Here is a 105,322-nt window from a genome sequence, read left to right as displayed (position 1 = left end):
GTTTTTGTATTATTCGGCTGAGAGGATGCATGCTGGAGTCTCGGGCTGGGCCCCATCCCCCTGCCTCTAGCCATGGACCATCTGATCTGTCACTGTGATTGACGCCTGTTGGGTGGCTGGGGCTGTTTTCTCTCTCTCCCCTTTTTCCCAGCCATATGCAAATCATTTTAGTTCAAGTAATGTGCTAATGGAAATCCTAACACATTAATAAATGTTTAGCAAGAGAGAGAGCATGCATGATCGTAAGTAATTAGACACTCAAAGGAGGAGTTCTGTTGGCACAACTGTCTGGCTCCCTTTCTTTATTTTCCTCCATCATCTCCAAAGAGAAATGCAGAGGGAGGCAGGGGGAAAAGGGTAGGGCAGGGGGCCAGCTTCAGCACTCATCACTGGGTGGCCTCTGTAGCCGCTCCCTTCTCTAGGCCTCAGTCTTCATCCCTGCAATGGGCACATTTGTCCCGCTCTGCCCACTTCACAGATGAGCTGAAAAGTATCAATACCTAATCACCAGGGTGGGTTTCTTATCCGACAGCCCAGTTCTCTTTCCCCTGCTGTCAGGACTTTGCATAAAGCTCTGGATCATTGACACCCCCGGGGCAGGCAGAGTGGAGGGCAAAGGGAGCAGGGGCCTTAGGGCAGGCCAGATCAGGGGCTTCCACCCAGGGCTGGATGAGCCCTTGGGCCCCAGTACCTCCACCCAACCCCATGGCTGCAGAATGGAAATCCTAACACTTCCATCACAAGGCTGGTGTGAGAATTGAGATAATGTATGAAACTCGGCTGGTACAGAGAAAGTCCCCAATAAATGTCAGCTCTCCCTCCCCAGCCTCCCATGTTCTACCCACCCTTGCCCTTGAGCTGCTGAATCGGACACTGTTGATGCTCAGGGGCGGGGACCTTAGCAGAACCTCAAACAGACCCATTGGCTTCAGAAGCTGGAGGGAAGGGGAAAGCCTCGGTGAGGCTGGGGCTAGGGGAATGGGGAGAAGGAGGGGAGCCTGGCCCTTAGCCAGGAAGCAGAGGATGGACTCCAGAACCTCTAAGGAGAGTCCCCCTTGTTATCTTCTTTGGAGCCAGGAACCTTATTTTCTGGTCAAGACGGAGCCCCGCTAAACCAAAATAAATAAATACCCGTTCCCCTACCCATTCCCATATTGCCATTTCGATTAGATTACATTTTAAGAGCAGGCAAACGTAATGTTCCTCTCAGATCAAATTAGAAACAGGTGCACTTTTGCATAAGGAAATTAAGTTGCAGACAATATGAAGATTTGCTAAAATGCAGACACTGATGAAAATAAGTAGCCCTTTTATTTGTAATTATTGAGGCAATCTGTTCGCAAAGTGTACATGTTAATGGTCTGACAGATCTGTGGACTCCAGCAGGCTGCCGCAAACAACTCAGAGTCTCTCTGAAAGTAACAGATTTTTTTTCTTAGAAAATATATGTACATTCTCTTCTCCATCTCCTGGTGCTATTTACAAGGCACGAAATGCCATAAATAGGAATTCCGTGGTTACACTAGGCCCCTCCCTAAAATACACACTTGATCTGGGCAGAAGACACATTCTGACAGTTTAACTCTTTCTTCCTTTGACAGCCCAGCCAAGTGTGAGGTGGCCCCGGTGGGAGCGGTGGTTCTGAGGGGACCAGTCACGGGCTGGGGTCGTCGATGCGCCTCCGACAGTAGGGGCAGCAGGTGTGCTGAAGCACCAGCAGCTCGTAGTCTTCCGAGTGAAACATCTGAGGAGAAACAGTCATGACCCGGGGCCACGCCCCAAGCCTGGCAGGGATTGCCGCCCTTCCAAGGGGAGGAGGCTTGGCAGTGAGTCAGGGCCAGAAACACCAGACCCAGAACACCTTTGTCTGAAGACTGAAAGGGAGGGGGAGAAGGGTCTGGGGTCTGAGGCCCCTTTTTTCTAAATGGATTTCAAAGGTGCATCACACTTGCCTGGCCCTCCCAGATTAGGGGCAGGTACAGAGGGCACAGGGTCAGGGGCAAGCCCGCTCCAGACAGCATTGGGAACATAAGTGAGAGGAGGGAGGGCCTAACGATGGCCGAGTCTCTTCCCAACTCAGAGCCTTGGCCTTGGGATCCCTTATGCTCCTCCCAGATGCCAGGCATCCCCAAGAGGACACTTGGGAAATGGACAAGCAGCAGAAAGAAGAAACTGGTGACCACACATGAGCTGTAGGCACGGTACCTGGAAGCAGGAGGGGCACATGGTGATGGAGGCATCAGGCAGGAGCGAGCGGAAGTACTGCCACTGCAGGGGCGGGGGCCAGCGCTTGATGAGCACGTCCCGTCGGCTCATGGAGCGCAGCACTGAGCGGCTCACCACCACGGGCACAAACTCGGAGCCGCCTTGCTGCAGGATGGGCAGGTGGGAAGCAGGGGACAGTGGTGCTCTCACTCAGCCAGGGTGACGTGTTTATCTGGGTCATGATCCCGGAATCTTTGGGGCAACCAGGGAGGACCCCAGAGACTCCCTCTGCTTTAACCTTCACAGAGCCCTGCCAGGTCATGTAGCTCCTGCTAGCCATGTCTAGTGATGGGGTACCCACCACCTTGACTCCACCGCAGCGTGGACAGGGAACAAGTCCGTTTCATGCCAAGGAGTTTGTATAGAAGGGACTTCCAACCCCCCTCCCAACAGGCCTCCCGTGCCTCCACAGCCCATCACTCAGAGAGGCACCCTCACCTCAAAGCTCAGCTTTGCCGTGAATGGGTCATCTCCCATGGAGTCCGTGGTCTCATCCAGCCTCAGAGTCTGGGAATCTGGAAGGGTCTGGTCAAGGACAGAACCTGAGGCTGAGTGGGAAATAGGCCCCACCCTCCACCCAAAGCAAGATTCACAGGAGCTCTCTGTGGGCCTAGTGTGTTTCCCCATGACTCTGTCTGTAGAACAGGTTTCTAGATGGAGGAATGAAGGGAATGCAGGCCAGGGAGGAGACAGCCCTGGTCACACAGAGGCTGGGACCAGGCCCCAGTGCACAGGAGGGAAAGGGGCTCTGATGGGACCTTTGCTGCCCCACATAGACCATGCCAGGGCCCACGTAGGCCTGACCAGAAGCACCAAGTGAGCAGAGGCTGTAGGCCTGCTGTGGGTGGGAGTAGAAATAATGGGCCAGTGAAAAAACATGGCCAGCAAACTTGGCAATTCCTGGAGAAACACTTAGTAATTGCCAGGTTGTCTGTAGGCACTTGAGATGGACTCGCAGGTCCTGTTTCATGGAGAAGGGGGTGAGAGCTCCTGCAAATCCTAAGGCCAGCCAGACCAGGCTGAAGGTGCCTAAGGAGCTGCCCCCTCTGCCAGGCAGTGGCAGAAGAGCTGATGTGAGGCCAGGGTGGGTGGGGCTCCTACAAGGAAGGGCCCCAGGGGAATGGAGGCTGCTGGTGCCCAATCAGGTACGAGATGTGGTCCCACCAGGGAGCAACAACCCGCCAAAGCATCTGATTTCTGTCTCCCATCTCCGGCAAACAACTCCCTGGCTTTTCCTTTCTCCTCTGTTCCTCAAAATGTAAAATGTGGCCCACGGACAAGTGGCATTGGCATTACCTGGAAGCTTATGGAAAGTCAGGCTTTCAGTCCACCCAGACCTGCTGATCCAGCTGCTGTGTGCTAGCAAGGTCCGCAGGTGCTGAGTGTTCACAGTCACATGTAGAGGCCCCCCTCCTGTGTCCAGCTGGGACAGCGAACATGAGGGATGAGCTGAGGTGTGGCCTTTGACCCAAGCTGTCCCAGCGAGGATGTGCCCTGGGGTTTTTGCTGTCATGCTGAGAGGAGTGTCAGCCCTTTCCATGGATTTTAAGGCTGATAGGATGCAGGGTTGGTACTGCTGGTGGGATGGGGTGGGTGCTGCCAAAGAAGGAAGCCACTCAAAGGACAGCAGAGCCAACAGGATAGGAGACAGCCTCCCACCAGTGCCGAATGAGCACCTGGATCCAGCTGAGTGGGTATGAGCACCTGGATCCAGCTAGGCTTTTTTACACCCTTTTGTTTGCTCAGCTTGATTGTGGTTTCTGTCTCTTGTAAATAAATGTGACCTGACTAGAAAAGTTGATACAGACATCATATGCTGTGTTGGTTGCTCATCAGCTGTGTGTGGCCAGAAGCACAGACGGTACCTTTTAGGAGCCAGGTGGGTGGGAGGCCTCCCCGGAAATGAAGCAAAGGTATATACCAAGGCATCATCTCCTCTTCCACATGCCTCTTCTGGGCCTGTGGTCATGTACTGTCCCCTCTGGTACCTCTGTGCACTGGCCGGATCTCAGCCCATTCCCAGCCCCTGTCCCTGCCACCATGTGGGCCTCTCCAATCACTCGGCAGTGGCCTACCATGTCCTTGCGTCCGCTAGACCAGCCATCCCCCAATGCCCTCCTGCCTCCTGTCTTACACCCAGGCCTTGTGCTTGGCACACACAGGCATTCAGCCCAGCATCCAGGATACTGTTGCTTGTGATCTCTTGCCATTTGTTCTCATGCTTGTGTCTTGGTGCCTCCAGGTCAATGAGGGAGACAGCTTCTTCATCACTGATCCCCTCTTCCAGGTAGAATTCAACCAGGTGCAGCACCTCTAGAGGGCACAGGGCATGGGGAGGGGCCATGGAATGGCTGCCTCAGGGGGAGCTAGGGCCTGGGATGCTCTCATCAGGCAGCATGAGGGGAGGTGGGAGGATGAGAGTTTCTTTCCCCCCCAGCAGCAGGCTCCTCTGTAAGCAAGGACACAGCAGGGGCACCTCTTCTTGCCCACCACATGGCTGGAGGAAGCAGGCGTGTATGCATGTGTATGCGTGTGTACGTGTGTGCATGGGTGAAAACCAGTGCCCTTTAGCCCCTCCTTCTTCCCGCTAATAGCTGGATGGGCTCCTCTACAAGGGAGGAGGAACGGCCTCTGCCCAGCTACCTGGAAGGGGCTTCTGATCCTTTGTCATCATAGAAGGAACCAGGACGTAAGAGCCCATCTTAGCCTCCCAGACCAAATGCCTGAACAGTGGCATCTGGGGCATTTATGTCATGCAAAGCCCCCCACCAGGTTCTGAGGGGTGCGTGCTTCAAGTTCGGGCATTACTGGGTCCTATTTCTGGGGACCCTTAGTGACCATGCATGTCGTGGGGTGGGTGTCACACTGTCCCCAATTTACAAATGAGGACACGTGTGGCCAATCAGCAATGGAGAGAGCCCAGCCATCCACTGTCCGCTCCATCTAGACATGGCAGACTCACCATAGGAAGAGGCAGAGAAGACGAAGGGCTGGCGGCAGTTGATGCAAACATTGCCCAGGTTGTTCAGCAGTGGGTTGTTGGTGGAGCAGCGGTAGCACAAGGGCACCAGCTCCTACAAAAGCACAAGAACCACAACTGCCTGAGGGCCAAACCCAGGGTGAGGAAATGCTCCCCACTCTGATTTCAGTCTCCTGGGGCTTGGCTGCCAAGAAGCAAGGCCCCTGTGTGGGTGGGGAAGGGGCACTGGGCTCAGGGCTCTGTGCTGTGGTGACTCAGGATAAGGGCCTATAGAGGCATCTGAGGCCCTGTCACTTAGGTCCCACTGCCCTGGACACTCCTTCATAGGTAGGACTCAGCAGCATATTTCTCCAGCAGGAATGACAACACCACAGCCACCATGTACTGGCCACTTAACATGCACAACGTACTGTGCTAAGCACATCATCTGGGCTGGCTATTTATCCTGTGGGAAAGGAATTATGTGTGTCCCCATTTGATAGAGGGGGAAACCGAGGCTCACAGAGATGGAGACAGAGTTAGGAAATGGTGGAGCTGGGATCTGAACCCAGGTCTGTTTGATGCCAAGTCTCCACTCTGAGCTTGAAGGAGGGGATTGTGAGAGACAACAGGATAAATTGGAAGAAAGAAGGCTGGGGCACAACTGGACTACAGATACATGGAAGAGTGATGACCTGATTCCAAAAGGAAGGGAGGCTAAGACAGGAGCTCCTAGGATGAGGTGAAGGCAGAGCCATCTAGGCATGGAGGAGGAGAGGGAGATTAAGGGCAAAGCAGCATGGGCTGGGCTGGAGCCAACTCAGAGCCTCACAGGAGGGCTAGGCAGCAAGGGAGGGCAGGGCTCTGGAGCCCACAGGGGCCAGGGACTATGGCTGGAGCACAGCAAGCTGAGTAGAGAACAAAGGAGGCAGAAAGGGAAAAGTAGAAGGGCAAACCAGGGTTTGGGAAAGGGAAGAGGGCACAGAATCCTGAGAGCATGGTAGCCATTTTTCAAACAGAACCCGGCCAGGAAAGAAGGCATCAGGAGACGTCCAGGAAGAGGAGGGGAAGCCTCCTGCCTGAGAGAGCTGTGCGCTCACCTCGCTGTCATGGAAGGGCTTGGAGCGGATGGTCAGGCTGCCCAGCTCAATGGACTTCTGGAACCTGGCAGGGATCTGCAGACCCTGCAGCTTGTCGTAGGCATGCCGGGCCAGCTTGTAGGCACCCAGGGCTTTGCTTTGCTTGGCCAGAGTGAAGAGAGTGTTCCTGCACAGATGATAGGGTTAAGGACAGCAGAGGCCACACTGGGCCCGAGAGCTGGCACTACCTACCCTTGGAGTAAGCCCCGTGCTGGAATGCAGCCGCTGCTAGTGCCAGGACATGGGCAGGAGCCTGAGGAGTGCTTTGCTCATTTGTGGGATGTAAATGTACTTCTCGGATAACAAGGAATAGGGATTTTTCCAGAGATAAAGACAGTGCAGTTTCCATTAGTATTTTAACCTTGCTTAGGTTCTCTGGGCCTGCTGATAGCTCATCTTGTACCCTAACTAGGCCAAAATGGCTCTCCCCACCTCACCCAGCCTGCCAGCCAGGTCCTAGGATGTCCAGCACTAAGTGCCATCCTGCTCTAGCCTTGCCAGGTGGGGCTGGTCCCAGACTGCCTGTGGAGCTCCACTCAGATCCAGCTCACAGAGGCCATTGGGTGCAGGGCACTTCTCTCTGCCTGCACTTCACCAGAAGCCACAGTGATTTCTGAGTGTCAGCCTCCCCTGTTCTCTGAGATTCTCCTCTGAGCTCCTCAATCTGAGGTCACAGGCCTTTGCGCTTGATCCCAGGTCACCTTAAATGCTGGCTGCACCCAGGCGAGGCCTGCCCTTCCTCCCCTACCCCACCTGTGAATCCCTTTCCCCACTTCTCCCTGGCAAGCCTCAAGTACCATGCCTCCTTCCCATTCTCCTTCCCCCTAATGCTCCTGCTCCCCACAACCCCAATGTGGCTCCTTCCACTCCAGAAGTTACATGGCAGTAAGTTTCCTTGTCTGTGTCTCCACTGTCATTCCTCAAAGTCAGGGACCATATCAGGAGCCACTTCCAGGTCCCCAGTGAACAGTATAGGGTGCAGCTTAGGGTAGGGATTCAATCAAACTCTGCTGACTCGAACAGAACTTGCTGGAAAGGCTGGGCACAGGTGCTGAGGATCTGGTAGGTGTGGCCTTGGCCACTCCTCTGCAAAGGTCTCAGTCAATGAAGGTAGCACCTGATTTCCCTGAAATGTAGGTGATGGGCCTGGAACCTTTAGAGAAGCCACTTCTCACCAATCAGTACCTCTGAGGCCTCTCCTGGGAGGGTTTTTTCCTTACAGAAAGAAGGCAGGGTTGGTGCTGGGAAGGGGCTGAAAGAATATAAGATTTAGAAGAGGATGGGGAGAATTATGACTTTTATGACCTTAAAGGATTTTGGTCATTTCCTGGTAGTTTCTGGCAGCATGGGTCCTCAGCCCCCTTCTCTGCTTACGGCCCCTTAACGGCCCTCACAGGTCCGGAGAGGTGAGGCCAACTCACATGGAGGCCCTCAGGCCACTACCTCTTCAGCGGGGCTCCCACCTAGGCTGGGCTTCAGCTCCTCCCACACACCAGGCTTACTTCACCTCCGTGCATTTCCATGTGCTGGGTGCTCCCCTGGAACATCTACTCTACTGTCTTTCCTGGTAGCTTTATGGGATAGATGTCAGCTCTTCCAGGCAGCTCTCCCTGACCATGGCCCCAGCCCTAGCTACATTCCACCCCTGGACACAGCACACATCCCACTGAACTAAGCCCTGACACTTGTCACCTCCTCTACTAGATGGCAGCTTTGTCACCCACTGCCTGGCCCACTGTCTAGGGCACAGTAGGTGCTCCATCCCCTCGGCTGAACAAACACCCTCACCTCCCCAGGGAAATGCCCAAGAGTCCAAGTGCTTCCTATAGTTCAGTTATGCCCTCGTTTATGGGTTCCAGGAGGGCAGTGTACTGGTTAGAGACCCACTGCTGGGCCAAGCCCAGAGAGCCCTGGAAACGAATCTTCTCTTGGCACTGGCCCCTCGGCCTTCCTGGCTGAGCTGCTTCTACAGCAAAACAGTAGCAGCAGGACAAACTCTCTCTCTTCCCTGAGGGCTATGGGAGAGAGGGGAGGTTCCGCCAGTAAAGTGTTCTGGAAAGAACTTCACAGGGGCCATTACACAAGAGGGCTGGGACAGAGGGTGGGAGTGAAAGGATACACTTTAGAGATGCCCAAGGGGGTGTCTTTGGTCAGGCTGTGCAGCAGGAACCTGGAGATGTTGAAGAGGGTTTCGGGAAGATGGAAACTGAAGGGCTCCTCCTGCAGTGAGAAAAGCAAATAGGGATTGAATTCCTCAACGAAGCAGCTGCTGGACCAGGCCAAAAGGCAGACACCAATAATTCTGAAATACTTCAGGAAGAGAGCAGTCTCCCTTAATGAGCATCTACTACGTGCTGGGCACTTTACGGCTGTCTCATGTGGTCTTTAACACAATCCTGTGAGGATGCATTTTCATCCTCACTGTACTGGTGAGAAAACTGAGGCCCAGAGAGATGACTTGCCCAAGCCACCGAAAAGAGCTGAGTGAGGATTCAAACCCAGGTCTGATTCCAAAGCCCAAGAATGCCTCTCTCCTAGGCTGTACTGCCTCTCTAGGGTTGGTAATGATTCCATTTCCCTGAGCTCAAGTTGTCTCCAATTAGCTCTGAGAGAGAAGACCTTTTATGCAATTTAGGACATGATCAGACCTAAGCATGGCTTTAAATGGAGGCAGTTAACTCTTCAGAGCATGAAATCACGTGCCTCTTCTCAGCTCTCCAGCAGCAGCCTGGCCGGCCGACGCCCACCAAACGTGCACATGTGCTGGAGCTCCTGAGCTGCTCATCCCCACACCCCCGGCACCTGGCACGGGCCCCGGCAGAGCAGGCACTAACACACAAGCACAGGTCTTCGGTACCTAGAGGCTGCCAGAAGCTCCGCACAGTAGACCACCGGGAATTTTCTATCATGAGGGGGGCCATAAAAGGTTAAGAATACCATTTTGAAGGGATCTGGCACATTGTATGCAAACTGAGACTACTTTAGATGACGGGATGAAAGCAGGCCAGCCCCCCCACCCCTAGCACTTACATGGTAATAAACGGACATTTCCTGAAGGGTCTTACTAGGCTGTACTCGTCACCGTGCCAACAGGACTTAGGCCCTAATTGGTCTAAATTTGCGAGGACTTACTTTATACTACTCCTTGGGTTTGGAGCCCAGCATTCTCTCTAACTCTCATTTAAATTTCTACAGCCTCTGTGAGTTCCCAAAACCAAAGAAAACCTGAGACTGCATCCTTTTCTGGATGAGAGCCAGGGAGAAGCCTGCCTCTGGTTATATCGAACTAGGTGTGGAAGCTAAGAACCATCCCAGGAAGAACAGAATTGGCGGGGGGGAGGGGGGTGTCCTCAGAAGCAGCACCTCTCCTCTGGGAAAGAAGCCATTATCTCAGGAAAGGTCTGGTGCTTCCCTTTGCAGTCTGCTCTGACTCAGAGCTGCTGTGCTGGGCCCTGATGCTAAATGCTGAAGTATGACCCCCCTGCAGGCCTCCGCACACGCTGTGACCCTGGCCGGGAATGCCCCTTCTCCTCCTCATCTTACTCATCTCCCTGCTCTTTGCTCAGGTTCACTTCCTCCATGAAGTCCTTCTGATCCTCTTAGTTTTTCCCTTAGGACAACTGGGCTACACCTGCGTGTTCACAGACTATGAGCTCTTCGGGGGCAGGGATCACATCTTGCTCACACTATGTCCCCAAGGCCTCAGCAGAGGGCCTGACACACAGGAGGGATTTGTCGAATGAAGGAATGGCCCAGTGAAGTCTCAGCTGGGATGAATAGCCAGATACCCCAGCTGGTATGAAGCTGCTACAAGCTCACAGCTGCATGTAGGTCCTGGAGCAGAGCTCAGTTGTTACAGAAAAGAGACAAAAAGCCCACCTCCAAAGTGGGTCAGGCAAACTGACACTGAGCTGGGGCCCTGACTTTCCAGCTGAAGTTGAGTTTGGGGTCTTTTTTGCGGTGGCTTCTTTCCAGGTGAGCACCTGATAGAAATGAGGGGCCCTGAAAAGGCTGTAAAGGAAGATGAGGTCCCTTGAAACCACCAACCGTGGTGTGGGGAAGAGATGAGATGAAGGGCTGACAGCTGGCCCAGGCAGAGCCCAGCAGAGGAGGCTTTCTTGCCAGACTTTCCTCAGAGACAAAGAATGTGCTGAGTGCTCAGCACAAATGTGGGGGAAAGAGGTGCCCAGTGTGGAAGGTAGGGCCCATGAGATGGTCAAAGAATTGCAAAATGCTCGGCCTGCTGGGGAATGGCCTATGGAAAACTGGTTGGAAGCCTCCAAACAGGGCAGGAGGAACAGCTGACACTTATCTGTGCCAAGTGCTTTTCCAATATTAACTCATTTAATCCTCACAACCCCAGCAAGTAGGTCCTATTCTCACCCTCACTTTAAGAGAAGGAAGCTGAAGCACAGAGGCAAGTGAACAACTTGCCAAGGTCACGCAGTGGAGCTGGGGTGTGAGGCCAGTGGTCTGCCCTCTCTACGTTAGAGGGTGTGGGAGATCAGAGGCTAAGAGCACAGGCTCTGGAGCCAGCCCGTCTGGGTTCCAGTCCCGGCTCCTACTTACTAGTTGTGGGATCTCTGTGTTTAGCACCTCAGTTTCCTCATCTGTAAAGTGGGGCTGACAGTACTTATCTCACAGCATGATTGAAAGGATTAAACAAATTGATACAATAAAGCCTTCAGCACATTGCCTGGTAAATAGTGCTCAATAAAGGTTGGTTATTGGTATTATCCTCCTAGCTTATCAGCACAGGATAAGCTCACCCTGTAGGCACTTAATCAACATTTGTTGAGTGATTGAGGATACACAAAATGAGGAGGCTGATAACAACCTATCACCTGTTCCCCATTGTCAGGAGATAGATTTAAAATGGCTTAAAAGAAATCAGGAAGTGACTAAAAAAAACGATTTGGGTCTCTGGAAAATCAAGCCCACAATTCAGTGGCAGGGCCAAGGAGAGGCCTCAGGCCTTTGGTTAGAGCTGGGCCGTCACTCATCTAGAGTGGAACATCCACCCTTGATCATTTTATTTTATTTTTATTTTACTATTTTTTAAAAAAGATTTTGTTTATTCATTTGAGAGAGAGAGAGAGCACGAGCCTGGGGGATGAGCAGAGGGAGAGGAAGAAGCAGGCTCCCTGCTGAGCAGGGAGCCCGATGTAGGGCTCGATCCCTGGACTCTGGGTATCATGACCTGAGAGCCCAAGGCAGACGCTTAACCGAATGGGCCACCCAGGCGCCCCCACCTCTGATCATTTTAGAGATAACCCTTTGTCTAACCTGGAGTTGGCCTTGAGTTTTACAGACATAAAGCCAGCAACTAGAAAGGCCCATTCTAGCTCTGGCTCACTAATTCAGAAGCCCACAGCTTGCAACAAACAGGTCAAAAAGGTAGCTAATTGAGTAAAATGAAAGTTCCAAACTTTGGGGCGCCTGGGTGGCTAGTTGGTTGGACAACTGCCTTTGGATCAGGTCATGATCCTGGAGTCCCGGGATCAAGTCCCGTGTTGGGCTCCCAGCTCAGTGAGGAGTCTGCTTCTCCCTCTGACCCTACCCCCTCTCGTGCACTCTCAACCTCTCTCTCTCTCAAATAAATAAATAAAATAAAATCTTAAAAAAAAAAAAGTCCCAAACTTTGTCTCCCAGGAGGAGACCAGAATTTCTTGGCAAGTCATCCTGTCCGGTGGGTTTACTTTCTATCCAGAGGTCTGCTGCTCTGTAAGACGTGCCCAGGGCCCCTGGCTCAGTAGGCAGCACCCCCACCAGGCCCCCATCTCCTGGCCACCTTACCGTGTACCGCTGAATGGCATGGTAGCTGTGGTACAGCTCGGCCAAGTGCTGGAAGTGGCGGAACTTGTCAAGCATCGTGTCCTTCTGGGCAGGGTCTGAGGGGCGTAGTGGGAGGGGGGAGGGCAGGAAGGGGAAGATGTGTCAAGCCACATCTACAAGGAAGGGTGAGGCAATGACAACACTGCCAGTGTCTGCTCTCCCCCAGTATCAGACCTGTGCCAGGAAGACTGACAAGAAATGCAGTGATGGGCAAGGTGCTCCTTAGGAGCTGGGACCTCCCTAAGACAGGGAAAGTCCCAGCTGGGCACAGCATGCGGCCATGCAAAGTCTGAGAACATTTCTCGCCCCTCTCCCAGATCTGACACTACAGCCTACCAGGTCATTCCACTGGGGAGTGCCAGCATGAAGAGTGTGATCACTGGCACCCAGACATACCAGAGGAGGCTGGCGTGGAGGATGAGCAGATGTCAGCTTTATTCATCTCACCTCCAGCCTCTTCCCTCTGTGCGTGCCATGTCTTATACAAAGCACAGACCACTGGCCGGAACAAAAACATGCCACCTAACACCGGGACCTAACAGTTTCCAAACTATAACCACAGCTTCTGTGAGGCTCACAGCAGCCTTGTGAAGGAAGCAGGATAGGATTACCCCCACGCCACAGATGGGGAGGTAGAGTTTAGGAAAAAATTGTGACTTGTTACAAGTCACCTAGCTGCCTCCAATTTCAGTGTTTTTCCCACTCCAGCATGCTGGCCTTAGTCCAGTGAAGAATATCTCCCTGTCCCCTTCACTTCCAGAACTCCCTCAGTGCATCATGGGAAGTCTCAAGAAAGCAACATTGAAACTATTTTCCTGCCTGGAAGGAGTGAGAATCTGGAGTGTGTTATTGTAAAGTGACCTCTTTTTCATCTTTCCATTTAATTAAAAAATTTTTTTAAAGTGCTCACCTAGGTCCAGTTATAGGCTCCCAGGTAGTGGGGAGAGATATGTTCTGAATTAGCAACACAGGGCAGGACCTCCCAACCATAACCCCAGGACAGCCCTCATACCATCATTAAACTTATGGGCAAACTGAAAAAGATGACACACCAGATTATGCCGCTGCAAGACAGGGTTACAGACAATACACCCAATAAATAAGCCCAGGGCTTTAATTAAAATGTTTCAACTCCTTCGATGTTTATCTTGGTGCCAGAGCAGGGCTGGGGAAAACAAGTGGCCTGGCTGATGTTTACTTACCTTGAGCTATATCAAGGCACTGCATGGACAGCATCCAGTAATAATAGGCAGCGTCATTAAATCTGCTCTCGACCACGGCATTGTGTGTGAGTTGCTCCAGCACCCTGACCGCTTCCCGCTGCCGCCCAGCCTTGTGGAACGCTGGAGGGGCACAAAAATACACAATTTGGCGAGTGGGATGGAATTCTGCAGGGCTTGCAAGGGGCTGCTGTAGAAGTAGGACACTCATTGGGAGCATCTGCAGCACTTTGTTGCTGGGATGCGCCTCTCAGGCCGAAGGCTATAAATAACTGAGGCTACATCCTGAAAAAAAAGCACAAGTGCGATATATCCCTTTCTGGCTGGGAAAAGGCGACTGACTTTGGAAAAGCATGGCAGAAAGAAAAACCTTGGGGCCAAACTGCAGGGCGAAGTCTGAGGATGGCACTGTTGCCCATCACCAGTGAGGTCTTACCCTCACCCCGTTCCAGGACGAGGCTTTGTGACATCTGGGGTGACACTAGTAGCACCTGACACTTGAACAGGTTTGGTGGCTTACAAAGTGTTTTTGTTGCTGATTCCTTGTTGGATGGTCACAACAGACTTATGAAGGTGTAGGTAAAGTGGCATACCCAAGGTTACAGAACCTATCCCCACTTAAGACCTCCATCAGTCTTCAACTGTGTGCTTTTTAATGACAACCTTGAAAAATATGGCTCAGCTCTAGCAACCAAACATTTGTGCAAACATGCAAAAAAACTCTCAATAATTCCTATAGCTATTTAACAGAAATTTCCTGACTCTTGACTATGTGGCCAGACCCTCAGGAAGTTGGGCTGCCAGGGAGGCACTTCTAGCTGTGACACTTGCTCACATGTGGGCACTCAGATGATCCAAATCCTCCGCTTTAGAGAAGGAAAAGGTCTGGCCTTTGTTCCAATCTCATCTCCAATCTCTTGTCTGAGTACCAAGTTACTATGGCGATGGATTCTTGGAAGGGCAGACACAGACAGATGGATAGGTTGATGTGTTTTGCCCAAACATGCACATACTTCAGCAACTGGGTGCTCTGGAAATGGTAAAGCAGAAGAGAACATGCTGTCTTTCAATGGGGGCTTTTAGCTGAGGAGCTCCAACAGGGAGACATTTGTTCCACAATGTGTCCGGAGGTGGCAACTGTTACCATATAGAAGTGTAAATGAGATGCTATGGAATACCACACACCCAGCTTCAATTAGAAGACTTCCTAAGGAGGCAGCAAGACCTAGTCACAAGAATCAGGTTCCCAGGCAGACAGATCCTGGTCCAAACCTCACTCTGTCACTCTCTCTGGCTTTCTGACTTTGCAGGGCACAGTTAGCCTTGGCGTCTCTGCAGGGCTGCTGGCGAGGTTCAGAGTTATGTAGTTAAGTGCCCAGCCAGCCGGTGCCTGACACAGAGAAGGCAGTCACATTTTAAAATTGCTATTACCGGTAAAAGTTCTATGCTTCCTTTTGCTCCTATCTCGGATACTGCCATATGTGGGGTGCAGCCCACTTTACCAGTGGAAATGCCAAGGAGCAGAGGACACCCTGTTTATCTGAGCCAAGTTACTGTTTGCGGTAGAGCAAAGAGGCAGGTGAGACCATGCCGGACACTCTGTGGGAGTTCTCATATTTTGTCCCCACCCCAGCCTGGCTCAGATTCCCTCTCTGCCACTTCCTCACTGTGGGACTTCAGGCAAATAAATCCCTTTACCTCCTCCAACCTCAGCTTTCTCATCTAGAAAACAGTACCGATATCATAGGGCTACTGTGAGGATTAAGTGGGAAGCTACATTTGAGTGCACAGTGCTTTGCTCAGAGAAGAGACAGGACCTGCCTGAGGTCCGGAGGCATGTGAGTGATGGACCCAGGTGTGTCCAACTCCAAAGCCCATGTTCTTTCCACTGCTCCCCAGTCTTTCACCAGGAAACATGTCACATTCCTCAGGGTGAAGTCGTCCATCTTCAGACCCATGATGGGAGGGGCTTGACAGCCTTCCTGAAGTGTAGGTCTTGGCAGTACCATTTCCTGCTCCTTCTGCAAGGTGTTAGTCTGTGTGGCCTACCTTTCTGGGCTTCCTCAAAACGATCATTCTCTGCTAGCCACTGAGCATAGGGCACATAGATGTCATCCTTAAATTCGGGATGCTTCTCACCCAAAGCAAAGGCCTGGAGGAAGGAGCAAATGTATTCTTAATAAAGCAGCCCCCACAGCCCCCATGAAAACATGGCACTTGGCTGAATCCATTAGGGATGTGTCATATTTTGCCAGCCTGACAACTCAGAGGGGGAGAGTGCCTCCCCCTACCACCACCCCCAGAAACGCAAAAACAAATCAGCTCTTTGAAAACAAAAGGCAATTAACAGCAATATGCAAGTGACTGGATTCAATAACAACACAGTCTGTTTCTGGACCACAGAAGCAGCACAGAATCGGAAACATTTTATTTTGAGGGTTTGCGTGGGCTCCTGTAGCGCTGCAAACAGATTTCTTTTAATTGCAGATGACACCTAAGGAAACAGAATTGACATTATCATCGTCACTGCTTATTAGCCGTCAAAGATGACTGTGGACTTGGTGCTGTATGGGACCCAGTGACTGCTTTATCTAAGCTCCAGAACCACCCATCAGGCCAGGAGAACTGGAAATGAGTCATGGGGGACAGTATGTGGCAACAGGGAGAAAGTTTGCCTGATGCATAGTCAGGACTGAGTGTTTCTAAGATGCTCTAATTTATGCTGCTTGAGAAATCTCCTAATAAATTTATCTTGAGAAGCCATTTATTGCCTCTGTCCTTGGCCCCACCTCTTCTCATCAGTAACCTTGTCACCTCACCAAATGGAGCCACGCAGAGGGCAGACAAGAGTCAGCTTTATTCAGAAAAGGTCTTGCTATGGCTCTGTAAACTAGACCTCAGTGGGTGGATGGGCAGGTAGGGTGGAGCGAGGACCATGGGTGCAGCCCCTGATCCTCTCAGGAAAGAGTCCAGGTTAGAGGGAAGAAGGAGGAGAAAGAGCTGCCCCTGAAATGGTTCTGGCAGCCTCCACCTGGAGAGTATGGGTGGCATTTTCTGTCAGATGGCACCTAACAGGTTTTGAATGTTACACAGGTGTGTCTCCATGTCAGAGATCTATCAGCCTGTGGTGCTGGCCACAAGCAGCTCAGATCCACAGCAGGCCCAGGGCTGTCCTGTTAACTCTTACATCCCCAGTGTCTATCACAGGGCTAGCATGAAGCCAGCAGTGCATAAAGATTTTCTGAATGAATGAACCAATAAATGGGCCTCTAAGACACGCTGGCTCAGAGAATTCGAGGGTTAGTCTCCTGATTGCCAGGCCAATGTTCATTCTCTTGATGAGGGCAGCTATTCTCCATCCAAACCCCAAAAAGCCCCTTGTGGTCCAGGGCTCACATGGGGCCCCCAAGCTCATGAGGCATGCTCTACCCTTACCTCGTCCCAGCGCTGGGTCTCCACATGCAGCTGAACCAAGGACTTCAGGTCACCAATCTTCAGGTAGGTTTCAGCAGCATAGCCAGGGTTATCCAGCTTCTTGAAGTAGTAAGCACACATCAGCAGGGGCTCCCGCTCGGCCTTGTCCAGTTTACGGGCAATGTCGATTAACCTGGAGAGGTAAAAGCACAGGGAGGAGATGGACTCCTGTAACAGGAACCTGATGGAAGAAAGCAGCACAGGCTTTTGGGTCTTCTTGAGGGCAGGCTCCATGCTGATTCACGTTACTGTCCCCAATGCTCAATATGGTGCCATGGCCCTTGGTGCTTGATGGGTGGTTATTAAATGAGTGAATATATAATCCAGAAACATTGCCCAGTGACCGGGAGAAGTCACCTGCTAAAGGACACTGTCTCCCCCACTTTGTGTGTGCCTTTCACAGAGTCACTAGCTATCCAGCAAAATCTGGGAATAGAAATGAACACCTACTGATCACCTACTGGTACCAAGCACAGCACCATGAGCTTTCACATGTGCGATCTCACTGAATCCTCACTGCCCTAACAGGTACTATTATTCTCATTTTACAGATGAGAAGACTAAAGGCTAGGTCGAAGGTGAAGCAGCCTGCTCAAGACTCTGCAGCCAAGTGGCAGAATGCTCTTTCCACACTGTTTCAGGAATTCTCATAGGAAAGTAAAGGTAAAGGCATCAGAATTCTTCAGCCGACAGGACTTTAGAGGAAGAGGCATGTGTGGAGCCGGCTCTGAGCTCTGGAAGAAAAGCCTCTCGGAAATCTTGGGTGTGCCTCTCCTGCTGGCCAAGGTGCTGACCATGGGGGAGGGGCCACAGGGACCAATGGGGCTTGCCACTTCTTCCCAGTGGTAACTGGCCCTCCCACTACTTGTGGGGACATGAGGGGGTGGATGAAACATGCTTGTTCCCTCTGGTCAGGCTGGGGTTTGGAGTAAAACCAGCTCTCTCAGGGGAAAGGGGCTCTACCCAGCTTGCTCTTTGTGAAAAAAGAAGGGGAAGCAGCTGTAACAGATCCCTGTCTCAGACACAGGCAAGCTCAGGGAGGGCTGTCAATCTGTACGTAGAATAATAATGGCATCTAAAAATAACATTTCTCAGCAGAGAAAGAACACATTTTTAGGGAAAGGTGGCACAGCCAAACCCTTAGAGCCCCCCATCCCCACCCATCAAACCAAATGTCCCTGGAGAAGAGGCACCTTTTACAGCCAGACCTGGAAAAAGGATGGAACATGCTTAAATATCTCTTTCCTGAACTAGTTAGGTATCTCCAGGGTAACCTGATACATGTCAGTTGCAAATGAAAGTGACATGAAAAACCAGAGGGGAGAGCAGGGCCACAAATCTGCCTGGTTCTCTCCTATATCACTCCTTTTGTGAAAAGAATAGTTTGGGGGGCAAGATCTGTATCTTCAAGAAACTTCATTCTTGCACAAGATGGGGCGGTAGGTCACACACATATGGCACATATGTGAGGGGCATACATGACAACTACATGGTGGGGTTCAGGGAGGTGACTTAGTCATTAACCAGCCCTCTCCTTCCCCAGGTCCTGTCTAGGCCACCACTACCTGTGGACCACTGTGTGGCTTCCAGAATAACCAACAGCCTGTAGGGCTCAGACTGAGCCACCGTCAGGAGCTGCTCCCTCACATGTTCTTTACCAGCTCTGGCAGTGTGCACCTGTATGTGCACACACACACTCACACACACACACACACATACATGAGTGTGAAGTATACCTTCCTCGACTATGGGAGAAGAAAGCCCCCCCCTTGGAGGTCTGATGCTCTAAGAGTCTCAAAACTGAATCCATTATCTCTCTGGGCAGCCCCACTGCATGCCCACCCCCCTTCTGGGTGACTCCTGGTTTGTGCTGTTTTTTTCGCCTCATGCCCTTCCCCTTCCTACCACCCTCTACCTCTTAAAATTCAAGGCCCTTCACGCAAACACCACATCCATGGTTCCTCCCATGAGAATTCTTGTCTCTTTCCCTGGTGTGCTTAGAAGTGTTCTTGTTCTTTTTTGGTTCCTACCATTACACATGCTAGGCGCACTGAAATCAGCCAGGTCAGTTTGAAGCTCAGCTCCATGGTTTCCCAGCTGTTTTGCCTCATGTGATCACCTGGTCCCTGAGCCTTGGTTTCCTCATTTGGAGCTGGGCATGGAAATACCACAGCTTAGGGTATGGGGGAGAATCAAGTGTTTGTAAGATATCTCAGTGCCTGCCTCCTAGGAAAGGCTCAGTGAATGGCAGCTCTAATGCCTGGGTATCTCCCCCTACTCTTCCCCCACCCCCAACCCTTTCCCCAGGGATCCACTAAGCTCCTCAAAGGCAGTGACTACCTCGTTCAATTTCTGTCTCCCAAAAACCTAGTCACTATTACATTTGGATTATATATTTAGAGAAATACTATTTTTTCCTTTGTCAGTCAAAACCAAAAGCTGACATGACATGACATGCTGCCAAATGCTTCTTGGGGCAGGGACTGAAAACCCACGTGTCAATCCAGCCATGGTCGCCGCTGATCTCTACGGCCTTGACGTGCTCTCCCGCTGAGATATACATCTCCACAGCGGCTTTAGGCTCGTTGATATTTCTAGCCCAGTCAGCCTGTTTGGTGATTAGCATCTTTGTTTCTTTGGGGTCTCCAGATCCAAGGAAATCCTGAGGAAGCACAACAAACAAAAACACTCCGGATTAGAACTTCCTGCTGCCAGCATTACATCAGGCTGCTGAAAGCTGGAGCAAGGAAGGGCTCTGTTTGGCTGAAACAGGCAATCAGGATGCAGGCGTGAGCCCATCCCTGCATGGCTGACTGGGGGGCAGTCCCAGGTGTCAGGGAGGAGTGCTCACAGGCTGCCCCACAGGTGCTCCTCGGGAGTATGGGACAGTGTCAAGGACTATGGCCCTGAACGTTTCCTGCCCTTCCCACTAACAGACATTTGTTCTCCAGCTAAATAATACTTTCCGGACTCTTCAGAGTACTTACACAAACTCTGCAGTGTTGAGGTTTTATGATCAGGTTACTTTGTCTCTCTTTCTCTCTCTCATATAGAGACGGATATACGTGTGACTATTCCCATATAGTGACTCTACAACCTGGTTACCTAATTCCAAATATCCAGACCTACAATCTTTATTCAGTTAAAAGGGATGATACCACATGCCTCAGAGTGAGGCTAAGCACATGGTCCCATAAACCTAAGTGACAAAATGATGTACAGAGTTCTAGGGGAGCCCCACTGTGCCCTCTCCTCAACTACCACCACACTAGGAGTACTGTTCACATCTGTTTTCTGATTCTGTTCACATTCTGTTGCCTGAACTTAGAGCATCATCCTACTGGCTTCTTCCCTGGTTATGTGCCAAGAGCAGGTAAGGAGCACAAGTGTTCTTGGTTAGTTACTTTTTGACTGGATGATATCAAATCCTGTTCTGTTATCAGGTCTGTAGAGGTAGGGGCAGCAGGAGGCCATGGGGGGGTGAGATGGGGGGAAGAGGCCTAGAGAGAACCTGGGAAGGAAGAGATAACAGGGGGCCTCTGAAAGCCCATGGTTGGCTTCCCGGGGTTAGCCCAGGAATGTGTGAGAAACAGCCTGAGAAAATCACCTCTTTTCAGGATATAGTTACCCCAAATATAGACATGGGAGTTTGCCATAGTTGAGGCAACTTTGGTGCTGACATTTTTAAAGGTGGGGCTTTTCAAAAAGGGAAATTAAGAGTGCTTAGAGCCCAGATCTGCATTACTAGCAAGAAGTGGTTTGTCTTAGGAATAATGTACCCTGCAGAGAGTGCACTGTGTCAACCTCACAAAGTATAAAAAAAGCATTCCTTTCCCCATGATTAGCACTCATTTGTCAGGAAAGTACAGTCAATGTATGCTAAAAACGCACTTGAACAATTAGGTCTCTCTCTGTTTCCATTTGCTTTCAGGGTAATTGTGTAGCCCCTAAAATAATATATTAGATGGGCCGAAGACAACCAACTGTTGTAAGGGGAGGAAAGGGCATCATTTACCCTAATGCTGGGATCCAATAAAAGACAGGCCCATCTCACTGGCCTCTGGTCTCTCTGGAACTCACACAGGGGAAGAAGCTTGGAAAGCATTCACTGACAATTTGAAGATGCCTAGTTTGGGCCATTACAAACACAGCCTTCACTCTTGGTAACTAGTATAACGCATACTGTTTATGCGAGTGCAAAGCCGGAAACTCTGCTAACCTGGTTGGTTAAATAAGGCTAGCAGCTGGAGAAAACAGGCATCATAAGACAACAGAAATGTCCTTCAAAGTGAGTGCTCAGTGGACTTGGGGTGACTATAGTGAGAAGGGTCAGAGGCCAAGAGCAAGCCATAAATTTGGGTTATCAACAAGGAGACCAGCCAGACACACAGCTCACAGGCTTGAAGGAGCCATCTCCAGCCCAACAGCCCAGCTCAGGGAGCTCTGACCTAATTGAAGCTGAGTCTAAATGATTCCTTCAAGGCTCAGCAAACCGGGTTTTCAAAGGTTCTTTGGTTCCATGAAGCTAATTTACATGTTATCTGGGGCCATGGCAAAGACTGTGTCCTGGAGTGGACAGAAAGAGGCTGTGCTGAGTGATGAATGAGACTAAACAGTGTTCTCATGCTTGGTGATTTTTGACAAGGACATACTACATAAGAGTTAAGAGCATTATAATTCCCTTTATCACCATATAAACATGTCACTTATCCGGAAAGCATACAATTTATTTGTACGTGGGAATGTAATTTAAAAATTTTCCGAAAACCAGATTGAATCTTGGGAAGCAATTTTCAAGTAAACAAAAACATGCCATGTTAATAAGCACTGTATTCCCCCCCCGCCCCCCATCATAATGTGTATGTACACATTTCCTCAAAGTCAGACTATTGGGGGGGATTGAAACAGAACCAACTTACTTGGAATTGCGATCAAAAACTAAAACCAAAACAACCCCCAGAATATTTACCTTCATAGAGAGGCAGACCAGATGGAGTGTGTAAGTGGGTTGCATTTCTGGATGGGAGACTATGGGTACACGAAGCTCACCCGAGGTGTGAGGAGGGGCCTCAGTGTAGGGAGAGGAGTGGGACTGGCTGGGGAGAGGCCTTAAGAATAGCCACTCTGTGGTCACACTTAGCTTCTCTCATTTTCCCAGCCTTTCTCTAGTTTGGCCTTTGCAAAGGGCTTCCTCATACATTGTTTTGTACAATTCTCAGAACTGAGCTGAGCTGTAGCTATGTTACCCTCTGAGAAGAAAATGGAGGCTCAACAAAGTGAAGTGACCAGGAAGGACCCACAGGAAGGACCAGGACTCACACCGGCATGCCAAGTGAGCAACACAGTTGCCTACTGGGAGGTTTCAGAGGTTTCAGGAAAGGCTGCTGGTTCTGAAGAACAACCACATCCCGCTGTTCCTAATGCCTAAATTCTACTCCTAGGGATTCAATCCTTTAGTTAAGGTTTTGTCCTCAGTTTAAATGTTGTTATCCCCAGAAAAAGACACACTGAGTTAGCTGTTCTCAGTATGAACTCAGTTCTCAGTATGAATGCAGTGTTAAATAGTGTGTGTGTGTGTGTGTGTGTGTGTGTGTGGTGTGTGTGTGTGGTCTGTGTGTGGTGGTGTGTGTGTGTGTGTGGTGTGTGTGTGTGGTGTGTGTGTGTGGTGTGTGTGTGTGGTGTGTGTGGTGTGTTGTGTGTGTGGTGTGTGTGGTGTGTGTGTGGGTGTGTGTGGTGTGTGTGGTGTGGTGTGTGTGGTGTGTGTGGTGTGTGTGTGGGTGTGTGTGTGTGGTGTGTGTGTGGTGTGTGTGTGTGTGTGGTGTATGTGGTGTGTGTGGTGTGTGTGTGGTGTGTGGTGTGTGTGTGTGGTGTGTGGTGTGTGTGTGGTGTGTGTGTGTGGTATGTGTGGTGTGTGTGTGGTGTGTTTGTGTGGTGTGGGTGTGTGTGGGTGTGTGTGGTGTGTGTGTGTGGTGTGGGTGTGTGTGGTGTGTGTGTGGTGTGTGTGGGGGTGTTTGGTGTGTGTGTGTGTGTGTGTGTGTGTGTGGTGTGTGTGTGTGGTGTGTGTGGTGTGTGTGTGTGCGTGTGTGTGTGTGTGGTGTGTGTGGTGTGTGTGTGGTGTGTGTGTGGTGTGTGTGGTGTGTGGTGTGGGAGTGTAAGGAAAGGGTAAAAAAGTGGAAGAGGACCAAGTGGGGGAAGCTCAAGCACTTGGATCCGAGGGACGGGGTGAAGGAACCATCAAGGTAAAGAGACAGGCTAGGACTAAGGTGCTCATTCAGATATTAATGACTAGAAACTCCTGGGCCACATCACAGGCACTGAGATGCAACCTTCAGCCCCAGGATCTCACAGGTGGAAGACAAAAGAGCACAGCCATCTTTGGGAACAAAAAAGGAGAAAAAAAAATGGGGAAGATTTTCCATCTTGAACTTGTGAGCTAGGTAATTACCGTTAATAGCCACTAATTGGTTGTGGCTGATGACTCACTTAATAACATTCTGAAAGCCTATCCTGACAGTACAGGAAAGGCAGGTTAACAAAGGCATTTCTGTGGAAGGAAGAGCCTGGTTGCTCAATGCACCCAAGGCTCTTTTTACCTTGCATTAGGCTGAACAAAAGACTTGATGGCCTAGGCTCCCCGGTGGGACTTGTTCTCACATAAACCATCAGGAGCCTGCTCTAGGAAGACCCCCGTCATGTACCCAGACCTGCTGGGGACTAACCTTAATAGAGGACCTGCAAATGCAAGGGAAATCTCTACCATCACAAATACAGATGCACCCCTGGGGTGACAGGAAGCACACTGTGTGAGTACTGGAGGGCAGGGACTCAGTCATGGTGTCTCCAAAGCCCAGTGAAAAGCCTAGTATCAATCAGAGAGCAGACACTTAGGAAACCTTGGCTGAAGTGAACCATAATGTCCTGGATAACAATGGTAGAACCAGCTCGTGCCTGAGGACACTGATTCCCAGTGGCTTTTACAAAGGTTTGAGAGAATTTGTGGGAGAAAGACTTGAAGCCCTGAACCCTGAACACTTAATGAAGGGACCATGCTGGCTCAGGCTCACTCTTCAGACAGTCCATCCAGCTCTGTCACTGACAAAGGTCTGAACGGTCATTCTCTTGTCCCTTTGATGTCAGCCTAAAAGGTGAGTTTTGGGTCAGCTTGAACCAGTGGCCATCGATGGTTCCTTTGCCAGTTGCCCAAACCCTTACTAATAAGGCAGTTGCTATTTTCCATCTGTATCACTTCTTGGGATAAACATCTTGGGCAGCACAGTATCAGAACACTGGTGGGTTCCATGTTGCAGCTTGGGCCCAGGATGTGGCTGGATTACCTTGGCATACTCAAACATGCGGAGGTCGGTGTACATGTCGAGTGCGAGGTTCTCATGCCCACTCCTCTTGTACAGTTTGGCGGCTTCGTGGAACTTCCCCTGGTAGGAAAACACATCTGCCAGAAACAGGTCATTGTTGGTCTCTCCCCGCTTCTTCCTCTCCTGGAAAAATTAGAAGCACAGGAAATAGCCTCTGCAGCCATGGCAGGAAGCAGCCTTTACAAAGGTTACATGTTGCTATTTCAAGTTAAGCCCCTGGGCCTTTCTACTGGAACCTCCACTTGGCTCCTGGGCTGTTGTGTCTCTCACCTAGGTTTCTGGTGGGAATGCTTGACAACAAAAGCAGATTTTTTTTCCCCAGATGAGTGAAGATCAAAAGTAATGCCAACTTTTGTTTGTTTAATGGAAATTCCTCAGGGCTGCTTTCTTGTATATTCTTCCAAGGAAACAACTGTATAGTTAGGATGGTGTGTATTTTTTTTAAAGATTTATTTATTTTAGAGAGCAAGAGCGTGCATGCATGCAAGTGGGGAGGGGCAGAGGGAGAGAGAGAACCTAAGCTGAAATCAGAAGTCGGGCACCATGGGTGTCTGGGTGGCTCAGTCGTTAAGCATCTGCCTTCGGCTCAGGTCATGGTCCCAGGGTCCTGGGATCGAGTCCCGCATCGGGCTCCCTGCTCCGCGGGAGGCCTGCTTCTCTTCTCCCTCTCCCTCTCCCCGTTTGTGTTCCCTCTCTCGCTGTCTCTCTCTCTGTCAAAAAATAAATAAAATCTTAAAAAAAAAAAAGAAGTTGGGCACTTAACGAACTGAGCCACCCAGGCTCCTCCAGGATGGGGTGCATTATCCACTTGTTGGTGGCCCCCAAGCTCCCAAGATCTTCCAAGTCCCCAGGCCTGGTTTGGCCAAGCTGTGACCCATGATGATGCAGACAAGCAAAAGTTTAGGGTCTCTTCCCAAAAGGAGACTAACAAAACAGGATTATGAGTCTTCATATGTCTTTGTCTCTAAAGAGGTGAGTCACATGTTGAGCATCCACTAGGTGCTGGTTACGTACTTCCCACAAAGAGCCAAGGGTGAGTGGTACCACCCAAGTGTCACACTGAGGGAAACTGAGATTCAGAAGAGGAGCAGGTCAGGGTCATACAGAGCTGGCATTTGGACTCAGTCTGTATGCTCTTTGTACTACATAATACCACCTTCGGAAACAAGTAACAGTCCCCAACAACATACCTGCATGTATGCGCGCGCGCGCACACACAAGCAGCAGCGAAGACAAAGTAACTGGCATATTCCTTCCTTCCATGTTAGGGAACGTTCATTAGTCTACTGCTCAAGTATTTGTAAACACTCAATAGCACCCAATCTCTCATCCCCAGCCGTTTCCTTTTGCTTGTTTTCTAGCAAGTGTATCACAGTGGAGGAAGATGAGACATTGAATCAAACTCCGAGACAAGCTGGTAAAGTTTTAACAGCTGGAGGCAACATGCTTTCCCACTGACAGAAATAATTTTTAAAAACCAAAAAAAAAAACCCCAAAAAACAATAACAAAAAAGCCCCCTACACATAGTTTAGGCTAATCAGTCAAATAAACTAACTCCTAATTGTAGGGAGTGAATCAAAATCTTGCAGTGAGATTAAAAAAATAGGTTTCACTAGGCATGGAATTTAGGCGTAGGCCACAGAATATCACCATGATCAGTAGAAGTGATTTACATATATTTAATATGTATGTAGCCATATGGGCAGATTCTCTTCCTCCTGTTATCAGTATAGTTATATTTCCCCTACCCAAAGGAGCCTAGCAAGGAACCTTGCTTCTCTGGAATAATGCCAAATGCCCAGAAACAAGCTACTAAGGCCTCAGAGCAGCCAAAATGGATCATTACTTGAAAGCAAGTTGCTCTTTTTCAAAAGGCAATTCTTACAAGTTTAACCAACTGCCCAGTTCATGGCACACTAGAAGAGGCAGTAAGACAGGAACTCAGTTAAGACATGATAAATAGTGAGAGGTGGTCTCACAGAGGTCAGTTACTTTTGCATAGAGAACATGTTCCATGGCTTCAGGTTAGGCCCCTAGATCCAGACTAGTGGATTCCCAGATGCCTGCCCCTGAGAATAAGCAGTACTGGGCATTACTAGTAGATGGCTCTTCACACATGCAAGTAAGCATCGGAAGATACAGATGCTCCCTCTGACAGTACTGGGGGAGGGGGTAAGTAGGGAGGGTGTGCATCAGAAACAACTTCTTAGATGACAATATGGCCTTGAGTAAAGATAGCTTGAGCTTGGGAATTAGACAGAATTGGCTTTGAGTTCCAACCAAGCTTTTGCCTATGGGACCCTTGGGGACGTGACACAGCCTTTCTGAGCCTTAATTTCATTATTTATCAAACAGAAATAAGAACAGTATTTGCACTTCATTAAGTCAGTGTGAGGATTTAAAATACAGCTGACCCTTGAGCAACATGAGTGTTAGGGGCACTGACCGCGCCCAGAGTTGAAAATCAAGGCATAACTTTGGACTCCCCCAAATTTAACTACTAATAGCCTACTGTTGACTAGAAGCCTTACTGATAACATAAACAGTTGATTAATACAGATTTTATGTGTTGCATGTATTATATACCGTATTCTTACGATAAAGTAAGCTAGAGAAAAGAAGATATATTTTTTTAAAAGATTTTATTTTCAAGTAATCTCTACACCCAATGTGGGGCTCGAACTCACAACCCCAAGATCAAGAGTCACATGCTCTACTGACTGAGCCAGCCAGGCACCCAAAGAAAATATTATTAAGAAAATCATATAGGATGCCTGGGTGGCTCAGTCGGTTAAGCATCTGCCCTTGGCTCAGGTCATGATCACAGGGTCCCAGGATCAAGTCCCATATCAGGCTCCCTGCTCTGCAGGGGGGGCCTGCTTCTCCCTCTCCCTCTGCCTGCCACTCTCCTGCTTGTGTGCGCGCGCTCTCTCTCTCTCTGTCAAATAAATAAATAAAATATTTAAAAAGAAAAAAAAAAGAAAATCATATAGAAGAGAAAACACATTTACAGTACTGCTGTATTTATCGAAAACAATCCGCGGATAGGTGGACCTGTGCAGTTCAACCCCATGTTGTTCCAGGGTCAACTGTAGTGTACACACTGATCATGCATGGGACATAGAGCATGCACTCAACAAGTGGCAACTATTATTCAGCTGAGCAGTCTGTGAGCTCCCGCAGGCCTCCCTTCCACTCAGCTCTTTGCCCACAGGGCTCAGCACAAGGCTTGGCCCATGACAGGTGTTTATTATTCTGAACTGAATTGCAGGGACAAGACATTTGCTGATTTCCTCCCTGCTTCCATATGGGAATTCAAATGTATCTCACATTTCCTTAGCTTCACAATAAATCTGTTCAGGAGAAAAAATATGTACGCCTTTTCACAGACAGTCACAGGAATTAAGAGTATTGTCTACAGTTACCCAGCAAATGGGTGCCCACAGAACCAGCCCACCCCAGTCCACATGCTCCCTCCCCAGGTCCCATTCCTGTGGGTGGGGAGCAGATCATGAGCATTTGGGAAATGCTTCCTACACTGGCACATTGTTGGAGCCTTAGAGGATGGTAACCACCTAACAACCACTGTAGGGGTGAAAACCAGTTACTGAGAACCTATTTAATCCTCCTAGCAACCCTGGGAAATCAACCCCTTTCACAGATAGAAACTAAAACTTTGGAGAGATTAGGGACCTACCTGCCTCACCCCAGTACCAAGTGACAGACTGCACTCCTTGCTACCAGGTGCTGTCTCCCCGCCCCATGGCATTCTGTACCCCCAGAGCAAGGCTGTGGCCCAAATGCCCAGACACCAGTGGGCTCTGTTTATGTGCCCTCAAGGCTCTCATCTGCTAGAAGAGCTCCCTATAAGCCACTGACAGTGAGTCTGCGCTTTCTTGAGAAGGAAGAACATTTTGTCTTTTACCTCAATGCTGTTGATGAGCTCTAAATATCGGAGGTCTTGTACTCTGGTGAAGGCCTACAGGGGAAGAAATACAAGAATGAAATCAGCTGCCTTCTGGGCTTCAAAAGTGGGTGATTGGCTGGGGGTGGGAAGTCAAGCTTTAGAAAGTGAGCCAGTAAGGAGGGAAAAGAAGCAAGCATTGATTAATCGCCATGTATTCGGGAGGGTTATACCACCCAGTGAGGCACGGCTTTATCCCTGGGATTAGTCCACACAAAGAACAGCAAAGAAGTCCTGGTTGCATCAATCACTTTGGGATTAGGTAAAACAAAACTATGATACTGCAGTCTGTGATGGTGCCCGCTTAGAGGAATCTCTATGCAAAAGAGAAGAGCAGGGCGGTCTGATACTCTGAGGCAGTGTCATCGGAGTGGGAGTGGGGAAGATGTACTGACTGCTATACATCTCGGTGACTGGGATGGAAAGCAGGAGACAGCTACGCTTACCAACAGTGCATAAATACAAGGCACCCAGAGCCACAGCACCAGCACAGAGGAAGAGGAGGAGGGGAATGCTGAGAAGGAATAAAGATGGTTTCTGGAAGGGAGAGGGAGGTTAGGGAATAAATCACTCCAAGTCCCTGGAAGGCAAACTCTTACGTAAATCCTAAAAGTGTAGCTCTTGCCTTGGACTCATAGTAAAGCCAAAGACTTTAACCCATGGGCTGCTAGAAGTTTCTAGGCAGCCTTTCTCAGGAAGACTGGTGTTAGTTAAGTCTCCTTCGGTGCTTTCTGATTCTGCAAGGGGTTTAGAGGACTATAACCCACCATGTCAGGCTGATCTTCATGTGGCTTTGCTGTCAATGTTTCTACCCAGATGTGCTGCTTTACAATGTCCCATTTGAAATGGGCTGACACACACCTACAAGGAAGCAGAAGGTCCAGGAGTCCTTGAATATGAAATGCAGAAGAACCACCCTGACCACTTGCAGCCTCTACTTCGCTGCATGACATCCTCCAACCCCAAAAAACTTGGGGAAGCGAGCAAATCATCTGGCCTCTGGCTGCCTCACAGATGACCACAATGTGACTTCATCTTTTCATCCTGCAGGGCCAGCCATCCTGTCGGAGACTGGGGATCCAGAGGTGAATATGACCTGTCCCTCTCCCCATTCAGGGGCCCATGTGCTCAAAGGGGAGGCAGGTAGATTAAACAGATCATTGAATCTCCATGAGCTACACAAGTATGAACTAGATACCCTGAAGAACACCAATTCACTCTCTGAGCACAGGCAGGGGCAGAGGCAGGATTAAGAGCACCACAGAGTAGGAACACAGAGTAGGAATGGGTATTCCTGAAGAGGAATTCTTTGAAAGGGTAAGGTAGGCATCACGTGAGTAAAGATAGGCCAAGAGTACCTGTTCCTTGCTGGAGGTCTTATAAGCTATCTTCTAGACCTGGGCTTCCTTAAAGTAAAAGGAAAGGGGAAAACCTAGAATGTCTGGCAAAGGGGCAGGGAGGAAAGGAGCATTCCATTCCGGGTGTCAGTCCTAGCTCTGAGATTTTCCACCTGAGAGGCTCTGAACCTACTTCTTCCCTGCCTGTAGGCTCTCAATGTCTGCCTTATGGAAAGGGGCAAATTAGCGATGCCTTCTCCAAGGTCTTTCTAGTTCTGCTCTGCTAGGATTCTAGGATTTGCCACTTTGAGAAATCTGTTTCTGAGTTCCTTCAACCCTCACACATTCTGCAGAGTCAGGGGTGCCCTGGTCAGAGTGGTCAGAGTCACGAGGCCAGTGAATAACCTCAGCAGAGGGAAGTGTGGGAACTGGGAAGCAGCTGCAGTTCTGCTCACCACAGAGGTCCCGGGTGCTCAGAGAGCAGCTCTCCCCTGCCATCTAGTGGGGACACCAGTTTATTGCTGGAACCACCCTCTACCTCCTGTGTGCCTGAGTGACTTGGCAAAGCAGAAAAACAAAGGTTGGGGATTCGGAATTTGGATAAAATGATCAAACTCTAGTCTATAATTGTGGCTATAATACAATAATTTCTATTCCCAGGGAGTGTTTGGGGAATACAGGCTGGGAGTCAGTGTTAAACAAATGAAGGGTTATTCCAGTTTTGTTTTGATCCATTCAAACATTTGCTGAGTACCCAACCCCATGTTGGCTGAACTAAGCTGAGATAGGTGTTTATTTCTTGGGTGTGAGGAGATGACAGTCTCTAAGGAAGACTTTAAATTTCATTCCAGCTTGAAAACAAATGAAACATAGTCTAGGAATACTTAGTTATTCTTCATAACTCCTGGCATTTTGGGGGAGAGGGGGCAGGAGAGGGAAGCTCCCTCCATGAGAATGTTTCCTCCCGCCTTTGAATTCTTAAAATCTTCTCTATTACCAGTTTTCTGACACTTAGTTGATATAAAAATATAATTAAATAACAGCAATTTTACTTGTTTTAAAAACAGCTAGCATTTGTATAACCATTGCTAGTTCTGGAAGCCCTTTTACAACGTGGTAGTTAAGCCTAATGACCCTGTGTCAGGAAGGCAGGGCAGTTAGCATTTTCACCATCCCCACTGCAGACATAGGAGGATGGAGTCTATGAGAGAGGCGGCTGGTATGGGGTCATCCAGCCTATATACAGCAGAGATGGTATCCGGCCTTGGTTCCTCTCTCCTTTCATGCCTACAAGTCTTGACCTAGCATAGGGCGGGCACCACATACCCCTGCAATTCCCTCCCTGCATGCTCAGTAATATGAGCAAATGAGTATATGATTAATTGGCTATGGGAAGATAAAGAGGGAAGGGAGAAGTAGGGGAGAGAGAGTTGAAGGCCATTCCTTTCCTCCACCTCAGGTTCTAGATGAAAACCCAACTAAGAGCTGGGCTTTTTCTGATGCGTGGCAAGGGGTCAAATGTTGTCAGCCAGTTTCTGTAGTTTTAATATACTGGCCAGGAAATGACACCATGATTGAAGCCACGAAAGTATGTGGGGAGTGACACTGCGGTCAGAATCAGAGAGCTCGACTATCTCTTTGACCAAACCTAGCAGGGTACAAAGAAAAATAGCACTGTGTAAAAAATGTCCAATACCAATAAGTGCTCATACCAAATATAAAAGCTACCCTTGATTACATGCCATGCTTTTAGCTAGGTGCTTTACATAATCATAGCTAATAAGGGTGACAGCTAGAATCTATCAGATGTTTCTCCTATATCAGGCTTTACAGACATTACCATATTAGACCCTTAGAACTTTGTGAGGATGGGGCCAATCATCACCCCAATTTTATAAATGAGCAACCTTAGAAATGAGTTACCCGCCCAGACTCAGGAGGTAGCTGAGTTGAGATCTGAACCCAGGCCAGTCTATCTCCAGAGCTCACTACAGTATGTGTCTGCCTCTTCATATATCACCTGGAGTCCCTTTTGCCTCCTCAAGGGAGCCTCTAAGGGCCAGATTCCAGCTTAGCCTGACTAGATGCTTACCTTCTTTGCTGTTTCAAACTCTAATCCTTCTAAAGCTTCCATAGCCAGCTCACGCCAGTCAGTGTCCGTCACTCCCAAGCAAGCAATCTGGTAGGCTTCTTTGAACATTTTCCTATCCAGGTACTGGTACATCGGAGCAGACTACAGGATTTCATCAAAAGGAAAGAAGATTGTTTTCAGAGCAATGGAAAGAATCAGATTCATACAAAGCCTGACTCCAGATGTGTGCCACTGACTTAATTACAAATGACCACAGAGCAACACTATAAAGATTAATCAGTACTCTTCTCACCCCACACACCCCACATGCCTTCCAGTTGCCGCCCCCTTTCATAGCCAAAACATAGCATTCAGCAGCACAAACTTCTTGCCTGTTCTTCCCTCTACCACCAGCTTTTCCCACCTCCAGGTCTGCTTTACCACAAGATATCACCCTCGTCTCGAATGCCCTTGCTCCTCCTCACCCTCTGGAAAGTAACTATTTGGCTCTGAAGGCCCAGTTAAAATATCACCTCTTCTGGAAAGTCTTCACTGACCCCTCAAGGAAAGGAGTCTGAGCTTTCTCTGCCCTTTATCCAGATCTCAACTGTGCTGTAATTAAAAGCCTGTCTCCCCCACAAGTCTGGGCACAACCTGAGAGTAGTGGTGGGGTTGTACTTAACTTCCCCAGCAGGCCCTCAGTCTATGTTTGCTGGAGGAAGGAACAACATTACTGTGAGGAGGGGGTCTGGGATGACCTATAAAGAGGGCTGAGAAGCCATCTTACCCAAGAAACCTAAGTGATTTGCTCCAGGTTACTCAGAAAGGCACATCTGTCTGAGTTCCCTGGAGCTGGGAACCTTCCTGCAGTCCCTCCTTCCGGATGGGGCTGCCTCACTGTGATACCTGTGAGTGCTTCCTAATAACTTCTCTTCTTAGCTTTACATACTGCTTTTGGATCTGTCCCAACAGGTCTGTGTTGCAGGTTATCAGTCCCGGATTATGGTCTGAAGGCACAGAAGCAGCACAGGGAAGACGTGGGGCTGGAGCCTGGGGTGAGCTGACTCCAGGTCCTGAGTACTTTCCTGGCTCTTGGGTATGGGATATGTGTATGTGTGCGTCCACGCGAACAAGTCTGAGCTGGGTCTGGTGTCCTGAATAACGGAAGGCCCTGCCCTTGTTTTAGGCCAGCGTGCTGAAGGGAACTCAATCTCTCCCGGGCAGTAGAGATCAATCAGCCAGTACTTCATGCTAATGGTTCCCAAATGTGAAGCTAGAAGTGCTGTTTTCTCCATTTGGGGCCTATACCTTTGAACTTTCCTGTCTCATTTTTTAGCTTTCGAGTTGAAGGATTTTTTTCTTCTTTCTTAAGCCATTCTGCCCTCTGACAGCAAGATGTGGCTGCTTCGGAGTGCTCATCTTTTCTCCCGTACCATTGCACCTACTCTTTCTACCTTTAGCGGGGTAGCAGGGTATGGACAGGGGAACAGCTGAGCCAGAACCCAGACCTAGCTCAGCCACATCCTAGCTGTGTGCTTTTATATAGGTAAACTGTTTAACTTCTCAGGGCGCCTGGGTGGCTCAGTTGTTAAGCGTCTGCCTTCGGCTCAGGTCATGATCCCAGGGTCCTGGGATCGAGCCCTACACCGGGCTCCCTGCTCAGCGGGAAAGCCTGCTTCTCCCTCTCCCACTCCCCCTGCTTGCGTTCCCTCTCTCGCTGTGTCTCTCTCTGTCAAATAAATAAATAAAATCTTCAAAAATAAATAAATAAATAAACTGTTTAACTTCTCTTTAGATGCCCTGCCCAGCTCACAGGATACCAGGAGCAAACAAGAGACGTGCTCAGTACCTCCACTGTATTTTTGCAGCACCAGCTCCTCGCCATCTCCCCAACTCTCCAGACTTGTTCCTACCCCCATCTTTCCCCCTGTCCGAAATAATCTCCCTGCTCCTCTCTGCCTCCCCAGACGTTTTGGGGGCTCAGATCAAGTGTCACCACCTCCTGGAAGCTTTCTCAAACACCCCATGCATAATGAGCTCTCCTTTCTAAACTCCTTTAGTGAGCACCCTCTGTTCCACTTTAGTTCTGTTTTGTAGTGTTTGCTGCTTTAAGATGGTTAATAACAATAGGAATTGGGCCAGACAAAACCTGAAAGGTATATTTAGTTGCATAGAAAAGAAGTGAGTCCCCAAAGAGTGAAAGGGGTTGCCCAAGATCACAGGTGGTTCAGGCGGCAGAGTCAGAACTCAAAGCCAGTGCTCTTTCCCCGAAACTGCACAACTTCTTGCCATGCTGAATGCCCCGTAAGGCTGGAACAGGGACTTGGACAGACACATTAGAATCGAGGATACGATGAATGGTTAACATTTGGGCTTGCTTGGGAGGCACAATCTGAGAGTGGGAGTTTTAAAAATATCCTAACTGAACAAATGCCCTCTGAGTTCTACTTTATCTCACTGTTGCATTCCAAGCATGAAGTCACCACCCGCCCCGAGAAGCCTGACTAGGGCTTGCCGCCCTACTTGGCAGCCCTGACAAACCAGTTCTTGCACAAGATGATGTAAATTTCTAAAGGAAACCAGAAATCCCCAGAGTGGGTCTGATGCTTTCTCCCTCCTCTCTAGGCCAAAACCACAGAATGGCTGGAGGCAGAGGCAACAGATAAATAGCCTTTGTCTTGAGGCTGCCTCTCCTAACCCTTGGCAGTTCTGACCCTGCTGCATCAGCAGGATGGGCCTGGGGAAGCTATTGGGGGCGGGGGACTGGATGGGGACTCTGGCTTCTGAATTTTAAGGGCTTGGCAGAGGAAGCCCCAGGCCGCCCCTATGGCTCCTCTTGGCCAGCCAAAGCCAGGGAGCAGCAAACTGCATTTATCTTTGAGGTCAGGATGGCAGTCTTGGGAAAAAAACTGATAATTAGCATAGCCTGTTTGGCACGATTAAGGAAGATTGGGTTTCTGGTGGATGTGGTGCATGGGTTTGGGACGGGGAGCAGATGAGGACTACAAGGAAACAATCCAGTAGTGGCTGTTCTTGCCCCTCCTCTTGCTGCCGCTTCCACCCACCTCTCTCCTTTCTTTCTCTTTCCTTTTCCTCAGGTCTGAATTCCACTAATATTTATTGAATAACTGCTCTGTGTCAGGCACTAATAATTTCTGCACAATGAGTAACAAGTACCATCAGCTTAGAGGAAGAAGCGGACCCTAGCCCCACCCTTTACAAGAAGCCAAGTCAGGCTTTCAGTGACTATGAAGGTGGGGAAATCCTGGCTGGGCTGAGGACACAGGATCTCACTGTCCTCCCAGCCCTTCGACCCTCCTCTGAAGCCCCTCAATAAAATGGTTCGATGCCCTCCACCCCCACCCAGAAAAAGGAAGCTGAAGGGCAATCTAGAAACATGTCTAAAAATCTGTCAAATGTACATGGCCTTTTACCCAACAATTTCACTTCCAGGAACTCACACCAAGAAGCTAAGGTGCGATAGGTACAAAGGACTTGGCAAGAAAGACGCTATCTACAATAGCAAAAAAGCTGTAAGCAGCAAAAGTGTCCAACGACAGGTACTGGTTGAATAAGCTGTGGAACATCTATGTGATAGGATACAAAGCAGTCATTAAAAACAATGTGGGGGGGGGCGGCGCCTGGGTGGCTCAGTCATTGAACGTCTGCCTTCGGCTCAGGTCATGGTCTCGGGGTCCTGGGATGGAGCCCCGCATCGGGCTCCCTGCTCCGCGGGAAGCCTGCTTCTCCCTCTCCCACTCCCCCTGCTTGTGTTCCCCTCTCGCTATGTCTCTTTCTGTCAAATAAATAAATAAAATCTTTAAAAAAAATTAAAAAGTAAAAACAATGTGGGGGTGGGGACAGCGGGGAGGCGGGTGGGGTTATAATAAAAGGGCAACCCAACATCAGAGATCTCATGGGTTGGTGGTAGTAGCGACATGAACCTACATAGGTAAAACATTTGTACCATAATTTTGCAAACTGTTACCAGTGGGGAAGCTGGACAAGTTGTACAAGGGATCTCTGTATGATTTCTTACAACTATAGGTCAATCTACAGTCATCTTAGTATTTTTAAAATGCTAGAAAAGTACACTTATTGAGGTGGGTCCATGCTTCCGGTAGATTGCTGAGAGAAAAAGCCACACTGCTAGCTGACAGCCAATACTTCATACAAAGTGATGGGTCTGCAATATGTAAAGGTTAGGTTAAATTGGAAGATGGCGATAAAGGACAGTGATTAAAAATCTCTTGTTTGTGGCCCACATTCAGTAAAGGAAGTATAGTAAATCTGAGGTTTCATTTATAGGAGCAATATTTATAGATAAGAGTCAAAAACAATATTTACAGTAGATTCCACTTTTGTTTAACATGCTCATATAAAATCGTATACTCGTAGTTGTATATTCTGCATATATTTACATATATATATATATATATATATATATACAGAAAAGGCCTGGGTGGGTATGTCCTAAAATGTTTAAGACTGATTCCCCTTGAGGTTGGGATTCTGAGGGCTAAGCCTCTCCTTCGTTCTTGTCTCTACTTTATGGCAGTTCTACAGCGAGCATGATTCACTTGGGGAGCAGACAGGCAGCTGCGACAGCTGGGATTAGGCCAGCCCTGACTTGGGTTGCCAATCTCTGCCCTCCCATCTGTGTTTCTGCCCTCCCCTGTTTGTGGCTCCAGGCCCCCATTTCTGTTCTGGCCTCCTAGTTTGAGGGACTTGTACAGATAGTCCCATGCTCCCTTCTTGGCTCACAAGACCTCAGGCCCCCTCCCCATCCCACCCATATTCTCTTTTCTCTCACACACACCAGCTCCCCTCCTCCCTCTGTGCATACACACTGCTGCACTCCCAGCTTTGCTGGCTTACTCCACTCTGCCCCATGCACGGCCCTCGGTGAAACACACTCTGTCTGAAGACAGACAACCCTGAATACCCTCCCTGTCCCAACCAGGAAAGGGGGATAAGAAATAGAGGCTCAGTGAGGTGGAGCTGTTTGCCCAAAGACACACAGGTTGTACAGGGTGGAGGCAGGCTTTCAGATTCTAGTCCAGAATACCTTCCGCGACACCACAGCTGCAATTCCTCTCTCTTCCCTCTCCTCCCTCCCCATCCATCCCCCAACCCAATGCATCAGTGAGGGGCCTGGCTTTCCTGGTCTGGCCCTGCCACTCGCTGCTGGGGGCTGACAAGCGCCCCGGTTACCTGCGGCACCTCCACAGCTGACATGGAGAAGACATGGAGGCAGAAGATCTTGGAGCCATTGTAGCCCACCACAAAGCCCTGTAGCTTCTGCTGGTGCACGGGGAAGGTGCTGGCTTTGATGTTGAGGCAGCCCCCTCCTGAGAAGCAGAGCATGTCTTCACACTGGGTGTTCCAGGCCACGCTGTTGGCATTCGGCTCCTGAGGGACAGGGGTAGTGAGGGCCTGGTGCCAACCACCCTGGCCTTGGGTACAGCCCTGCACTCCGTCAAGCGTTCTTTTTAAAGCCTGAATCACACGAAATTGCTCACAGTGGGATGGTGGGAAAGCCAGGAAAAGTGAACCATAAGAAAAGGATAGAAGCAGAGAGGCAAAATCCTCTATGTACTTCATGTTAGAACTGTTTTTAATAAGCAAGCATTACTTTTGAAAAAAAATTATTATCCCAAATATTAATCATTACACAGTGAGAAAATGAGCAAAGTGGCTTTACTTCTGTTAGAAAATGGGAATACATAGCTATGTATAGAAGATTTAAAGGGATCTGTTCCAAAAAATTAACAGAGATTATTTCGGGGTGGGTGGAATGGTGGGTGCTTTTTATTTGCTATGTTTTTTGTTCGCCTGAAATTTCTTTTGGTCATGAACATCCATTGTTTTTTTATAATACGAAAAAAGTGTTATTTTTATATTAGAATATATTGTCTCTGCATTTAAAATTCTCACACTGGAGAAATACAGTCACCCTGGGAGGCACCCCCTTCCCCCTACCTCCTCTCAAAGGTTTCCGCTTAGCTCTGGAGCCCCAGGGACCAGCAGATGTTCATACCTTTCTGCCTAGAATCTTCTACAGTGTCTGAATCTCTTATAATGAGCATGGATTACTTTTATAATGAGAAAAAACAATATAGCTGTTTTCATTTGCGGGGGGCAGGGGCAGCAGAGAGAAGAAAAAGACAGCTGGGAATGTTTATGTCTCCTGGCAAAGTCTGAGAATCACCTTCCCTAGCCTACTACAAAACCCTCAGTGGGGATGGGGAAGGACACATGCCCTTCCATTCCTGTACGGTTCTAGGCTCAGGCGCAGATTCACAACTGGGGGCTTGCTAACCCACCTACAGGAGATGGTTTTTAGGTTGCGGAGAGAAGTTAACAGTTAGGGCCCTGTTTTATACCAGGCATTGAGCTAGGTACTGTGGTATCTTGTTTAGTCCTATAGCAATTCTGTGAGGGGGCATTTACTAGTTCCATTTCAGAGATAAGGAGAAGTTTAGGCTCAGAGAACTATACTGACTTGCTGGATATCACACAGTAAGTGGTGAGGGCAGGACTGTCTAAAAACAAAACCTGTGCTCTTTTCTCCCCCCTTAATCACTCTGCCTTGATTTATTAGAGTCAGCTCAGGCTAGCAGTACCCAGGTGGCCCCTTCCAACTGAGGCAGCTCCCTATACTCCAGCATCCCTCTGCCCTGCTAATTCTGCTCCCAAGGACAAACAGGAGCCCTGAGAAGGGAATCTCGACCTGCAGATTAATACCGGGACACCCTTTGTGCCGAGGAAGCCAGAAAGGGGAGGTTTCAGCTTCAGAGGGGAGCTTGCTTCAGGCAAATGGGCCCTGACCTCTTACAAAGTCCTAAAGAGGCAAAGAGTGGCACTGAGTACGGCAGAAAGCCAGCCAGGAGCTGGGCATGAAACCCTTGGGATTTCTTCTCCAGTGACACACTTCTACCAGCCATAGCATCAAATGGTGTGTAAACAATGCTTATCTCTAAAACAGTTCACATTCTGTTGGCTCTGATAGCATCCTTGTGAAATAACTAGAAGGTTATCATCCTTTCCCTTCTTTCAGATGACAAAACTGGTCCTATTTCTTTACTGTGTCTTAGGTCACTTATAGATACAGGCAGACCCCTAATTGGCAAGAAGCACTTTTGCAAAAGAATCATCCTCACATTGACCAATGCACTGAGAGCCTATCAAGCGCCCCACTTAAATTTATTATTATTCAGGCACCTGGGTGGCTCAGTTGGTTAAGCGACTGCCTTCAGCTGAGGTCATGATCCTGGGGTCCTGGGATCAAGCCCCATGTCGGGCTCACCGCTCAGCAGGGAGTCTGCTTCTCCCTCTGGCCTTCCCCCACCCCCCATCATGCTCTCTCTCTCATTCTCTCTCTCAAATAAAATCTTAAAAAAAAATTTATTATTATTCATTTACTGTTCACAGAAAGAAAGGTGTTACTTGCCCATCTTACCTGTGAGGAAAGCAAAGTTCAAAGTGGCTTACCCAACTCCTGCAGCTCATGTGTGGGAGGAGTGGGCTGTGCCCTGGGGCCTCTTGGGCTCTGTGCCCCTGCTCAAAGCCTACACCCCTACACATCACTGCTCCTCCCGGAGACCTGCCTGGGAACCAGAGGGTGAGCACCTCCTGCAGGGACTGGGAAATAGAGAAGGAATCAAAGGACCATGTCCTAAAAACTCTCTGGGATTTCACCTGAAAAAGCAGCTCCTTGGTGTGGATGTCATACACCAGACATGTGTCGTTTTCATCCACCACAGCCAGCTTGTTACGGGAAGCACTCATGTCCAAGCAGCGCACGGCTGTGGCCTGCTTCAGCAGGACAATGGCAAAGAGATTGTCCACAAAGATCTTTAGGATCTGGTGAAATTTCAGAGAAAAAAGTGTGAGTCACCATGGCAACAAGACCCCGGAACTGCGCCAGGCTGTTGGAATCCATGTGTTCTACAAGAACAACTCCCACTAACTTCAACAGAGGTTCCATGCAGAGAAAAGGACTCATTAAAAGAACAGGAGCGGGGGCTTATCCTTAGGAGACCAGAAGTGTGGTTCATCAGAGGTTGACAAAGCAATTACAGGCCCAAGACATGACAAATTCACTTGAATGTCTGCTTAACTGGGGATTTGTTAACATTACCCAAACTGCAGGATTAGGAGACACCATCTAGCAAGATCTGAGTCACAAACTAACACAGGAAGAAGCTACTTTAAACACTGACAAGACATTGGGTATAACCACAGCAAAATAATGATGATGATGAGAAGGATGATGACAGCTATCAGTTATTGAGTATTTCTGACAGCCCTCTGAAACATGAGGCATTATCCTCATTTGTAAAATCTGAGCCTCAGAGAGGCAAAGTGACCTGCCCAGGGTCACACAGCTAGTGAGTAGCAAAGCACGAACATGACCCCAGGTCGACCTGCCCCCAAAGTCCATGTTCTCAGGCCTCACACTGGAAGTGAGAGCTGACCATGAGAAAGATGCAGACTTTCCATCCCTTTGGTATTGCTACCCTGCTGCCCCCACTAATTTCATACTCCATGACTTCTGTCCCCAGGAAAGGCCTGACAAGCTTTAGCCACAAGCCATCTGCTAGACAGCTAGGCTCTCAGGCTAATGCAGTTATATTTTCACTTTCAAATTTCCATGTAGCCCACTCAGAACTTTTCTTATTTTGAGCAAAGAACACACACACAAATCTGTTTAATTGTGTAACCTAGATTTTCCACATCTATATGAGCAAAGGGCCCATGTTTCTTATAACACCTAGTAATAGCCTGAGGACCAGCACCCTCTAAAACACAAGCTAGAACACACTGCCTTAATCCATTCATTGCCCTAATAGGGATCTGACCTAAGAATGAGCTCTGCCTTCCTCTCTAGCAAGCCCGTGAAAACTGTACCTCTAACAAATCTCCCATCTTCTGGGTGCCCACTAATCCACTCTACGGGCAACCCAGAAGCCACAGTGCCAACCCTGCTAGAATGCAGCACGCTCTAAGTCTAAGGGCCACTGCATCTTTGGCCTGAAGCCGTCCTCAAAAATGAAACTCTGGGTTGCCCTCCAATGTGTCTATGGTGAATGTGGGGTGGGGGAAGCCATTTTACCTGCCCCAGGGAAACCATCTTAGGGTCATAATGAGTCTGGTGCCTATGGTCTGCATACAGATAATCAGCCTGATGGGAGACACATGAGAGCACTCACCTGTCCATTCTTCAGGCCTACTAACAGACCTTCCCTTCCTGGAGGGCCACCGATCACCTTGATGTAGCGAATGAGAGACTCCATCTGCCATTCCCGCTCCTTCACTCCACTGAAGGACAAGCACTGTAGCCGTTTCTCCTAGAAAGCAAACCCAGCTCTGCATGGATATTTGACAGAGTAAGTGAGGGATGAAAAATACCTACACATTCAGTGTCTATTGAACCCCATCTAGTCCCTATGATTGGCATTGTTCATTAATCCTTCATGTAAGCCGTCACCACAGAGCCCAGCTCAGCCTCACATCTTCTGTGCAGACCTCTGGGAAGCCACAGAGGCAGCATCCAAAAGCACACTTTTTTGTCACATCTGTAACTTGTGGCACCTCTAAACTGCTTGAAGTTCTTGACTTTCAGAGAGATTTTATTTGTATTTTACATATAGTGATTTCTAAAGGATTTCTTCCACTTTATCACTTCTAACAGGACTACTTTTATGAAACTAAATCCACCTCTACTTCCAAGAAAGATGCCGGGCTGGCCTTCCCTCAAAGTCTTTCCAAACTTCTCTTGGCATTGCCCTAGACATTTTGTAGAAAGCTCTCAGTTGAGAAATTTCTTTCTGTGGAAAAATCTTTCAGCAAGTAAAACTTCCTTTACTATTTTTGAGTTGATATTATATATTTTTTGTTGTTTAACAGAAAGATAACATAAATTATGTGTATATGTTTACCAAAAAAAAAAATCGCTCTTCATTTCTATCAGTGTATGCTTTAAGTCATTAAAACATGTATAATCCTAGGATAACAAAGTGCTTTGCAATACAAAAAGGTATTCTCCAGGTTATGGCCCATGACTTTCTAGTAGAGTCTAACTCCAAATGTCAATAAAATTAAAGCAATGAATAGCTACTGAGTTTGATGGAAAGGGACTTGTTTCTTAGTGTTCAATTTTAAAACCATGATTTGGGTACCCTATCCTTGGAGGAAACATGAAGAAGATTCAGCCCGATCCCTCTAACCTGCTGCCCACCTGGCAGAGGATGATGTGATCGGCACACACCACCAGAAGGTTGCATTCAAACTTCTTGACAATCTTCTCCTTCACCCGGTAATGCATATCTGACGAGTCGTCTGAATACAACTCATAGATGAGGATTTTCTCTGGCAGTTGGATAGCTAATCGATTTTTGTAGATGGCAATTTTCTTGACAAGCTCTTTGCATTTAATCCGAACTGTCAAAGAAAAAGAAATCCAGCTCTAGCAAGAGATTGTTAAGTAAGGTAGAAGGCAGAAAAATTAAAAGCTATCATTTACTTAATGTTACTGGCAATTAAAGCAGACACTCTCATCAAAAATTCTTTACAGAGTGTCTAATATGTGCAATCAGCTCTACTAAACAATGGCATCCAAAATCATATACAATCTTTGTGGTTCAAAGTTTACAACTGAGTATGGAAAGTAAAATTCTTAGTGATACCCTCACTTGCTAAATATGAGTTTAAACTCCTCTGCACAACATTAATGTATTGCCCCTAATGATCAGAAGGCCATCTGGATGACTATCCATGCCTCTAAGCTACTCTCCACTCGCCACCGTCAACAACAGAGAACTGCATGTAGTTTCTGGTATATACTAGGCTTTCACACTCTAATGGCAGACCAGATGGAGAAAATGTCCCCAGAATGGAAGCTGGGGAGCCGCCCAAGTGGCTATACCCTCACCAGCACAACTGGAATCTTCAGCCAGAGGTGCTCCCAGATGGGAACCAAAGGATGCCAGCTGAATCTGTAAGACAACCCTCAGTGTGTATCCCTACACCCAGGCACTGGGCAGGGTGCTATGGCCAGCACAGCTGTGTATGACTACACTTGAAATAAGTGGATCCTTAGCCCATTTAACCAGCATGGCGACTTGAGTGGACAGTGGATGAAACTGAGGTTCAGACTGACTGTGCTAGGCCTGGAACTTGGATCTTCTGACTGAGCCTGTGGTGACCCACTTCCCCTGCTTAACCTTGGGGTAAGGACCCATCAGGAGGCAAGTGGAGATGAGGCTGAGAGAGAAGGTCTCCAGTATATCCACACCAGAGAGGATATAGGTCCACAAAGACCCATGCAGTTCAGCCACCCTGGTTCTGACATGCCATGCATTATCCTCCCTTAGTCAGAGGGTCCATGTTCCCCTTGGAATTAGCAGCAGCAAAATTATGTTAAGTCTGCGCCCCCCCCCCTTTTTAAGAGAGGGTTTATTGCTCTCATTAAATCCTCAAAGACATCTACATTCTCCCCTTAACCTCCAAAAAAAAGAGGCAAGAACCAGTGGTCCAACGTGTTTCCAAAAGACTGAGGAGGAACATTCCCTATCATTTCACTTGCCCTATCAGCAGCCCTCTCAACCTACCCCTCTTCTCAAAGGCTGGAGGGCAGAGGGGCCATACCTGCCTTTTACCTTTCTGCTCGGTGATCAGGTGTTGCACGATGACATCAGTCATGCTATCCCTGTAAGCATACCGGTCCTTGTAGAGCCCATGGACAGTACTGAAAATAAGCTGGTAGAAGGAAATGGTGCCATCTTGGCAGCCTACCACCTGCAGGGAAAGAGAGTTGTTAATTCCCAGCTCTCTGTGGAGAAAGAGTCTGCCCTCCCAGTTGTCAGGAACAAATGTCAATGATCTGACTGGCTACACATGCCTGATGTCTGTGCCTGCTTAGGCAATGGCCCAACAGAATGAACTTCCTCTTCTTACCACGTAGTTGGAGTCAGGTTTCACTTTACACGTCCACACCCAGGAGTTCTGCTCCCCAACAGTCCCAAGCCGCACTCCGTCCTTGGTGAAAAGGGATACTTGCTTGTCTGATCCTCCCAGCAAAATGTATTCCCCTTTAGTAAAGTAGCTGAGGCAGCAGGGGTCAAAGTTCAGTGACCGATCCTTCCCAATCTGAGGAAAGAAAACACACACCAAGGGAAAAACCACTAGTGAATCCATAGTATTCACAACACAATTTAGGGCTTTTCCTACCAACTTTAATGAGGGGAGTCAAGAAGACAAGGGCAAGCTGGCCACCGTTATCCCCTGTGGGATTCCATCATGAACACAAGCTAGTCTCCTCTGGAGCACCCTACTCCTCCCCTCCACATAGTTGAATCCTCCACTGCTAGGGTGGGCAGCATTCCGCCCAGTCCCCACTAGCTGCTCCAGGTATGTGTCTTAGCAACTCAACCAATGCAGACCCAGGGATTGGTCTTTCTCCCATAGGCTCTCCTCCACACACAGCCCTTGCAAGGGTTCCATGGTTCCCCTCAGCTTCTTTCTTCTATTTTTTTTTAAAAAGTATTTCATAAAGCCAAATATATCCAATTTAAAAAATTGTCCTCTATTCTGAAACTACAACCATCCTACTTTTCTTTATAATAACCTTATTGAGGTATAATTCACATATCATACAATTCACCCATTTAAAGTATATAATTAATTGTGCAAACATCATCACTAATTCAGAACATTTCTATCACCCCAAAAAGAAACCACATACCTGTTAGCTGTCCATCCCAATTCTCCTCTCTTTCCCTCCCCTGGCAACCACTAATTTACTTTCTCTGTCTATAGATTTGCCTACTTTGGAGATTTCACATAAATGGGACCACACAATTTGTGGCCTTTTGGGACCAATTCATCCACATTGGAGCATATACCAGTACTTCCCTCCTTTTCATTGCTGAGTAATATTCCATTATATAGATCTACCACATTTTATTATCCATTCATCAGTTGATGGCCATGCCTACTTTTTTGACTATTATGAATAATACTGCTATGGATATATGTGTACAAGTTTTTATGTGAACATGTTTTCATCTCTCTTGGATATATATACCTAGGAGTGGATTTGCTGGATCTGTAGTAACTTTATATTTAACCTTTTGAGGAACTGCCAGATTTTTTCAAAGTGACTGAACCATTTTATTCGTACCAGTAGTATACAAGGGTTCCAATTTCTCCATCCAAGTGGGTATGACTTTGATTTGCATTTCCCTGGTATCCAATAATGTTGAGGATCTTTTTATGTGCTTATTGGCCACATGTATTTCTTGTTTGGAGAAATGTCTATTCAGATCTTTTCTCCAATTTTTAATTGGGTTGTCTTTTTATTATTGAGTTGTAAGAGTTCTTTATATATTCCAGATACATGTCCCTTATCAGATATATGATTAGCTCGTAAAAGTTTCTCCAATTCTGTGAGTTGTCTTTTCAGTTTTGCTAGTCTCCCCTTAGCTGTTATGGTGAAGGTCAAGCTCCTGAGCTCAGCTCCCAAGAGCCTTTTCTCAGCCAAAATGAACATCTTATAATTTGCCAAGCAGACCATGCTCTTTCAGGCCTTCATGTCCTCACAAGTGCTGTTCTCCATACCACCCCAGCCCTGGCCAGGAGTGTCCTCTCCCTCTCTCTCTCTACCAGGTGTCAACTCCTACAAAAAACATCCCCCAATCTCTCCACCCAACCCAAGGCCTGATTTAGTGCCCCTTCCTCTGTGCTCCCATGGCCCTGTGTTCACCTCCCCCACAGCACTTCTCTCACTGCTCTCTTAATTAACAGGGCTGGGCACCTGGGTGGCTCAGTTGGTTAAGCGACTGCCTTCGGCTCAGGTCATGATCCTGGAGTCCCGGGATCGAGTCCCACATTGGGCTCCCTGCTCGGTGGGGAGTCTGTTTCTCCCTCTGACCCTCCCTCCTCTCATGCTCTCTCTCTCTCTCTCATTCTTTCTAATAAATAAATAAATAAAATCTTTAAAAAAAATTAACAGGGCTAATTTGATGTCCCCCACTCCCCTTACCACCCATTAAAGTCCAAGCTCCTTATTGTCACTGGAGTTTTTGCTGCCCCTGAGGGAACTTTTTGTGAATAAAAAGAGTATTTATGATTGCCATTATTAAACTATTAGATTATTAAGGAAATAATTCTAAAAACCTGCATGCTTCTCCCTCTCCCTCTGCCTCTCCCCCCTGCTCGTGCATGAGCACTCTCTCTCTCAAATAAATGAATGAAATCTTAAAAAAAAAAAGAATTTCAAATGTCTAACAACAAAATTTCCCCTAGTACTTATATAATGATAGTAAATCTAGTAAGAAAACTAAAAAAATCCTTTTTTTTTAAAGATTTTATTTATTTTTGCGAGAGAGAGAGAGGAGAGCACGAGCGGCGGTGGGGGGAGGGGGCAGAACGAGAAGCAGACTCCCCGCTGAGCAGGGAGCCCGATGTGGGACCCGATCCCAGGACCCTGAGATCATGACCTGAGCCAAAGGCAGACGCTTAACTGACTGAGCCACACAGGTGCCTGAAAGTTTAAAAAAATCTTATGAGTCATGACATGGAAGGCTTGCAGCTTCTGGTAATGGTTTCCTAGTTCTCATTGGGCCAACTCTCCTGCAGGTAACAACTATGAACTCTGGACCAACTATAAATTACAACCACCTGAAGGCACCACAGAAGAGCAACCAGAAGCAGACAAAAACTAAGACACATGGGTATTTGGAAGAAAGGACTGCACTACGTGAGTGTCTCACTTTTTTAACAGCTTTTTGCCTAAGGGCAGGCCCTATCAGCACCCTGCTGGATGAGCACAGAATTTGGAGTGTCTATAACAGCTTAAAAATGAGGGGAAATCCCAGAAAAGAGACAGAGGAGAGAGAGAGGAGGGAGAGCCAAAATTCTGCACATACACTCTGTTGAATATCTGGAACTCTTTGAACTACACACATGTGAGGCGGATGCTAGGCAGCCTAGCAAGGCTAAAGAACTCAATAGAGATTTCAGCTGCTGCTTCCAGTGGAAACATGGGACTCTGAATGTTGAATCCAGCAAAGTTAACTACTTGTTTTTAAAAAACCCAACTATAGGGATGCCTGGGTGGCTTAGTCAGTTAAGTGTCTGCCTTCAGCTCAGGTCACGATCTTGGGGTCTTGGGATCAAGCCCTGCATCAGGCTCTCTGCTCAGTGGGGAGTATGCTTCTCCCTCTCCCTCTGTGATCTCTCTTGCTCTTGCTCTCTCTCAAATAAATAAAATCTTAAAAAAATAAATAAAATAAATTAAACATTAAAACCCTACTACAGTGCTCCTTCAGCTGCACAAATACTAAAACTGGAACACTATAGAGAAGATTAGCATGGCCCCTGTGCAAGGATAACACACAAATTCATGAAGCGTTCCATATTAAAAAAAAACAAAAAAACAAAACAAAAACAACTACACAGTAATCCTCAGAGGAACATAACAGAAATGAATCCCTATGATGCATCATTTACACTGTCCAGAATATAACCCAAAATTCCAAAAAGCATAAAATGTGAACCATATTCAAGAGAAAAGACAATTAGTAGATACTGACCCCAAGATAATTCAGATACGAATTAGCAGATGAAATTTTAAAACAGCTATTATAACTATGGTCAAGGATATAAAGGAAAATATTCCTAGAATGAATGGACAAATAGTAAAAAAGAACCAAATGGAAATCTAGAACTGAAAAATGCAGTAAGTGAAACAAAAATTCACTGGACGGGCTTAACAGAAATATTACAGATGACAGAAGAGTCAATGAAGTTGAAGATTGAGCAACAGATCAGAGCAGGGGGGGAAAAAGACTTAAATGACCAGGGCCTCAGTGACCTGGAGAACAATATCAAAAGGTCTAATATGTAACTGGAGACCCAGAAGAAAAGGAGAGAATGAAGAAGAAAAATTATGTGAAGAAATAACAAAAAAATTATTCCACATTTGGTGGAAGAATAAAGACATAAGTATATATTTTTATTTTTTTCTTTAAATTTTTTATTGTTATGTTAATCACCATACATTACATCATTAGTTTTTGATGTAGTGTTCCATGATTCATTGTTTGTGCATAACACCCAGTGCTCCACACAGAATGTGCCCTCTTTAATACCCATCACCAGGCTAACCCATCCCCCCACCCCCCTCCCCTCTAGAACCCTCAGTTTGTATTTCAGAGTCCATCGTCTCTCATGGTTCGTCTCCCCCTCCAGTTTCCCCCCCTTCATTCTCCCCCTCCTGCTATCTTCTTCTTTTTTTTTTTTTCTTAACATATATTGCATTATTTGTTTCACAGGTACAGATCTGTGATTCAACAGTCTTGCACAATTCACAGTGCTCACCGTAGCACATACCCTCCCCAAAAAAACATAAGTATATAGATTCAAGAAGACCAGTAACTATCCCCCACCCCCACAAGCCAGAAAATATAATGAATCTCTTTAACATTCCAATATTACTTAGGTGCTTAACTAAAAATTTCTTATACCTTTCAATTTAAAATTGGATGTATAAAATTGATTACTCAATTACAACTTTTGAATGGTCATCACAAGACAGATCTGATAGATATTCTAATATGGATTCTAACATCAGTCTGCCTGGGTTCCAAACCAGACTTAGCCACTATTACCCTGTACGGCTTTGGGTGGTTATTGCCCTGTACCTAATTTTCTAACATGTAAAGTGGTGATAATAATACATACCTCACAGAGTTGTTACAAAGATTAAGAGTTAACCTTGTAAAGAGTTTATACGATGCCTAAAATTCAATAAATGGTAGCTATTATTATCATTAATCCAGATACCCTTAAACATTACAAACACTTAAAATGTCAAAAATACACAAATTATACCTAACACGAAAGTGTAGGCTTGATTTACTTCATCATCCTATATTTAATTCTAAATCTTCCCAGATTTAAATAAGACACCCCACTAAGGAAACAATTTTACTGTCCCAAGCCAGTTGGGTTATCTCAGCAGAGTGAGGTTGCTTATCATTCAAAAACTCTGGGCCACAGCATGAACTCTAGTGCTACATACATGCAAGATACTGCCCATGGCCCTGACCACCAAGTCAGGTTCTTTTTTATTTTCACTATAGCAACAAGACTCCATTCCTTCCCAGTGTAGTGCGGTTATTTGTTCCCAAAAACTTCCAATACCCATGCCCAGTGCCTTGTACACAATAGATATGCCAATAAATATTTGTTGAATAATGATATACACACATTAAATGAATGAATAGATAGGCCAGGGCTAGATGCAAGATAATTAAAAGTGAGGGTTTGGGGTAATCAGCCAAGGCAAACTCAGAAGACACTTCACTTATCTTTTCTCTACTCAGCTACAAAAAAAAAAAAAAAAGACCAATGGTAAGATGAGGTAGAAAAGAAATGGCCTCAAAGCTGGGCTACACATAACTGAAACACCTCCTTTCTAGCAGGACATGTTTTGAGGAATAAGGATATTGTTAAACACAGGCTCCACCGAACAGGCTGTATTTCTCACCTGCTTGGCTTGAGCCATCCATACCACCTTCACTCTAATCCTTGGTGTCTCCAGCCTTACAGGTTTTCCCACCACCAGGTTCTATTTTAATCCACCCTCCACAGAAACAAGGAATTCTTCTGAAACAGGAATCTGATCAAGTCACTCCCTACCTAAACTGATGCCTCCTAAATACTTACAATATATGAAGTTCAAACTCCTAATTCACATGACTCAGGTCTTTTAGAATCATGTCCCCATCTTCCTTTCTAGTTCCATTTTTGTCCACAGTTCTTGGGATCCAGTCACTCTGAACAACCTGCTATTCCGAGTTGACATATGTCTTCATTCTTCCCTGCCTTTGCAGATACTATTTCCTCTGCCTGAAACACTATTCTCAATAGTACTCTGCCTAGCAAATTCCTGTTTATCTTGCTCAAAGGTCACCTCTACAAAATCTCCCATTTCCACCAAGCAGTGATGTTATCCTCTTTTGTGTCCCTCTTTTGTGTAACAGTCTATCTGTACATCTCTTTAAGACGCCATGTATCATGCTGCACTGGGGCTAGTGGCTATCAACTGTGCCCCTACCAGCCTAAATGCAGAGGCATTAACAGCTCTGTCAGTAGCTCCTAGCACAGGTGAAATGCTGGCCTCAGTGGATGCTCATTAATGTTTGTAGAATGCATAAAGCAAATAAGGGAAGATAGAGTCATAACTAAGACCTAGGCTTTAGAGTCAAAACAATCTGGGTTTCAATATCAGGTGCCACCCATTTGCTAGCAGTGTGGGACCTTAGGCATAATCTTTATTTCACTGCTCTGAGTCCTGCCTACTCATTTCTACAAAGCTGATAACCAATTGTACCTACTTCACAGGGTTTTGTAAGAATTAAATGATACAGGGGCGCCTGGGTGGCTCAGTTGGTTAAGCAACTGCCTTCAGCTCAGGTCATGATCCTGGAGTCCCGGGATCGAGTCCCACATCGGGCTCCCTGCTCGGCAGGGAGTCTGCTGCTCCCTCTGACCCTCTCCCCTCTCATGCTCTCTCTCTATCTCATTCTCTCTCTCAAATAAATAAATAAAATCTTTAAAAAAAAAGAATTAAATGAGATAAAGTATGTAATAACACTGAGCACAGTACCTGGTATTAAAGTAAATGCTCAATAAACAGGAGCTAACAATAATAAAGTATAATTACTAATAATATAATCTTTGAAAGTGAAAACAGATTATAATAGGCATGACCAAAACTGTATTTCCACTGGATTTGTATAGAGCTACATACCTGTTTTCCACTTAGTTGATAGAAGGAGAGTTTCTGTCCCCAATCAGCTACAGCCAGGATGTCATTATGTTCCTCTCTAATCAACAGAAGACAAAAGAGGTTATGTGGGGCCATGGCCTACTGATAACTGTAGCCCTAAGGGTTTAACAAACAACAGGAAAAAGAAAGTGCTGGCCAGGCTGTCAGATTGCCAAATGTTATACAGCAATACGGAGGCCAGAAGTTGTAATGTGGGCCAGCCCATCAATCAGTCCAGGGGGACGAGGCAAGGTGATCCTCCTGGGATCTGTTATTTAATGCCCTACTATGTGGCTCTGCCACAGTGAAGAGGCTAAACCCCTCATTTCAAGTCTTCCTGAGAGCAGTGCTAAGAAAGAGCAAGGTGATAGACCCAAGAGTGCTTTTTACTTATGTACTATAAATGTGGGGAAATGGTGGAGAGACAAGTTTATTGCCGTGGAAAGGCATGGGCTATCTGATTTTTTAATGGACAAAGGGGAAGCTGGCTTGCTCTTCCTGAAGAAGGAAAATTAACACCTAAAGCTAAGTTCTCTCATAGTAGGGTTTCTCGAACAGGTGAAATGGTTTCTCACTGGATCTAATAAAATATAGTGGGCTCTCTTAAGACCAACAATTATCTTTGAAACTGAGTACCTGTCAGTATCAGCGCCTTGGGACTAGGGCTGTAGGACCAGCACACAGGAGAAACCTCTTCAGCTGAGGTTGGAGATCAAGCTACTTGGGAATCTAGTTCAAGACAGAGACATTCCCAGCCCTTGAGACCTGGTCTTACTCTAGGTAATATTGCCTCCTCTTTGTTTATTAATTCAAGCTTTTTAAGCCCAGGGCCTGCGGTCATCTGGAAGCACCATTAGATATGCAGGCAAGGCACAGTGAGCCTCATCTGCAAAACCCAGCCATGGGTGGCAAACTGGCAAATATAGGCACTAATTCACAACTAAGGGAAAAAAGACAAAGATGGAGAGGGATGTTAACAGGAATAGACCTGCAGGGGAACTCTGTATGATTTGCACTGTAGTCCAAACACAATCCAGGAACCCAGCCCATGGTAAGCCTTCTTACAGAAGCCACATACATGAGCTGGATTGGTGGTTTTCAATCTCCTTTTTCCCTTTGCTCTTTTTTATTCCTGGCAGTGGGACTCTTTACCAAAACAAAAACTCATGGCAAGCAATAAAAGGCGCTGTTCTGGTTGAAGCAGAGATAGGGATCTGAGGCTCCCCCACCTCCACCTCCTTCTAAGGAACCCCAGGTACCATAGAGCAGTTTGGAAAGTCCCAAGCTAGATCATTTTTGCCCAATCAGAACATCCTGGCCAGAAAGGTGTCCAGTAACAGAGGAAGTGTTCAATGAACTATGGTGTATCTATACAGCATATCCTATGCAGATATTAAAAATCATGTTTTTAAAAGGACCACTAATGTTACCAGAAAGAGTTCACTTTATGATGGTCAAGTGGAAGAAAAGAAGGCCAGATATGACTTAATCATATGAACACACTAAAAGACTGAGGGGAAATACATTAAAATGCTAACAACGGTTCCCTCATGGGATAGGGTTTTACAGAAAAGTTGGTTCTCCTTTGGAGTTTTCAGTAGTTCCTAAGTTTCCCAAAGAACAATTTTATAACACAAGTTATAAAGGTGTGTCCCCCCTTGCTGGAGGAGCTTTCACCCACAATTCCCCCAACCCAACTTTGAATGGAGCTTCAGAGCAGTGTCTGCTCTGGCAGGTCTACGCTGGGGCCTGGACCCCTCCAAGGAGGGTTCTTGTTCCTCGGGACACACTCACGAGTTGCTGTCCTCTTCCTCCGGCTCTTCCTCCTCTGCCTCACTACCCTGACTACTGTACACTGCTGACTTCAGGATGGAAGGGATTTCCTGAAAATATCTGTTGACAACGACTTCCTCGGCATCCTCATTTTCTCTGTTCATCCAGAAACTCTCCCATCGGCTGTAGACAGTAAGTGGCTGTTCACAATCACATTGCCTAGAACTGCACTAAAGCTATAGTTTCAAAACCTGTCAAGAAGCCCCTGAACTCTGCCCGGAAGAGGACAGTAACCAGGAATACTGGGCATCCTGCTTCTCATGAATTAAAAATGGTACCCTGAAGCCACAAAGTCATCTGTGGCCACAAAATCAAACAGCAGGAACTCTGGGGTAGGCTAATGGCCTTTGAAGGCATTAGACATGCATGGTGCAGCTCTGGGCTGGACATAATTATTCAGGAAGAAGCATAAAAATCTGGTGTAAGAAAGGCAATGGAATCAAACAACCTTCTAAATCAAGTAGGTACCACCTGTAAAATGACATTGGGCTGGTAAACAATTAAGTCCTTTACCTTCAGAGGACTCTTTGGGGGATACTGGGAATTTAATATTAGATGATTATATAAAGAGCACCTAAAGCTATTAGTCTACCTTTAAAGTCACATGGGCAGAAGATGGAAAAAGTGTGTAAGGTCTGAGAAGGCAGATGCCAATCATTTGTGGAACTATAGGCTTTGGGGACATTTCTAGACTTAATTATTACGTTTTTGGCAAGGGCAGCAAAAAAAGGCTTGTGAAATAGCTATTTATTATTCAGTGGGCACATGTTCTGCCCAGACTTGGAGGGAAGAAATGAAAAAGGGAAAAGACCAAAATAAAGCCACAGCAAAGAGGTGAGCTATTAATTCATAAAGAAATGGGCTTTCTGTAGCATGCACACATGCACGTGTGCACACACACACACGTTAGGCTGGCCTACATAGTTCATCTGCTTTGCTAAAATCTCTGGGATTCATTCCAAAACTCAAGATGGGCTCTTAAAAAATTCCATCCAAATGGAATGGGTTCCAAAACAGATCAGTCAAATGGAGTGAGAAGGTTTTGAATGGATGGAGACCTTAGGAAGAGAGAAAGAACTCAGCCTGCAGAGAAAGCCCTTTTTCTTAATAGTATTTGTCCTGGAAGGAGGACAGCTATAAGATCACCTTGAAGGGTTCCAACAGATGGACCATATGGGGGAGAGGGAGCTCCCCGGCCGCTCGATTTTCACTTTCTCCTCGCCATTTTTATTCCGTATGCTGATGATCCCATTGAACATCCCGAGAGCCAGGTACTGACCATCATTTGTCCAGCTGTTCATACAACCAACAAAGGGCATGGGAAGAGGGAAAGGAACACACAGAAGATAAAACTAATGAGGATGATGCCTTGGTTGAAATACAGTCTGATGAGGCAGCAACAGCAGTGTTCATCCTGGTCCTGATGTAAAAATCAGAGGACCAAACTTCAAACCCCATTTATTTTTAGAATCAACAGTGAGAGGGGTGCCTGGTGGCTCAGTCGCTAAGCGTCTGCCTTCGGCTCAGGTCATGATCCCAGGATCCTGGGATCGAGCCCTGTGTCGGGCTCCCTGCTCGGCGGGAAGCCTGCTTCTCCCTCTCCCACTCCCCTTGCTTGTGTTCCCTCTCTTGCTTTCTCTCTCTGTCAAATAAATCAAATAAAAAATCTAAAAAAAAAAAAAAAAGAATCAACAGTGAGATGTAAAGGCAGTAGCACCGTTTTCTGAGCTCCCACAGCTTTCTGTACATACCTCCACGAAAGCCCTTAGCTTGTGCCCCTATCACTGGGCCAGCCTCCATTCCCCAATCACCATTTCAACCTCCTCCCACTTCAAGAATGCCTAAAAACAGAATCTGTGTCTTGGTGTATGCCTAGCCTCTTAAATAGGTAGGTGCTTAACAGATGTTGAATGAAAGAAAGGCTACACTCAGAAGCTGCACGGCCAGAATAGCTACCATTTATAAAGTCTCTACTGTATGTCAGGCACTGTGCTGCTTGCTTTACACTCCTTAGTTTGTGTGCATTTTATAGCAGCCCTATCAAGTCAGTATTTTTATCCCCATTTGTCAAATGAGGAACCTCCTAAGGTCACAGAGCCTGTCAGTGACTAAATCTGGATTCAAATCCAGGTCTAGTATCAAAGCCTGTGCTTTCTCTAGCATACATGCTGCCTGGACAAGGACAGCCTGGCACCTCCAGAAAACCTCCACTGAGTAGCTTCTGGATGAGGAGGCCTGTTGCTAGATAATTGCAGGAAGGCAACTTGTCATTCTCTTTTGCTTGATGATCAAAGGCACGGGTCCTTCCCATCAAGACCACAAAAGAAAAGAGAAAATACAGGGGCCCAAACCACCTAGGTCACACAAGACCTCTTCCACTGTGTGAACGAACTGGAGTTTGACAGTCTGTTTGGGAGAAGGGAATGTAAAACCTACTTTCAGAGCTACCTTTAACTTACCTGCAGCAGGTGATCTTGCTACTGGATTTGTGCTTGGAGACAGACTTCTGTTCAGGAGACCACAAGCCTTCAACATAAAATAATATAAAAGAAGACAGATGGGATGGAATATTACTCAGCAATAAAAAAGGAACAAGCTATTGCTACACCTCTAGGGCTTTATGCTGAGTGAAAAAAGCCAATCTCAAAAAGTCATGTACTATAGGATTCCATTTTATAACATTCTCAAAATGACAAAATTCTATAAAGATGCAGAATAGCTTAATGGTTATCAGGTGCCAGGGGTTAGGGAATAATAGGAGGAGAATGGCGACAAAGGAGTGTCTTTGTGGCAATGGTGATCTACACAGCTGATGAAAGGGCAAAACTATATAAACACGCTGTGCCAGACCCCCTTTCCTGGTAGACTTCTCTACCATCTTTGCAACTGACAGAGAATCTATAATTATTTCAAAAGAAAAAGAAAAAAAAAAGGATAGATTGGTGAATTTCTAGCCAACTTTTCAGAGCTTTAACTAAAAAGAAATGGCAACTTCACAGTTCTTAACTATCACATTGTAACCAGAGTACAACTTAGCATTTGAAGTAATGAACGATGCTTCCTGAAAATCAGCTTCCTCTTCCAGGCCTCACCCACAGCACATGATCCTGTCCCGGTTATGCCTTGTCCAAGGCACACTGGCCACTTTTGGCTTGCTCCCTCCTGCTAGTGGCTCATTGCCCTACAACAGGTGTATGTCTAGGCAACATGAGCAAATTCTACTCTTTGCCTGAGCCATGAAGTATGATCAAGAAGGTAAATCTAGGGCAATAATGTATTTACAAAGCCAAGTGCAACATCAAGCAAGCTATTTGTTTCCCCCTCCCCCGGGTCCAGAATGCCCCCCCCCCAATGTTTCAACCTGTGCGTATCTTATCTATGCCCCACTGAGCTGTCTAGAGCCTCCAGTGGAGGAAACCTCTCCCTCCTGGGTCTCCCTTAGCACTGTTTGCCAGATCATGCTCTAGATGCAATCCCATGGCCTAGCTCCAAGCCCTTGTTCCACCACTTATCGGCTGGGCAACCTCAAGTGAGTCACTGAACCACTCTAAGCTCCATTTCTTTTTCATCAGTGGTGTGAGAATGAGAATGATACCTGACCTCAGGGGTGGTCACAGAGCTCACATAGGAATTCATTTTAACTCTCAGCACAGTGCCTATCACATCTTAAACATTCAACAAATATTATTATTATTATTACTTGATGTTATATTTTTACAAATTCTACCTCCCCACCTGCCCCAAACCACAAGCTCTTTGAGGACAGGGATTCTATTTTGTCTTTTTTTTTTTTTTTAATTATTTTGTCTTTTTAATCACAAAAGTAAGCACACAGACCAGTGCCTCACATGGAGAAAATGCTAAAATTTTTAATGAATGACAGTCACTTTCCCTTTTATTTATACAATGTGCTTTCTGTTATATTCTCTCTTTTGAACCTCAGAACTCTGTCAATGAGATGAATAGGGTAGGAACGTGTTCATCTGAGATAAAGACAGTGAAACACTGAGAAAGATTACACGGCCTCTCATTCCTCGATAATGCCTGTTCTGTTGTACTCAGCAAGGAAGAAAGAATGGATGAGTTGACAACCAGAATTGACCTTGATTAGAGATAACCTAAAGGCCTCTGCTCCTTCCCCCCCTGCCTCGATGGCCATTTCACTGGCCTCTCCTCTGTGCCAGCACCATGCCAATGCCATAAATGGGGCCACAGTGAGCTCCTCAGGGCATCCAGCTCCTCAGGAAGGACAGCTACAGCCACTGAACAAGTAATGGTGACACGCTACACAAGAAGCACAGTTGAAACAGTGAAGAATTTCACACACACATGGATGTTTGGGAACACAGAGGCGGCCATAATGACCTATTCCTGACAGATGAGATTGGAAGGCTTCCCAGAGGCGGCAATACCAAGTTATGCCTGTGCTCTCCCACCCTTACCATCTCCCTCCCTGGGGCCCTTCCTGATGTCTCCCAGATTGCTTACCAGACTTTGTTACCATTTACTCTCTTGGTTTCTACATAATTTAAAGAATAACTGTCAGCCTCCCCTCAGCCATTGAAGGGAGGGAAGTAGCATTAACTCTCTCAGGATGAAACAACCACATTCTGGATGGGTTTCAGCACTTTTTGCCCAGATTTTCAGCAATTCCAGGACAAGACACTGGGAATCAGAACTTACCAAAGTCACTGGAGGAACAAGATGCCAGTTGGTGGGTAACAGGGTTGTAGGAGACACACTGGATAGAATCATTGTGTCTAAGAAGTAAACAACTATAGATTATTAGGCAGCAAACCACAAATGTTTCAGTGGCTACAACTGAAGGTTTTATGATGAGCCCACAGTCTCTCTGACTACACACCATAAGCTCTTATGCAAGTGACCAACAAAAAGCACAGGGATGAATTCTCCTGCCCTGGACTGCCCCTCACCCACCATTTTCATCTCTCAGACATTACCCATGAGACTGGCCTAGCTTAAATGCTACCTCCTCCAGGACGCTAGGTACCTCTGGCTTGTGAACTGATAAGATAATGAAGTAAAGCACCTAGCCTAGCACCAGGTGCACGGGTAATGGCTGTTACTTATTGCTTTGTGGAGGCCTGGAAATACAGGACGGAGGTGCAATGAAGATATTAAAGGCCAAGGGGTGCCTGGGTGGCTCAGTCGGTTAAGTGTCTGCCTTCAGCTCAGGTCATGATCTCAGAGTCCTGGGATCGAGTCCCGCATTGGGCTCCCTGCTCCACGGGGAACCTGCTTCTCCCTCCCCCTCTGCTGCTCTCCCTGCTGTGTGCGGTCTCTCTCTCTCAAATAAATAAATGAAATCTTAAAAAAAAAAGGTATTACAGGCCAAGATCTGGAAACGCGGCAAATCCTGAGACAACAATGAAAGATGAGTAAGTCATGTACCACACCTGGCATCTCAGCATCTATTTTATTTCTTCACTTCTGGGTAACACTTCACTTATAACCTCATTCATCATTTATTCAGTCATTCAAAGTTGTTGATCTGTATACCCACGGTCATAACAACAATCAAAATAACCAAGAATGGGAAGCAACTCAATGTCCATCGATGACGGATAAATGGAAAAACAAAATGTCCTATATACATACACTAGAATATAACTCAGCCATAAAAAGAAAGGAAATTCTGGGGTGCCTGGGTGGCTCAGTTGGTTAAGTAGCCGACTCTTGATTTCAGTTTAGGTCATGGTCTCAGGGTCCTGGGATTGAGTCTCATGTTGGGCTCCATGCTCAGCAGGGAGTCTGCTTGAGGTTCTTTCCCTCTGTGCCTCCCCCAACTCACTCGCTCACTCTCTTTCTCTAAAATAAATAAATAAATCTTAAAAAAAAAAAAAGGAAGGGAATACAGAACATGCTATAATATGGACGGACCTAGAGGACATTATGCTAAGTGAAATAAATTAGTCACAAAAGGACAAATACTATATGATTCCACTTATATAAGGTACCTAGAGAAGTCAAATTCATAGAGACAGAAAGTAAAATAGTGATTGCCAGGGGCTGAGGGCCCAGGGAATATTTGTTGTTTAATGGGTATGGAGTTTTAGTTTTGCAAGATGAAAAGAGCTATGGAGGTTTTGTACAACAACATGAATGTACTTAACACTACTGAACTGTACAATTAAAAGATGGTTATGATGATAAATTTATGTTATGTGTATTTTACCACAATTAAAAAGAAAAAAAATCATTTGCTAAGTCCTAATTATGGGCCAAGCATTGTACTAGGCACCAGGAACACAAGGGTAAGCAAAAACAGATGCAGTGTTTGCCTTCATGGAGTTTATAGGCTGATGGGAGATAACACTCAATCACCAGAATAACTGTAAAACTACAATTGTGAGAAACGCCAGGAAGAAGACGTAACTGAGTCTAGAGGGCCAGAAACAGCTTCACAGAAGAAGCAACATCTGAGCCTGAGATCTGCAGAACAAGTAGGGGTTAATTCGGTGGAGGAACAGGGAAGAACATGAGCAGAGCCCTTAGAGAGAGGAAGCCTGGAGCACAATGAGCCCAGGTTTCTGTCTGTTGAAACTGGGTGGATGTGAGGCCAATCCCTGAAATGGGGACATTAAAAGGGGACAGGTTTGGGTGGGGTGGAATCTGTGGTGTCAGATTAACTAAACTGAGCTATATGAAAACTCTTAGCTCAGTGCTGGCCAGGCTAGGCATGCTCAAGAAATGTTCATTCATGTATTCATTACCCAGCTTTCCTATACCTACCATATACTCCTACAACTTAACTTCAAGTTCAATTGCAGAGAAAAAAGTTCTTCCTAATATTATTTCTAAGGGGCTTTTGCTATAGTAGCTCAGTAAGAGTCAAACCAACAATACTGTACACCTAAATGGTTACTTACGTGTACTTCAGAATGCCTTCCAATTTTGAGGTCCAGATAATAACGCTTTTGTCAGCTGATCCAGAAGCAAAGCGTTTGCCTAAAAGTGTTTTAAAAAGAAAACTGTCACATTTATTGTAAACCAGCATTTCCCAAAGAGTATTTCTTAGAAAATTAGCTCTTTAAGGTAACTAATAAGTGTCAGCTGCTTCTCCCCTTCTTTTTCTTATTAGTACTGGATGGCAGTCAGGAAGTTTGGGTTCAAATTTTGCTTTGTCTGGCACTGAGTAAACAACAATGTATTGAGGGCCTACCACATGCTAGGTATCATGTTCTGTGCTAAGGATTAGGTAGCGATTAAAGCACATGATCCCTACATTCACAGAGTTTAGTCTATTGGAAAAAGAAGGCGTTAAACGAAATTAACCCAACACAAATATAATGTGCTAAGAAGTGAGTCCTAGGAAAGAGAATAACTGGGGGACCTAATTTAGATGAGGGAAAGGATTCTCAGGAGGAGAACCTTCAGTTGAGACCTAAAGGATGAGCAAAGCTTAGCCAGGTACAAAGAGAAGCTAAAGACCTATCCACAAGGACAGAAAAGATATGCAAAGGCCCTGAGGTTGTAAAAGCCTGGTATGTCTGAGGGGCTGAGAGGCACCAGCATGGAACACCAAGGGCCAAAGGGGATGTAGGTGGAGGATAGATCTCTAGGAGCTTTAGGATCATAGTCAAGATCTAGCTCCTTTATCCCAAAGAAAAAGGCTTTAAGCAAGAGCAACAAATGAGATTTTCATTTCCATACTATTTGGGCTTTATGAAAGAATGGGACTAGAGAGAGGGAACATATAACAAGTAATTATTTCTTAATGACATTGTTGCAAGTTTACATGTTACTTGGGATTTCACTGTACATCCACTCAGCCATTTTACTAAGTGGCAACTTTCAATTTTTTCCTTTCTCAACTCTCTGACACCTCCCTCCCCATCCTCACTCTGAGGTGATGTTGCTTCCTATTTCACTGAAAGAATGGAAGAGAATTTCCATTAGACTACTAATACCACATGCCTCCACCTGCCAGCCCCTGTGGAGACACCCTCTACCTTCCACCATGCCCCATCTAAGTCCTAGATCCCATCTCCTTTTGCCCACTCAATGACTCTGTTCTAACAAGTCCTTCCCCTCTCTCCTACAGCATCAATGTTTCTCAAATTCAACATGTCTAAAACTGAACTCCTGATCTTCCACTGTAAGTATCTCTACCTGCAGCCTTTCCCATCTCAGTAGAAAGCAACTCCAATCTTTTCAGTAGCTCAGGTTAAAATCTTTGCAGTCACCCCTCCCTCCTTTCTTCACACCACACACACCATCTGTCAGGCAATCCTATTGCCTCCACCTTCAAACCATATCCAGAATCTGACCACTCCTTACTATTTCCTCTGCTCCCACTTCTCTCAGAGGTCTGAGCCACCATCACTAGTGTTATAAAACTTGCCTGGATGATGCTTCTTCACTGGTCTCCCTGCCCCAACCCTCGCCCCTTGCAGGCTGTTCCCAAAACATCAGCTAGAGGGATCCTTTGAAAATATAAATCAGATTAGATCTCTCCTCTGTTCAGAAGTCTTTAGTGGTTCCCTATTTTCACTAAGAATCTAAGTCAAAGTCCTTATGACAGTCAACATGATCTGGCCACCCCACCCATACCTGTTACCTCCCTACCCATATCCCCTACTGCTCCCCCTGATTCTCTCTGCCAAAGCCCCTGGAAGGCACACTCTTACCTGAGGGCCTTTGCAATGGCTTTTCCCTCTGCGAGGAGCTCTCTTTCCCTAGATGCCCACTATCAGAATCTCACTGCCTCCCACCCTCAAGTCTTTGTTCATCTGTCCCTGTCTCAATAAGCCCACCCTCACCACCCTACTCATTCCTGTACCCAATCCCCTGCCCCACCCAACGTTCTCAATTCCCCTTATGCTGCCCTACTTTCAGCATACTGTTTAATTTAGTTAATTATCTCAAGCACCTAGAATAGTGCCTGGCACATAGATGGCCCTCAATAAATATTTGTTGACTTGAATGATTGAATTGAAGCCCAAGAGACTTAACTATCTTCTGCAATGCAAGTTGTATTAAGGAGTGACTAAGGAGAAAAATGAGCAGCTATGACACCATTACAGAGAGTGTAAAATCAGAGCAGACTCTTACCATCCTTTGCATATGCCACACAGTACACAGTATCTTTGTGTCCCTTTAGGGGCTGAAGTAAGGTGCCATCAGAGGTGTCATAAACCTGGCAAAAAAGAGACAGAAGTACAGGGGCGCCTGGGTGGCTCAGCTGGTTGTGTTCGACTCTTGATTTTAGCTGAGGTCATGATCTCAGGATTGTGAGATCAAGCCCCGCCTGCTACAGGCTTAAGATTCTCTCCTTCTCCCTCTGTGCCTCCCCCCATAAAAAAAAAAGAGCGAGAGAGAGACAAAAGTACAGATTATCCACATGACATCCATTAGTTAGAATTCCTGCAGGTTGCTGCTATTTTTGTTTATATAACAAAATATTTGTCAATATTCTAAATTTGTATCAAGTAAAAACTACACTGAGAAACCAGAAAGAATGTGAGAGAAGTGGACAAACCCAAAAAGTAGAGGTCCCAACTCTGTGAATGACATGTCCAGGAACATGCCATTAATCCTTGAGAAACAGAAGTTCACTCTGTGGAACTTCTCTACAAAGTTCACTCAATTTGGATATATAACCAATCAAGCTAGACCCTCCCAAATAAAGCTAGCACACACAAAGAGCCAGCTACAACATGATTAAATTTTAGTACTAGCCCGGCCCGTAAAGGGATGTTTCATATCTGCTATCAAGAGTTTGAAAGTCAAAGACCTGAACTCCAGGTTTGCAAATCAAAGGAAATATTATAAAAATTAGCTGTAGTTTGGATTTAGGATATTTTGTAGCACTGTAACATCTATAAATATGTGGAAATTTAAAAAACACACTATCTGAGTAATCAAGGCAAAACTCTCCAGAAATGGTTAGTGTTGGAGAAGATAACCTTTGAGAAAAAAGTAAAAGGATTTGGATTGTTTACCCTGGCGAGAAGTCTGTAGAACAATTTAACCAGGGCTTTAAGATTATGTAATTACCATACAGAGACTGGAGATCAGTCAGTCTGCATATCTCGAGACAACAGAGCCAGGGGAAGTGGACTTACGGAGGGGGAAGGAGAGATCATACAAAGGTTTTTAGGTCAAACATAAAGAGTTCTCTGAAAATTACTTGTATATATTGGGATAGGTTCCAGAGGGAGCTTATATTCTTTGAAAATATGAAAAAAGGACAGCATCCATATGGAATTATTTAGGTAAGCCAATGCCTAAAAGTTGGGGTCAGGCTATCTGGCTTCTCAGGGAGGGGGCCCTTTCAGTCTTGTTGCTTGAATTTTTCAGGGGGACAAAATGTGAACTGACACCAGTCCATTTTCAAAGGCATTTTGATTGTTTTCAACTTTCATGGGTGTCTCAAAGTAAAAAGGGAAAAATTAATGACTCCAAAGGAGGTATTGTTCACAGGTTCCTATCTGATAGACAGTTTACTTACCTGTTTTAAATAGCCCATTTCCTTCCCTATTAAAAAGTAATGACTGGTTTTTCCGCCCTTGCCTTTTTTATCTTAAAAAAAGGGGGGTCAGATTTCAGAGCATCTACAAGAGGGAGAGGGAAAAAAGCATTTAAAAAGGAAACTCAGACACAATCCTACCAGTAATCTGTTTCCTGCAGCCAAAATCAGTTGCGTTCCATCAGGCTTAAATGCGAGGTCATATATACTAAACAGGAGACAAGACAAGACGAAAGGACAATTAGGAATCAAAATGATGAGGTCTGCTAATGGCCAGGAAAGCAAACTTTATTTCCATTATGAAACACTGCTTGTGTATGAGGGAGAAAAATAATGGTTAAGAATTGCATTTGGTTGCAAATTCCATTCAACCACCACACCTTGGCAGCCCATTCAATCACGATTTACTCGGCAGTTAGCTTTACGTCCCAGTTTCTACTTGCCCAGAAGCCAGATGCCAGAGATGATTCAAAGGGTCAACAGTCGAAGGCACTAACTCTTCTATAAAGGCTAGACAAACTGAGGGCTACTAAATCCACATGTCTCTGAAAATTGGACATTTATTAAAATATCATTATTATTTCCAACCAATCATATACTTAATGAATGCCTCTTAGGTGCTAGTTACAGTTACAGATACAAAATGAGTAAATCACAGTCCCTCACTGCCCTCAAGGAAATTACCATCCAGTTGGAGGATGTGACTCAGACACATTCACAAAGAACTACCATATGTTGTCAACTCTGAAGCATACATTTTTTCACATGTTAACATCTCTGAGGTGGGGATGTGTCTTATAATTGATGATGTGTCAGCTTAACTTGAAAGCATTTTTTGCTTTCTTAGTGGTATATAAAATAATGGTATTTTACAATCAGTGACCTCTTAGATTAGATGAAATACAGAATACTAAGTAAAGGTTTTAGGCAGAATTCAAAGGAGGAAGACACAGTGTTCTGATTTTGGAGAAAGGATGAGAAAAAGCTTCATGAAGAAAACAGTACGTGAAAAAAGTAGGGCTTTTGAGACATGCAGGAGGAGATCTGGAGGGGGCAGCATTTCAGGTAGAGAAAACAGAACAAGGGCGCCTGGATGGCTCAGTCGTTAAGTGTATGCCTTCAGCTCAGGTCATGATCCCAGGGTCCTGGGATCAAGCCCCATATCGGGCTCCCCGATCAGCAGGAAGCCTGCTTCTCCCTCTCTCTCTCCCCTTACTTGTGTTCCTTCTCTCGCTGTGTCTGTCAAATATTTAAAAAAAGAAAACAGAACAAGCAAAGACATGAAGGTAGGGAATAGCAAATCATCTAAATAATTGAATTTGACTGAAACATTTGACTATGCACAAGGCAGTAGGGAGAGATTAGGCTAGAAAAACAGACTACAGCAATATTACAATGATTCTTGAATGCCCTAGGCAGAGGATTTCGTTAGTTCAGGTGACTCTAGTAAGAATGCGCTAGACATCACTGCCAGCGCAGCCTATTGTAAAAGTTTAGCATGGGATAAATTTACCTGATACCTGTAGTAATCTAGAATTATAGACCCTGGGGAAGAGTACTTGGAGCGTGTTCCAGAGATACTCTTGCTGAGCTCTTCAAATTATTATTATTATTATTTTATTTCATCTTCACAATTCCATGAAGTAAGAATTATTACTCAGTTTTGTAGTTGAGCACACCATAGCTCAGAGAGGTCAAGTATCTCACCCAACATCATACAACCAACAAATGGTAGAGCCAGAATTTAAATTCAGTTAAGACTCTAGAGTCTGTGCTATATTGCCTTCCACTCTCTTGAAGTATTGTCAAATATGACAAATCTCTGTTATCCTTAGTACTTGAACAGTACCAATGGCTAACATTTATTAAGCACATCTATTTACTGTGTGTGCTAAGTACAATTTAAATGCTTTACATGTATTAGCTAACTTAATCCTCATAACCCTATACCCATTTAGCAGATGAGAAAAATTAAGACCCAGAGAAGTTAAGTAACTTGCCTGAAAATAAACTGCTACTGAGAAAAATTAAGACCCAGAGAAGTTAAGTAACTTGCCTGAAAATAAACTGCTACTGAGTGGAGGCAGCACCAAAATTCAAACCCAGTATGGCTCCAAAGCCCAAGCTCTAACCACTATGATTTGTGGCCCTCATTTTCATTATTATTAGCATATGCCATAGTTGACAAAATAATTAGCAAGTTTCCAAACTTTATCAATATGAAAAAAAGAGGCATTACATGTAGAATTCAGAAAGTTTTTTATATAGGCTTTGTTGACCTCAGAAGCTTCCTTTAACAAAAATAATTCTTAAAATAATAACAATAATAACTCTTTGCATATATTCAACAGCTGGCTGATAGAGAAGCTGGACAAGGGTGGGCATCCCTCTTGATGGAAGCAAACACAGACACTGAGTTCTTCAGCTTCCTCCCTATTACATGGTAACAGATCTGGGCCTATCAGATCTGGGCCTTATCATTTCCGGCACTTTCTTTCTCTGAGCCTAGGGGTAAGTATACTCAGTGTGTACCACAACCTGAGAAGCAGGGCAGTAAAGTGAAAATTAGAGGGACCTGGGTCCTGAAGAACTGATGTCCTGTTCGAGCACTCGTCCTCACCTACAAAGCAGACTAGAGAGCTGCCCTCCCACCTCTGGGTGCATAGGCCACCTTGTGCAAGCACCTGACACCTGTGGGTTGCTATGATGAGGTACCAGATTTTGGGGAATCTGCACCTCTTTTTTATAGTCATCCTTGGTCATGTGGCTTCCTTTCTGCATTGTAGATAATCTAAGCTCATTAAAGTGCTTCTTGTGGGGATCTTCTTCATAAGGATCATTTTGGGTTGAATTCTCAGAAAACCACTTGAGTGTCTGATTTGGGCCAAGCCTTAAACTGTCTTACTCTCAGATGTGAAAATTTTCTCTAAATGTCTTGAAATTTGCCTTCCTAAAATATAACATAATGTTCAATTTATCCCAATCTAAACTCTTAGTGCACTTAGGATCTGTATAATTCATTGTAGCTCTGAATTCTATTACCTTCTATATTTCAGTCTGTTTCAAATACTATCTTAATTATAATCATGTGTAGTTTAAGGGCAAGGACCCTATTTTAGACATTTGTGGGCCCACCATGCATAGCATTGTCCTAGACACAAAATGAATATAATCAACAAACTATTTTATCTTGAACCCCTCAGACTTTAATTACATCATGAGACTGTGAGACGGAATAGAGGAAACCTCATTTAAAATGGAGTCCAGAGGCCAGAAGGGAGAGCTCTCATGGGGTCCTACTTGTTGGCAGCCCCCCTGAAGAACCAACAGGAAGAAGCCTATACCTTATTCTAGATAAAGGAAGATTTTATCTTGTCCAGCAACAGCCCAGCCAATGAGAGACTGTCACAACTCAACCAATGAAAAGCCACTACACTCTGAACTCCCAGTTTACTCCAATGGACTTTTTGTTTATAATGGCCCCTCCCAACTTCCTTCCCCCTTTCCTCTACAAAAGAGGGTTCCTCTCCTTTGTTTCTGGAACTTGCCTGTGTTTCACCGTAACTTTCTTCTCCCAAATTGTAATTCCTCTCCTATTCCTGAATAAACCCACTTTGCTGGTAAAATAACTGGCTGTTTTATTTTCAAGATTGACAAGATCACAGAAACTCAGAGACCCTAAAATTTGTCAGGTAGTCCAGCTCCCCCACACAGCAGGAATTCCCTGTAGATGGCCATCCAACCTCTAAACACTCCCAGGATTAGAGAGCTCACCAGTCTGCAGGCAGTTTATTGTACTAGAGGATGGCTTTCTCTCCCCACCATCTTATCTCCCCCTTTTACGACAAAGATACACTGTCAAATTCCACTGCAGAAAGACAGAGGGCAAACCCTGCAAATTGTCCTCTGCCAAACTTGTGCCCACCCCACTGTAAATTGAATTCCCAAGGTGCCTCTACAAATCCTGCAAAATCTGGCCCAGCCCCAGTTACTTGCTTTGAATCTTAGGCAAATTATGTCACCTTGCTACTTCTCAGTTTCTTCGTCTGTAAATGGGGTAACAATTACAACCTCACAGGTTGTTGTGGAGATTAAATAAAATAATGCACGTAAACACTATCTGGCCTATAGCAAGTACTCAGTAAATACTAGCTGGTGTAATTGGAGGGTAATAGCAGATGCTGTCCTGATTGGAATAAGGCAGGCTAGCCAAATAAGGCATCATGGTTGAGGTAAACCTAGAACAGTGCTTTTAAGGAAGAAAGGAGGGAGGAGTTCAGGGACACCTGGGTGGCTCAGTCAGTTAAGTGTCTGCCTTTAGCTCAGGTCATGATCCCAGAGTCCTGGAATCAAGTCCTGCATCAGGCTCCTTGCTCAGCGGTGAGCCTGCTTCTCCCTCTGCCTGCTGCTTCCCCTGCTTGTGCTCTCTCTCTCTGACAAATAAATAAAATATTTTTTAAAAATAAAGAAAAGAAAGGAGGGAGTTCAGAGAAGAATAAGAGCATTTGGGAAGGAGTTTTGGATAGGAAAATGGAGTTTTCAGCTGAAGTGGAAAGCATAAATTTAAATGTTAGCAAGCAGAAGGTGAGGGGGGAGGATAAGCAGGACGACCTAGTTAAGTGCACAATCTGATGTGGAAGGGAACTGGGAGTCAATCTAGGGTTATGGGAAGTAGAATAATGGATCACAGCAGCAGGACTCAAAAAAGAGAAATCCTGCTACCATGTGAAGTTTAGACTGGAAGTCAAAGAGCAGACCAGGAGACAGTGGCTGGTTCAGTTGCGGAGGACTAATCTTAAGACATCTGAGATCTCTTAGTTCCACTATCTCTTTTTTAATAGTTTTTGTTTTATCTTATTCTGGGCTTCCAGCTGGCATATATAGCTGCCATCAGGATTGCTGGTCTGTAGAATCCCTATAGTCCCTAATCTAATAAGTTGTTTCAAACCTATAATGAGCCCAAACCCAAATAATCAATCTAAACTCATCATTCATTCATTCACTCACTTATTCATTTATTCACTAATACATCTATCCATCAAATAGTCACACCAACCACTGATTTGTCTAGGTTCTGGAATATGCCTTAGAAATGAATAAGAAGTAGCCATTGCTTTTAAGGGGTTTATAGTCTTCCGGGATAAACAGATGCGCAAATAACTCTTTAAACTAGACAGATATTAAGTACCACAAGAAAGGAATGAACAAAATTCTATGCCAGGGGTTGAAAACTGGGAGCAAATCAGGCAGTATCTGGCCAGCAAATGTTTTGTTTGGCCCACATGGTGTTTTATTTCAGTTTTAGATTAGTTGCCAACACTTAAAAATTAGGGCATTTCACATAAAAACCCAAACTCATAGCTTCTGGTAAAAACAGGAAGATCTGAGCACACTAGGCCAAATTCCTGCAGGGTGGTAATTGGCAGGAGCTGAGCAACAGCTGCCCTTTTTAGGCAGAGCATGAGCTCTCTTGTTTGCCACACTCCTTGCCACTCTCTTTTACTCTCCAACATGAAAGTCAAAGGTGCTAGTTATCAGCAGCTTGTGGTGGGTACTTTCATAATAGAGTTAAGAAAAAAGTAAAAAGAATTCTTTAATTCATTTTTTATTTTATTATTATTTTTAAGGAGGCTCCATGCTGGGCATGGGGCCTGAACGTGGGGCTTGAACTCAGGACCCTGAGACTGAGAACTGAGCTGAAATCAAGAGTCGGACATTTAACCAACTGAGCCACCCAGGTGCCCAAAAAGAATTTTTTTTAAACTCAAATTTCTATTAAAAGTAGAAGTGAAAGATAAACTGGTAGGGCTATATGTTTCAAGAAAAGTTGGGTGTAGAATAGCATACTACTCCTAGGAAAGACAGACAATATCTTGAGTTTAAGAGGCAAATAAACATCTCCCATTATATTGCCTGCCTGACTCCTGCAGGCATTTGGGTTCGCAACCTCTGTAACATGAGGAAAAATTAATGTAGTAGCTAACAGTATTGGCTTTGGATTGAGGAAAAAGCTGGCTCCACCACTTACTTGCTGTGTGACCTTGGCAAATTAGTTACCCTCTTTGTGCTTCAGTTTCCTTTTAAGTAAAAGAGAGGTAATTACAGTAACTAGCTCAGAGGGCTGTTGTGAAGTGACAATGAGATAAAAGACATGAAGTTCTTAGCCAGGGCCTGGTGGGTAGAAAGCATTAGCTATTACTAGTGCAGACTACAGAAGAGAGAGAAACCATATCCGAAGGGAACATTACAGAATGTTTATAATTTCAATGTAAGGAGATGAGGAAAGAAAGCATGCTTTCTGACACAGACATGAGAAGGAATGTTAAAAGTCCTATTCCAGGGGCCAAAACAGAGGCTGCACCAGGAAGCTGAAAAGATCAGCTTGGAAGATTTTTTAGGGTCAGGCTGAGGGGAACTATCCAGTAAGTCAGTATTTCCCCCAAATGTTTCATTGTATGATGGATTTAGCTGATAAAAATGGAATACGACATTAACATCGACTCATAAGGCGAGAAAATCATTCTCTTTTGATTCATTTTCAAACCTTCTAATTAAGGATAGGAGAAAAGTCTTGCTCTGATGCTATCCACCTCAAGCACCTCTCGGACCACACTTGCTAAATATCCAGTTCTTCAGGACAGTAGACAAGAGGCTTAAAGGGTTCCTAGCAACAGTATCTAGCTACAACTTAATCACACCGTTTTGTTTCTCCCAACTTTGAGTTTCGCATTTATCTCACAGCAAGTGATACTCACGTTCAAATAAGGAGCAATAAAGTTGCCTTGTAAAATCATAAAGTGTAAAATCATATTTGCATGAAAAATCAGTGAGACGATTCAGAGAAAAACGCCAAGTTTATGTGCATGTGGCAAAAACTGTGACGTTTTTGAGAAACACTGTCGTGGGTAGTGAGATGAAGCCAGGACGGATTCTGTGTAAAACCGCCTCGACAGCCCACTACCTCATCCATGGTAAACCCCCTAGCTCCCTCTCCAGGCCTCAGTTTCTCCATCCGCAAAAGGGTGGGAGGGCGACCCTGCAGTTGCTAGACCTAGGGTTCAGTGTCCTCAGCCAGGGCCGCAGGCCCGTTGCCCCTGGCAACCACAGGGATTCCCGCCAAGGTTCCCGCCATCCCCGCCAGGGCTCGGCCTCCCGCTCCTCCCGGACTGCCCGGCTCCTCACCACTGCTCGGCTTTATCTCTCCACGTCAACACGGCCCTCATCGCGGCTTCCCTCACGCCTCAGGCCCCTCCTCCCGCCTCAGCAACAGGCCCCACTCCGCCAGCCACTTTGGTTACCTGCGCTACCCCTGGCAACACACATGCGCAGTGAGCCTCGTGCGCGCGGCCAAATTCCGAGTGCGCAGGCCTAAAAGGCAGGGCTAGGAAAGGAGCAAAAGCGAAGGTGGAACGGAGCCTAGAAGGAGTCTGCGCAAATATGGCGCGCGCGACTGGTCGGAATGGGCGGAGGGCGGTACGTCTTCCTCGACGAAGGATTTGATTGGCTGAGCCGTGGAAATGGCGGCTGTGGACACCTGGGTGGCTGGAAAGCTGCTGTGGAGTCTGACAAGCTTTCACCATCTTCGGCTCTTGATTTCAGCCTAGCGTTCTGAGCTGAAGAAGTTTTCGCATCTGATTCTGCTCCGCTCCTCCGGCGTCCCACCCTCTCGGCCATTGCTGCTGTCGAAGCCCCCCTGAAGGGCATGGCTGGGATGGAGAGTACGAGCCTGGGGGACTGCGGAGCTGCCCCCTCGGTCACCTCCAGTGAGCGCTCAGCCCCAGACCGGCCTTGTGATCTCCGGCAAGTTATAGACCCCTTTCGGGACTCACTTTCACCATCTGTAAAATGGGAGCGGGCTGGGGTGGGTAGAAGGTGGATGGGCCTTTCTAACCTAGGATCGACAGATCTCGAGACCCATAGGGTTAGTTACTTGGAGCAGTGGCTGTAGCTCAGGAACCTCTTGCAGTGGGTTCAGTCAGCCCTGGGGTGCATCCTGCTTCGTTAGCTGGAATGACGAAGGAACTGGAAGGAGCAGAGAGGTTTTGTGCAAGGGGTGCAAGGAGAGGTCAGCTTGAGCAGGAGGATCCTAGGAAGACCTTGGAGGAGATGTCATGTTAAGCAGCCAAGAGTGCCCCCAAAGTGGGTCCTATAAGAAGTTACAGAGGCGGAGTGCCGGGGTGGCTCAGTTGGTTAAATGGCTGCCTTCGGCTCAGGTCATGATTCCAAGGTCCTGGGATCGAGCCCCGCATCCGGCTCCCTGCTTGGCGGGAAGCCTGCTTCTCCCTCTCACACTCCCCCTACTTGTGTTCCCTTTCTCGCTGTGTCTCTTTCTCTGTCAAATAAATAAAATCTGAAAAAAAAAAAAAAAGGTTACAGAGGCAGCCACAGGCACGTATCCTGTGGCCAGGGCCTGGTGCGTAGTAAGCATCACTTATTTGGGGAGAAGGAGAGTGTCTCACTGACTCTTCTTAGCAGTTCTGTTGATCCCAGGTTAAGAGCTCGTCTATTGGTTGATATTTTAATTTATGCCAAGTGTCACCAGAAAAATAGCCCTGCTCAGTAATTAACAACAACAAAAAGTTTCTAGGGAATAGCTTGATCTTTTTGTTGTGCAGAGACTTCCAACCCTTTGTAACCCATGTTGAAGGACAAGAAGATATTTACATAGCATAAGACTGGTCGGTACTGATTTTAATCTCTCCTGTAGTGTAAATTTTAGTCCATATGGTTCCTGCTCTGTCATGGATTGAAATTGAATAAGCAGAGGAAAATAAATTTTAAATGAGCTGATCACTTGTACTTTGTTTTTTTCAGCGAGGAAGATGGTGCTCTGGGATCGGAAAGAGTGGGAGAAGATGAGAAGCAAGCGGTAATAAAAAGCAGCAGTGAGTGTAATACCCTACTGCAAGAATCCATTGCTTCTGCTCAGACTGGTGATACTACAATGACAGAATGCCATAAGTCTGTCCCATGCGGATGGGAAAGAGTTGTGAAGCAAAGGTTATCAGGGAAAACAGCAGGAAGATATGATGTATATTTTATCAGGTGAGCATGCAAGGCGGCACAGGTAGTGCAGCCAAATCATTTTATCTAGACAGGTATTGGGAAAGCATCATAGAAATCTTGGCTTTTTTCTGTTCTTACCAGAAACCATTATAGATTTTCTTCCTTGAGTGTCACTGGTTAGTTATATCAAGTGATTTGGGGACACGTACATATATCTTCTACTGCAAACTGTTGCCCTTAAATTTGTAAATTTGTAAATAGTTGTAAAATTATACTATCATAGAGGAAACTATTTAAAAGTACCACTTTATTACTTTTTTTTTATTATTTTAAATGACAAATACCCATGGCAACACTTGGAAATTATTAATTAAAAATCTGAAATATGGTCCAATTCTTTTTAAGGTCACTTTTATTTACTAGTAATAAGTTTTCTTTAATATCATTTTCTAGCCCACAAGGACTGAAGTTCAGATCCAAAAGTTCACTTGCTAACTATCTTCACAAAAATGAAGAGACTGCTCTTACGCCAGAAGATTTTGATTTTACTGTACTTTCTAAAAGGGGCATCAAGTCCAGATATAAAAACTGCAGCATCGCTCCTCTGACATCCCAAATGCAAAATGAAAGTAATAGTTCAAACCGGAACCTCAGGACACGAAGCTGGTGGAAAAAAGATGTCTTTCCTCTACCAAGTGGTAGTTTGGAATTGCAAAATAGCAGAGGACTGTCTAACTTTAAAGAAGATGAGGGCGTTAATGATGTTGACTCCAGAAAGGTTAGAAAGCCCAAAGGAAAGGTGACTATTTTGAAAGGAATTCAAATTAAGAAAACTAAAACCCTGTGCCAGAAGGGTCTTCCAGATTCTGCTCAAAGTAATAAGAAAAGAAAATCTGAGTATAAAAAGGCAGATGCTGAAAGTGAACCTGTTGTGCAAGAAAGTCAGCTTGATAAAACACTCTCCATTTCTGATGCTGGAGCAAGCAACAAGACCCTCAGTGTAACCAGTGAAGAAAAGAGGCTTGTAAAAGAACAATCATTGAGTTCAGGATCAAATTTTTGTTTTCAACAAATAACTTCTGGCATCATAAACAAATTAAGTTCAACTGAAGAAGCAGAACACAACAAGAATTGTGAGGAAAACTTTTTAGAATCTGAGGAAATAAAATCAAAAGTAGAAGTTGGGGAAAGGAAGGAACATTTGCATACTGACATTTTAAAATGTGGCTCTGAAATGGACAACAACTGCTCACAAACCGAGAAAGACTCTATTTCTGTGAAAATATGTCAAGGTATTCAGAGCACTAAAGCTGCTAATGAACACGTGATGAGTTTATACTTCCATATACTATATTTCATGCCTGTACCCAGTTAGGATGTGGGAATAGAACAAAGAAATAGGGCTAAATACCAGATATATTGTACCAGTTGATCCTATTACCTTATTTAACTGATCTTCAAACCCTTTCCTATGGTGTAGGTGGAATTGGCTGGCTACCGCCTTGCTAACCCCAGCTGAGGAGATTGTGCCATTTACAGCTGCTATCATCTCTCCCTGGTACAGTAGCTGGGACTCTCCTCAACAGTGCTTTCCCTTTCCATCTTCTTTCCAGCCAGTAATATTACAGCTTTAGGGAAAATGAAACGCTTCACTTGTGAAAAGGTTTGGGGAAGACTCCTTTTAATGCCTAAATGGGTTGAGAATAGTCCGTGTCTACTCTTTTGCACCCCTCCTCTTATTTATTCCTGATGTGTGACTTCTAATCTCAGTTTGTACATATCATAGTCATTTTTTTTAAAAGATTTTATTTATTCATTCATGAGAGACGGAGAGAGAGAGAGAGAAGCAGAGGGAGAAGCAGGCTCCCAAGGAGCAGGGAGCCCGATGCAGGACTCGATCCCAGGACCCTGGGATCATGACCTGAGCCGAAGGCAGACGCTTAACCATCTGAGCCACCCAGGCGCCCTTATCATAGTCATTTTTATCTTCTATTATAATGTAATGCTTTTCTAAAATGCTTTAGAGCTCTAAATAATTCAAAACTGTATTCACATTGTTCATCTATTATTTGTAATATGCTCTTAATACAGAATTCAGAGCTTAGCAGTATTGCCTTTATAATACCTCAGTGAATAAAAAATAAAAAGAAGACCTTTTGAGCAGCCCTGTATTAGTTATTCATTATGCCATTATGGTATAATGAATAACTCCTTTAAAGAAGAAGAAGAATTTTACTTAAAGTCCTGTCAGGAGACAGCCTGGACAAATTGGTGGAGCAGGGGGTTAGGCTTGATTTCTGTTCTCAGTTCCACTCATGATTTTATGTCTTTGCTGTGCCTGGAATTCCTTTACCTTTAATAGAAAATGACCATATATGCCTAGGAACTGCTTAAGAATTCAAGTCTCTCCTTTAAAGACTTTAAGCTTCTTAGAACTTTGAGGTTTATGTAGCTTTATTGCTAGTATAATGGACAAATAAAATATTAAAAACATCCTTTTGTGACCAAAACAGAAGTATCCTATTCATCCTATACATAAAGAAGTCTAGTTCTCAGCACAAGATGAAGTACCCTGAGTTTAAGAAGTGTCCAGTGGAATTGTAAAGACTTTCCCGTTGGCTTAGTTGGAAATTGAAAAGTAAACTGAGCTTCAGTCTCCTAATAAAGGATGCTAGTTAATAATTATTTATAGGAACCCACAGAAGAAATTATCATGTAACTAGTAAGAGTAGTTTCCTTTGACCTCTTTTTTTACTTTCTACTAGGCTTTGCCTATTCGAACTAGAATAGCAAAAAACAGTAGCTAATTATCTGGAGAGCTGGATACCTGTCCCAATCTATAATCAGTCCCACTTTCATTTGGGGATTGTTGTTTAATTTCTAAGCCTTAGTTTGTTTATCTGTAAAATGGAGGTAATAATCCTCACCAGTCCAGTTTTTCACATCAAGACTATTGCAAAGTAAAATGAGAAGTGAAAAAGATGGCTTCACGCTATGCAACTGCAAGGTATTATTAACTGACATTCAAATTTAGAGGGTAAGGTTATGGAGAGTACTAAATGTGATGATTTTAGAAACTTGGGAAGCCTGATAATGCTGGTCAGGTAGTCTTTGTTACATTAACTGAGCTGCTCAGTAGATAGTAGTCTCAGTATTCCAAGGTCCAAATCTTAGGTTTTTCAGTAGGTTTTGTTTTGTTTGTGTCCTTTTTTGTTTTTTAAGTGTAAAAATATTCACTGTAGAAATTTTGGAAAATATAAAAAATTAAAGGAGAAAAGAAAAATTAGCAACAACCATTATACCATTTTGGTTTATTTCATTCTAATCTCTGTTTCTCTTTTTTCTTTCTTTATTAAATTGGGATCATATGTAGACTGTTGCATTTTCACTTAAAAAGTTAAGGACATGGGGGAAAATATTCATGATATAGTCTCAAGATGTTTAATGATCACATTGTACAAATGTGTCATAATTTAAAATGTTCCATATTATTTCTAATTTTTTAGTACTATGAACTCTGAACATAAATCATAGAGTACTAGTGTAACAGAGTGGTTAAAGTTATGGACTTAGGAGCCGGACTGCCTGGATTTGAATTTCAGCTCTGACACTAACTGTGGGACCCTCGCCATGTTACTAAATTTATTTGTACTCACTCAATTTCCTTATCTGTGAGGTAGAAGTAAATAGTACATAGCTTGTAGGTCATTAGTGGGATTAAGTTGGTTAATTTTGTAAAGTGCTTAGAATAGTGCCTGGCAAGTATTAAATGCTTTATAATAGTAGTGTGTTGTTATTTGCACCCCTGAATATTTCTCTGGGCTAAGCCATAGCTTCTATAAACAATGTTAACTATTCCTTTTCAGAAGATACCATTCCACGGACACAAATAGAAAAAAGGAAAACAAGCCTATATTTTTCCAGCAAATATAACAGAGAAGGTATCCCTTTCCTAATCAGAAAATTAGATTTTAAATCTGTTTCAGGTGTTCAGCTCTGATACAGTGTGTTTGTTTAGCTCTTAGCCCCCCTCGACGCAAAGCCTTTAAGAAGTGGACACCTCCCCGGTCACCTTTTAATCTTGTCCAGGAAACACTTTTCCACGATCCATGGAAGCTCCTCATTGCTACCATATTTCTCAACCGGACCTCAGGTTTGTAGATTATTTTCATCTTTATCTTAGAGACAGTGTGATGAGGATAAAGGGCACTGGATTCATTAGGAGGTCTGGGTTCAAGTTTTAAGTTTGAGTCTGTGACCTCAGGCAAGGACTTTCCCTTTTAGCCCTCAAACTCTTCACCTATGAGAAGGTTAGACTAGATGACATCCAAAGCCTTTTTAAGCACTACAGAACAGATTGTCATTTATTTTCTACTTCCAAACTAGCTTTGGTCAACAGTGAAAATCAGTTACTTAACATTCCTCCACCCTCTGTCATGTGTAAAAGCGTTTCTTTTTCATTGAATGCTTTCTTTAATGTCATTGGCACTTTGTATTCTGTATGCTTTTATACTGGTTATATGATGACTGGATTATTTGAAAACTAATAATCAGGCGAGGCTAGGTATAAGTATGATTTAGCCATACTGTTAGCCAAATAGCTGATAGGTAGTGTTGACTTTTGACTCTGAAGGTGGTTGCCTTTTCAGGTAATGGCTTCTCCTCAGGGGTTTAAAAAAAAAAAAACAAAACAAAAACCCTCTATATGAGATTTCTAGATGAGGAAGTACTTAAACTTAAAAACAGCCCATCTGGAGGCTTGTAATCACAGTCACTTTTACTTCCCAGGCAAAATGGCAATCCCTGTGCTCTGGGAGTTTCTGGAGAAGTACCCTTCGGCTGAGGTAGCAAGAACCGCAGACTGGAGAGATGTGTCAGAGCTTCTTAAACCTCTTGGTCTCTACGATCTTCGAGCAAAAACCATTATCAAGTTCTCAGGTACTTTCCTGTATACCCAAAGGAAAGAACATAAACTGCTTATTTAAGAGAGCCACACCTTAAACTTTAATGTCCTTGCAGGCTACATTAATCGAGGTCATTCAGCTCAAGCACTGAAGGCATTTAAAAACAGTCCACTTGCCCCAAACCACAGTCCCTCACTGACCCAAGCAATAAATCTTTGCCCAGCACTGGGACAGGTCATCTGGGCAAGATTAGAGGAAGAAGTCAGTGAAGCCGAATGCCCTGTTGACTTTAAGGACTCTTTGCCTCTGTCTAGTTAGCACAGCACAAAATAATAACGGTTAGTAAGTGGCAGGTGAGAGGTTCAGATGGGGTGCTGCGGGAGATCAGAAGAGAGAGCCATCAGAACTGGGGTTGTTAGGAAAGACTTTTTGCTGTCCCTTTCTGTCATTCTCACCATCTAGCTCTGCATCACCACATATTTAGGGAAAGTATCTTTCTAGAGGCTGACCTGATCTGTGGGGTGTTGTATTTTCAGATGAATATCTGACAAAGCAGTGGAAATATCCGATTGAGCTTCATGGGATTGGCAAATATGGCAACGACTCTTACCGAATTTTTTGCGTCAATGAGTGGAAGCAGGTGAGACCCACTCTCAGCCATAACATCTCCAGCATGTTTTGTCTCTGAGGCAAATAAGTCCATCCTTAGAGCTGAAACTATTTCTTGGGCACAGTTTTGTTCCAAGCTTTAGGGGCACGTGGTGGCATGGGGCTATTGGCAGCAGGGAGAGGCTCCACAGATACTCCCAACTCCATAAAGACTCCTTGGTGTGGCCTCTGACTGACCTCGGGAGCAGTTTGTCACTTTTGGCCCTGTGCTGTCATTCTCATTCATGTGTGGTCTCTGAGCCTGACGTGATTCTCCTCCTGTCACAGTCATACTAGCCTTCAGAAATATACCACTGAAGGAAAGCAGGCAGGTTTGGGCTTGGAAGGTATGCTTGTTGGGTTTCTCCTACTGGTCTCAGACTGCTTTTGTGGTAACTGGGCCCTACTTCAGCTACCCAGTCAATTGAGTATGCCCTGCCCACAGATATCCAGAGGGTGTCCTGGCAGCGGTGGTACTGCCAGGTGGCCCAGTACACTGCCCTCTTGGTCTGTGACTCACCTTAAAGCATTCAGCCAGTAGGTCTGGCCAAGCCCATCCCTGCTCCACCATTTATTGTGACCTGAGCAATCCATGTAACTCTCAGGGTCTACAACCTCCTTCTGGAAAATGGTATATTAATACTTGACTCATGTTATCACCACCCCACATGGTAAGTCACGGTGAAGATCAGTACTAAATTGGAAAGTACTTTGTGAAGGATTACCTTAATGTAAGGTATAGTTTTAAGCATTCATGAATCCAGTTAGGCTAAAGGTTATAATTTTCAGGTATGCTATCATAAGGTATTGTTCCCCTACCATACCGTTAAAAAGCCCATTTAAAAAATGTTTTTCTGACAAACTTATATAAGGCCTCTGTCTCCTAATGTGTTGTATTTTTTCCAGGTGCACCCTGAAGACCATAAGTTAAATAAATATCATGACTGGCTTTGGGAAAATCATGAAAAATTAAGTCTGTCTTAAAATTCTTTGAAATCTTCAAACTCATTTTTTATACATTATTTTGCACTTGATTCTTAAGAGCTCCATTAACCACAACCAACTGCCTTTATGGGTATATAGATTGTAATTAGTCTAACTAGAAATTTAATGTAGGTTTTCTTAATGTGTGTAACACTGGTAGATCTTTGCTACTGAACGTACTAGAACATGTTTTGAGATTTTTTTTTTAAAAATAAATTGTTATTTGACAAGAATCCTAAAAATGTAAATGACTTTTCCAATAATAAAATGTGATTCGAAGTTGAAAAAAAAACTTTCATAAGTTCTCAGTAATACAAAGCAGATTTCTATCATTGTTGCTTAAGGAAAGATTGAATTTTCTGTTCTCTTTCTATAAAAATGGAATTACACAGCTGTTATATAAGATGCAATCAGAGAGTTTGCAGCCAAATATGTAAGAACAGATATTATAGGGTATGTTAGGCAGTTAATTTATATTTTTATATTTTACTAAAAAAAAGGTAACAATGAGATTCTTTTGTCATCATGTGTACTTGACGACTCTGTTTTAGCATCCATTTGATAACCTGTGAATATCTGCCTGCAGCTTTGTTTCAGAGTGTCAGCTTCTGGCTCATGCATTTTATCTTGACCCCCCTTGTGAAAGCTCGAACATTTCCCCATCTCTCAACCTGATGGAGGACAGGACCTTTTAAGTTTTGTATCCTTTTTTTTTTTAAGATTTTATCCATTTATTGGAGAGGGGGGAGAAGCAGGCTTCCCACCGAGCAGGGAGCCCAATGCCAGGGCTTGATCCCAGGACGCTGGGATCTTGACCTGAGCCAAAGGCAGACACTTAACCAACCGAGCCACCCAAGTGCCCCTTGTGCCATTTTTAATACAGGTATTACAATGTTGTAGCTCAAATACTGAAACATTTACCTTAGAAAGAACTCATCAAACAACAATAACAGAAAATCCTAAGTTGTTAAGTCTCATTTACCAATTGCCATTTTAAGGTATAATTTGAAAATTAAATTGATTGAAGAAATGAAAAATAAATTGTTGGGGGGGAAATCGGAGGGGGAGACAAACCATGAGAGACTATGGACTCCGAGAAACAAACTGAGGGTTTTAGAGGGGAGGGGAGTGGGGGGGATGGGTTAGCCCGGTGATGGGTATCAAGGAGGGCGCGTATTGCATTGAACACTGGGTGTTATACGCAAACAATGAATCATGGAACACTACATCAAAAACTAATGATGTACTGGGGTGCCTGGGTGGCTCAGTCGTTAAGCGACTGCCTTCAGCTCAGGTCATGATCCCAGGGTCCTGGGATCGAGCCCCGCATCGGGCTCCCTGCTCTGTGGGAAGCCTGCGTCTCCCTCTCCCACTCCCTCTGCTTGTGTTCCTGCTCTCGCTCTTTCTCTGTCAAATAAATAAATAAAATCTTAAAAAAAAAAAAAAAACTAATGATGTACTGTATGGTGACTAACATAAAATAAAATAAAAAAAATTTTTAAATTAAAAAAAAATAAATTGTTAGGGAAACTATCTTTGTTGTCGGGTGGAGTGCGCTCTAGGACAAGTTGGTTGTTTCCACTTTAGCGAGCTAGTTTCAGTTTTTTGAGAGAAAGATGGATTTTGACCAGAGAATGGGAAAACTGGCCATATCCCCCCCAACAAGGCAAACATCCACCTTATAACTTCCCATCACATCTTTAACAGTCCTCAACATAGCATTTACTAAATGCAAACCCTGTGTTGGTGAGAGACACAAAGATGAAAAGGTTCTGTAAAGGGGTGCCTGGCTGGCTCAATCAGTAGAGCATGTAACTCTTGATCTCGGGTTTGTGAGTTGGAGCCCCATGTTGGGTGTAGAGATTACTTAAAATAAGATCTTTGAAAAAAAGAAAAAAGGTTCTGTAGAGACATGTGATCACAGGGAGAGAGAAAGACACACAAAATAATGGAAGGGAACAAAAGGGGTAAGTTGTAGGGACAAGATGCCCAAACCCTGCAGGTAAGAGTATAGAGGGCCCTCTGAAACGCTGGGCACCAGCTGGGACTGGGGGCTAAGGCAAGCTCACCAAGCCTAGGACATCAGGCTAGGGCCTGCGGTCGGATACCCTGGGGAGTATGAGCCTGTGTGGACACAGCAAGGGAGCTCCAGCCGTGGCCATATCTGGCTTTTCTCCTTTGCTGCAGGTGAGGTCGCCTGCCCTCTGTACCTGTTTCCTCATCTCTTTCAAAAGTGATAGTGAGGCTATCACCACTCATAATAACTTACACGATTATAATGATTATTGAGTTAATGAATGTAATTGCTTAAATGGAGCCTGGCTTATAAAAGTGCTGTTACGACTTTAATATTGGCATCTCTTAAAGAGAGTGTTTAGGGGTTCTCAGGTTAATTCAGGTAAAAGAGAAAATACATTTTGTGTTTTTTAGATATGTGTGCTCTTCTGTTTTAGAGATTTGAATGACTAGTTTTTATGATCAAAATCTTGTTTAAGAAGAAACTTTCTTATCGTCTGTCCCTTCTTTAGGATATCTATGTTCTTAGTATTAAATAAATATAAACAACTTAAAAAAAATAAAAAATAAAAAATAAAAGTGCTGTTAATGTGGCTCCTAGGGATGGTCTGAGTGACTACCTCAGGTTGAGAGGGTGACAAAGATAATGCAATTCGTTGAAGATGGTACCTTATGCAGACTGAGTGCTCAAGTGTTTTTTTCTTAACTTTTTGAGACAAAATTCACATAATATAAAATTCATCATTTAATCCTTTTAAAGTATACAATTAAATGATTTTTAGTACACTCAGCAATGTTGTGCAACCATCATCACTAACTCTAAAACACTTCCAATCCGTTAAGAAGAATCCCCGCGCCTGTTAGCGGTCAAACCCAAAGCCACACACCTCACCTCCAACCTCTGGCTATTGCCAATCTGCTTTCTGTGTTTATAGATTTGCCTGTTCTGGGCATATCTTATAAATAGAGTAATATGTGACCTTTTGAGTCTGGCTTCTTTCGCTTAACATAATGTTTTGAAGGTTCATCTGTATTGTAGCATGCATCAGTACTTTTTTTAGAAAATATTTTATTTATTTATTTGACAGAGAGACAGCGAGAGCAGGAACACAAGCAGGGGGAGTGGGAGAGGGAGAAGCAGGCCTCTCGCCAGCAGGGAGCCCCATACGGGTTTCGATCCCAGGACCCCGGGATCATGACCTGAGCGCAAGGCAGACGCTTAACGACTGAGCCACCCAGGCGCGCCAGTACTTAACTTTTTTATGACATTCCATTGTGTGGACAGAGCACATTTTGTTTATACATTTATCAGTTGATGGGCATTTCAAGTGTATATTATTAATATTCCTGTTATCAGATTTTGTATTTCTAAGCCATGGCACCCTGTCATTAGGGGGCAAAGCATACTGCTTCTATCTGGCCAAGGCTCTCTTGGGTTTCTACCACCCCTCTGGAGGAGGCAGGGCCTGTTCCTTGGATGAAAAGGAAAGACATGGAGGCCGGCTCAAGATCCTACAGCTTTCAGGATAACCAGGGATTTATTACACCAGGTTCAGCGGTCACTGGGCCATACTAAGAAATCCTATCTTTCACCAAGCCAGGAATTCTGCATGGCTGCGATTGCTTCTCAGGACCCGCAAAGAGAGAAGCACCGGGGCTTTGGGGAGTGGGAGGGTCCGCCCCCGCAACCCTCCTCCTTCCGCGGACATCGGAGCGTGGCAGCGTTCAGCCAATCAGCGCGGGGCGTCTGTAGTCCAGGCAACAGTAGCGTCTAAGCTTGCGACTTCAGGGTCTCTTGCAAAATTTGGAATTACTGTTTTTTGGTGCCTGCACGCAAGCGCGCGCGCGCACGCACGCACACACACACACACACACACACACACACGCATTCACACACACTCTTCAGCGCCCGCCCCCGACGCTGTGACCATGGACGACGATTCCCAGGAAACGAATGAGTCTCTGTTCCTGTCGCGGCTCGGTAAGCTCCAGAGAAGCAGCGCCTGCAGATGCGTGCAAGTGGGGTGAGGGCAAGGACGGGGGCAAATATCTCATTGTGCCGTACCCCCTCTAGAGGAGGAGTTACCAAGGAGTCGGGGGCAGGTCATGCACATTTCTCAGATTTCCATGCCCAGGCTGGAGGTGTGGGCCAAGTTGCCTTGGTCTGAAATCAGAGGTCCAATCTTTGAGCTCGGGAAAGACATCCACAGCCCTCTGGCTCATCCTCTGCCCCACTTATCTGCTGGATATTAATATATTGGGTACTGGAGAAGCATGGAGAAAGCTATCAGTCCTCAAACCTTCCACAATAGCCTGCTGCCGCAAAGCCCTGCAACTTCAGAGGTGAAGGACAGGCAGATAAAGGGATAATTACAGAATAAAGGGTGGATGCCAGGCCTGGGGATGACACCCAGGAATAAAAGTTCTGCTAAGTGTAGAGGATGGAGAGGAACAGTTCCAAGGTTCTGAAAGAGATCTTTACACTGGGGTCTAAATTCAAGATACAAGGAGTTCTCCGTGCCAAAATGGGGAGGAAAGGCATTCCAGGCCAAGAGAACCACATGCAAAGAGCCTCAGACATATGGTGTCTTCAGGAAATTGCTGGTGATTTGAGTGTTACTGGGGATGAGAGGTGAGAGAGGTCAGACGGGACAAGATCATGAAAGAACTTGTGAGTTAGGGGATGGAGAAGCCACTGGGAATGACAGTATTGTATTGGGAGCATCAGCAAATGCAGAGGGAATTGGTAGACTCAGAATACTGGAAGCACAGACTGATGATATCTGGGGCTGTCCAAAATATCCAGACCAAAGATACTGAGAGGTGAGGGAGAGTGGTCAGACTAGAGGGGACTAGAGGGACCCGGGGCTGCGTGAATAGGAAACATGAAAAGAACAATCCAAGATGATGCTTAGGTTGGTAGCTAGGGTGACCTAGAGATGGAGGTGGCTTTCACAGAGATCGGGAACCTAACAGGAGGAACAGATTCAGTGGAGACAGGACATGGAGATCAGTGCAGTCTTCATTGGTTGAGTCTGAGATACTTGTAGGCCATCCAAGTGGAGATGCTTTAGGAGCAAGGGTATAGAAAGTTGCAGCTAATTTCAAGTCATAAATATTGGTGTGGGTGTCCTCAGCATAGAGAAGGTCACAGAAACATGAGAGTAGAGGAGATTGTTTGAAAGAAAGAAGAAAGCCCAGGTATAAACCTGGAAGGCACCAATTTTAAGGGGTGGGCAGGAAAAGAGAAGCCAAACAGCAAGTGGCTTGAGAGGTAGGATGGAACTTAGGGAGAGATTGAATCAGAGCCAAGACAAGACAATTTCAAGAGAGTTGAATTGTCTCCAGATACCTGAAGGGCTGTCCCACTAAAGGGGGAACAAATGCGTTTTCTGGGACATCAATGGGGAGGACTAGAATCAACGGGTAGAAATTCCAGGGAAACGAAATCTGGGTCAATATAAGGAAGTCTTTTCTAGCAATCAGAATTAGGCATCCACAAGGCGAAGTAGAGAACTCCCTGTCGCCAGAGGTGTATACAAGCGGAGGTATAATCTGCCAGGGTCATTGCAGAAAGAGTTCCCTGACCTGGGAAGGCAATGGGACTAGTTAGCCTCTGAAAGCTGTCCTCACAATCTCTTGGGGACATTTTCACACAGTCTCTACCCACAACTATGTGGTGACCTCTTTTATTGTAAGAGCCCACATCACTTTCCTACCAATGGACACAGGACTCCAAAGATCACTAGAATGGAGGCTCTGTGGTGTGGTGGGCATGTGACCTTTGATAGGGAGGTCAGGGTGACTTCAGGGGGGTGCACTTGAGCTGAGAACCATATGGTGAAAAGGACTCAGCCAGGGGAGATCTTGGGGAATCCCGTGCTCTCCAGAGGGTGCAGCAAATGCCAAAACCAAGTTGGGGCAGAGCTAGGAGAGTTGGACAAAGAGAAAGCAGGCCTGCACGGCTGGAGCAAAGTGAGCAAGGGGGAGAGAAGTGGAGCAGGACCCAGGTGAGGGCAGTGGTGTAGGCCATTGCAGGAGGGGGTTGCTTATTCTAGGGGCACTGGGAAGCCATTTCAGTGAAGCCATTGAAGGGTGTCAGAGGGGAGTGACTTGTGACTCTTCTGGCTAAGGGAAGCTCATGGATTTGGGGTCTAGTGAGGATACGAGTGGCAGTGGCAAGGCCAGGGAGGAGCATATTTTGAGTGTGTGCCCATGGTCGACGTGGTAAAGTTTAAACCTCTTAATCTGGCATTCAGGACGATTCCAACTTCATTTCCCATTAAATTCCCCCTTCACACACAATGTGCTTCCAACTTGTGGAACTATAGTAACCCTAAAATCTCCAAACCCCACCCCTAAACTTTCCCTATGCTGACCCCTCCACCCCTGAAATCTGAATCCTTCTTGAAGGCACATGCCAATGCCTCCTCCTTCATGATGACCTCCCAGGTTCCTCCATCAGCATTTCTCCCCCAACTGAGAGCATCTTGTTACCGCTCTGGTTACCCCACCTTGTTCCATGCCAGCGCCCTGTGGTTGGGCGTCCAGCCTCATTTGGATTTGCACCTGGCCATGCCAAGTACTGGATGATTCTCAGCAAATACGGGTCTGATGAATGGCTACATTCTCAGCTATACCCAGCATCTTGTCCTCATAGAAATGATAAATGGGTTGTTAAGATGTGCTCACTTCTGTCCACATTAATGTATACTCATTATTTTCTGACCATGAAAGAAACACATGGGCATTGTAAGGAGACTTAACAAATGTCCTGAATGTTCACTTTGTGCCAGGCTGGGCACCCGGGATACATGGGAACTAGAACACAGTCCTTAACATTGGAAAACCCACAGGCTGTTGGGAGAGAAAGACTCAGAAAGCATCTTCATCCAGAAAGATATGGTAAATGCTTTGATGGGGATGGGCATGGGTGCTATGGGAACCCAGAGAGGGCATGAGGGTGGTGGGGGGTGTGGTGGGAAGGCTTCAGGAGATAGTGATGCCTAACCTAAGTCTCGATGAGCATTCCAGAGAGAGGAAATAGCATGTGGCCAGGGCAAGGGGACCAAGGAACTGTAGTCAGCTCAGTTTTGGGGTACAAATACAGGGTGAGCCCAGAAGGAACAAGAGAAGGAGCCCATTAGAGAGGCTGGCAGAGGTGGGTAGGCCGGTGGGGCCAGGTTAAGGAGATTGAATTTTATTTTGGAGGCAATGAAAGGGTTTTAAAGCAAGGGAGTTTGGGTTTTAGAAGGAAAATGTGGTGACTATATTTTTAATAATAATGTTATATCCCTTCTGAATTTTAGGATGTATTTGTTATTCATTTGATCTATCCCAGCTCTGCTACTAATCAACTGTGTGACCTTGGCCCTCTCGGGGCCTTAGTGCCCTTGTCTGTAAAATGGTATAGCCTTAGAGCTGACCTATTAGGTCTGTCCATTTGACATCCACTCATTCACCAAATAATTACTGAGCTCCCTCCATATGTTGGCATGTGGAGGGGCTGGGGCTCCAGCAGGGAACAAGAGAGATGAGGTCCCAGTCCACAGTCTATTGAAAAAATAAACATCAACCAAGTAATTACACCAGGAATTTCAAACACAAATGTCTGCTTGAAGCGTGCACTTAATAAATGAACTGATGTGTATTTGAGACAATAGAGAATGGTGGGGACTATGGCAAACTGGAGAGGGCATGCCCCAGCCTAAAGTAACTCAAGCTGAAAAATTTTAAGGAACATGTCAAACAAAACAGGACCCCAAGCTTCATTCAGCATGAGGGCCACCTAATTTACATACCTGTGATAAGTGGTCCAAAGGAAAATATAGGTTATATTAGGCAGAGATAACATGAGGATATAACAGAGCTTGGGAGCTGGAGAGGTAACATGTGGTCTGCGGATGAGGACTGAGGGGGAGAGGGATGGGGGATGGAGCATTTCTGGCAGATGGAACACGTGGAAAACCCTTAGGCAGGGTGGAGCTTGGACCATTCAGGGATCACTGAGAGAAGCTCAAGTCATCTGGGATACAGTAAGGAATGATAGGCAAGAGATGAGGTGGGAAATGTTGACAGAGGAGGGTCATGGGACTTTAAAAGTCTTGGAAGGGTTTCAAAATAGGTGAAGGGTCAGTACATTAAAAAAAAAAACAAAAAACTGCCCTTACTAGGATAAAGCACCTCTAAAATGGACTGATTCCAACCATCTCCACCACTTAGTAAAGTAGGTACCCTCTTTCTCTCCATTTTACACCTGAAGAATCGAGACAGAGATGCTAAGTCATTTGCCCAGGATCATGCAGCCATGAAGCAAGAGAGCCAGCACAGGGCTGGAGCATTCTGGCTCCAAAGCCTCTGCTCGGATGATCAGACCAAATCAGAATGGCATTTTTGTTTTTATTTTTTTAGAAGATTTTATTTATTTTTTTGAGAGGGAGCGCATGCACGCGCAGGGTGAGGGGCAGAGGGAGAGGGAGAAGCAGGCTCCCCGTTGAGCACAGAGCCTGACGCGGAACCCAGCTCAGATCATTACCTGAGCTGGAGTTAGGCACTTAACTGACAGAGCCACCCAGGCGCCCCCAGAATGGCATTTTTGAAAGATCATTCTGGAGGCGCCTGGGTGGTGCAGTTGGTTAAGTGTCCAACTCTTGGTTTCGGCTCAGGTCATGATCCTGTCAGGGTTGTGAGATTGAACCCCATGAGGGGATCCTCACTGGGTGTGGAGCCTGCTTAAGATTCTCTCTCTCCCTCTCCTTCTGCCTACCCCTCCACCCCGCCCCCGCCGCTCGTTCTCTCTCTCTCTCAAATAAATAAATCTTTTTTTAAAAAAGATCATACCAATTGCCAATAAAGAGTACTGGGGTGGGGATGGGGTGGGAAGGAGTAAGATTAAATAAGAAGAAGCATATAAAGCTCTTAGCATAGTGCCTGCCACCAGGAGCGCACAATCATTATTATAGCAAAGCAATGATAAAGCCAGGCCTGAAACACAGATGCCCTATCACCCAGCCTGCTGCTGTAGCATTTTTCTTTCCTGAGGACTCTATTAGTCCTCTTCCTGAAAGAAACTCACCTAACACTTTTCCCAAAAGGACTCTGCCAGTCTAAGACCTCGGGTGATGATGAAAATGCCAGCAAGGACCCCATCTTCGATCCTGAACCGGTTACTGCCCACTGCTTCAAGCCGTTCAAGCAGAAGGATTTCCACCTGCCTCAGAGCCGCCGGCGGATCATCATCTTGCCCCAAAACGAGGATCCAATACCCATCAATCTCACGGCCCAAGCCCAGACTCCCCCACGGCCAATCTCCAGCTTTAAAGCCCTGGGAGCCGGGGACATCCCAGGGCAGCTGGAGGATGCGAGGACCTGGCTCAGCCAGAGGCTGAAACTTCGGCAGAACCTGGAGTCATTTGGCGACACAGAGAAGTGGCTGCAGAACAAGCCTTGCCTCACCCCTTCAGAGGCCAAGGTCTTACACATGATCCAGGAGGAGCATGAGGCCCAGTTGCTGGCCTGTCTGACTCCTACCAGAGCCACCAAGGTGAGCCGCCCCATTTGCTGATGAAGGCACCAAAGGTGTTAGGGGCATACTGTCATCTCACTTCATTTCCTCGGGTTAGGCAGGATAGGGGTCATTCCCCCCATTTCAAAGAGGCGCAAAGAGAAGTCCCCAAAGGGAGGTGTATTAGTTCTTTATTGCTGTGTAACAAATGCCCCCAAACATTTAAAGCCGCAAAAGTTTATTATCCCACTGTTTTTGAGAGTCAGGAATCTGGAGGAGCTTCGCGGCTGGCTCTGGCTCAGTCTTTCATTTCAAGTGACTGGCACATGCCACAGACATATCTGAAGGTTTGACTGAGGCAGAGAGATCTGTGTCCAAGCTAGCTCGCTCATGTGGCTGTTGGCAGGGGGACCTCAGCTCCTGGCCACAGCAACCACTCCATAGGGCTGCTTGAATGTCCTCACCACCTTGCAGCCAGCATCTCCCAGAGTGAGTGGTCCAAGGGACTAGACAAGGAGGAGGCCTGCAATGCCTCTTATGACCTCATCTCAGGAGATAGTAGTTTCAGGAGAATTACATGATCACTTTGACTGTATGCTATTTGTCAGAAGCTAGTCATTAAGTGCTGTCCATGCTCGAGGGGAGGGGAATCAGGCTCCGTCTCAGGAGGGAGACTGTGACTCTATCTTAAAACCACCCGAGGGGCGCCTGGGTGGCTCAGTCATTAAGCGTCTGCCTTTGGCTCAGGTCATGATCCCAGGGTCCTGGGATCGAGCCCCGCATCAGGCTCCCTGCTCCGCGGGAAGCCTGCTTCTCCCTCTCCCACTCCCTCTGCTTGTGTTCCCTCTCTCACCGTGTCTCTCTCTGTCAAATAAATAAATAAAATCTTAAAAAAACAAAACCCACCCGAGGAGGGATAATTCCTGGCATTCCATCTATGGGGCATTTTAAAATACTCATTGTTCATTCATTTGTTCATGGACACATGTTTGTTAAGGGCCGATACGTGCCAGGGAGGTGCTCCTAGTGCTACTGTGGGGATCACAGTTGTGAGGTTGGAAGAAAAAGGAGGAACTCCCTTTTTTAAATACAGAAATAGAAGCTTAATGAGGCCAATCGGTTGTCCAGACCTATAGAGGTAGTTAATGGAAGTCAGTATCAGAGCCCTCATCCCCCAGTGCTTGCTCTCTGTGACATTTCCTTGTAATGCAAACACTTGAAATTTCTCCCAGGTCAGGTGAAGTTGGGGTAGGAGGTCAGATAAACTAGGGTTTAAACCTAGCTCTGCTACTTCCTAGCTCTATGATCCCCAATCTATTAAATGGGGATAACCATTGTACCTACTTCCGAGGGTTGCTGTGACAAATGGATGAATTTATATAAGGTGCCTTGGACAGTGCTGGCCATAGAATGAGCACTCAATATTTTGTCTGCCATTTTGATTACTACTGCAGTCTCACTGATGTCAGAGTCAGTCCTTGGTGTAATCAGAGTCCAAATCCAAATTTCATAGGTCTAACACACCCTTCCTAACAGCAGCACAGTGTCTATGAATAAGCACTAGACTTGGGTTTGAAACCCAGCTCTACTGCTCAAGGGTTGTGTGTCCCTGGACAAGTCACTTCACTTCTCTGAACCTGTTTTCTCAGTTGTAAAAAGGGAAAGTCATACCTAATACCTAATTTACAACATCATTTATTCATTCAGCAAACAATGACTGCCTATCTGCCTAGGGCTGGGGGTCTTTTTCAGTAGGGGGACGGGAGGTAAGGGTATGTAGCTTAAATAATTGCTTTCGAGATGTTCAGATGTTAATGGGGGAGGCAGACACATCAGTTTGATGACTACAGTTTGCTACAGGCCATTAATAGAGGGGGGGGGTCCCAAACACAGAGGAGCTATAGACTAGGGAACAGAAAGGCCCTTTGTAAACTGTCAGGTGCTGCACCAAGGTAAGGGGGTATTATTCTGGTAAATATATATATATATATTTATTTATTTATTTATTTATTTATTTATTTATTTATTATAAAATATATAACCTGAAATTAAAGGAAGATGCGAGGATTAATTAAAGGAAGAGAGGATTTGGAGAAGTAGAGAGAGAAGGAAAGGTATTCTGGGCAGGAGGCCCAGTGGGAGCAAAGGCTGGGAGGTAGGAGGATTAGAGAGCTCCGTCTAGCTCCAGGCAGGGGCATGTGTTTTGGGGCACTGAGAGCTCAGTGGGATCATAATCCTGACTTGTCTGACAGGAGACATGTGGGTAAGAATGAAATGTCAGTTCTCCTAATGTCCAACCCTCTTGTTTCTGATGGGAAAGCGGAGGCCCAAAGATGCGATACGCAGTTGCCCTGAATCCAGTGCTCCTTGCATTCCACCTTGCTGTCTGTTTAGAGCCGCTCGGCCCCTCTCTCTCCCTGTTCTAACTCTGGGAATCACGTGCGAGCAGCCTGTCTCCCCTGAATTCTCCCCCTCTGCCCCACTCTCTTGCCTCTTGCAGAAGAGCCCCCGGCCTTCCCGCCGACCTGTGCCCCAGCTCCGACTGCCCAAGCCCTCTGCCTTGGCCACCTTGTACTCCTACCTGCGCAGCCGCAAGATCAAGATCCTGGAGATATTCAGCAAGGTGGACCGGAGTGAGAACCAGAGGATCTCTAGGGAGGAGTTCATTGTGGCACTGAAGGCGGTAAGTGCCTCCTGTGCTCCCTCCGGGTTGGCCTGGGTGGGGAAGATGTCCGTGCACCCTGCCCGCACTGCTGCCTCCACCCAGGTCCTGGACCAACTGAAAAGTAGACACAGGGGACTCAAACTATCAGTCTTGTTACTTATAAAGCCAGCTTGGAAAATGTGGCATAACTTGTGGCCACACAGACCCCTAAAACCACCCCTGCATGGATCTGACCTTGAAAGCCCCTCTCTGAGTGGAAAGCCTGTAGAACGGACCCCATAACCAGTCAGCTGCATGAGGAATCACCGTCTTGCCCATTGGACCCCAGAACTGTGCACAGAGATGGCTGGGCCTTCAGTCTTGCCTCTAGAACCTTCTAGACCTTCTCCAGCTGTCACTTGCACATGATCATATGGAGGTCTGTTAAAATGCAGCTTCTGACTCAGTACCTCTGTGCAGGGCCCAAGATGCTGCATTCTAACAAGCTCCCAGTGATGTCTATGGTACTGGCCCACAGGCCACACTTTCAAGGGCTAGCCAAGATTTTAAGTTAATTATAAATAAATAAAATTTTTAAATCCACTTCCTCACTCACACCAGCCACGTTTTGAATGCTCAGTAGCCACATGTGGTGACCAGTTCCTCTATTGGACCGCACAGATATAGAACATTCCATCATTGCAGAAAGTTCCATTGGTCTAGTAGGGGTCTACTATCACCCAGAAGTCAAATCCAGCTTGCCTCTGTTTTTGTAAATAAAGTTTTATTGGAACACAGCTACACTCATGTGTATGTGTTGTCATGGCCATTTTCACGCTATGTTGGCAGAGTTGAGTAGTTATGACAGAGACCATATGGTTCATGGAGCCTAAAATATTTACTATCTGGCCCTTTATAGAAAAAGTTTGCTGACCTCTGGTCTGCATGAATTAAGCTTTTATATACTTTGAATACAAGCTACCTTTACAAAACACTTTAGGGAGCTGACTGCTACATCTTTTATGGTTTTAAATCATCATCAGTTTTTACACTATTGTTTCATGACATGTACTCATCTAAACAAACTTTCAAAACATGAAAAAAAAGATAAAGTGTTTTTAATCATCATAATCAAAAAAGATAAAATATTACATCCTTTAGTCCCAGGAAAGTTCTGACCCTCTTTAAGGAAAGCTCAGTGAACTATGACTGCAGTCTAAAGAAGCTGAGGAACAAAATTATATTTCCTTTAAAACTTTTCTTCTTGAATATATGGTTTTGATGGCAAGCATTATACTCCTACAAAGTTGCTCACTGTCCCCCAAAGAGTAACGTGATTTGTATTTCTGATCCTATTTTACTTCAGTTAAGGGAGGCTTATGTATTTCTCATGGACAAGTATGGTAGACGCAAAATCCTTTTTCCAGTCCAACCTGGGAAAACTGGCATTGAGATTGGTATGGAGTAGGGTGGTGGTCCAGAAGGAAGAAGTAGCAGACTCTGCAAAGATGGTGGCTTATCTGGATTGGGTTTTGAAGGAGAGATAGAAGTTCTTCAGATAGGTGGAAATGCCTGAATAAAGGCAGAGGGTGAGAAAGTGCAGAGTGTGCTCAGGGTCTGGGAAGGGGCTCTGAGCTCCTGCAGCAGAGGCCTTGGGCATGAGCTGAGAGTGGTAATGGATGAAACCAGAAACTATACAGGAGAGGTGGGGCCAGGCTGCTATGGCTTTGGCCATACAGGCAGGATGTTTGGATGGAGTCCACCCACCTTTGTGGCTTCTCTCCTCTCCTCAGATTGGAGTCCCTCTGAAAAACCAGGAGGTGGAGGATGTTGTGATCTATCTCAGTTCTCTGGGAAAGTGCAACAGCATCACCACGGATATCCTGGTCAACAACTACAAGCAGTGGTCTTTGGCTCAGCAGAGAAGCACCCTGTCAACTGCAAGGGAGTGTACGTATCCACCCCCACCCCCATGTCTCCATTTCCCCATCCTGGAAGCAAGCATGAGGGAGGCAGCCTTGGCTTACTTCTTGAGTGTGTTCTCCAACTTTGGCTTACCATAGGTGGCCAAGCCTTTGGAATTCCCAGGCCCAGCAATCAACGAAAGAGTAGATATTCTCTAGAGTGCCCACCTACCATGTCTATTCGAAGATGAATGAGGCCCAGCCCTTGTCCTTTTTAAAGATTTTATTTATTTATTTGAGAGAGAGGAGAGAGAGAGCCTGTGTGCGAGCACAAGTAGGGGGGAGGGGCAGAGGGAGCCGGGACAGGGACAAGCAGACTCTCCGCTGAGCAGGGAGACTGACATGGGCCTTGACCGCAGGACCCTGAGATCATGACCTGAGCTGAAGACACACACTTAACCGACTGAGCCACCCAGGTGCCCCTGCCCAGCCCTTGTCCTTAAGGGAGGATTTTCAAAAGGTGGTTTCAGCCCACCAAAGCTTACCTGATAGACTGAAATCTGACCCAAACAGAAAGCCCTTCCTTTTGTAGTGGGCCCAAGGCCTTTTTACTATTAATCTATATTTTACTGATAAAAAGTTAACTAAAGGGGCGCCTGAGTGGCTCGGTTGTTAAGCGTCTGCCTTCGGCTCTGGTCATGATCCCAGGGTCCTGGGATCGAGCCCCACATTGGGCTCTCTGCTCAGTGGGAAGTCTGCTTCTCCCTCTCCCACTCCCCCTGCTTGTGTTCCCTCTCTGGCTGTGTCTCTCTCTGTCAAATAAATTAAATTAAATTAAATTAAATTAAATTAAATTAAATAAGTTAACTAAAATAAAAAAACCTATAAAACAAAAAAAAAAACCCACTAAAATTCAGAAACCAGAATTAGCGCATGTTTAGAGTTTACTGGAAAGTCTACTTTGATATTCCACTATCAGAGATATTAGCACGGTTGCTGTGAACAGTTGTATGAGTTGTGCACAGCTCAAGTTCCATTTGCCAGGCCATGTGCTTGTGGAACCACATCTATCCAGATATAGCACAGAGGCAAATCAGAAATGGACGAGCCATGGTGCTGGCTATGAATTTACTCTACAACACAAGGGTACATCATGGTTCTTTATAGCTTAGTGCCATTGTTGTAAAAAAAAATTAAAATTGAACAACTACAGATAAAATTAAAGCCCTCTTTAAACCTCCACCCACCATTCCAGAGCCCTCCCCAAATGTAACCAAATATAACATATAATAACAAGTATACAATATAACATATCCCCAGGGCGCCTGGGTGGCTCAATCGTTAAGCGTCTGCCTTCGGCTCAGGTCATGATCCCAGGGTCCTGGGATCGAGCCCCACATCGGGCTCCTTGCTCGGCGGGAAGCCTGCTTCTCCCTCTCCCACTCCCCCTGCTTGTGTTCCTTCTCTCACTGTGTCTCTCTCTGTCAAATAAATAAATAAAATCTTTAAAATATATATATATAACATATCCCCAAATATAACCTTTCTTTTTCTAAATAAAATAAATCTTGCTTTGCCCCCACCCATCAGGCTGGGAGGAGTTTCATTTCAGACATGTTGGTGTGGAGTGTTCCTTACCCTCTCTGAAGTCATGTGAGAGCCCTGGGGGCGGGGTATAGTGGAGGGGTTTCCTTACCTACATGAAGATTTGAGCCAGGGCCTCTGGAGTCCAGGTCCCACTGAGCCGGGCACTGAGTGTCCTCACTAGTTGGCTCTTTTGGAGGCAGCGGGCAGCTCCCATAGAGAGACTGTTGCACAGGCCTCCAGAGCTTCACCCACAGTGCAGCACAGATTTCTGACCTCTCGTCTCAACAAGCCCCTGGGCAGAGGCCCTGTCAGCCCCAGGCAGGGTCTCCGCCCTTCTCAGAGTCCCAGCGAACCTGAGCACCCCCCAAGTCACCTGCACACGTCACCACCCCCAGTCATAATCTCCATCACCCTCCGTGTCCAGCATATGCTCAGGGCTGCCTCAAGTTGGGCATGCTTTCCCATCCATGCTCTTTGTGCCTTTTCGTTATAAATCACCAAAGCTCACCATTATTCGTGTAGTTGGCTGTGAGCCATCTAGTGAATACCACAGTGCGCGCAATGCATGTTTGCAGCAAAGGTATTTAGGGCCTATTATTTCCCAAAAAATAGACTTGAAGACAAGCGCGGGTATTAGCATCTCAGTATCATCACGGAACCCTTCCCCCTGGACAGCGTCAGTGGGCAGGGTAAGTGGGCTCGGGTTCATTTGTTTGCCTATAGGGGCAGCAGCGTCAAGAGTCTGGGTGCCCAGCTCAAAGAGAGAAGGCAGTAGCATTTGGGGGCACCCACTGTGGCCTGGGTCACTTTACCCACAGCAGTAGCTCAGATTATCCTTCAAGTCCCTGCAGGTCAGACCTACATTTCATGCTCGACAAGGAGGAAGCTGAAGCTCAGAGAGGTTGAGCCACCCGTCTCCAGTCTGAAAACTAGAAGGTGGCTGGGCCATGATTTCATTTCAGCCCGGGACAGTGGAGGCCTGAACCGGGGCAGGGGCCATCATTCATCCAGATCTTTGTTGAGCACCTACTATGTGCCAGGCACACTTCTAAAAACCAAGAACTAGGAACACAGGAGTGAAGAAGCCAGTGAGCTTCCACGTAGAGGGTTAACCCAGATGATGTCTAGTCATGATTAATGCCTTGAAGACAACAAGACAGAGTGAGGGAGTGGTGGTCAGGGGAGGCTTCTCTGCAAAGCAGCCCTAGGAGCTGACACTGATGAGGAGCCAGTCTGGCGGAGGGCCTCTTGGCAGATGGAGCTACAAAGGCAAAGGCCCGGACTCGGGAAAGTTTTCAGGGGACAGAAAGCAGTTAGGGTGGCTAGGGGGAGTGATGGAGGGGTGAGCAGTAGGAGATGGATCAGGTAGATGTTCAGTTGAAGCCAGATGCTGCAGAGCCTTGCAGACCCGGAAGAGGATTCTGGGTTTTAGTCTGACTACTGTGGGAAGCCAGCAGGGGAATGAAGTGATTATATTTTTTAAGGGTCCTATTTGGGGCGCCTGGGTGGCTCAGTCAGTTAAGCGGCTGCCTTTGGCTCAGGTCGTGATCCCAGAGTCCCGGGATCGAGCCCCACCTTGCTTCTACATCTGCTCCTCACCTTGTTCACTCTCTCACACTTTCTCAAATAAATAGATAAATCTTTAAAAAAAAACAAAAAGGTCCTGTTTGCTGTTTGGTGGAAACAGAATACTAGAAGATGAGAGGGGCAATAGGAAGGCTGGGGCCGTGGTGCAGGTGAGGGAGGAGGCGGCCTTGCATGAGGGAGGCCATAGTGGAGGAAGAGAGAAGGGGTACCTTCGAGGTCCATCTCATGATGGACCAGAGCAGAGGGGTGGGCAGCACCTGCTTGGTCACATCAGTTAACTGCTCGATGAATTCCCTAGCTGGGCCTCCTCTCAGTCTCGCGGTCCTTTCAGATTACAGATCCGCCAAGCACAGAGGCTCCCCACAGAGTGCATCCAAGAAGCAGATGGATTTGGCCCCACAGCCTCGAAAGATGGACCTGCTGACCGTGCCCGTGGTCGACACCCAGATGGAGGCACGGCCCATGACTCTGGAGGAGATGGAGGATGTTGGCAAGCGGTACCGCGAGAGGAAGCGGCAGCACAAGGTATCTGGGCCAAGGGGAAGGGCATGGGGCTGGGCGCCTGGACAGGTTTGGGTTTAAGTTCACTGCACCCTCGGGCTGGGGCACTCCTGGGAGCAGGCTTCTTCATCTGATAATGAGAACAATACCTACCTCACGAAGTTTCTCTGAAGATGAAATGAGATCATGTTTCCGAGAGTATGGAGTTCCCCCCTCCCATTCTTTACCTGTGACTTTGCACCCTGAGACCAGGGCAGAGAGCTGCATCTTCATCACAGCTGGAATCCAAGTGCCCGGCACAGGGCCTGCCACCCAGTGGGCACTCCAGAAACACATGACCAGTGAAGGAAGAATGAATGGCATGAATGAATTCACCCAACAAATATTTATCGAGAGACGGCAATGTGCCAGGCGCTCTTTTAGCAGAAAACAAAACAGCCCCTGCCTTCAGGGAGGCAGACAATATTAGCATTATACTATATATAAATGTATATTTTATTATATATAATAAATATAATATAAAGATATAATACTATATATTAACTTAATTATATATTAAATATAATATAATAAATATATAAATATATATTCTATTTATTATATACATAGGCATTGTAAGTGCTATATCAAAAACTAAGATCTGATTCACTTACATGACAAGAAAACCCCAACATCTTTGAGCAGGGATCAGCAAACTTCGTAAAGAGTCAGGCAACAACTATTTTAGACTTCTGGGGCTCCATCTTTTCTGTGGCAACTACCACCCAAAAGCAGCCACAGACTGTAAACAAATGAGTGCCTCTGTGTTCCAAGAAAATTGTCTTTATAAAACTAGGTGCTCGGCCAGATGTGGGTTGTGGGCTGTACTTTGTTGATTCTGGTGTTAGATGCTGCGAAAAAGATAGATTTTTTTTTTATTTCCTTGCAAATAAATAAATAAGAAGGCCCAAAGTGGCTCCGCATTCCGCAGGCCTCTCCTGCTCTGCTCGGCCGTCCTTGACACGTGGCTTCTACCTCAAAGGCACAGATGTCTGCACCTACTCTAAATCCTGGTGCAGCCAAACCCGTGGATGCCATGTTTCACTAGGACATCTACATTGTACCCTACTGCACATATGATACAATGACGTGCAGCTTCACGCACGGGCTGTGCACACAGCACTGCATGCCTTAACCGGAGCCATTCAAGCGCTCTTCGGGGGTAATCTTGACCATGTGTGATTTTTCTCCCAAGTCACTGACTTCAGAGCCTGAACTTTGGTCCTGCCCTGCATTCTTTGCCATTTCCCCCCATGGGGGAGAGGGAGGTGAGGCTCCACATCTGCCTTCTGGCCAGGAAGAAAAAAACAAGGTGGAGGGAAGTGTGTGCCAACCTCTGTTCTCTTTGCAGCTCAAGATCCCCTCCATCCAGTACATGGAGCGGTGCCGCCTGGTGCGCAGTGGGAACAAGCACTTTGATGAGCACTGCCTCCCGTCCACCATCCACGGGGAGATGAGGGAGCTCGTCAACATGTCCCGCAGGGACACTTTTCTGGTCTACCTGCAGTGCTATAAGCTCTGTGAGTACTACGGCCTTCCGCTGACGGAGGATGTCCTCATGAAAGGTAAGGGCTTTGGAGGCTGGCCCATGGGAGCTTGCCAAGAGGGCCCAGAACCTGGGCGAGGGTGGCGTCCACCTGAGGTTTCTCCCTCCCCAGCTGACATGCACCCAGCTAGACTGCTGTGGCCTGTGGTGGGGACATTGAAGGAGGGGGTGGAGGGGAGAACAGCCCAGTGTGTTTTGCTGTGAGATGGGATTTCTAGAATCCTGGCGGTACCCAGGCTCCACAGACCTAGAGCTCTGGTCTCCCCCAGCTGAGCTGCTAAGCATTCTAGAACAGGAGTTCAGGGTGAGGGAGCCCTGAAGTTGAGCAGAAAGGAACAGTGCCAGTTTCAAAGAGGGAGATCTGATACAAGTGATAACTGCTATGCTGTACTGAGCTTTTCCAAAACCACTTCCCTAGGTCAGGTCTGCTTCTTGGTTCTTCTGCAACACGGAGGTAGGACTGCACCAGGGGCCAAGTTCTGCTGAGGCCCTTCTCTCTCTGCTCAGACCCCAGCACTGGGCCCTGAGATTTCCACACTGGTCTCACCCTCTGTTTGAGGGAAAATTGTGTTTCCATATATCCAACCAGGATCTGAACCCTCCCCATCTCTGGGTAGAGCATGTGCTTCTAAGAGATGGGGTTGGGGGAGGGCCCCATAAGCCCCCGATGACCACACAGCAATGCTCGTGCCCCAGATTTGTGAATTTATAAATTTAATGGGCGGGTCCCACTTTGTGCTTTAAAAGAGCAAGCTGCACTTGAGGGCAGAGGTTTCCCAAGTGGCCAGGAAGGAACCATGGCCAAACTGGGAAGTGTGGCTTTCAGAGAAAGGGGCACACAGACGGTGGTGTGACTTCCCTGAGACTAAGTTAACCGTCACAACTGACTATCTCCATCTTTTTCCCAAGAGAGACGGAAGCAAATGCACAATGCATAGGGCCCTAGGTCTTGTATTAATGTGCTCAGGCTGCCACAATAAAAATACCACAGACCAGGTGGTTTGAACAACAGAAATTTGTCTTCTCACACTTCTGGAGGCCAAGATCAAGGTGCCGACAGGTCTGGTTTCTCCTGAGGCCCCTCTCCTGGGCTCACAGGATGGCCACATTCTTGCTGCCTTTTCACAGGGTTTCCCCTCTGCACACTCAGGCCCCGGTGCCTCTCTTGTGTCCAAATTTCCTCTTACAAGGACACCAGTCAGATCAGATTTGAGCCCACCCTCATGTTAGCCTAATCACCTCTTAAAAGAGCCTCTCTCCAAATACAAATTCTGAGGTTTCAGGGGCTCAGGGCTTTACTATATGAATCTGGCCTTGCGGGCGGGGGGCGGGGGGACAATTCCAGCCCATAACAGTTCTGTACAACAGCGTGGCCCAAAGCCTCCAGAAACACAGGCAAACCAACCTAAGTGGTCATTGTCTCCTGGGCATGCGGCATCCCCTCACTTGGGCGGCCACTTGCTGCCCACCTGGTTTGGGAGGGCAGAGGCAAGAAATCCTGCAGCTCTGGACACAGACCTTTTGCCACATCATCCTTCCTTCCTCCTTCCTCAGAGAGCCTCATCTTCCCTGATTATGTACTTTCCCTGGTCTTGGCTAGTGGTGAAGCTACAGCGAACTATCTTCTGAACGCAGGCAGGCTTACCACGCATGCACCCGGGGCTGCCCTGTGGGCCAGGCCTTTCCTCTGGATGTGCCTCCTTTGTCCCCTCGCAACACCGAGCCGTTACTGATTCCCTCCACTGCTAGCTTTTGCTAGCTCCTGGGCCTGTCAACCTTACCAGCCGGAAGGATCTCACACTCACGGGCATACGGAAGCATCCGTGGGTGGCCTTCCTTTTGCTTCTGATTGTTCTAGATGGGAAAAAACTCTAGTCCATCTCTGACCACTATCCTGGCCACTATCTCTTGGGCGTCTCTGTGACAGAGACCTGCTCCTGCTGTGAGGAAAGAAACTCAAACACTGGGACTTCTGTGTCTGTGTTCTAGACTAGAGCTTGATGGGCTCCGATTCCAGGCCTCAAGCTCAAGGGCTAGAGTTTTAAAACTTTGAGGCATTTTCCCTCTCCCCAGTGAATACAGCTTTATTGTTTTTCTCCCCCCAATTTTATAGATAATACTTGCTCACTTAAGCTTTTTTTGAAAACAGAAAGATAAGAATTTCCCCAGCTTGAGTCAACACCATTAATATTTCAATGATTGTCCCTTCACAGACCTCTCTTTCTTTTCCATTTATACAAAATTATTTATGTAAATTATTTTAGATTTTATATATATATATATCTTTAAATGTAGTTTTATAAAATCCTGTGTACCTTTTTCAAATGTTGATGTTGCATATGTCCCTTCCCTCTCCCCGCAGATAACCAGCATTAATAACCTGGAGTGTAAACTTCCATTACTTTTTTCTAGAATATGAGTTAGTCACGTGTTACCATCTCGGGACAAGCACTGCTCAATGTCTGCAGGAAGACAGAGCCCATTGTTTTTTGTGCTCTGACTTCTTAGAGCAGTCTCCCGAGGATATCTATGAGACTAATTCTAGGGGAGGAGAAAACTGTCATCGACTAGGTCTAAGTTAACCTAGTGAAGTCTTGGGTGAATCTCCCCTCCTCCTGTGGGTTCCTGAACCAGCATGACCTCTGCAGAGTGGGCATGGGGCTGCACGCTCCATCCTAACTGCACCCAGGCCTTGGGGCCATGGCTGACCTGGTTATAAACAAGCTCCCCCATCTGTAGTCCAGACAGCGACCAGCCCCACTTCCTGACACCGCACTATGGTTTTATGCCACGTCACCATTGGGGAAAGGTGGGGGGAGAGTCTAAGGGAGCCTCTACACTTCTTTCGCAACTTGCTGTGAATCTACAATCATTTAAACATAAAACGTTTAGAATGTATATAAGAAAAAATCTTTTCAAACAAAAATGTTGAGTAAAAAAAAAAAAAAAAAAAAAAGCCCTCCTCTGCCCCAAAGGCTCAGCGCAGAGAGGGGTCCTGGGCTGACAGGTCACATTTCTCTTGCTGCTTGCAGCCCTGCTGTACCCGGGGGACAAGATCATTTTCCAGAAGGACCAGGTGCGCCCGATCCGACAACCGGGAGGCTACTACTCAGACTTGAAGATCTTCAGTCCCAATCTGACCCTGCTCAAGCTCCAGGGCTTCAGCGAGGCTCTGGCTAAGAAGGCTGACAAGCTGAGTGTCACACCCCCCCCCCCAGCCCCGTGTCCCCTGCCATTTGCCTTCTGTTCTGTGCCGCTCCTTCAGCGCTGGGGGTGGGATGCTGGCCTACTTGAGGTGTCATGGTGCGCCAGAGCCTGTGTCCAAGCATGTCCAGCATGTCCAACCCCACTGGTCACCAGAGGTTGGCCAATGTCCGGTGTGATCCCTGGCACTTGTCTGAGGGTGGCAGCCTCCTTGCCCCCCCCAATACAGCTACTCTCCGACCACATCCTACGTGATCTCAAGCTCTCTAGGAAAGATGAAAAAGAGGGCCTTCTTCGAGAAATAGGGAAGCCCCTTCACAAATCATGGGCCAGCTGTCAGGGGCCCTACAGAAGACAGGGGTGGCAGTCCCTTCTTTGTCCTGTCTTCTCTGGCAAGAAGTGGGCTTGCAGCCCTTAGGAGAAGGAAAAAACTCTGCACTGGGGCCTGTCACTGAGCCTCAGACCAACCTGAGTCCTCTCTAAAGAAATGTCCTTCTTTGGAAGGAGGTGACCCCTGGGCAGGTGAAGAGCCAGCATCTATTGGTGACTGCAGACTGGGGAACGAGCAGCATCCCCGAGGAGGGATGGGACTAACATGGGATGAGGAGGGGCCAGCTGACGACAATGGGGAGGGGACAAGGAACTGCCCACATTCTAGATCTCTGCTAGCTGCCCACGGGGGCCGTGTGGCCAGAACGGATAGGATGCAGCAGAGCGAAGTGGAAATCAGACAAGCTGCAGGTTAAGTGGACAAGATGCTTCATTGTTTGAGCCTCAGCTTTTCATCTGTTAAATGAGCATACCAGCTCCTGGGTGGCTGACTTCCATTTCTGCACCATGAACCTAGGGAGTGGGTGGGAACCTGTCCAGGCTTAGGTAGGCCACAGCCATAAAGGATAAAGAGAGGGCCCCACGGGCAGGTATGGATATTTGTTTTATCTTGCTACTTGAATTGTGTTGACAAAGATTCTGAGGCCCAATGCAGGTCTTCTGGGAAAGAGTGGTGTCTGTGGTCGATTAGTGATGTCTGCCAGGCCCAAGATTTAGGGAGTTAGTTTTCACCACGCTTGTTCCAAAAGCTGGATTCAGCCTTGGCAGAGGAAGTGGGAGTCAGGGGCTCCCAAACAATTCAGATTATTGAGCATCTCTCAGCTACCCCGGGAGGTGTCTGTTCTGGGTAATAAGAAACAAGAGGCTCTGCAGAGGGAAGTGACCTGCCCAGAGTCACCCCGCCAGCCAGGCTGTGAGCCCACGCCTGGCTGACCAAGCCTACTGTGTGTCCCACTGGAGCATGGAGAGACAGAGTCAGGGTCCCACCTCAAGTAGAAGAAACTCTCCTCTTGGAGCTCTGGTTTGGACTCACAGACAGGCCCACCCCCATGTACTATCTGAGGCCCCATTAACTTGGATTTCCCCTCTCCTGACAAGAGACCTTCCTCTCTTATCCACTAGGAAAACTTCGAAGAAAATCAAGAAAATACACTTTAAGGAGTTTGGGGAATTCACCAGGTCTGTAGCAATCATCCAACTCTGGAAGGGGGTGGGTGGGAGGGAGGACTTTGGAGGAGGTGCCTGAGACTCTGCATGTTGCATGGTGCACAGTATCTAGGGCTCAATGCCCAGGAACTGAGAAGCAGTAAAACTCTTAGAGTGCCAGGCAGACACTGCCATGGTGTGTTCCGTGTTTTAACTCATTTAAATCCTCTTAGCAACCCTATAAAGTGACTCTTAGCATACCCATTTTACAGAAGAGGAAACTGAGGTACAGAAAAATCAATGATCTTACTCAAAGTCACCCATCTATTAAGTGGTGGAGCAGGGATTTGAACCCAGCAATGCTGACTCCAGAGGCTATACCCTGACCCTCACATGAAAATGGTGTACACTTAAGAATATGGGTTTTAGGGGTGCCTGGGTGGCTCAGTCGTTAAGCGTCTGCCTTTGGCTCAGGTCATGATCCCAGGGTCCTGGGATCGAGGCCCACATCGGGCTCCCTGATTGGTGGGGAGCCTGCTTCTCCCTCTCCCACTCCCCCTGCTTGTGTTCCCTCTCTCACTGTGTCTCTCTCTGTCAAATAAATAAATAAAATCTTTAAAAAAAAAAAGAATTTGGGTTTTATTTTTATTTTTTTTAAAGATTTTATTTATTTGAGAGAGAGAGAGAATGAGAGACAGAGAGCACAAGAGGGAAGAGGGTCAGAGGGAGAAGCAGGCTCCCCGCTGAGCAGGGAGCCCGATATGGGACTCGATCCCGGGACTCCAGGATCATGACCTGAGCCGAAGGCAGTCGCTTAACCAAATGAGCCACCCAGGTGCCCAAGAATTTGGGTTTTAGAGGCAGTAGATTGGGCGTCAAGCCCACACTCTGCCACTTGCTCACTGCGTGGCTTTGGGGAAATGACTTATCCTCCCTAGGCCTTCAGGTCCTCATTGGTAAGGTAGACAGGATAAGAGAACCTACCGACTGCATGGAGCTAAAGGACTTAGCTCAATGCTATCCCTCCACTCTGATCACAGTTGGTCTGCTCTGCTGAGCAGGAGCCCCGGCCCTGGCTAGTCTGCCATGACACACTTCTGTCTTCCTCTTTTCCAGGAAGCTGAAAGTGAAGAGCCCCACAGGTCCACAACGAACTCACCCCAATTTCTTCTGGCCGGGTCACCTCCTGGACAAGTTACAGCTCTACCTGCCCACTGTGGCCGTGGACCGGAGCCTGGCGCTCTTCAGTTGCGTCCAACCGCAGCCCCATGCCTACTCAGCCACCTACCACCCCAAACACTGGTGGCCCATTGGGAACATGAACTACATGACCTGTGCCTATTACGATGCTCCCAAGGTCTACTACATCAACTAGAGTGGCCCAGGTATTGTGGGATCCAGCCATCCTCGGGCTGTGGCCAGTGCCTTTCGCAGCCCAGAGCCACAGTCACGGGGGAAGTGTCGAGAGCCAGATAAAAGAAATCCTTTCAGTGGAATGGCGTGGAGCCACCTCTCGCTAGAGCAAAAGTATCCAGGGTCTCAGAGGGCAGATGTACCCAGGAAAGAGATGCAGTTTCTGAGTATTTCCCTGTCTTGACCTCTGCCCTTTTGAAATAAACCGGGTTGGAGTTTTTTTCATGTCACCTGTGATCCAGCTGATGTGACTTCTTGCCCAGGAGCTGTGGCCAGACAAATATTTGGAAAGCTGGGGTCCTGAGCCCGGGGCACTAGAGCAGGAATATTCTCAGGGATCCTGGCAGGGATGCTTGCATGGCACCTCCAGCTCTTGTCCTAGGATCTCAGGGCTCATGGGAAAGCAGCTGGCACTGTGGGTACCCTGTGCCCTTCTCCATGACATACAGTGGCAACGGGTCTCTCATCCCCCAAAGATGGAGCCATTTTGGTTACTGCTTCTCATATCTCTTTCACAGTTGGAGACATGCTCTCTAGTTCATGAGCCCTTTGCTTGATCAGCCCACCTGACCCCATCAAGACCTTTTCCTTCACAATGCACATAATGTGGGCTGCTATTAGCACTGTGATTTCATGCTCTGCATCCCACCTGACTTCCCAGAGCCTGCAGGATAAGCAGGATTCATGAGGTTTGGTATAGTCCTAGGCACAAAGGGGTGCCAGTTTCAACCTTATTGCTTGCCAGCTTTGTGACCTCAGACAATTCACATTTCACATTTCACTCCTCTGGGTCTCCTCAAATGCCCCTAACCTTTACAGTCCAAATCTTTCATGAAGGAGTTGTCAACCCTTTCTTCCCTTCTCACTTCTCATCCAGTGTAGCTTCTGTCTCCATCTGGTCCCTGGAACTACTATCTAGTTCAGTGGAGGCGCCTGGGTGGCCCAGTAGGTTAAGCGTCTGCCCTTCAATTGATCAGTTCGTCGTCCCAGGGTCCTGGGAGCGAGCCCCACATCCGGCTCCCTGCTCAGTGCTGAGCCTGCTTCCCCCTCTCCCTCTGCCTGCTGATCCTCCCCTCCCCCCCACCAGTGTGCGCTGTCAAATAAATAAAATCTTTTAAAAAAAGATCAATGATGATATCTGTATTGTGTTCAAATTATGGAATCAAGGCGCAATTTTATCTGAAATGTGGTTTTTTACAACAATCTTAAAAACAAAATCTAAGGAAAACAAAACCAAGAACAATTTAACACTAAGCAGGTTAGCCTAATGATTAGAAGTGTGGATTTTGGAGTCGAATCCCCAAACTTCCCTTTCTACTTGTATAAAACGGGGAAAATAATAGAACTACCTCCCAGAATTGTGGGAAGGAGAGTAGAACCCATCGAACGATACCTGTTACAGTTTCATTGCTATTTTACTCTACACATTCACGTGAGGGAATTAGGAAGTCTCTGTTTTGTTCCTTCCTGGCCACTAAGAGGCGCACTTAGTAGCAGAAGAAACGCGGGCGGAAATAATCCAAAAACTGGATTATTCTCCGGAGAAATGGCTTCA

At 46.3% G+C, this 105,322-nt stretch overlaps 3 protein-coding genes and 1 non-coding gene across 8 annotated transcripts; 3 read left to right on the top strand and 1 right to left on the bottom strand.

The window, feature by feature from the left end:
* Window positions 1-1,292: 1,292 nt before the first annotated feature.
* On the bottom strand, window positions 1,293-70,181 carry IFT122 (intraflagellar transport 122). 5 transcript variants are annotated; one of them, XM_027583743.2, is made up of 30 exons: window positions 69,987-70,181; window positions 62,946-63,012; window positions 61,388-61,472; window positions 59,203-59,281; window positions 56,996-57,072; window positions 54,772-54,838; window positions 53,459-53,605; window positions 52,274-52,435; window positions 50,462-50,537; window positions 43,600-43,791; window positions 43,302-43,440; window positions 41,882-42,084; window positions 40,854-40,991; window positions 39,340-39,504; window positions 36,853-37,050; window positions 31,660-31,800; window positions 28,192-28,245; window positions 24,227-24,388; window positions 19,388-19,554; window positions 16,854-17,025; window positions 15,468-15,570; window positions 13,401-13,541; window positions 12,160-12,254; window positions 8,483-8,583; window positions 6,325-6,490; window positions 5,228-5,339; window positions 4,400-4,578; window positions 2,704-2,790; window positions 2,206-2,370; window positions 1,293-1,744 (listed from the first exon to the last, which is right to left on the bottom strand). In XM_027583743.2, exons 1-30 carry the CDS (start codon window positions 70,025-70,027, stop codon window positions 1,655-1,657), a joined length of 3,771 nt encoding a protein of 1,256 aa, XP_027439544.1. In that variant the 5' UTR covers window positions 70,028-70,181; the 3' UTR covers window positions 1,293-1,654. The 5 variants fall into 5 exon arrangements, 4 of the variants coding, with proteins under 4 accessions (XP_027439544.1, XP_027439545.1, XP_027439546.1 ...); XM_027583744.2 differs by having other exon boundaries at window positions 2,704-2,780; window positions 4,453-4,578; XM_027583745.2 differs by lacking the exon at window positions 52,274-52,435.
* LOC113919037 lies at window positions 46,962-47,067 on the top strand. The gene has a single exon (XR_003518781.1). It is a non-coding gene; the product is annotated as a U6 spliceosomal RNA (small nuclear RNA).
* Window positions 70,182-70,310: 129 nt separating the features above from the next.
* On the top strand, window positions 70,311-79,449 carry MBD4 (methyl-CpG binding domain 4, DNA glycosylase). Its single transcript, XM_027583748.2, has 8 exons — window positions 70,311-70,604; window positions 71,619-71,849; window positions 72,264-73,102; window positions 75,677-75,751; window positions 75,829-75,963; window positions 76,599-76,748; window positions 77,251-77,354; window positions 78,269-79,449. Exons 1-8 carry the CDS (start codon window positions 70,507-70,509, stop codon window positions 78,344-78,346), a joined length of 1,710 nt encoding a protein of 569 aa, XP_027439549.1. The 5' UTR covers window positions 70,311-70,506; the 3' UTR covers window positions 78,347-79,449.
* A 2,739-nt stretch (window positions 79,450-82,188) lies between these two features.
* On the top strand, window positions 82,189-103,729 carry EFCAB12 (EF-hand calcium binding domain 12). Its single transcript, XM_027585709.2, has 9 exons — window positions 82,189-82,343; window positions 87,457-87,905; window positions 90,367-90,549; window positions 92,304-92,460; window positions 95,920-96,113; window positions 97,480-97,693; window positions 100,707-100,866; window positions 102,331-102,387; window positions 103,471-103,729. Exons 1-9 carry the CDS (start codon window positions 82,292-82,294, stop codon window positions 103,727-103,729), a joined length of 1,725 nt encoding a protein of 574 aa, XP_027441510.2. The 5' UTR covers window positions 82,189-82,291.
* Window positions 103,730-105,322: the final 1,593 nt, after the last annotated feature.

This window comes from Zalophus californianus, chromosome 1 (genome assembly GCF_009762305.2).
Source record: "Zalophus californianus isolate mZalCal1 chromosome 1, mZalCal1.pri.v2, whole genome shotgun sequence".
Lineage (NCBI taxonomy): Eukaryota > Metazoa > Chordata > Mammalia > Carnivora > Otariidae > Zalophus > Zalophus californianus.
This window is presented reverse-complemented; position numbering and strand designations above follow the sequence as displayed.

Excerpts from the sequence above, each read along its gene's own strand:
- IFT122 (XM_027583743.2), bottom strand. The coding sequence starts at position 70,027 with ATGAGGGCCGTGTTGACGTGGAGAGATAAAGCCGAGCAGTG. Across the intron at positions 54,839-56,995 it reads TTGTTCCTCCAGTGACTTTG|GCTTGTGGTCTCCTGAACAG; the intron begins GTAAGTTCTGAT and ends TTTATGTTGAAG. Across the intron at positions 4,579-5,227 it reads CTTCTCTGCCTCTTCCTATG|AGGTGCTGCACCTGGTTGAA; the intron begins GTGAGTCTGCCA and ends TGTGCCCTCTAG.
- MBD4 (XM_027583748.2), top strand. The coding sequence starts at position 70,507 with ATGGCTGGGATGGAGAGTACGAGCCTGGGGGACTGCGGAGCTGCCCCC. Across the intron at positions 70,605-71,618 it reads GACCGGCCTTGTGATCTCCG|CGAGGAAGATGGTGCTCTGG; the intron begins GCAAGTTATAGA and ends TGTTTTTTTCAG. Across the intron at positions 73,103-75,676 it reads TTCTGTGAAAATATGTCAAG|AAGATACCATTCCACGGACA; the intron begins GTATTCAGAGCA and ends ATTCCTTTTCAG.
- EFCAB12 (XM_027585709.2), top strand. The coding sequence starts at position 82,292 with ATGGACGACGATTCCCAGGAAACGAATGAGTCTCTGTTCCTGTCGCGG. Across the intron at positions 82,344-87,456 it reads TCTGTTCCTGTCGCGGCTCG|GACTCTGCCAGTCTAAGACC; the intron begins GTAAGCTCCAGA and ends TTTTCCCAAAAG. Across the intron at positions 87,906-90,366 it reads CTCCTACCAGAGCCACCAAG|AAGAGCCCCCGGCCTTCCCG; the intron begins GTGAGCCGCCCC and ends TGCCTCTTGCAG.